General features: G+C 48.3%; 11 protein-coding genes across 17 annotated transcripts in view; 6 read left to right on the forward strand and 5 right to left on the reverse strand.

Annotated features, from left to right (window-relative positions):
• Positions 1-17,132, forward strand: part of Ctdsp2 (CTD small phosphatase 2) — a 23,858-nt gene extending 6,726 nt beyond the window's left edge. The window contains exons 2-8 of the mRNA XM_048360678.1: positions 9,005-9,153; positions 11,188-11,226; positions 11,606-11,707; positions 12,858-12,914; positions 14,848-14,940; positions 15,049-15,234; positions 15,647-17,132. Of these exons, the coding sequence (XP_048216635.1) occupies positions 9,005-9,153; positions 11,188-11,226; positions 11,606-11,707; positions 12,858-12,914; positions 14,848-14,940; positions 15,049-15,234; positions 15,647-15,772 (752 nt within the window). The 3' untranslated portion in view covers positions 15,773-17,132. The remainder of the gene's footprint in view (positions 1-9,004; positions 9,154-11,187; positions 11,227-11,605; positions 11,708-12,857; positions 12,915-14,847; positions 14,941-15,048; positions 15,235-15,646) is intronic.
• Positions 17,133-23,575: 6,443 nt separating this feature from the next.
• Avil (advillin) lies at positions 23,576-43,011 on the forward strand. The gene is made up of 18 exons (XM_048360638.1): positions 23,576-24,149; positions 25,617-25,691; positions 26,454-26,650; positions 27,284-27,575; positions 27,888-28,090; positions 28,879-28,957; positions 29,081-29,179; positions 30,003-30,156; positions 30,251-30,351; positions 30,783-30,920; positions 31,025-31,183; positions 32,278-32,457; positions 34,585-34,730; positions 34,834-34,978; positions 36,342-36,530; positions 37,461-37,529; positions 40,216-40,338; positions 42,080-43,011. The coding sequence occupies exons 1-18, from the start codon at positions 23,904-23,906 to the stop codon at positions 42,191-42,193; spliced, it is 2,709 nt and encodes a 902-aa protein (XP_048216595.1). The 5' UTR covers positions 23,576-23,903; the 3' UTR covers positions 42,194-43,011.
• A 400-nt stretch (positions 43,012-43,411) lies between these two features.
• Positions 43,412-55,071, reverse strand: Tsfm (Ts translation elongation factor, mitochondrial). 2 transcript variants are annotated; one of them, XM_048360649.1, is made up of 6 exons: positions 54,910-55,071; positions 54,469-54,639; positions 52,942-53,070; positions 51,576-51,698; positions 48,496-48,583; positions 43,412-43,958 (listed from the first exon to the last, which is right to left on the reverse strand). In XM_048360649.1, exons 1-6 carry the CDS (start codon positions 54,964-54,966, stop codon positions 43,552-43,554), a joined length of 975 nt encoding a protein of 324 aa, XP_048216606.1. In that variant the 5' UTR covers positions 54,967-55,071; the 3' UTR covers positions 43,412-43,551. The 2 variants fall into 2 exon arrangements, with proteins under 2 accessions (XP_048216606.1, XP_048216613.1); XM_048360656.1 differs by lacking the exon at positions 54,910-55,071 and adding an exon at positions 54,731-54,883.
• Positions 55,072-58,608: 3,537 nt separating this feature from the next.
• Positions 58,609-66,776, reverse strand: Eef1akmt3 (EEF1A lysine methyltransferase 3). 2 transcript variants are annotated; one of them, XM_048360693.1, is made up of 3 exons: positions 66,675-66,776; positions 66,320-66,431; positions 58,609-59,099 (listed from the first exon to the last, which is right to left on the reverse strand). In XM_048360693.1, the coding sequence occupies exons 1-3, from the start codon at positions 66,723-66,725 to the stop codon at positions 58,708-58,710; spliced, it is 555 nt and encodes a 184-aa protein (XP_048216650.1). In that variant the 5' UTR covers positions 66,726-66,776; the 3' UTR covers positions 58,609-58,707. The 2 variants fall into 2 exon arrangements, with proteins under 2 accessions (XP_048216650.1, XP_048216643.1); XM_048360686.1 differs by having other exon boundaries at positions 66,555-66,776.
• Positions 66,777-66,969: 193 nt separating this feature from the next.
• Mettl1 (methyltransferase 1, tRNA methylguanosine) lies at positions 66,970-71,378 on the forward strand. Its single transcript, XM_048360667.1, has 7 exons — positions 66,970-67,161; positions 67,318-67,467; positions 68,673-68,836; positions 69,681-69,865; positions 69,954-70,067; positions 70,214-70,315; positions 70,434-71,378. Exons 1-7 carry the CDS (start codon positions 67,154-67,156, stop codon positions 70,587-70,589), a joined length of 879 nt encoding a protein of 292 aa, XP_048216624.1. The 5' UTR covers positions 66,970-67,153; the 3' UTR covers positions 70,590-71,378.
• A 496-nt stretch (positions 71,379-71,874) lies between these two features.
• Positions 71,875-77,308, forward strand: LOC125362044 (25-hydroxyvitamin D-1 alpha hydroxylase, mitochondrial). Its single transcript, XM_048360705.1, has 9 exons — positions 71,875-72,725; positions 73,333-73,523; positions 74,057-74,259; positions 74,338-74,538; positions 74,633-74,805; positions 75,013-75,185; positions 75,361-75,439; positions 75,868-76,065; positions 76,392-77,308. Exons 1-9 carry the CDS (start codon positions 72,531-72,533, stop codon positions 76,503-76,505), a joined length of 1,527 nt encoding a protein of 508 aa, XP_048216662.1. The 5' UTR covers positions 71,875-72,530; the 3' UTR covers positions 76,506-77,308.
• Positions 77,309-80,738: 3,430 nt separating this feature from the next.
• Positions 80,739-85,781, reverse strand: Marchf9 (membrane associated ring-CH-type finger 9). The gene is made up of 4 exons (XM_048360716.1): positions 84,971-85,781; positions 83,796-83,951; positions 82,737-82,929; positions 80,739-82,469 (listed from the first exon to the last, which is right to left on the reverse strand). The coding sequence occupies exons 1-4, from the start codon at positions 85,325-85,327 to the stop codon at positions 82,135-82,137; spliced, it is 1,041 nt and encodes a 346-aa protein (XP_048216673.1). The 5' UTR covers positions 85,328-85,781; the 3' UTR covers positions 80,739-82,134.
• Positions 85,782-88,419: 2,638 nt separating this feature from the next.
• On the forward strand, positions 88,420-92,613 carry Cdk4 (cyclin dependent kinase 4). The gene is made up of 8 exons (XM_048360728.1): positions 88,420-88,621; positions 89,045-89,279; positions 89,427-89,562; positions 89,667-89,834; positions 90,085-90,194; positions 90,677-90,727; positions 90,860-90,995; positions 91,228-92,613. The coding sequence occupies exons 2-8, from the start codon at positions 89,062-89,064 to the stop codon at positions 91,318-91,320; spliced, it is 912 nt and encodes a 303-aa protein (XP_048216685.1). The 5' UTR covers positions 88,420-88,621; positions 89,045-89,061; the 3' UTR covers positions 91,321-92,613.
• Tspan31 (tetraspanin 31) lies at positions 91,791-94,435 on the reverse strand. Of its 2 annotated transcripts, none has more exons than XM_048360732.1 (6): positions 94,230-94,435; positions 93,560-93,727; positions 93,243-93,323; positions 92,801-92,932; positions 92,465-92,578; positions 91,791-92,373 (listed from the first exon to the last, which is right to left on the reverse strand). In XM_048360732.1, the coding sequence occupies exons 1-6, from the start codon at positions 94,290-94,292 to the stop codon at positions 92,299-92,301; spliced, it is 633 nt and encodes a 210-aa protein (XP_048216689.1). In that variant the 5' UTR covers positions 94,293-94,435; the 3' UTR covers positions 91,791-92,298. The 2 variants fall into 2 exon arrangements, with proteins under 2 accessions (XP_048216689.1, XP_048216697.1); XM_048360740.1 differs by lacking the exon at positions 94,230-94,435 and adding an exon at positions 94,062-94,098.
• A 3,128-nt stretch (positions 94,436-97,563) lies between these two features.
• Positions 97,564-115,833, forward strand: Agap2 (ArfGAP with GTPase domain, ankyrin repeat and PH domain 2). Of its 2 annotated transcripts, none has more exons than XM_048360758.1 (18): positions 97,564-97,796; positions 104,749-104,807; positions 105,365-105,452; positions 106,152-106,237; positions 106,381-106,528; positions 108,022-108,156; positions 108,511-108,620; positions 109,274-109,432; positions 109,585-109,671; positions 109,772-109,876; positions 110,296-110,458; positions 110,621-110,740; positions 111,479-111,607; positions 112,739-112,887; positions 112,996-113,086; positions 113,221-113,443; positions 113,591-113,846; positions 114,203-115,244. In XM_048360758.1, the coding sequence occupies exons 1-18, from the start codon at positions 97,637-97,639 to the stop codon at positions 114,443-114,445; spliced, it is 2,511 nt and encodes an 836-aa protein (XP_048216715.1). In that variant the 5' UTR covers positions 97,564-97,636; the 3' UTR covers positions 114,446-115,244. The 2 variants fall into 2 exon arrangements, with proteins under 2 accessions (XP_048216715.1, XP_048216708.1); XM_048360751.1 differs by lacking the exon at positions 97,564-97,796 and adding an exon at positions 101,182-103,054 and having other exon boundaries at positions 114,203-115,833.
• Positions 115,834-119,241: 3,408 nt separating this feature from the next.
• The window catches only part of Os9 (OS9 endoplasmic reticulum lectin), a 24,284-nt gene continuing 7,587 nt past the window's right edge, over positions 119,242-135,938 (reverse strand). The window contains exons 6-15 of one of the 3 annotated variants that reach the window (XM_048360778.1): positions 125,596-125,806; positions 125,396-125,497; positions 125,135-125,223; positions 124,894-124,948; positions 123,328-123,416; positions 122,599-122,877; positions 121,718-121,907; positions 120,544-120,708; positions 120,264-120,376; positions 119,242-119,957 (exon numbers count right to left, since the gene is read on the reverse strand). In XM_048360778.1, coding sequence (XP_048216735.1) covers positions 119,832-119,957; positions 120,264-120,376; positions 120,544-120,708; positions 121,718-121,907; positions 122,599-122,877; positions 123,328-123,416; positions 124,894-124,948; positions 125,135-125,223; positions 125,396-125,497; positions 125,596-125,806 — 1,419 coding nt within the window. In that variant the 3' untranslated portion in view covers positions 119,242-119,831. Of the gene's footprint in view, positions 119,958-120,263; positions 120,377-120,543; positions 120,709-121,717; positions 121,908-122,598; positions 122,878-123,327; positions 123,417-124,893; positions 124,949-125,122; positions 125,224-125,395; positions 125,498-125,595; positions 125,807-135,938 lie in introns of all 3 variants that reach the window. The other 2 variants (XM_048360770.1, XM_048360783.1) reach the window with 2 other exon arrangements.

Here is a 135,938-nt window from a genome sequence, read left to right on the forward strand (position 1 = left end):
AGGTTGGTCCAGAGACCCCTAGCAACCTTTAAGGTGTTGGCTCTCACACACCAGAATCTCCTGTGATGCTGGCTAAAAATACAACCCCCCTCCCCCAACCTGGGCCCTACTGAATCAGAGCCTAGCAGGTGAGCCAGGCATGTGTGTATTCCAAATGCTCCCCGTGATTCTGACAGGTGTCCTCGGATAAGAGCCAGGTAAAGCACAGCAGTGGCCCCAATGCCTCTTTAGTCCTGAACAGGCAGATTGCTCTTGGGGGCCCAATTTGGCTGTTTGATATCCTGTGGTTCCTTGAAGGGAGTCCTAAAGTTTGCTGTGCAGGGAGACGGAGTAATGACCCCTCATTTCTTCAGCAATGATTCCAACCAATGTTTATACAGTAGTTATGGGAAAAGCACTATTACTAGAATTTTATATCTAGCATCTCAGGTAATCATCCTAGCAACCTGGGCTGAGAGCTGAGGCACCCTGCCCAGGGGGCGGGAGGGGGGGAAGGGGGGAGGGGGGAGCTAGGAGCTTGGAGCTCGGAGCTCTGAGCTCTGAGCGAGTCAGCTAATTCCGGCTTGCCAACGCCTGGCCTTTACTCAGGCCTGCACTCCCATTACCCATTCTGGTCCTCTCCTTTTTGGAGTGCCTTTGATTGTTTCTGTGTGAGGCTTAGGCATGCTGAAGCCATCTTGTAAGGGACATATAGGAGAGATTTTTCCCCCCAGCTCATAAGGAACCTGAACCTCAGAGCTACTGAGCAGCTGCGTGGGGCCTGACTCCCGGCTCTGTGCTTTCTCAGGTGACACACCTATACTGGTTGGCTGGGCCTGGGTGCCACTGAGGTGTGTGGGAGGAGCAGGGGAGTGTCCCTGGAGATGATGCTTCTCTGGCCCTATCACAGGGTCCCTCTGCGGAGGCTAGCTTGCTTGAAGGAAGGACCTCTGAAAAGGAGTGTTTGTGTGTAACTATGATTGATTTTTTGTGGAGTCCCAGAAAAGGCCATTTCCCTAGGCTTGGAGTCTTGATCATGTAACTTAGGCTTTGGCCTAGAACTCAAAGTCCTCCTTCCTCACTCCCCCTCCCAAATGCTGCTGGAAATTGCAGACGTGAGCCACCACACCCAGCATACAATGCAGTCTCTCTTGTTTTTTTTTTTTGTTGTTGTTGTTATTGTTTGTTTGTTTTTGCCAGTCCTGGGCTTGGACTCAGGGCCTGAGCACTCTCCTTTTTGATTAAGGCTAGCACTCTGCCATTTGAGCCACAGTGCCACTTCTGGCCTTTTCTATATATGTGGTGTTGGGGAATCGAACCCAGGGCTTCGTGTATATGAGGCAAGCACTCATATTCCCAGTCCCTCTCCCTCTCTCCCTCTCCCTCTCCCTCTCTCTCTCTCCCTCTCTCTCCCTCTCTCTCCCTCCCTCTCCCTCCCTCTCCCTCTCTCTCCCTCCCTCTCCCTCCCTCTCCCTCCCTCTCCCTCCCTCTCCCTCCCTCTCCCTCCCTCTCCCTCCCTCTCTCTCCCTCTCTCTCCCTCTCCCTCCCTCTCTCTCTCCCTCTCTCTCTCTCCCTCTCTGGTGGTACTGGGGTTTGAACTCTAGGCCTCAGCTTTGGTAGTCAGGCATACTACCACTTGAGCCACATCTCCAGCCTGAGAAGGAATCTTTCTACTGTCTCTTTTATGTGCCCATTTGAGATTGAGACAGATGGGAGTATGAAAGTGGTTTGCCTTGATGAATAGCAGCTGACACCAAGCTTTTATTAGGGCCAGGCCACTCCCTCAGCTCCTGGTAATTCTCACCATTTTGTGGGTGAAGAAACTGAGGCCACATACCTTTCATATGTCAGAGCCAGGATGGTTCCTTTTTTTTTTCTCAGTGGTGAGTATGGAATTCAGGGCCTTTGCACATGTTAAACAAGCACTCTACCACAGACCTCCACCTCCAGCTCCCAGAACTAGGATTTAAAGTCAACACCTTCAGTCACAACTGCTTGATTCACTGGTCCAGGGGTCTTCTTGCTTTTTCACACTGTATCTTTGCTGCCATTTTTGGCCCCTACTCTCATGCTGGTGTCAACCTAAGGCAGGCTTATGAACCTGGATTCTTCTTGGTGCTCCACCAAACTGATGCATTCCAGGGGTCAGAGGCAGAAAGCCAAGGCAGGAGCTGAAGCACCACCAACAGGGTGTTTGTGTCCTGCTTCCCTGGGGTCTGCTCAGCGCCCCCTTAAGGAGGAGGGGCTTCTCAAGATGGCTGCCTGCCAGCACCCCAGTGCCACTCTTGCTCTAGCTGGGCCTCCTAAGGCAGGGGTACCATCCAGCCCTCATGTGTTGTTGTTGTTTTTTAATGACATCTCAGGTTTGTTCCGGCTGCCCTGTGAGCCAATCACATCACTGCCTGACATCCCCAGGCTCTGGAGGGGGCCAGGATCCTGAGCTTGCTGCTGAGAAATCTATCGAGGAAAGTCTGCTTCTCTCTGGCCCAGAACCTACTGCTTTTGGGGACTCCTACCCCAGTGCATCGGTAGTCCCGGGGTCTTCCCAGGCAGTGGCTCTCCTGCTTAGTCCACACCTTCAGGGCCTTATTTTTTTTTTTTTTTGAGAGGGATTAACAACATTTCTTAAATGTTGGAGCTGACTAGGAAGCTGTATTACTAGCAACTAAGGAGGCTGATTCCGAAATCATCCGGGTATGTTGGTCATGCGTTAGAAGTTGCCAGGAATACCTCACTTCCAAAATGGAGTCCTTTTTGAGGGAAAGTCCCTTAAGTTAAGATCAGGGACCAGATTGCTGAAGGAGAGTAGAGAGAAGGCAGGGAGTGTGGTAGTATGTGGTTTGTGCCTTCCTCCTCATTCCAAAGGGTCATTAAAGGAACCAAAACTGGGGACAAAAAAAACAATCTTAGCCAAGAATGGTGGTTCACACGTGTAATCCCAGTACTCATGAGGCTAAAAGGATAGACTCTCAGGTTCCAGGCCATCCTGGGCTACATGACAGAAGCACGGGCTGGGAGTGTAGAGTCAGTGGTAGAGTACTTGTATTGCATTCATGAAGACAAGGGTTTCATCCCTCTCACTGCAAAATTTAAAAAGAAGACCTGAGCAGGGAGACTTCCTGCCCGGGCATGGAGAACTAATGGAGACTGGCTGGCACTGGACTCGCAGTTGTTGGCTGCCAGCTGGGTACCAGTGCGACTGTGCTAGTGTGAGCCAAACTGCCCACTTCAGGCAGATTCACAGCTTCTTTCTGCAACTTCGGGAAAACTGGTGCTGTGCAGGGCAAGGCCCTGCTTGTCTTGCTAGCTGAAGAAAGCAAGGTCAGTGCTTGGGCGCTGTGTTTCCACAGTCTGCCTGCTGGGTTTCCAGTCTTTTCCAGGGTGGTGGGGGCATCTAAGCATCTCTCACCCTCTTCGTTGTCACCTGCTGGTCCCAGGAGCCCTTCCGTCCACCTGGCACTTTCCTGCCGATCCATTGCCAAGGCACAGATGCCCCTCTCGGACTACCTGGGAGGACTCCTCTCCACAGGGAGCCTCAATCAGATGTGTCTTGGCTGCAGGGCCCAGGCAGCTGGCCAAGAAGGGCCGGAAATGCTCCAAATATTCTCCTTCCTCCAATAGCTGAGGGGGAGGGAGGCCCCTCTAAGAAGAGGCCATTTTAGAGTGCTAGCCAGGCCAAAGCCTTTGCTGTGGGGGATGGGAGGGGCAGGGAAGGAAGTGGGGGGGTCAGTTAACTAACAAGCATCCTCTTATGTGAATGGACTCATGAAATCCGCATAGCTGAAAGGGTTTACCTTCTGCCCAGTCCTGGGCGGATTTCCTGTGAGGAGTAAAGTTCCAGAGCTGTGCAGGCAGCAGTGGTATCTGGACCTGACCTTCAGAGCTTAAAAATAGAGTTGTCCTGCTTAGACCTGTCTTCATCTGTGTGTGTGTGTGTGTGTCAGTCACATGTTTGCTACAAGGCAGAGGCCAGTGGGGTTCTGCCTGCTTGGGACAGTCGGGGGGGGGGGGGGTGGACATCTGGGGAGAGGGTGTTGAGACCAGGCAGCCTTACCTGCTTTGTTGGCATTCATGAAGGAACATGACTTTTGGGTGGATTGAGAGGTAGGTGGGATGGTTTTAACATTGTAAACCTGAGAGTCCCCAAGCCGTCCTCCTGCAGCTTCTGATCTTGGGTTACTAACACATGGTGAGGGAGGGAGGGCGGGCTTCTATTGCTGCTCTATTGAGACCCATGAGGTCACCATTAGTGATTCATCGTGAATCAGGGTGGTGGCTGCCAGTTAGATTATTAAAACAAGCTCTGCATTGACTTTTTGTATGTTTGCTCATCCTGGGGCTTGAACTCAGGGTGCTGTTCTTTAGGTTTTTCTTTTTCTCTCAAGGCTAGCACTCTACCACTTGAGCCACAGCTCCACTTCTGGCTTATTGGTTGGTTAACTGGAGATGAATCTCATAGGCTTCTCCTGCCTGGACTGGGTTTGAACCTCAATCCTCAGATCTCCTGAGTAGGTGGGATTACAGGTGTGAGCCATCTGCATCCAGCTAGGAGTTTCAATCCCAGGAGTCAGGTGTGATGAGTACGCGTCATCTTGATCTCAGACATCCCTCCCCTCCTTTGCATTGACTTAGTTTGTCCAGAGCTGGGTGCCAAAGGCTGAAGGGAAAGCCAGGCTGCAGAGAGAAGGGTCCAGTGAGAGCTGTCCCCCTAGTCTGAGGATGGCCTGGGCTGGCATGCAGGCTCTGCCACTTCCTCTTCCAAGTATACAGCTCCTCACAAACTGGGGGAACAGCAAGACCCCACTCAAGACTGAAAAGACAAACAAAACTTAAGGCACTGGGCACTCTTTTTTCATTTTGCAGTTGTGGCCTGTACTTGGGTTGACCTCAGGGCCAGGATGCTGTCCCTTAGCTTTTTTGCTCAAGGCTAGTACTTATTCACAGTCTAACCAGAGGTTTGGGATGGTGAGAATGGATGCACAGCAGCGGGTGAAGAGGGAGAGCAGTGTCGTGAAGCTCCATGACACTTACTCCAAGTCCTCCTCAGGAAAACTGTGCCCTGAAGTCCCTTCAGGCCTGGCAGTGCCCCATGTTCCTCTCTTGGGGCTGGGGTAGCCTGCATCTGGCTGGCAGGGGGACTGTGCTTCATGCTCGCTCACGGGAGCGGTGGAAAGGCTCTTTGATGCAGGTTTCAGATCCCATTCTGGTGCATGGTTCCCATCTACCCTTAAACTCACTGAGCAAAGCAGGTCTTGGACCAGAGCTCCTGGCTTTGGTCTCTCCCTCCTCTGTATCTGCTGGTCAGAGCAGGTGGAGGGCACAGAGGATGGATTCCCTCAAGTGGAATCCCAGAGCCATGAACTGTTATCCCTGCACACTGTTACCCTGTGTGTGTGTATGTGTCTGTGTGTGTGTGTGCATGCATCGCACCCAGTAGTGGGGCTTGAACTCAAGGCTTGGGGATTGTCCTTTTAGCTTTTTCATTCAAAGCTGGGAGCCTACCACTTGAGCTGCAGCTCCAACTTCCAGCTTTTTGTTGGTTAATTGGAGATAATAGCCTCACAGACTTTTTTCTGCCTGGGCAGGCTTTGAACAGTGATCATCAGCTCTCAGCCTCCTAAATAGCTAGGATTACAGGCATGGGCACCAGTGCTCAGCTTTCATTTCCCTTCTGTAAAATGGATTTGAGTAAGGATAAAACAAGTGAGTGATGTCAGTGTCTTAACACAGGCCAGTAAACGTGGCTGAGACTCAGAAAGACTCAGTGACTTGCCTTGAGCACTCATCTCCTCCCATGTGGCCCGCCTCTCTCACATAAAGTAGGCCTCTTCTGTTTGCACCTCTTCTGGGCCCTGGCAGATGAGTGGAGGCCTCCACAGGTTGTAGCTCTGTAGGAGTCACAGAGGCCCCTGGAGGCTTTCACTGGCGGATGGGAGTTAGTCAGTGAGCATCTGCCAGGCAGGCCACAGGCTGATGGGTGTGGTGGGCTGGGGCCCTCCAAGGCCCTTGGGGGAGACAGCCATGTTGAGGGGGGCTGGAGCGGGCCCTGAGGAGTTCTTAGGGTACTGTTTGTAAAGGTAAGAGGACAGACAGTGAAGAAGGATGGAAGGGTGTGAGCCCCCAGACCTTGTCTGGGGTGTTTGCTGTAAGCTTGACCCAGGGTCCATGCACTTGCGCTCGTGCTCTCTCTCTCTCTCTCTCTCTCTCTCTCTCTCTCTCTCTCTCTCTCTCTCTCTCTCTCTCTCTCTCTCTCTCTCTCTCTCTCTCTCTCTCTCTCTCTCTCTCTCTCTCTCTCTCTCTCTCTCTCTGGTGGTTCCAGGGCTTGAACTCAGTCTAGATGCAATCCCTTGCCCACTGCTAGCACTCTACCACATGAGCCACAGTTACTTCTGTTTTTTTGCTGGTTAACTGCTGATCAGACTCTCACGGTTTTTTCCACCCAGGTTAAAGTCCAACTGATCCTCTAGTCTCAGCCTCCTGAGCAGCTAGGATTACAGGCTTGAGCCATCAGTGCTGAACCACTTGTGACCTCTTGAGGCACAGAGGCTGCCATTCACATTGTGTTTAGAAGTCCCAGTTGCCTGTGCAGAGTCCCAGTTGCCTGTGCAGGGCTAGGATGCCTGTGTCTGACCCCTCCCCCGCAATGGGGGCAGGCAGAGGCCTCTCTGTAGCCCCAGCCAGCTGCCCCTTTCGCCCCTCTGCCTCTCATAATTACTCAGCCTTCACGGCATCTGTCACTAAGATGCTGAGTGCATTCCTGACGTGGCCTCTCTTCAGGAAAGGCCTGTACTGTGTGGCCTTTTAAGAAAGGCTCCATGCCCTGGTTAAATCTCTGATTGTGGTTCTGCATGAAGAAACCATAAATAAACCAAAGGAAAAGCAGTGGTTCAGCTTTGGTCTTAGAGCTTTGTGTCAGCAGCTGTCTGTATCCCTGGGGTTAAATTTAATACAGGCCAACAAGCAGGTTGGTAGGGAAGCTGTCCTTTCCCTCTGCTTTCTGCATAGATTAAGAATAGTGGGCAGGCAATGGTGGCTCATGCCTGTAATCCTATCTACTCAGAAGGCTGAGATCCAAGGAACATGGTTTGAAACCAACCCTGGACAGAAAAATCCCCAAGTCTTATCTTCAACTAACCACCAAAAAAAGCTAAAAGTGGAGATGTGGCTCAAGGGGTAGAAGGCCAGCCTTGGGTGGAAAAAGCTAAGACAGAGAGCAAAGAGCTGTGAGTTCAAGCCTCAATACTAGCACCAGAATAAATTAAAAGAATAGTAGGGGGTGGGGTCCAAGGAACACCCCATCCTGCGGGCTGTCTAAGTGCTGGGCTCTGCACTGAATTTGGTCTCTGTGATGACGTAGATGACTTTGGACATGTGTCATTGTCCTCCCCCCCCTCAACACCAGCTGCATGAGTAAAATGCCCAAAGAAATTTTGTGCTTCTTCTAGGGTCAACTTAAGAGTGACACCTGTGTTTTTAGGCTAATTGCTAAAAAGGCTCATTTTCTAAAACATTTTCAGTTGTCAAACCAGTGCCATGGCCTAAACGGGGAAGGGGGATCCAAATGGGGAGCTCCCCAGTGAGGCCCAGCTACAACCATAGAAAGTCCTCAAGAAGGCAGACTGAACCTGTTGCTCAGTCGCTCATACTGACTTCACTTGATTGATGGCTGTGTTGGGGGTTTTCTTCGCCCTTAGTCCCCCAAACAGCTTGTTTTTCTCTCTTCTCCAGTCACAGGCAGCTGAATGACCAACATGTAGCCCTCCCCCCCGCCCCCCCCCCCCCCCCCGCAACACTTGTCTGCGAGGAGAGGCCTCTGAGGAGCTCCCAGAGCTGAGGGAGCTGATGTGGGTGACCCCCACCATTGTGCTTTCCCTTCCCTTCATCCCCACCCTCAGGAAGAACACTGGGAAACCTCTGGGGCACATTCTGTTTGTTTTACTTTCCCCACCCCCCAAGACAAGCATTTCTGGTATTTACTTGCCTTCTTAGTAGTTTGTCCTGTGCTTTAAACTGGAAGGCTTGATTTGGGGGTTTGTTTAATCCGTAGGTCCATCTGCCTCTCAGCTCTCAGACTCTGGGATGCTCAGATCCCCAGGGGAAGAAACCTGTGACTTGAAATCCTCCTGTGAGTGGTTGTGTAGCACCACCTCCTGGCCAGAATACCTATCACATCTCTCCACTCTGGCTCAACCATTGCCAGAACCATTCCTCTGAAGTGAAAAGACGTTGGAAAAGATAATGCAAAGTCTATTGTGGGTTGATCTTGTCATGCCAGCAGCTTTTTGTATCTTCTTGATCTCCCATTAAAGTGACTTTGAATTTCCAAAGCCCAAATTGGCAAGTTAGGACAAAAGCAGCTGCAATGTAAAGGCCTCAGCCTAGGCCAGGGAGCAGGTCGTGCATGTTCCTCACTCCACCTTTTCCTAATCAAGCCAGAGCTGCTGAGGGGAAGGGAGGTTAAGGAAAGTGGTTGGACCATGGGACAGAGGTGCTGTGCACAAGTATGCATAGCAGTTTGAGAATGACTACTAAAGCATACTCCATCCTGCTGCCACTGAACCAAACTGCAGCTCCACCGACTTCTTAGAGGACTAGGTCAATAGTTGATCAGGTAGAACAGGCAGTCTCCCTGGAGGCTGGCTTTAGTCTGGGATTTCTGCCTTGATGAATTAGTTTGGAAGGCACCTGTAGTGTGCTGTAACTAGACAGGTAAAACATCCAAGGTCTCTACCTGGCCCATCTTTGAGTCTTCCCAGTCCCCCCAGTAGAATGAAGAACAAATCCTTTGCAGCTCAGGACTCTTGTTACCCAAAGCAGAGAGTGAGGATTCCTGCTAGTTCTAGTTTAAAGAGAAAGTATTGGAATAAACAGGCACATTCCACAGTTGGCTACATGAAGTTGTTCACTGGGCAAGTACTATGTGCCAGGGCAGAGATCACAGGCCAAGGGGATACATGTACAAGATAGCTGTTGACAAACACTAAGGTCCTTGTAGATAACGCTTCTGCCATTCACTTTTCTCTAGGCCTGGTCTCCAAGTCCTCTCCTAAGAAGCCTCGTGGGCGGAACATCTTCAAGGCCCTTTTCTGCTGTTTTCGCTCCCAGCATGTTGGCCAGTCAAGCGCCTCCACTGAGCTCTCCGCGTACAAGGAGGAAGCCAACACCATTGCTAAGGTAGTGAGATTGGGTGTGTAGTGTTAGCTGGGAAGGGGATGCTAGTTGAGGATTTCCTAGAGATCCTAGCTAGTAGACATTGTGGCCCTGTCTGAGGTTGTGAAGGAGGATTCCTGGCCCAGAGACCTTTCCTCTGCCCGTCCCTCAGTAATCCATCCTGCTTCAACTGCTTCCCCTTTTCAGTATGGGCCAGCCAGGTATCCCCGCAGTTTCCAGGGTGCTGGCAAGGTGCCTTGCACATACCGTCTCCTGTGATCCACTCAGCAGCCGCACGGGGAAACACAGGATTTGACTTTACAGATATGGAGACACAGAGCATGGTATTCTTGTGATAGTGTCAGGATTCATACAAATCTCATTAGCTCTAAAGCTAATCAAGGAATTGAAACTCTGCCATGCTCTTAATAAACTTATAATCTTCTAGCTGTTTTCAAACATACCAGTGTGAGGCATTTGGGAATGTTTGGGTATTTTTTAAATTATCACATGACCAGAGGTACGACTAGCCTTTATTTTTTTTGGCGGCGGGGGGCGGTTGCTAAGGGGGAAGCCACCACCAGACAACAAGCATCATTCTGCCTTAAATACCAATAGTTTCACCAGGCACCAGTGGCTCACACCTGTAATCCTGTCTACTCAGGAGGCTGAGATTTGAGGATCGCAGTTCAAAGCCAGCCTAGACAGGAAAGTGTGTGAAACTCTTACCTCCAATAAACTACTCAAGCCAGAAATGGCACTCTGGCTCAAGTGGCAGAGTTCTTACCTTGAACAAAAGCTCAGGGACAGGACCGGCAAAAAAATAAAAATAAATCAATAGTTTCTCTTCAAAACAGTGAGGAATAGCTGTCCTTCCTCATTCTTAAAACCAGGCTGAAGCCAGGTGCTGGTGACTCATTGTCTGTAATCCTAGCTGCTTAGAAGGCTAAGATCTGAGGATGTAGCTTCAAAGCCAGCCTTCTTTACAGATCTAAGAGATTCTTGTCTCCAGTTAACTGGGACCCTCAGATCCAACCTCCTGAGTAGCTAGGATTACAGGCATAAGCCACCAGTGCCCAGCTAGAGCACCATTCTTGAGCCAAATTGCCAAGTGAGAGTGCCAAGACCCTAAGTTCAAGCCCCAGTACTTGGCACAAAAACCAATGCTAAAGAGTTGTCTATGAGTACAACATGACAGTGTTATGAAACAATTTTTGTGAAGCATTCTTAGTACCATTATTGAGTTGTACTAGTAAATGAAAAGGCAGAATGCAAGTTTATATAATAATAATAGTACAGAAAAATGACTGCCAGCTCCAGTTTGAAAGAAACACACTCAAAGGCCAACATTAAGAACACTTAATACTTTTGATAAGAGTGACATTTTTATTGTTAGAAAAAGGCAGGGGGGAGGAGTCCTTCACTCTGCACTCATCTTCCCTCATGTTTTATGTGCCCACAAGGAGGAGGGCTCCTCTCGTGTTCCCCACATACCCTCCAAAGGAGCAGAGGACACATGCTCAAAGAGAAGCTGTAACTAAAAGATGAAGGAGGGTTCGGGGTTGGTTCCTGCCTCTGCCTCTGCCTCTGAATCGGCCTCTGGGTTTCTTTTTTTTTTTTTGGCCAGTCCTGGGCCTTGGACTCAGGGCCTGAGCACTGTCCCTGGCTTCTTCCTGCTCAAGACTAGCACTCTGCCACTTGAGCCACAGCGCCACTTTTGGCCATTTTCTATATATGTGGTGCTGGGAATCCAGGGCTTCATGAATACGAGGCAAACACTTTTGCCACTAGGCCATATTCCCAGCTAGCCTCTGGGTTTCTGTGACTGATTTGGTCCATTGAGTAACCTGGCAGCTAAGAACTGGGACACCATCTTGTCCATCCTTCATCTAGCCCAGTATGGAAAGCAAGCTCTAGCCTTTTCCCTTTCTCCTTGAAAAAGCAGCTTTGGTTGTGTGAGGAGGCCCCAGGTGGCTGGGTAGTAGGAGCAAAAGCCGTGGTGGGGATGGGGCAGGAGGGCTTGGTGAGTTGGCACTGACCCCTGCTTCTCTTCCCCAGTCCGATCTCCTCCAGTGTCTCCAGTACCAGTTTTATCAGGTATGTGCATCTGTGACCCCATGACCCCTGGCAAACTGGGCCGGTGAAGTGGCGCCCTCACTCTCATGCCTGGATGCCTGCTCCATGCCCCGAGAAGCCATGTGTTCTAAGTATTTGCAGCCGAGCATTGTAAAGTTGTTTGGGGGAGGACACGTGCATGTCCTCTTTTTGTAGTTCCAGCCCTAGCTGCCACTTCATAGCCACTATCACCCTGGGAGGCCAAACCAAGGATCCAGCCCTCCCCTACCACTCTGTCTTTGGTCTTGAAGTTGTGCCTGTCCTGGGTTGAGGATTCCGTCTCTTGCTAGCATTCTACTGAGGTAAACAGTTGGGCTTTCTGCTTGGTGGGCACATTTCAGCAACCTGGCTCTAATTTTAGATCCCTGGGACCTGCCTGCTCCCAGAGGTGACAGAAGAAGATCAAGGAAGGATCTGCGTGGTCATTGATCTGGATGAAACCCTTGTGCATAGCTCCTTTAAGGTAAGTAGGAGTTCTTCCTACACCCATCAGGCCTGCCTGTGAGCCAACAACAATGTTAAAAAGTGAGGACAGATGTGACCAAGAGGGCCACTCTGTCACAGATATCTAGAGGGCATTCTGAAGACTATTAAGAACTTTCTTCTCCCCTAGTTACTACCAGCAGGCTACATCTGCCCCCAGACACATAGCACACGGTGGCCAGGATGCCATACAAGGCAGGCCTAAAAGACTGCTCAAATCAGCCTTGGCCTTGCTCTTTTTTTCCTTCCTTCCTTCCTTCCTTCCTTCCTTCCTTCCTTCCTTCCTTCCTTCCTTCTTTTCCCATTCCCTCTCTTCTACTTTCCCTGTCTTCCACCTTCCCCCTTTCTTTTCCTTCTTTCCTTTTCCCTCCCTTTCTTTCTTTCTCTTTCTTTCTTCCTTTCTTCCCTCCTTTAACTTAAGAGCCCCTTACTTTCACTTGACTTTTTGGCTCAAGGTTCATAGGCTTTCCTGCCAGGGCTGGCTTTGAACCAGGCTCCCAAGCAGCTATGGTTTAGACATGAAGATATGAGCCACCAGCACCCCACTGTGCTGCCCAGTATTTCTTTCTTTTCTTTTCTTTTTTTGCCAGTCCTGGGGCTTGGACTCTGGGCCTGCCTTTAGCTTCCTTTTGCTCAAGGATAGCACTCTACCTCTTGGGCCACAGTGCCACTTCCAGTTTTTTCTGTTTATGTGGTGCTAAGGAATTTTAACTCAGAGCTTCACGCATGCAAGGCAAGCACTCTACTGCTAAGCCACATTCCCAGTCCCTGACCAGTAAGTATTTCTTAATCAGGATGTTTGTTAACTCAGGAAAGCCTCAAAAAGACTGGACTCAGAAGGATTGCCAAGTTCAAGGAGCCTGGGCCATATAAAGAAACGCTACCTCAAAAGGAAAAAAAAATAGATAGCTATAGATATCTCCTCAGCTCTGGCAGAATTTGACAGTGTGTGAATGGGGTCTGGGAAGTTGATGCAATAGAATAGTGAGCTGAAAGCCCCTTGGTGGGCTGGCAGGAGGGGTTTCCTAGTGTCTCTAGGAACTGTTCCCCCTCCAGGTCCTCCCAGGGGCATGGGGCGGGGGGGGGCTGTCTTTACTACCAAGCTGATGTTATTATCTTCTGCCTTTCAGCCAATCAACAATGCTGACTTCATAGTGCCTGTAGAGATTGAAGGGACCACTCACCAGGTGAGCTGCCCACTAGGCACACCCAACCCCAGAGCATGGGGGATCTGCTGCCACTACTCCTGTGCTGGGGTCCTGCATCCTTTCCAAGGCTTTAGTTCCATCCATTGACCTCTATTCTGTAACTTTAGCCTTTCCTATGTTATTGCTGTCCTTGATATTCAAGGCTTTTTCACCATAAAATAAACAAAACTTTCAGCTCCACAACTCCCTCTAGCTGTTATGTCACCTTCTTCCTCCTTGTAATCAGGCTGGTTGAAAGAACAGTTTACATTATTTAATAATAGAGCTGTTATTTGTTGATCACTGTTGATCACTGCATGCGCGCACGCACACACACACACACACACACACACAGAGGTAGAACTCTTTATTTTGTATCAAAAAAACTGTTAACAGATTTGTTACACCCACTCCCAATACTGAGCATTGAATTCAGGGCCTCCTTTGCTAGACAAGCCTTCTACCATTTGAACAGACTCAAGCCTATTTGTTGAGAATGAGGTCTTGAGAACTCTGCTCAGACTAGCCTCAAACTGTACTCCTCCAGATCTCAGCCTCAGAAGTACCTAGGATTACAGTAGCCACTATGCCTTGACCCTATTAAACTTTCTTTATTCCTGAGTAGTTGGTGTGTCTGCCTATTAACAGGCAAGGACACCGGTGTGGCTGCTCTTGGAAGGCTCTCCCCCTTAGTGAATTTCTTCCTCCCCTGCCTGGGCATCTCCTGTGTAACTTCTTTCCCTTTGAGTTCCTGCACTGGATTCTGCTTTACGTGCTCAGAACGTATCTGTAAAGAGCATGGGATCTATACAGCCATGTATAACCTGCTTTTGTCTGGGGTTAGAGATCAGGAAGTTGGTTACAAAAGACCATTTACTTAGAGAATGCTTGCCCAGGAAGCCTACTAGCTGGCGTGAAGTTCAGGTAGCCCTGGAGCAGATGCCCTGGTAACCTTGCTATTTGTTTGCCTAGTCAGATCAGGTAGTAGAGTTATATTCTCAGCTCTCCTAGAGGCTTTCACACCACCACCACCCTTCCTGAGTGAGCATCTAGAGCTGCACAGAGCCCATGGAGGAAAGGATGAGGAGGGCCGGGGCCCAAGGTGGGATTGGAGGGAAGAGGGAGTGGAGGTGAAGGTGACTGAATAGCCAGGAAGGAAGAAGGGTGAAGGATGAAAGTTGGGGAGCTGGTGGGCTGAGGGGAACTGAATTGTGAGTGTCTAGAAAAGAGGGATTCTGCTGTAGAGTTTATGAGGAGTGTGGGGAGTTGGATGACTTGGGCCAGCTCTATGGGACTTGATGGCAGGCACACACTCTGTGCTAGGAACCTGGCGGAAATGGGCCAAGAAGCACTTTTGTAGGCCGAAGGCAGGAAGTCATTAAGAATGCAAATGGATGAGACATGTAGCCAGAGAACCTTTAAAAGCAAAATTCACCAGATCCTGAATGGTGGACACTGGGGTTGGCATGGCTGGCAGGAGTGAACACAAAGAGCAGGTGGAAGAACACAGTGTGGAGTATCCAGTGTGGTCATCAAGGGAAACAGTCATTTCTCCCCAGTGCGGTTCCATGTGAGGCACAAGGTTTCAGGAAGTATTGATGTCCTCACCTGCTGGGGACCGGAACAGATTGTCCTGTGGGAGACCAGGACAGAAAGCTCTCACCCAGGCTGTGGCTGGATTCAAGTAATCCAGGATAGGCTGTTTCCATCCGTGAGGCCTATTCTTGATTACTTGTTTCCAGAGGCAGCTGCTGGTCCACCGCTGGAATGAGAGATGGCTTCTGGGATGTGTGTGCACTTTGCCTCCATAGCTGGATTAAGGTTGGGACCCTGAGCTAGCAGAGCACCACCCTTGTGTATGTGACACAGGTGGCAACACGTCCTGCTGCCGCCACCCAGGGCTCCTCCAACAGGCTGCTCTGCTTCTCCCCAGGTGTATGTGCTCAAGCGGCCTTATGTGGATGAGTTCCTGAGACGGATGGGGGAACTCTTTGAATGTGTACTTTTCACTGCCAGCCTGGCCAAGGTACCTCCGGGCAGGAGGGGAGGGAAGGACTGGCATCTGCCGGGATGGCACTCAAGACAAGGAGTGACCACCACTACATCCAAACTAAGGTGTCTTCTCTCCTCCCAGTATGCTGACCCTGTGACAGACCTGCTGGACCGGTGTGGGGTGTTCCGGGCCCGCCTGTTCCGGGAGTCCTGTGTATTCCACCAGGGGTGCTACGTCAAGGACCTTAGCCGCCTGGGGAGGGACTTGAGGAAGACCCTCATCCTGGACAACTCACCTGCTTCGTACATCTTCCACCCAGAGAATGCAGTGAGTCGGCAGGATAGGCGCTCCTGGCCTAGGCGAGGGCATGGGCGGGGGATTGTGCTGGCCTGGCAGCCTCCAGGGTCTCTGTGTGAAGAAGGGAGAAGGCAGCATTCAAGAGGTTGACCCTTCCTTCCTTCCTCCCTCCCTTCCCCCTCCCCCCCTTTGTGATAGTCCTGGGGCTTGAACATGGGCACTGTCCCTTAGCTTTCTTGCTCAAGGCTAGCATTCTTATCATTTGAGCCACAGCTCTACTTCTGGCTTTTTTAGTGGTTAATTGGAGATTCAGAGTCTCATGGATTTTCCTACCTAGGCTGGCCTCGCACCAAGATCCTCAGATCTAAGCCTTCCAGAATAGCTAGGGTGATAGGTATGAGCCACTGGTGCACAGCTTGAACCCTACCTTTTCCCACCCCAGGTGCCTGTGCAGTCCTGGTTTGATGACATGGCAGACACAGAGTTACTGAACCTGATCCCAATCTTTGAGGAGTTAAGTGGAGCTGACGACGTCTACACCAGCCTTGGGCAGCTGCGGGCCCCTTAGCCTTCCTGCTTCCAAGCACCGGCCACCCCAGTAGGGGACTTTGCTATACTGTGCCTTTCTGACCAGCCTGACGGACCAAGCAGAAGCTGGAGCACCTCACCAAATGGGTCCTGGAAATAGAAGTGATTAGAAAGAGCTTTAGGGCAGGTTAGATGTCAAGTGGGCAAATCAGACCAACAGTATCCTGAAGCTGCCTGCTCCCTGAGTTGGGCTCCTGAGATTTGTGTGTGAATAGATGTGGGTGGATATGTCTGGAGGAGTGAGGAGTCTCCAGTGAGCCATGGCCCCAGGATAGCCATTGTTTCAGCGGGAAAGAGGCTGAGAGATCAAGACTCTTCCCAGGTTAGTTTGTCTCCTCTCCCATCACCTGATAAGCCGCCGAGCTTTACAGAGATGAAGACTATTGCGGGCTCCGTTGCCAAACCATGGCCTTTCCTCAGTGTTGTAGGCCAGTGCCAAGGAGAAAGGAAGGGCCAAAGGCTGCCTTTGGATGCCCTGGGGCACACACCTTTCTGAGAACTTCTCCAGCCAGCTGCTGTAGACAAAAAGATGCCACTTCTGGAAGGATGAGAACTTGTTTTCAGAACTAGCACTCCTGTGGCCATCAGTCCCAAGGCCTTACGGCTGCACTTGCTTCCAGCTGAATGCCTGCCATGGGCCCTTTCTGGGTCTCCCCAAGGCTCAGGCCCTGGGCTTGCCTTCCTCACCAACTAGCCATAGTCTTCATCCTGTGAGGAAGGAAGTCTTTGCCCTGCCCTGGCCTGGAAGAGGACAGATTACTGATTTCCGTTCCTTTAACTGTTTAAAATTCTCTTTCTAAACATGGAGTGGTGGGCCTGGTTTGTTTCTGGCAAAGCTCTACCCCTGGGACTAAGAGGAATGGAAGGTGCTGGGGTGGGGGGGGAGGGAGCGCTGCAGAAAAGAACATGAATGTGTGAGTCCTCTTGGCTTGTAGATCAGCTAAGCTTCTTCCCAGAAGTCTGCTCTTCAGGGATTCTCTGCTGGTGCTGGTGCTGGCCCAAGGACATCGCTCTGAAGGCTGGGAAGGGCTCTCGGCTGCCCCTGCCACTCCCATTGTGTGGGCAGGGCTCTTTCTTGTGGTGTCTTCCCTAGGGGCCTGTGCTGTGCCAAGCACTGTCTGTCTGTTCCAGCCTTCACCCATCCAGCTCGTTGCTGTTCCTCTCCAGGGCCTCTGAACTCCTGCTTTTTCACTATGGTGACAGGATGGGTGTTCTGTCTTTTGGTTGCCAACCCTTAACGCACATGCCTCTCGCCTCCAGTCTCAAGAGTGAGTGAGCCCCTCACAGACCTGCACTCTGGGTGTCTCTTGCTTTCAAAGGTTTTTAATAGTAAATGCTTTTTAAAAAACGTCATAAGATGAAAGTTTCCCCAGGATGGAAAATGAAAGGGGAAGTGCTGCTGTAATTGGGAGCACAAAGGGGCCCCCCCAAAGGGGGTCCCACCTCAGCATCACTGCCTTAATCATGGCCTCCCCACACACCCCCAGGACTGGGTAGGGGTTCTCCTTTTTTCCTCCCTCCTTCAGGATGGGAAGAGATTCTGTTCCCATGTCTGTTTTACTTGGAGACAGGTGTTACAAAGCATTTGTGAATCGCTTCAGGTGCAGGTCACCACCCACTCAGGACTCATCCCATTATCCTTTTTGGTTTCCACACACTGGGTCCAGCCTCAGGAACCAAATAGTTTGGAGAAAGAAAAGCCAAGTTGTGGCAAAGCCAAGTTGTGGCACAGCAGCTTGATGGTAGCTGGCTGGCTAACATCTTTTCTCTTGCCACGTGGTGCCACCTTCCCATCTTGTTCCAAAGTTATGAGGCCGTGTCTTTCTCTTGGTTGTCCCAGAAGTAGAACTGAGCCCCCAGAGTTCATATAGTCATTTCCCCCAGCATCATTGGGGTCCTACATTAAGGGGAAGATGGCTCCAGGTGCTTACCAAGAAGGCTGGCCTCCTGAAAGAGCCTGGGAACTCAGATCCTTAAGACCAGCTGTGGCCTTAGGTTCAGGCCCTGGCCTCAGCTGCCATCCTCATTCAGGAAAAGCCTCTTTCCAAGCCCTACTCTGAGGGCTTGGACAAGTCTACCATTTGGTCCAGCCAAGCTTTTCTGACTAAATAAGCAATAAGAGGCTCAAAGCTGATTGAGTTCCAATGACCTTTTTGCCCTCCTTTGGCTCACCATGTTTTTCCATGCGGAGGCAGAGCCTGTGCCACACCCTTCCTATCTGCCCTTCTTATCCTGCTTGTCTGAGTGCTTGGAGTGTGACCTGTGACCAAAGCCAGGATGGCTTGGTGGGAGTGTCTCCTGCTGCAGCTGCATGAAGCCCCTGCTTTTATAGACCCTGCTGCCATCCGCACCCTGATCGCCACCTGCAGGTCTTCTACAGCAGTGCCATTCCCCCTTCCCCCTCCTTTTGCTTTCCCAGAGAAGCAGCTCAGCCAAACCTAAACAGGGTCTATGTGGACCAGAGCCAGACTGAAGGCATATCATTGCAGCCGGCTTCCTAGTTTTCAGATGTCAGGGGCAAGAGGTGATTGTGGAACTTGCTCCTCCGAGGAATCAGGCAGACTCATTTTTGGAGGAGGGCAAGATTGTAAAGGGAGCCAGTTCATTGTGCAGTCTGCTCTAGGGCTTGCCAGCAGCCCTTCCTGTTTGAAACTGGTCTTCAGGAGTCAGTAGGCCTCCGTGCCTAAGCACCAGCGTAAGCCCTGCCAGGAATCTGCCCACCTTCCAGGTTCAGTTCTTTAAGGTGCCTCTTCAGGGACACAGTGTGTCTCTCTGATTGGGCTTCTCAGTCAAAAGCCTGATGTTCGTGTCCCTCTTATAGGGGGAGCTTTGGACACAGGACCAGTTTGGTAAAAGGGTCAGGTAAGGGTTTCTACTCTGCACATTGTAGAGAGGACACTCTGTAGGCCCATGGGTCCCTTTTTGGAGGAGTTGAATGAATTTACCTTCAGTTAACCTGGGACCTTCTGTTTAGCTCCCTCCTGCCTCCCAAAGATTTTTGTGTGTGTGTAAGTGGTATAAACTCACCTTGTTAACAGAAGCTCCTTTGTACTAAAAGCACGAGAGTCTCAAGGCAGTTGTTCCTTGGGAAATGGATCCCGTGCAATCGTGCCACCCTCATCCGGTTCCTGAGGCCCGCTGGTACGCAGCCCCTCGTGGGGCCCCAGCAGGCTGTGTGTGTGAGAAAGGTAAGCTCCTTTTTCCCACCCAGGGCTTCAGGGGGTTACTTAACCTCTGTTGTCCTTTAGTCGCTTTTTTTTTTTTTAATGGAGACTTGGTTTTGTCTCTATTTTTTTCTGTCAAGCAGCAGTAACTATCTGCATATTCAGTCAGGGCAGAGGTGGTCAGAGGTCTGTCCAGCTGCCCCCCTCCTTCAGCGTTTTGGGGTCTGTCCCTGGAGCATACCCCCTCCTTTGGCCCCTAAGCTCCTCTGCTTGTAATCACCCCAAGCTTGCTGCATTTCCCTTTCAAGATGCCATTTGGAGAGAGAGGATCTGCTTCCCACTGTGACTGGGCTATGGGATTCTGACTACCTTGCTTCATGATTTGATAAATTTGTTGTATTCAAAAACTTGAAATGTAGGACGCCATTAAGTGTCTGTTTATATTTTTGGAATATTTGTATTACTTACAATTAATTAATAAAAGCAGGTTTTAAAAACCTATCCAGGCGTGTGAGTGGCCTTCTTAACCTGCTGTCATTCCTTTGGTCACGGTAGTGGGCACAGCCTTCCGGTGACCCCTCTTGCATCATGATGAAGCTGGAACACAGTGAGTGAATGGGTCAAGGTGATAGAGGTTTAGGTTGCAGTAGTTCACCTACATTGGCTCTACTTTGGCCCCTTCCATTGCTGTCCAAGTGCTTAACAAGCAAATGCTTGGTGTCCTATTGACTGCTGGGCACCAACCAGAGTCTTAATTGAGTCTACATTCTCCTATGTCCCTCCCTCCCCAGTGCTGCCCAAACCTGACATTCAGAACCCACCATGGTTCCTGATGTTTAGTAAGTATTCCACTACTGATTGAGGAATGGCTAGTGAGACCGCTCCCCCCACTCCCCCCAAGGAGCAAAAACCCTTCTGACCTCTCTCTTATACTCTGCCCTCTGAGCAGGTGCCCAGAAACTTCTCAGGGAAGCTGTGCCAGTCCAGATATCCAGGGACACACAGCAGGCAGTTCTGCCTCCTGTCATCAGCATAATGCATTCATATCTACAATATGGCAAATTTCATATCCTCCCTCCCTCTTCCTGCATTATTGATGGGCTGTGCACTTTTAAAAAAATCAATAGATCAGGGTGTGGAGCTGGAGTTAAAAGAAGCCTTTAAAAGTCTGCTCTTCTTGTTTTTGCTGTTTTGAATAGGAACAGATAACGCTTTCCCTCTAGTTTGAATAAGTCCAGCCCAGGGCTAGGTTGGCTGTGATTGGCCAGATCTAGGAAAATGTGGTTAAGATGCAAACACAAGCAAATATAACCCAGTGTTTGCAGCCATTGCTAAGCTAAGCGACCAGACCTGGAGCCTCCTGCTTTGAGGTAGCTCTTCAATACTGTGACTACTCATTCTCCAGAAAACTCAAGACTTGGAGAGAAGAAGGCAAGGTAAGGTATGGTCCATGGGTGCATGTGAGTCAAATAAACATACTGAGTAGGGCAGAAAGGAAAGGAGGATAGAAAAAACTTAACTTGCCTTTGTCTTGTGGGGTGAGGCTTTTTTGTTTGTTTGTTTTTTTGTGGGGGGGTCAAGGCTAGTGCTCTACCACTTGAACTACAGCTCCACTTCCAGCTTTTGTGTGTGTGTGTGTGTGTGTGTGTGTGTGTGTGTGTGTGTGTGTGTATGTACTGGAGGATTGAACTACAATCCTCAAATCTCAGCTTCCTGAGTAGCTAGGATTACAGGTGTGAGCTACCAGCACCCACTTGGGGTGAGGCTTTTAAAGAGTTGAAACCAGGTGTTTACAGACAGTGTTCCTAACTTCCTATTGAGAAGTATACAGGTACATTTAGAGACCAGTGAACAGAAAAGGAATAGTTCCAAAACAGGGAGTGGGAGAGAGCAAGATCCCTTCCATTTCTTAGAGAAAGATGATACGGATGCTAGGTGTGGTGGTTTCCTCTATAATCCCAGCAGCTGAGAAGCAGAGGCAGAAGGGTCATAAAGTCAAAGCCAGCCTAAGCTACCTCGTCCTGGGGGAGGGAGGGGGGGAGAAGAAAGAAAAAGGAAGAACGAAAAGAGAAAAAGAAAGGGGGACAAGGCAGAGGTTAAAGCCAGCTTGTCCTGTTTGGCATCCATCTATGGAGATACCTGCGAGATTAAGGACCACTGGCTTTTTAATCTGCAACAAAACCACCCTGTTCTAAGGGAGGGATCAAGGAAATCTCTCAAAGGACAATGAATTAAAGATTTAGGGAGAAGAGGAGAGATCCAGCTTTTGGGAACTTTACTGTTGCTGATAGAACTGGGGTTTCTGTGTGTTACAATGTGGCAATACGTTCTTTCTTGGAGCATCTCTTCTGCATGTGGGGCCCCTGGCCCCCAGTAAGCTTCTTCCCAATTGTGAGGTTCTTGTTGGGAAATGGGTGGCCTTGGGTACTCTGAGACTCCTTCCTAATGTCTAACTTTGGCTTTTGCCAGGTCTATACTGCCCTCCAAGGAATGAGTTTATTGGCCCTGGTCCCCTCCCCTAGAGGAGTCACCACCTTTACCTTTCATGACAAAGACCTAGGGACCAAAGAAAACCTGAACAAACATTTCCTGGCAATTCTGAGCTAAACAGGGTGGGGCAGCACTAGTTTATCACATTAAGTCCTCAAACACTGGCTTCTCCGCATCACTGCTTGGCTTTAGTCCTATGCTAGCAGTACACAAAGGAACTGCTCTTCGTTTTCATTTTTTGCTTTGTTTTGCCAAGGTCTATACTAGACAAAGGCGTACCATTCTGTAAATGTGGCTTTGTCCATCAAAACTTAAGAATATTCATTCATGTTCCGTGTGTGTGTGTGTGTGTGTGTGTGTGTGTGTGTGTGTGTGTGTGTGTCCAGTACTGGGGCTTGAACTTGAGGCCTGCATGCTGTCCTTTAGCTTTTTCTCCTCAAGGCTGGCACTCTACTACTTGAACCACAGCTCCGCTTTGGCTTTTTAGTGATTAATTGAATATATGAGTCTCATGGACTTTCCTGTCAGGGCTGGCTTTGAACCACAATCCTCAGATCTCAGCCTCCTGAATTGCTAGGATTAATTACAGGGGTGAGCCACTGGCACCCAACACCATGCTCCTTTTTTAACTTCATTAAAAAAATTATTTTTATTTTTGGTTCCTGGAATTTGAACTCAGGGCCTGGGCACTGTCCCTGAGCTCTTTTGCTCAAGGCTAATGCTCTACCCCTTTGAATTACAGCTCTACTTCCAGTTTTCTGGTGATTAATTGGAGATAAGAGTCTTACAGACATTTCTGCCCAGGCTTGTTTTTAACCATGATTCTCAGATCTGACTCCTGCGTAGCCAGGATTACAGGTGTGAGCCACCAGTGCCTGGCTCCTTTATTAATTTTAGTTGGAGGACAATGCTAGGGATCTAATTCAGGACCTCAAACATGCTAATGGTATACCACTGAAGTGCACTCCCACCCTCTAAGCTCCTCTTAGTAAGCACAAAATGCTTCTAAACACCAAAACTCCATGCAGTTCTTTGTAATGATTTTTTTTTTACTCCTCTTGAAATCCCTATTCCATCTATTTTCTTTTTCCTCTTGGGATAAACTAGCATTCATTTTGTGTATGGTCAGATTGCAATCTCCTTGAAAGTGAGACCAACAAAGGGAGATACTTAAATTATTTAAAACCTCTAAGTGACCTTGAGCATGTGCAGGTGAATGGTGACAGAGCCACACCTTGATGGCAGAAATTATCCCAATTCATAAGATTCACACACCCAAGCAAAGAGCACATAATCTTCATGGACTTTACCTCCCTCCCAACCCTGTCTCCTTCAGTCGGGAAGGGACTGGAGACTGTTAAGTTCTCTGAAGGCAGCTATTCCAGAAAAGCCAGGGTCTGCATGGGAGGCTGTAGGAAGCCATCTAGTCACAGACAAGACATACCCTCCACCCTTAGTTCCAGGGCCAGCACCACTGTTTACTTTCCCTTCTGCAAGGCCCAGTGGTCTATATTAGTTACGTGATAAAAGCAGGAAGGATTGTTGTTGAGGTTTTAAGCTAGTTAAAACAAACTGTAAACACCAAAAGAGTAGATTAGAAGTGACTGGAAAGGATCTCACATGTAGGGAATCTGGGCAAATCAAAGAAGCAAGAGTGGAAAAAGGCACTTAATTCTGGAAATATTTTTTCTGGACATGGTTTCTCTACATGGGCCACCGAATTAGATACACATAGAAAGGGTGGAAGGGTGGTAAATGGCTACAAGCAGTTTTGTGTTTGTCAGTCGTGGGGCTTGAACTCAGGGCCTGGGCACTGTCCCTGAGCTCTTTTGCTCAAAGCTAGCACTCTACCACTTTAAGTCACAGCATCACTTCCGGTTTTCTGGTGGTTAATTGGAAATAGGAGTCTCACGGACTTTCCTTCTTAGGCTGGCTTTGAACCACAATCCTCAGATCTCAGTCTCCTGAGTGGCTAGGGTTACAGGCACAGGTTTTAAAAATCAGACATGACTCTGTATATCACCTTTATAGTAACAATTAAAAAGTCAGATATGACTTGTAATTGTAATCCCCCCTGCATATCACCTTTATAATAACTTTTTAAAAGCCAGGGGAAAAAATCAGATGGATCTCATCATGCTAGTATATGTCTTAAGGCAAATTATTTAACTTATATCTCACCTTTACTACAAGGAAACATAAAGTATGCTCAGCCTAGCACTAGTGGCTCACACCTAGAATCCTAGCAGCTCAGGAGGCAGAGATCTAAAGAAGAAGGTACACCCATTGCCTGAGAATTAAGTGAGATGATACATGCAAAGAGAATGGAAACAGAGTTCAGTATATTGATCACTTTTAAGGAACTACTCCTTGCTATTATATCACCATAACTCTTAAAGGAATTGGCAAGTAGAAAGCAGGACTTGGAGGTGGAAACAGGCCAGCCTGGCTGGCCATATGAACCTGAGTCATCCCACCCATCCCTACCCCGTCATGGTGAGATGGCCCAGGGGATATGCCACAATGTCAGCCATGGCTGTTGAGATTGGAGAGCGACTTGAAGAAAAGCTGGGTCTCCCACTGCGAGAGGCCTCACCTCTGCTCTGTGACCATTGCAGTCTTGAGAAGACCAGCATCATGTCTCTGAGCAGCGCCTTCAGGGCTGTGGGCAATGATCCTGGGATCATCACCTGGAGAATCGAGGTGAGCTGTGAGTGGCTCACCCTCTTCCTGACTGCCAGGACCTCTGCCCTCCTAAGCCTGTGGCCTGAGGGAGGCAGCATCAGGTTGTATGCTTTCCAATCCTCATCCCCTCCCCAGTGCTCAAAGCAGGTATGTGGTAGGTAGAAGAATTTCTTTTAGCCTCTGAAAGCAGGTGTCTGAGCAAACGCGAGCTTGTCCTTTATCCAGCCATCTACTCAGTGTGTCTACCCTTCCAGTAAATGCCTTGGGAAGATGGTTGGGAGGGCAGGACTCACCCCAGGGGACTCCTGGCTGGGAGGGTCAGGAAGGTGGACATGTCTCCTGAGCACTCTAGTTCCTGTGGGTTGTGTGGGGGGGGGGGGGTGAGAGTGCTGCCCAGAGGAGCAATGCCCATCCCTTCTTCCCCTGGGTAACTGAGCTCACAGCTCTGGCCTTGGGTGACTCTCCCTGCCAGATGTGAGGACACCCCTGCCCCTGCTACCCCTGTCAATTGCTTCTGCATAAAACCCAGAGATGGTTCTTCCCTCGCTCTACTCAATTAGGAGAAAACAACTCACAGCTATCCTAAGCATTTCAGAGCCAGTGAGGGGCAGCCTAGGCCACTTCCAGTGTTTTAAGATTTTACTTGAAAAAGAGTAGGAACTTAAACTGTGTTAGAAAAATTGTGGCACATTTAACTTTTTTTTTTTTTTGCCAGTCCTGGGCCTTGGACTCAGGGCCTGAGCACTGTCCCTGGCTTCTTTTTTTTTTTTTTTTTGCTCAAGGCTAGCACTCTGCCACTTGAGTCACAGCGCCGCTTGTGGCCATTTTCTGTATATGTGGTGCTGGGGAATCGAACCCAGGGCTTCATGTATACGGGGCAAGCACTCTTGCCACTAGGCCATATTCCCAGCCCACATTTAACTTTTTTTAAAACACATAACACACACATTTTACATAGAATATGAAGAATGGCTGTAGTGAAGACAATTTACATGCAGGATCCCAACTGAGACTTCAAATACCGGACACTGAGCATGCAGGACAATGTCAGCTGCCATCAGCCTCCTTACCTCTGCAGACCCCCAGCCTTAACGCCACAAGAGCAGACCTGGCTGGCTCTGGGTGGTCGTAGTGAGGGGCAGTGTCAGAGGCATTGGTACTGGCACTGCTCAGATACATTCAACATTTTCCCCTGCAAAGGGCCCAGGGGCTTGGCAAAATGAGACCAAACAGGACAAGAAGAGAAGTACAGGGAAAAGGAAACCAGGACAGAACACAGATCCAGGCCCAAGGTGATGCAGGCAGAGCAAACAGGAGCCAGAGCAGCAGCCACATGAATCCTGTGCCAGCCACTCTCTCCATGTTGGGTCCTGGAAACATCTCCCTACTTGTCCGCTAGCACTTGTGCCAAATGACAGAAGAAGGAAGCTTAACAGGAAGAGAGGAGTAAGAAATACTGCTTGGATGTCTCCCTTGTCCTTCCAGAAAATGGAGCTGGCACTGGTGCCCCTGAGCGCCCATGGCAACTTCTATGAGGGGGACTGCTACATCGTCCTCTCGGTGAGCTCCATCTTCCCCATTCTTCCTTTCAGTTCTTGCCTGAGAGCCAGCTCCTAGGCTCTGCTGAGAAATCTACTGACAAGGGAAGGAAACAGGGCTCCTATTGTCTGTCAATTCTATCTCAATGCTATATAGAAAAAAAAAAGAAAAAGAAAAAAAAAACCTCAAGTCAGGTTGTGAGAGGCTACCATTAGGCCTGGGGTTTTAAATTTTGCATCAGAGGGTGGGCATAGAGCTTCTGTCTGGGCCTTAACAAATTGCCAACAAGCAGCAATTCTTCTGGAGCCCAAGCCCCACACTAAAGTGGTGTGGCAGAGAGCCAGAAAAATATGAGGCCTGTCTCTGGGCTCTGAGTGCTCAATTCTAGTGGAGGAAACAACATCCCACATGAACAGGGCTGACAGCCATGCAGATGCACAGGTTAGCACAGGACATATAAGTGCAGGGAAGCAGGGAGACCTGACGGCAGGTAAGTCTGCAATCAACTGGGCAAAGATTCCCCACTGGCCTCCATTTATTTTGAGCACATCTGTCCACTTGCCCATGTGTGGGGAAAAATTTGTCCTGCCAAAAGCTGGAGCCACAAGTACAAGGTGTGCAACTACTGCGGCTCTAGGGCCCACTGCAGAGAAGGAGAAGAGCTCTGAGCCTGCCAGGGGCAGGACACAAGCTCCATATGTGGTCATCTTCTCATTCTAGAGGGGCTGGCAACATAGAGGAGGAGAGCCAGCTCCTGACATGATCTCTCTCACTGTATCTCAGACCCGGAAAGTGGGCAGTCTCCTCTCCCAGAACATCCACTTCTGGATCGGGAAGGACTCCTCTCAGGATGAGCAGAGCTGTGCAGCCATCTACACAACACAGTTGGATGACTACCTGGGAGGCGGCCCCGTGCAGCATCGTGAGGTGCAGTACCACGAGTCTGACACCTTCCGTGGCTACTTCAAGCAGGGTATCATGTGAGTAGTGAAACACAGAGCAAGGAACCCAAAGGGCTGATGTGCCTGTGGAAAAATGAACCCAAGGGATTCAAAGCAAAGCAATCGTTTGCACCTATCAGAACAGCATATATTAGAAAGCTGCATGGTGCTGGCAACAGGAGTTTTGTGCACTGCTGGTGCAAGTGCAGACTGGCAGTGTGTCCTGGATGAATAGTCAGTGTCCCCAAGGTGAATCCTACGTCTGGCTATATAATATGCATCACATTCCCAGTTCCATGAGGGCTCATGAACCAGAATGTTCACAGCAGTATTACCAGTGGTGGTAGAAAGCTGCAGACATTGTAGGTGGCCATCACTGAGGGACTAGATGTATACCAGAAGCTACAGACAAGACACATGCCTAGTACACAGACACATCTCCCAGACACAAAGAAAGAAACTCTGACATTTACCACAGAATGTCAAATTCTATCTTACAGAAATAATGTATACCAGCACAACAGGACACCTCTTACCAAAATGAAGAAAAGAAATATTAAATTATCAGAATGTCTGGGTGCAGAGGTTGCCACCGGAGTAACAGCCAATGTTTTCCCCAGAGCATAGCACATAGCAGATGCTCAATAAGTAACTGTGTCATTGTCCCTTCAGCTATAAAAAGGGCGGTGTGGCCTCTGGGATGAAGCATGTGGAGACCAACACCTATGATGTGAAACGCCTGCTACACGTGAAGGGGAAGAGAAACATTAGAGCTACCGAAGTAAGTCCTGTCCATTGCCTCCTGGACCCAGGAACTTCTCCCTCTAAACAATGTTTACCCTTCACCTTGCAGGTACCAGTGACCTGGGACAGCTTTAACCGAGGTGATGTCTTCTTGCTGGACCTCGGGAAGGTCATCATCCAATGGAATGGCCCAGAGAGCAATAGTGGGGAGCGCCTGAAGGTAAGGCTGTCTCTAATCAGAGCTCTTTCCTCTCCCACAGGCCTGGTCATGGTCTGGGCTCCCTCAGATGCCTTTTCTCTTCTCCTGCCATGCTGGCTGCTCCTCAAGATTCAAGGTGGCCCTTTTGAGTAGACAAGCCAAGTCCATGACTCACCCTAGCACTCCTCAGCATCAGAATAATTCTATATGTGGGATCCAAGCTGACTGCCCTCCCCACCCCTTCCCCCAACCTCCCTCCCCAGGCACCAAGTCATCAGGCAGAAATGGGGGGGTCTCTGATGAGCTTAGTGCTTCCTTGGGCTTCTTTGACAGGCTATGCTTCTGGCAAAGGATATACGGGACAGAGAGCGAGGGGGTCGTGCTGAAATAGGAGTGATTGAGGGAGACAAGGAGGCAGCCAGCCGGGAGCTGATGATGGTCCTTCAGGACACTCTTGGCCGTCGCTCCATTATCAAGCCTGCAATCCCTGATGAGATCATAGATCAGCAGCAGAAATCAAATATCATGTTGTATCAGTGAGTAGCTAAACTTGGCCCTCAGCATGGCTGCTTGTTAGGTGCAGGCAACTGGCTTTTTTCTTCCTTCTCCTTCCCTTTCCCCTTTCCCTTCCCTTCCTTTCCCTTTAGATCCCTTCCCCTTCCCCCTCCTCCTGCTGCTGCTCTTCCTCCTCCTGCTGTTGCTGCTGCTACTCCTCCTTCTTCTTTTACCTTGGCAGTCCTGGGATTGGATCGTTTTATTGTTATTTTTCACTTTGACTCATGGGGCTTGAACTCAGGGCCTGGGCCCTGTCCCTGAGCTCTTTTGCTCAAGGGTAACACTCTACCACTTTGAGCCACAGCTCCACTTCCAGTTTATGAGTGCTTAAGTGAAGATATGAGTCTCACAGGGACTTTTCTGTCCAGGGCTGACTTTGAACTGCAATCTTCAAATCTCAGCTTCCTGAGTAGCTAGGATTACAGGTGTGAACCTGTCTTTTAAATGACAGCTCCTAAAGGAGCTTGGAGATGCCTCTCAGGGAGCAATCTTCTGTACTTTTTAGCAACTCCTCTGACTTCCTGGAGAGAACATTCCTGTACTGTGGTCTACACATCTCCCCCCCACCACCCCCAGGGTTGTAGAAAGGATAAAGTTTAGGAAACAGATGCACAGAAGTCTCCTCCAGGGACTAGAACCTATACATTCCTGTCTGCCTTAAAGTCATGTCTGTCCTAAGTCAAATTCTACCAAGAAACTCCACACTGACAGATGAATTCAGCCACAGAATGCTTTGTAGAAGACAAGACTAACCTATCCTCTTCTTCAGTGTCTCAGACACAGCTGGGCAGCTGGCAGTCGTGGAGGTAGCAACCAGGCCTCTAGTCCAAGACTTATTAAACCATGACGTGAGTAGAGCTTGCGGGAGTTTTATGTGGGGTAGCCAGACATGGCCTCAGAAGCTGACCCTGGGCAAAGTCCTTCCTTCTGTCTTGAGCAGCAGTAACCATATCTATCTCTGACTGCTCCAGGACTGCTACATCCTGGACCAAAGCGGAGCCAAGATCTATGTGTGGAAAGGAAAAGGAGCCACAAAGGTTGAGAAGCAAGCGGCCATGTCCAAAGCCCTGGTAGGAGACGCAGATGTGTAACACTGTCTCAGAAGGTCAGCTGGTATCACTTCACAGGTGTGCAGAGGCACTTGAGCAGAGAGCACTGCACAGACTTCAAAGTCAGACAGAAAAACTGAGGTTCAAAGGCAGGCTTTACTTTTTCCAGCTGGGGGAATATCTGGGGAAGACTGCAGGACCTTGATTTCCTCATATCTGCCACAGGGCAATACGTATATTCCCAGTTTGTAAAGTACTCAACAGAACTTGGTACACACCACCTGCTCTACATTATTGAAGAGGATCTCATATGTCAAGGCTGATGGTCCTGTCTTCAAGGAACTTAGGATATTTGTGTTCACCCAGCAAATGACCCAAGCACAGTGCCCTCAAAAGCAATAAAGAAGTAAATGACTGCGTTATAGTCAGTAGAATGACATTAGTACTGAAAGGACATAGCATTGATGGTCTTGCAAAAACAATTAATAATAATAATAATTCTGGCAGGCTAAATAAAGAGATGCCAAAATATCCTACAAAATATCCTACATCCTGGTCCTAACAGAGAGAACAAAGGAAGGAGTGATATACAAATAGAAATGTACTCATTACCTGACTTATGAAACAGCAAGCCCTCTGAACATCACCTTTAGAGTAACAATTTTTAAAATACAACAGAAGAAAGAAAACAAACCTGGCCTTTAGGCAGAAGTGAGTTAAAACTTGACTGACTCTTAGAAGGATGGGATCCTACTGACTGGCTTCAAAGGGTTTAATTAATAGACAAAGCAAAGAACTCAATGCATCCTCTAACTAACACTGCCTTTGTATGGGGGTTCTGCAGGGCTTCATCCAGATAAAGGGTTACCCCAGCAGCACCAACGTGGAAATGGTTAATGATGGTGCTGAGTCAGCCATGTTCAAGCAGCTGTTCCAGAAGTGGTCAGTGAAGGACCAGACCACAGGCCTGGGGAAAACATTCAGCATTGGTAAAATAGGTGAGAGTATATCCCAGAGTATCCTGTCCCTCTGTGCCTCTAGGAAGAGCCATGGGTGCTTCTCACTCAGCTGTCCCCAATCCCTTCTCTGCAGCTAAAGTTTTTCAGGACAAGTTTGATGTGACTCTGCTGCACAGCAAGCCAGAGGTAGCTGCCCAGGAAAGAATGGTGGATGATGGCAATGGGAAAGTTGAGGTGAGGATGGAGAGGGCAGGCCTGGCTACCAGGGCTGTTCTTGTTGCCAAGGAAAGCAGGCTCTTCTGTCTGCTTTGCTATCCACCCCTTCCCCCACACCTCTGCATTCTTAAAAAGACTAACAAGGTGACAGTTTACCCACAATGCTTCAGGGAAGTGGGAGACACATCTCTAAATGTGTTATCACCTGAAGATCAATTCCAATTATCACTTGGCCTGCAAAGACCCAGTTGTGATGGGAGAAACCGGACCAGGGCAACCCTGGTCTTCTCATGGTTCAAATTGTGCAAATGTGATGAGCCCTCCCCACTGGCAGGGAAGATCTCACCCAGCTGGGGTCTCTGTTCAGCATGGCCCAGTAATTCTCCCTGAACAGAACACCTCCTCTCGCTCCCCCCCTCTTCCTCCCGGGATCTGTGTCCTATGCCTAGGTCTGGAGAATTGAGAACCTGGAGCTGGTCCCTGTGGAGCACCAATGGCATGGTTTCTTCTATGGGGGAGACTGCTACCTGGTTCTCTACACATATGAGATGAACGGGAAGCCGCACTACATCCTGTACATCTGGCAGGTAGGCCTGGTGCAGGCCTGCAGTTTTGGATCTTGATACTTTCCTTGGCAAAAGGGCTGGGATGGATAAGCAAGGATCTACCACTCCCCCCCTCACCTCTGCAGGGCCGCCATGCCTCACAGGATGAGCTGGCAGCCTCGGCCTACCTGGCAGTGGACATGGATCGGCAGTTTGATGGGGCCCCTATGCAGGTTCGGGTCAGTATGGGGAAGGAGCCACGCCACTTCATGGCCATCTTCAAAGGAAAGCTGGTTATCTATGAGGTAAGGATCATCAGGAATGCTCAGAGCTAACCATTTATTAGAGAGGATACAGGAGAAGTAGAGTAGGGTGGGATAAGGAGCAGGGTTGAGTTAGACATAGAGACAGAAAGGAGATTAGTCTAAAACACTCAGGGAGATCCCAAATGCCTAGGGCTTCAAGCCCAAACTCATCAAGACCTTTTGTAATCAGACCCATATTACCAGTGTATGAGCATTGCCCTCTGCTCCTCAGCTTGCGTCCCCCTCTCCAATCATGTGGGTCTCCTCATTAGACTTCACACATGCTACACCTTACCCAACACCTATACATGTGTCTTCAGGTTCAAGGCCTATGTCTTCCATGAAGCCCTGGCTGAAGCAATTACAGCCAGGTACTGCATAAGGTCACATGTTAGAGATAATACAAGTCTGGGGTCAAGCCTTGGTCTTGTCATTTATTATCCTGGTTTTGAAATCTCAGTTACTCATCTTCTCTGTGGAATAACAGTACCTATTTCACAGAGTTATTATAAGGACTCATGAAAGTGGTAATAAGGCACTAGTCACAGATCCTGGCATATGAAAAATATTCACAGAATGCAAGTCTTAGGCAAGTCTTGGTGCCACTCACCTGTAATCCCATCACTCAAACAGCTAAGGCAGAAGGATTATGAGCTTGACACCAGCCTGGGCTACATATTGAGTTCTAGGGCAGTATGAACTACAACCCTGCCTCAAAACAAAAAGAAAAAAGTAGGGCTGGGAATATGGCCTAGTGGTAGATAGAGTGCTTGCCTCATATGCATGAAGCCCTGGGTTGAATTCCTCAGCACCACATATATAGAAAAAAACAGAAGGGGCACTGTGGCTCAAGTGGTAGAGTGCTAGCCTTAAGCAAAAAGAAGCCAGGGACAGTGTTCAAGCCCCAAGACTGGCAAACAAAAAAAATAAATAAATATTATTGATAGCCTAACCCCTGTTCACCCTGACATTTTCCAGCTAGCCTAGAAGCTCCCATAGGAGAAAGATGGTGTGAAATACATCCCTGTTCTCCACCACAGCCAGCCCAGTGCTGGTGTGCTCCTCTATAGATCTCTGCTTTTCTTCCCCCACAGGGTGGGACTTCCAGGAAAGGAAATGCTGAGCCTGACCCTCCTGTGAGGCTCTTCCAGATTCAAGGAAATGATAAGTTTAACACCAAAGCAGTGGAAGTGCCAGCCTTTGCTTCCTCCCTAAACTCTAATGATGTCTTCCTGCTGCGAACCCAGGCAGAGCACTACCTGTGGTATGGCAAGGTAGGATGGCTGGGCCCAATAGTCAGCCCTTGCACCCCCTATCTTCTCATTCCTGGTCAGCAAGGTCAAAGGAACTAGAGTACAGTCCTCAAAAAGGTTTTATTCCCCCCTTAAACAATCTTCAAAGAAAGTACCAACATTCCCCACAACCGAGCCTCTATTAGAAACTCCTGACAGCCTTGCTCACCCAGAAGATATGCCATAAACTCTATAGGCACGAAGACTAGAAAAGCCAACCTTCCCATGAGGCTAGTGACTGGTAAGAGGACAGATGTTCACATAGAACAAAAACATGTTTAAAATGAGTTGTTGTCAAGATGGCATTAGTGCCTTAAAAACACTAAAATCATTTCACAAAAGAGAACTGAATTCGAGCATGGTCCACACTTGTAATCCCAGTTCCTCAAGAGACTTAGCAAGGGATTAGGGACATGGCTCAAGTAGTGAAGCACTTGCCTAGCAAGTGCAAGGCCCTGAGTGCAATCCCAGTAACATCAAAAGAAAAAAAGAAAGAGGCTGAGGTAGAAAGGTCTCAAGTTCAAAGTCAGTCTGGGCTACATAGTGAGAGCTTGGTGGGAGAAAGAGAGAGAGAGAGAGAGAGAGAGAGAGAGAGAGAGAGAGAGAGAGAGAGAGAGAGAGAGAGAGAGACCAGGTGCCAGTGGCTCACACTGATAATATTAGCTACTGAGGAGCCTGAGATCTGAAGATTGTGGTTCAAAGCCAACCTGGGCAGGAAAGCCTATGAGATTCTGAAGTGGAGCTATGGCTCAAGTGGTAGGGTACTAGCCTTGAGCAAAGAAGTTCAGGCAGGGCTTAGGCCCTGAGTTTCAACCCCAGGAATGGCACAAAATAAAGAGACAAAGAGAGAAGAAAAACAGACGAATATGGAGGAAAAGATGCATAACATCATTAAGCATTAGGGATATACAAATAAAAATCATACTGAGATAGTACACATCTATTAGGATGGCTAAAACCATATAACATGGGTACAAGATGCAACACAACAGGAACTTCCATGCATGCTGTTAGGGCTGCAAAAGTGGTACTGCTTATAGGAAATGGATTGACAGTTTCATATTTACCATATGATCCAAAAACTCTACTCCTGAACATTTAACCAAATGAAAGTGTATCTCCAAACAAAAAGCTATACACAAATGTATATAGCACTGTTATTCATAATCACCTAAATTATAAACTCAACTAGACATGTATACAATGGAATACTACTCAGCAATATAAAGGAATGAACCACTGATACACACAACAACATGGATAACTCTCCAAGTTCATGGCAAGTAAAAGAAACCAGAGTCAAAGGCTAAATATTGTATGATTCCATTTAGACTGTTTGGAAAAGGTGAAACTATAGAGACGAGCGATTATAACAGATCGAGGTTGACAGAGCTTGAGAATTCAGGGAAGAGTTTGACTCTAAAATGGTAGCCCAGAAGAGGACACTATCCTGGACCTTCATAGTGTCAAAATGACTCTATGTTAAGCCTCATGGGACTATGTGCCAAAGATAGTTAATTCTACTGTATATAATAATAGGGTCTTTTTTTTTTTTTTTTTTTTTAGTGGAGGGTGTTTGCTTTTTGCCAGTCCTGGGACTTGAACTCTGGGCCTGGACACTGTCCCTGAGTTTCTTTTGTTCAAGGCTACACTCTACCACTTGAGCCACAGTACACTTCTGGCTTTTTCTGAGTAGTGTATTGGAGATAAGAGTCTCACAGATTTTCTTGCCCAGGATGGCTTTGAATCATGATTCTCAGATCTCAGAAGCTAGGATTCAGGTGTGAGCCAATGGGACTGGGCTTAATTCTGTCTTTTTTCTTCCCCTTAAAAAAAAAAAGAATAAAAAAGTAAGAATCCAAAGCAGGGGCTAAGACTCCAGCTGAACTGAAACAAAGGTGACACTTGAGTTTCAGAGTCTAGTCCTGTTCTTTGTGAGTGCCCTGTCTTTCTGCCTCTCCTCTCAGCAGTACAACAAATCTGTCTCCACCTCCTGAAGCTCTGGAGTGCAGCAGCTGACCCCGATCATACTACATCCCAGAAACTTCTTTCCCATCAGCATGCCCATGGCCCTGTGCGACTAACATTTGTGCTCCTTGCCCCATGCAGGGGTCCAGCGGGGACGAGCGGGCAATGGCTAAGGAACTGGCTGGGCTTCTCTGTAATGGCACCGAAGACACTGTGGCTGAGGGCCAGGAGTCTGTGGAGTTCTGGGAACTACTGGGAGGGAAAACCCCCTATGCCAATGACAAAAGGTATCAAGACTTACTCTTGCCTCTCTAATCTTGTGAACCCTAAGATCCTTTTGTTTTTATGCCATGATTTCTACATGCTGTTTCTTTATTGACTGTATTACAGACTACAGCAGGAAACCTTAGATATCCAGCCCCGTCTCTTTGAGTGTTCCAATAAGACCGGTCAGTTCATGGTCACTGAGATCACAGACTTCACCCAGGATGACCTGAACCCAGGTGATGTGATGCTCCTGGATACCTGGGACCAGGTAAGGCACAAACACAAACTCAGAAAGCAGGAGAGATGGCAAGGGTCCCCAAAGCTTAGGCTAGTTTTGTATGTGTAACATTCCCACCCAGAGTGAGTCCAGGTTAGCCCCAGATCAAACATTTGTCAGTGGAAACCAAAGGAAGTGCCTGCTTTATACCATGGTCATGTTTAAATTTCCTAACTTGCTTTGGAAAAACCAGACCATTCTATTTATTCTGCCCTTCTTTTAGGGATAATAACAACAGATTCCAAATCCAAAACTTTTGAGCCTTTTAGGGGACCAAGGAATATGGCATCCCTTTATCAAATGAGATAAAGAATGGGAAATCTTTAAGGCAACCCACTGTCTTCAGTTCAGGTTACTAAGCATACACAGGGCACGTCATCCATGCTAATTGCTGTGCCAGTGGGAGTCACCTAGGTGAAGGGCTTGGGCCCCAGAATTTTTAGGCTGGTAGGGAAAGCCAGAAAGAGAAACATCACAGATTGAATAACAAAGGATGAGTAGGCACTAACTGGCAAAGAAGGATGGAGAAAGGGCTGGAAGTGTGGCTCAAGTGGTAATACATTTGCCTAGAAAGTACAATCTTATAAGTTCAATCCCCAGTATTAGAGTAGAGGGGAGGGGAATGAAGGGTAGAGAAGGCCTGGGAAAAGGAACTAGCACACAGAAAAGTACCACGAAGATGAAGCTCAAGAAGTAGGTATGGGCCTAACCTACCATGTCAGGAAGTTTATCCTGACATTTAAACAGATGAATAATGACATGGTCAGATTGTGCTTTAGATAGGTCACTTCTGCAAATGGAGAAGAGGGTTGGGGTCAAGGAAGAGCTGCCTGGGTCTACATAAGAGCAAGAGAAGAGGGACAGAGGTTTGTGAGAGACTTGGCAAATGCCAAGTTGGCCAGCCTGGGTGATTCACTGGACAGGAGGAGGGGGTGAAGGATATGGCTCCTAGATTTCTTGCCTTAGGTGAATGGTGGATATCACTCTCCAAGAGTGGAAATTCAGATACATATATAGAAAATAACTACATTTGGGAAGCGTTTTATTTGAGATGTATCAAGAGAAGACTTTTTTGTTTTGTCTTGGGTGTTTTTTGGGGGGAGAGGGATGGTAAGAATTTAAATTCAGGAAGCTGAAATTCAGGAAAAGCTCAGATTTGGGGATACAGATTTGAGAGATGCACATGACAATTAAAATCACAAAGCTAGTTCTGGGGAAAATGTCCTCTGCTGAACAAATGAAACTGAGAACATTTTTGGGGGCTGTAAATTGTGGAGGGGAAGAGGATCAGTGGACATGATCTAGAGTACCTCAGCGTGAACACATGAACCAGTATTAATCTGAACTACCGCAGGTGTTCTTGTGGATTGGAGCTGAGGCCAATGCCATAGAGAAGGAGAGAGCTCTTGCGACTGCCCAGGAATACCTGCACACTCACCCCAGCGGCCGAGATACCAACACCCCAATCCTAATCATCAAACAGGGGTTTGAGCCTCCCATCTTCACAGGCTGGTTCCTGGCCTGGGACCCTCAAATTTGGAGTGTAAGAACAGAGATATTGGGGACTATGTTCCTGCTTACAAAGGGTCAGAACTCAGAGCTGGGGGATGGGAATGGGGAGTGGGATACTAACTCAGGGGCTAAGTAAAACTAGGACTTTTTTTTTCTCCTCCCTGACTCCCTGCTTCTTCTCTTCCTCCTTACCCCATAGCAATCAGTCCAGTTAGATCACTCACAGCTGTTTTTAGTAGTAGGCAGTGTAATAGCTCATGAAGTATATCTACATACATCATCTTTTAGATATTTACAGATATAGACAATCTAGGTCCTTGCATTTCTCACATCATAGATGACAAGGCCAAGAGGACAAGTTGTTTGTCCAAGTCACAAGCAGATGACAGTAAGAATCCAGGTTTCCAGACTCATAGTCAAGTGTTCTTTCTTCAGTCTTGTAGGGAGGACTGTAGGGATGGCATCAAAACCATGTTTAAGAACCTCTCTTCACCTGGTGGCTCATGCCTGTAATCTTTAGCTGTACAGGAGGCTGAGATGTGAGGATTGCAATTTGAAGCTGGCTCAGGCAGGAAAGTCCCTGAGACTCTTATCTCTAATAACCACCAAAAAGCCAGAAGCAGAGTTGTGGCTCAAGTGACAGAGCACCAAAAAAAGAACAAAAATCTTAGGGACAGTGCCCAGGCCCTGGGTTCAAGATTCAAGACTGGCGCGTGCACGCGCATGCACATGCGTGCGCACACACACACACACACACACACACACACAGTGAGAAAAACAAAAACCACACACCTCTCTTCCCTACATGGACCCACAAGGAGGACTTGGGACTTTTTTCCACCTTATCTTTGAAATGCTTTCTGATTCTCTATCTCATTTGTTTCTCCTGAAGATATAGAGCAAGGCTAAGATGCCCTTCACCTGTCTACAATCCCTCATCCTGTTTTCCTTCTCTTCTCAGGCAGGAAAGTCATATGAGCAGTTAAAAGAGGAGCTGGGAGATGCTGCTGCTATCATTCGAATCACTGCGGTGAGTCAGGTTGCTGCTAGAGAAGTCCCAGAGCCAAGAAGAGACAGCAAATGATGCAGTGGTCATGTGGGCAAGACTTACTGTGTCCCCACTAAGCATCAGTCCAGTTGACTGTTTTCATATACAGGTTGTATTGTTTTGTGTGCCTCGGCTCTGAGCACACTAGGTAAGTGCTCTGTCTTTAAGGTATGCCCAGCCCCAAGATTTTTTTAAGCAATAAAAAGCAGGGCTCAAGCACTTAGGAAAAACAAAGGCAAGAGAGCTATGAGTTTGAGGTCATCCTGGATGGCATAAGACCCTATCTCAAAAAAACAAAAACACAGAAACTTGAGGTATAGCTCAAGTGGTAGAGAGGGAGCCATGAATGAAAAGGCTGAATGAGAGTTCAATCCACAGTACTGGCACAAACAAATAAACAAAAAACTAATTTTATTATTCAACTCTCCTTGCCATTCAGGAGAGATTAAAAAATTACTGGCAGTGGTTTTTCAGAAATAAACTTCTAACCCAAATGCTATTTTTATCCGTTTCTGACAGTAAAGTCCACAGAAACGTAGGCCATTTACTCCTGCTTTTACAACTGAAAGAAGTAGATCCTCCAGGCAAGAATCCAAGAACTCTTCAACATCAGGAGGAATATAGGGCACCAGGTGTTCAAACCATCTGCCAGTCTTGTCCTTTGTGCTCCACAAAGTCAGACTCCAAAACTAGTGGTGAGGTAGTCTCTTTAAATTGTATCTAAGAATCCAGGAGTGGTGGCCTATGTCTGTAATCCTAGCACTTAGGAGAGGGAGATACAAGGATCTAAAAACTGGACTGGGGCTAGTAATGTGGCCTAGTGGTAAAGGGCTCACCTTGTATACATGAAGCCCTGGGTTCGATTCCTCAGCACCACATATATAGAAAAGGCCAGAAGTGGTGCTGTGTCTCAAGTGGTAGAGCACCAGCCATGAGCAAAAAGAAGCCAGGAACAGTGCTTAGGCCCTGAGTTCAAGCTCCAGGACTGGCTCAAAAAAAAAAAAATGGACTGGGCATGGTGGTTTAGAAATTGTACTCAGGGGGTTGTGAAGATCATCAAGGCCAGCCCTAATTTTCATGGGGACTCAGTCTCAACCAATAAAAGCTATCAAGACGATGTGTACCCGCCATCTTAGCTACATCAGAAGCATAAATAGGAGGATCACAATCCAGGCCAGCCATGACATAAAAGCAAGATCCTACAATAGAAAAACAGACTAGGGCATGGCTCAAGTAGTAGAGTGTTTCATTAGCAAGAACAAGATCCCAAGTTCAAACTTCAATTCTGTACCCCACTCAAGAGAATTTTATATTTAAGAAATAAAATTCTAGAAATTCAAGGCCTAAATTAAAATTGCCAAAAGAAGTTGTATGAGCCAGTCACTAGGAGGCTCATGCCTGTAATCCTAGGTATTTAGGAAGTGAAATCTGAGAATAGACAGCCCAGGCAGTAAAGTCCATAAGTCTTATCTCCAATTAACTACCAAACATCCAGAAGTGGAGCTATGGCTCAAGTGATCAAGTGCTAGCATTGAGTAAGAAAGGTCAGGGACAGTGTCCAGGCCCTGAGTTCAAGCCCTATTACCAGCACAAAAATTAAAATTAAAAACAAAACACCTGGATGGGTACCAGTAGCTCACATCTGTAATCCTAACTGCTCAGAAGGTTGATAGCTGATCAGTTTGAAGCCAGCACAGGCAGGAAATCCTGTGATACTCCTATCTCCAATTAACTACCAAAAAGCCAGAAGTGAGGGCTGGGAATGTGGCTTAGCAGTAAAGTGCTTGCCTAGCATGCATGAAGCCCTGGGTTTGATTCCTCAGTACCACATAAACAGAAAAGGCCAGAAGTGGCTCTGTAGCTCAAGTGGTAGGGTGCTAACCTTGAGCAAAAAGAAGCCAGGGACAGTGCTCAGGCCCTGAGTTCAAGCCCCAGGATTGGAAAAAAAAAAAGCCAGAAGTGAAGCTGTGGTCCAAGTAGAGCACTAGCTTTGGGCAGAAAATGTCAGAGACAGTGCCCAGGCCCTGAGTTCAAGCTCTACCTAAGACTGGTGCATGTGCACGTGCCCACACACACAGTATGGTCACAACATTTAAAAGAAACTTAGATTAGAACTATAGTTCAGTGACAGAGCACTTGCCTAGCATGCTGAAGCCCTTGGATTCAATCTCAATAATAACAGTAACAACAAGACTTGAGGCCTTGGGCTGGGGGTATGGCCTAGTGGCAAGAGTGCCTGCCTCAGATACACGAGGCCCTGGGTTCGATTCCCCCAGCACCACATATACAGAAAACGGCCAGAAGCAGCGCTGTGGCTCAAGTGGCAGAGTGCTAGCCTTGAGCGGGAAGAAGCCAGGGACAGTGCTCAGGCCCTGAGTCCAAGGCCCAGGACTGGCCAAAAAAAAAAAAAGACTTGAGGCCTAGCACGTATTCCAAGCTGACAATAAGGACTCGCCTCTGAGTTACTGAATCAGATTTCCCAAAAAAAGAACCCAAATTCTGAACATTTTTGATTCCAAGATGATTTTGATATGCAGCCAGATTTGAAGAAAATCTGAAAGATGATTACAAAAGTGGCACAAACCAAAATGTAAATATACTCACGCAGAACACAGATCATATAAGACAAGTGTTGTTTTTTTTGTATCTCTATTCTTACTTTACCTAGGACATGAAGAATGCAAGCTGCTCTCTGAATTGTGACAGTGAGCCAAAATATTACCCTATAGAAGTTCTAATGAAAAATGTGGATCAGGAGCTGCCTGAAGATGTAGATCCTACCAAAAAGGAGGTGAGTGGTTGAAGCAGCAATATCTGACAGAAAGGAAATGCCCCATCGGCTAAAGCACCCATCTCAGTGTAAGGCATGGGACAATTCTGGTACATTAGAGGCATTTAATGGATATTTGAGCTATCCAGTAATTCAAATGAAAAACTAAGCACTCTCAATTTTGTTTTTCTCACCTCCTACATGGACCCTTCAGGCGGCCTCTCAATCTCTGCTACTAGCCTAGTCCAGACATTTGAAACCAGCCCCACTGATTCCCAGCCCCATTCATTATTACTGTAGCCAAAGGAATATTTGAAAAGTGGATGGACTTCCCTGTTTAAAACACAATAAATAACTTCCCATTGCACTTACAAAAGAATCCAGAGGTCTACACACTCTGGTCACTGTCTCCCTCTGGGATTTCATCAACCATACCACACTACCCTCTTTACTTAATTACCCATCAGCTCAGTGGTTGCTTTTCCTTAAACATATTCAATACAGCCTTGAAGGCTTTGTGCTTACTGGAACTCCTGCCTGGAACATTTTTCTTGTCACCAGTTAGCTCCAGTGTCACTTCCCCAAGGAGGCCTCCCTTCCCTGACCATTTGTTATCTAACACTGCTTCCCTCTAGACTTAGTCATTGACTCTCTTCCCCTGTAGTAACATCCAGTTGGTCCATTATGCTCACAGCTTTCCAGCACCCATAACAGTGCTCCCTGCATTTTGCTTGAATGAATTAATATACTTACATTGAGCTAATTAATTTTCCCCATGAAAGAGTTGATTTGGGAAAAGATCTCTGAATTTCCCACGATATCTTATCTAACCAAGTCCTAAGTATCTGGAGTATAATGTTCTGTGTGTGTGTGTGTGTGTGTGTGTGTGTGTGTGTGCAAGTACTGCCACTTGAACTCAAAGCCTTGCAGATCTCACTTGGCTTTTTCACTCAAAGTGGGTGCTTACCACTTGAGCCACCTCTACTTCTCTCACACCTCTACTTCTGGCTTTTTGGTGGTTAACTGGAGTTTTATTTTCTACTCAGGCTGGCTTCAAATTGAGATCCTCAGATTTGAGCTTCCTGAGTAGCTAAGGATTAGAGACAAGAGCCACCAGCACCCAGCTATAATGTTAATTTTGGGGGATCCTGGGGTTTGAACTTAAGGCCTTATACTTGCTAGGCGGCACTCTTTCCACTAGAACCACTCTGCTAGCTCAAGACTATTAAGTTCTTGAAAGCAGAGGCTACCTCTTAATAATTTTTACCTAGCCACAAAATATATATCACATCCATAAACGTTAGCCTGTATGATTTCAGAAAAATCCACCCAACCTGATCTTGCATTTGAAAAGTTCAGGAAATGCAGGGGGAGGAGGAAATGTAGATCAATAGCTGAGCTTTTACCAAGGCCTTGTTCAGTTCCCAACACCAAAAATAATTAAGTCCTGGATAAACACAGTAGTAAGGATATAAAGGAAAACTATCATAAACTAAATCAAATGTCTAGAATTCATATATAATGTATTTACTATCTTTTTGGCAAGAAACCAGAACCCTGAGAGCAACGAATCAAGTTAGCTACTTCCACACAGAACAAAATGAGGTTCCACAGCAGGAAAACATCTGCCATGACTAACTTGTCTGTTAGACTTCACCCTTCAGGGGTTGCCTAGGTCTCCTTCAAGCCCATTCCCCCCACCCATTGGTATTAATAGGTGCCCTGTGTTCCTCCTAACTAGAAGCTTTGTTTTCTCTCTTAGAATTACCTCTCTGAAAAGGACTTTGTGTCTGTCTTTGGCATCACAAGAGGGCAGTTTACTGCTTTGCCTGGCTGGAAACAGCTCCAACTGAAGAAAGAAAAGGGGCTTTTCTAAGGCAAGAAGGCATATGTCTATTCAAGACCACCAAAGAGAGCTCATTGCCAATATCAGCAAAGAATTTATCTACCAAATTCTGCCTAATACTCAGCCATCGATTTAATTATAATAGTCTAAGAATCAGCATGTTCATTTCTGTCTCATCCTTGCAATCCTTGGTTGATATTGATATAGACCTAAAATGTTAACTACCCACTTTCTGGTTTCCAGCTAAAATTTTAGCAGGAAGCACTAAAATCTGTATGCATATATATATATAAGTCAAAAGAAGGAGAACCAAAAAGCTAAGCTTGAAATGTTTAACAGTGCCAGGACCTATATCTGCTTTAAAATTTAGGATTAGCATTTCTAAAACCTATTTAACCTACAAAGCATTGAAGCTATTTGCATGTACACATCCAGGATAAAAATCTAAATGCCCAGATCTCTTATGTGCCAGAGGATTTTTAACTTTTTAAATAAAGAAACCTAGATGAATGGAGTTCTTTTCAGTATTTGGGGCTTGCGTGTTCTGGTAATTACACTATATGTAGGGAGCAGTGTTTCAGTACTGCTTTCAGTGAAAGGCATTGTTGTTGAGTGAGCCCTCTAGCTAACGGCACCACTGTAATTCCTATCTCTTGCATAAGAATGTCAAAATCTGCCTTATCAGGTAAAGGATGTAGCACACAGTGTTTGCCTTACATGTATGAGGCCCTGGGTTAGATCTCCAATACCTCAAAAACAAAAAATCTTGTATCATATATGTATGTGCAGAAAACAGTACCCACCCACACCGTTACACAAAGGGAAGCTGAGCCATTTACTATTAATTTCAATACATATATCAGTTCAGAGAGCTTTTCAAAGCATGCTACAGACATCAACAAATAAGCCCACATTTTCCAGTTAACTCTAGCATGAATCAATAATTCCAAAGAAATCCACATGGCAAAAGTAATGTAACTGGAGAAGTTCCAGGGAAGAAACCCAATAACTATCAGAAAATGAAAGCAGAACAAGAGGCTTCTGTCACAGAAGGAGTAAGACAATGTGTGCCTTAAAAGTTTAAGGGACACCGAGAAATCAAAAGCACCACAGCTGTTGATGCCTGTTCTCCTAGCCACTGTCAGTCATACAAGCAAGACCCGCCTCTTATCCAAAAAACTGTTACAAGAAAGACAAAAAAACCTAATCCCAGTCCTATGAAAACAAGGAAAAATTCCACTTTCTTTATTATAATTATTTATTTAATAACTTTACTCATGAGCATGTAATTTCACTATAAATTCACATGAAAAACAAATTCTGGGGGTGAAGAGGCTCAGGAAATAACTTGAGTAATCATTTCATCCTAGGCCGAAAGTGTCTGGAACCTATTCTGCTTCTACTGTCTCTTCACTTTCTCCACATTCAAACCGCACAAAGTCCACTACAGACACCCCTTGGGGCTGCACATATTGTCCCAATGTGATGGAGGGGTCCAGCAAGTATGGCTGAGACAGCATCTTGGTCTCTGACTCTCCTCCAGGTTCATCATCCAGGGAGCCAACAGAGAGAGGGGCCATGCCCACCACATGCTGCCCCAGGCGGCGGCCAAGGTCCTCCAGGTTTGCTTTCCTCACAGACGTCTCGCAGATGACCAGGGCCCCATACTTCCCCAGCACCAGGTTGTGGAGTGAAGGGCTGTGCATTGTCCCATGCACGTAAGAGCCAACGTAGAACCCAGATGGCACCTTCACCCAGGCAGCTCGTTTAAGAGTCATGTTTTCCCCCAGCTTCCCTATAACAAAGCAAAAACAAAAAACCGAAATACCATCAGAAATTGATGCCTGTGGGGGTACAATATACAAGCACAAAGCAGGACAAGTCTGGAAGATAATCCTTCCCCAGTGGCATTAGATATGCAGAAAGACAGAGACACAGTTTTCAGAGACATGGGTTTTAGAGACAAAGGAATGTGGGGGGAATAAAGAGTACTTTAAAGAGCACCAACTAGCTGGATGCCAATGGCTCACACCTATAATCCTTCTCGAGTAGCTGAGAGCTGAGGATCAAGGTTCAAAGCCAGCCTAGACATGGAAAGACCATGAGATGCTTACCTCTAATTCATTACCAAAAAGCTGGAAGCACAACTGTGGCTCCAGTGGTAAAGTGTCAGCAGTGAGTGAAAAAGCCACGTGAGAGCTCATGAGGCCTTGAGTTCAACCTAATACCAGTAAACACACACAAAAAAGCATCGGCCAGGTGCTGGTGGCTCATGCCTATAATCCTATCTACTCAGCTGAGATCTGAGGATTGCAGTTTGAAGCCAGCCTGGGCAGAAAAATCTGTGAGGCTCGTATCTCCAATTAGCCACCGAAAAGCTAGACGTGGAGCTGTGGATCAAGTGGTAGAGCACTAGCCTTGTGCATAGCTCAGGGACAGTGCCCAGGCTCTGAGTTCAAGCCTCAGTACTGGCACCAAAAAGGGGAAGAAAAAAAAGCATCAACCATGTACCAGGACACTCCAATTAAAAAAAAAAAAAAGATATAAATCCTTAGATCTAAGCCACCTGAGCCAGTGAGACCCTGTCTCAAAAACAAATGAATTAGCTGGGCGCCAGTGGCTCACGCCTGTAATCCTAGCTTTTCAGGAGGCTGAGATCTGAGGTTCAAAGCTAGCCTGGGCAAGAAAGTCTTATCTCCAATAAAACTATCCGAAAACTGGAAGTGGCACTAAAGAGCTCAAAGACAGTGCCCAGGCCCAGAGTTCAAGCACCACTACCAACAACAACAACAACAACAAAAAAGAGGGGCTGGGACTGTGGCCTAGTGGTAGAGTGCTTGCCTCGTATACATGAAGCCCTGGGTGATTCCTCAGCACTACATATCTAGGAAAAGCCAGAAGGAGTGCTGTGGCTCAAGTGGTAGAGTGCTAGCTTTGAGCAAAAAGAAGGCAGGGACAGTTGTGCTCAGGCCCTGAGTCCCAAGCCCCAGGACTGGCAAAAAAAAAGAAAAGAAAGAAAGAAAAGAATTAACAGACTTGTGTCTCAGTTCTGTTCCTTTCCAGTCATATGACCTTAGGCCAGAGAATTAATGACATAATCACACTTACTATGTACCAAGCTATAGTTCCCTCATCTGTAAAATGGAGATACCTCCTATCTATTAGGGTTGTCAGGAGAAATAAGATAATATATGTAAAAGTATTTGTTAGTATTGGTCATATAGTGAGCACTCAGATGCTGGATATTACATATTAAATGTAGGCTTAGAAAGCTTAAGTAACCCACCCAATAATATGTGGCAGAGCTCAAATTAAAAACTCAAATCTGACTTTAAAGCAACTAAGTGATTTCCCCCCGCAAACCAAATTACCATAAAGGACACAGCAAAGTCTTGACCAAAAGAAAGTCTACAACTAATAGCATCCAGTACAGGGCACCAGTGGCTCATGCCTGTAATCCTAGCTACTCAAGGGGCTGATATCTGAGGATCTCAGTTCAAAACCAGTCCAGGCAGAAAAGTCTGTGAGACTCTTTATCTCTAATTAAAAATCAAAAACAGTCAGAAGTAGAGCTATGGCTCAAGTGGTAGGGCACTAGACTTGAGCACCGAAGTTCAAAGACAGTGCCTGGGCCCAGAGTTCAAGCCCTAAGACTGAAACCAAAAATAAAGCCTCCAGAAACCTGCAATCCATTCATTTCATCTGACAATATCAACTTCCTCTTAAATAAAAGAATAACACTTTCAGAGTTGATTATAAGAACCCAAGTTTTTTTTTTTCCAGTTTTCTTCTTTCTCTCAGGAAACCTCAACAGAAGTGCAAATGAAAGTTAAAAAAAAAGCAGGGCTCCAGTGGCTCACACTTGTAATCCTAGCTACTCAGAGGCTAAGATCTGAGAACCATTGTTTGAAGCCAGCTAGAGTATCAAAGTCCATGAAACTCTTATTTCCAATTAACTACCAGAAAACTGGAAGAGGCGCTGTGGCTCAAGGTGGTAGAGTGCTAGCCTTGAGCAAAAGAGCTCAAGGACAGTGCCCAGGTCCTGAGTTCAAGCCCCACGACCACCAACAACAACAAATGAAGAGGAACAGGAGGGATAAACAAAAAGGTCTAGACAAAGATGGATGGATTAGCCAGTTACACCTAAAATGAATGGGGAGAATCCAGAAACCAAAGTACATTTTAAAAATATCTTGAATAGACATTCAATAGTTAATTCTCAGGAACTGATACACCAAAACACCCAGTTCTTCTTGGATTTCTTACTAAGCTCCATTTCTTAAAAAGGCTGTCTGGTGGGTTTCTCATCCATGACTCATTGAAACATCAAGATACTACAAGATGGCCTGATAAACAGTACTGATGCCCTGACTGGAAACTTGAGGAGCAGAAAATTCTCAGGAACTCCAACCACAGCCCTGCTTCCTTCCCTCCACCAAGGACATGAAAAAGGAAAACAAAATTCCCACTTAGTCCCACCCATGACCCAGATGTGGTTCCGATAGCCAGTGAGCTCTAAAAGAATGTATCTTTAAGGCTGGGAATATGGCCTAGTGGCAAGAGTGCCTGCCTCGTATACATGAGGCCCTGGGTTCAATTCCCCAGTACCACATATACAGAAAATGGCCAGAAGTGGCGCTGTGGATCAAGTGGCAGAGTGCTAGCCTTGAGCAAAAAGAAGCCAGGGACAGTGCTCAGGCCCTGAGTCCAAGCCCCAGGACTGGCCAAAAAAAAAAGAAAGAAAAAGAAAAGAATGTATCTTTAAAAATTCAAGATCAGATTTTCTGAAGAAAGATCAAATTTCTAAAAATCATGACTATAAATGGTCCTAGACTCATTCACAAAGAAGAAATTACCTTTAATATACTATTTTCCCGGGGCTGGGGATATGGCCTAGTGGCAAGAGTGCTTGCCTCGTATACATGAGGCCCTAGGTTCGATTCCCCAGCACCACATATACAGAAAATGGCCAGAAGTGGCGCTGTGGCTCAAGTGGCAGAGTGCTAGCCTTGAGCAAGAAGAAGCCAGGGACAGTGCTCAGGCCCTGAGTCCAAACCCCAGGACTGGCCAAAAAAAAAAATATATATATATACTATTTTCCCTATCTCACTAACAGAGGTAGTAATCGAGTAGATGTCAAAGGGCCATCTTTGCCTGAGAACACGCTTTGCTTTGTCTGCACAGTGATAAAAATAATTTTAAAGGGGCTGGGGATATGGCCTAGTGGCAAGAGTGCCTGCCTCATATACATGAGGCCCTGGGTTCGATTCCCCAGCACCACATATACAGAAAATGGCCAGAAGTGGTGCTGTGGCTCAAGTGGCAGAGTGCTAGCCTTGAGCAAAAAGAAGCCAGGGACAGTGCTCAGGCCCTGAGTCCAAGGCCCAGGACTGGCAAAAAAAAAAAATAAATAAAATAATAATAATAATAATTTTAAAGCTGGACATGATGTTTTAAATCTGTAATCCCAGTAGTCAGGAGGGGGAAGCAGGAAGACTGTGAGTTTGAGGCCTGCTTGGAGTACTAGTGAGTTCTAAATTAGCCTGAGCTAAATAGTGAGACTCTGCCAAGAAAGGAAGAAAGGAGGGAAAAAGCAAGAGGAAAATGGAGGGAGGGGGAAGAAAAGGGAATGAGGGAAAAGGAGTTGCAGATAGCTAAAACTCAAAAATTATTGCATATAGGGCTGGGGATATGGCCTAGTGGCAAGAGTGCTTGCCTCGTATACATGAGGCCCTGGGTTCAATTCCCCAGTACCACATATACAGAAAACGGCCAGAAGTGGCGCTGTGGCTCAAGTGGCAAAGTGCTAGCCTTGAGCAAAAAGAAGCCAGGGACAGTGCTCAGGCCCTGAGTCCAAGGCCCAGGACTGGCAAAAAAATAAATAAAATAAATAAATAAAAAATTATTGCATATAAAACTAAATTCCTTTCTTTTTTCAATTTTTTTCCTTTGCTTTTGCATTGATAATGAGGGGGTTTCGTTGTGACATTTCCACACATGAACTCCATATACTTGGAACAAATATATCCCTTCCACTATATTCTAATTTCTCCACCTCTTCCTTTTCCCTTAATCTAAATTCTTTTAAGGAATTTAGAAGTTCTGATGACACCATTGTAACAACTGGCTAGCACATGATGACAATTTCTCCTTCAGTGGAGGAGGAGTTCTTCATATGTCCACTGCCCCTCAATACCTACTACCCAACCTTTTTCAGGTCCCATCTTGTGGCCTTATTATGTAAAAAGCCTACAGTTCTCTTGAAGGAAATTCAAGGATATCAAGTGATCCATATATTAACTGGCAGTTTCCAGACTTTTACAAATACTCACCAATTGTCAATGCCAAGTGATCCTTGAGACAGCCTTCTTTGTCAGGCCCAACTGGAAGTCCAGAAAGCTCAGAGGAATTCAGAAAACCCTAAGTGCACCAAAAATGAAACATAAGCCATTTCTGCATCCAAATCATCCACAGAACAGCAAAAATAGCGTACTTCTAAGAAAGTGCTTAAGACAGCGAAGTATAGATAATTTCACTGAGCCAAGAGCGTTAAAAATTGATCACAGTTTCATTTTTTGAATAAAATATTACACCACCTCCTCCAATTCCATTCCACTCCCATCCTCCAGCCTAACTTAGAATTTCCTAGAAATCAGGAATAATGCTTTCAGACAATCATAAAATAATAAAGCTAAGAGACTGTTATAGACGATTGGTGGGAAAGCAGAACCCTGCAAATTCAACAGAGGACTGGATAATGTCTAACAAAACTACATTATAAGGTTGGGAATGTGGCTTAGTGGTAGAGTGCTTGCCTTGTATGCATAAAGCCCCGGGTTTGATTCCTCTGTACCACATAAACAGAAAAAGCCAGAAGTGGCACTGTGGCTCAAGTGGTAGGAGTGCTATCCTTGAGCAAAAGAAACTCAGGGACAACAGTCAGGCCTGAGTTCAAGTGCCAGGACTGACAAGAAAAAAAGAAAATTATGTTTAAACTTTTACTCTTCAATTATGTTTCTAGGAATTTGATAATTACTTACAAAAATACAATGTACTCACATACAAGAGCATTCATTGAGCAATCAATCTTTTTTCTTTTCTTCTTCTTGTCTTTTTTTTTTTGTGCTGGTACTAGGGCTTGACTTGGGCACTGTCCCTGAGGATTTTTTTATTTTTTTTTTTTGCTAAAAGCTGGTGTTCTACCTCTAAAGCCACAGCTCCACTGCCAGCATTTATGTGGTTAATGGATTTAAGAGTCTCACAGGCTTTCCTGCTCAGGCCAACTTCAAACTGTGATCCTCAACTCTCAGCTTCCTGAGTAGCTAGGATTACAGGTGTGAGCCACTGGCACCTGGTGAGAAGCTATATTTAACCATAAAATTTTAGAAGCAGCCTAAATGCTCAAACACAGGAGACAGGTTAAATAAACCTCAGCACACTCACACAAAAGAATGCTATGTGTCTACAAAAAAGGTTTTTGTAAGCTTCTGTAGAGTATTTCCATGATATATTACTAAGAGAAAAAAGCAAATCACCACTTATGCAAGACATATTTGTACATATATGGGATCATTTGTTTGGTTGGTGTGTGTTTTGTTTTGTTTTGCTGGTCCTAGGGCTTGAACTCAGGGCCTGGATGCTGACCCTGGGCCTCTGTGTGCTCAAGGCTAGCATTCTACCACTTAAGCTACAGTGCCAGTTCCGACTTTTACAGTAGCTTATTGGGAGATAAGAGTCTCATGGGGACTCTGCCCAGGCTGGTTTCACACTGCAATAATCAGATCTTGGCCTCTTGAGTAGATAGGACTATAGTTAGTTGTAAGCCACTGGCACCAGCTATATGTATGATTATTTTTGCAAAAAGAAGCATATTAACTAGAACCCAGTGAGGCTAACTATCCCCAGGAGTAGATGAAAGTGGGATGCAAGGTGGATTAAAACGTCTCTGAGGGCTGGAGATATGGCCTAGTGGCAAGAGTGCTTGCTTTGTACACATGAGGCCCTGGGTTCAATTCTCCAGCACCACATATATAGAAAATGGCCAGAAGTGGCGCTGTGGCTCAAGTGGCAGAGTGCTAGCCTTGAGCAAAAAGAAGCCAGGGACCGTGCTCAGGCCCTGAGTCCAAGCCCCAGGACTGGCAAAAAAAAAAAAAAAAAACACTTCTCTGAGGCCAGGTACTGGTGGCTCATGCCATAATCCTAGCAAAGGAGGCTGAAATCTGAGGATTGTGGTTGGAAGCCAGCCCAGGCAGGAAACTCTGTGAGACTCTTATCTCCAATAAAACTACTCAAAAAAGCCAGAAATGGGACTGTGGCTCAAGTGGTAAAGGATGGGCCTTGAGCAAAAGAAGCTCAGAGACAGTGCCCAAGCCAGAGTTCAAGCCCAGGACCAGGAAAAACAAAAACAAAAAACAACACTTCTCTGAGCTGGGTGCCACTGATTCATTTTTTTTCCTTGACAGAAGGCTGAATTTAAGACTGAAATAGGGCTGGGAATGTGGCTTAGTGGTGGTGTGCTTGCCTAACAAGCATGAAGCCCTAGGTTCCATTCCTCAGTATCACATAAAGAGAAAAAGCCACAAGTGGTACTTTGGTTCAAGTGGTAGAGTGCTAGCCTTGAGCATAAAAGAAGCTCAAGGACAGTGCCCAGGCCCTGAGTTCAAGACCCAAGACTGGCAAAACAACAACAACAAACAAACAAACAAAACCAAACACCAGACTGAACTAATTCTTTCCTTTATCCTCCTAGGGGAGGGAATATGCTTATTCTCTAAATTGTGCCTTTTCTTCAATCCCTTTCCCCAGACCATCACATATTTTTGAAGAGAAAGTCTCAGATGGTCTCGCTCATATCTGTTCACCTACTCACTCAACTAAGGTTTACTAAGCCCCAGCAAAACAATCCACCTGCTTCTCTTTCCTCAGCAATACAGCAGTGAACAGCAAATTCAGTGGCCCATGAAGCTGACATTCTACAAACAAATTAAAATGTAATTTAAAACACTATAATAACAAAGTTTTAAGTAGACAGAATAAGGACAGAAAAAGAGTATTTGTTCCCAAAGAGATAACATTTAAGCAGATGGAGTGTCTAAAACCCTTAACTACTCAAGAGGCTGAGATCTGAGGATCTCAGTTCAAAGCCAACCCAGAGCAAGAAACTTCATGACATTCTTTTTTTTTTTTTTCATGACATTCTTATCTCCTATTCATCATCCAAAAGCAAGAAATAGAGCTAGGGCTTAAGTGGTAGAGCACTAGCCTTAGGCAAAAAAACTAAAAGACAGTGAGTGCCCAGGCCCTGAGTTTAACCCCCAGTACCCTAACTCGGAAGACAACGATAACAACAAAGAACAGCAGATACCCTATGGTGGGGAACAAACTCATCATGGGCAGACAAATGCAAACTCACTTTACTGTATGTGGAGAGTTGATCCTTTAGACTCTTACAGTGCAGCATGGTTCCCAGGGCTACTTTCTGGACCAACTGTTGAAATTTAAAATTTCTGGAAACAAAGTCTGTCTCACAGTTTACCTGTAGGAAGAAATGGATGTTGCAGTATAAGCTGATAGTAAGTTGTTATGTAAACTACATTTCCAAAAGTGCCTTAGGGTTGAAAAGTAAAATTAGATACAATAGAAAAAGTTTCAGACTCAGCAGAACTAAATAATCCCATCTATTCTGTAATGTTCTGAAGGGAGTCATACAAATTCGCCTCTTGCTGGTGGTTGCATCCCATAGTTACTCTATCTCCCAGGCTCCTCCCACTCCAAATCACATTTGCTATCACTACTATCCCTTTCTCTTACTCTAAACCTACATCTGCTTCTACATCAATGACAATGCCCAAATGTCTAAATCAGCTTTTTTCTATCCATCAGCTAATTAATAGAATTACTATGTCTAAACCCTAACTGCTCAAGGAAATAGTCTGCATTAGACTCACACTAAGAAGTAATGTTCTGTGGGCTGGGAATATGGCTTAGTGGCAAGAGTGCTTGCCTTGTATACATGAGGCCCTGGGTTCGATTCCTCAGCACCACATATACAGAAAATGGCTAGAAGTGGCGCTGTGGCTCAAGTGGCAGAGTGCTAGCCTTGAGCAAAAGGAAGCCAGGGACAGTGCTCAGGCCCTGAGTTGATGGCCCAAGACTGGCCAAAAAAAAAAAAACACCAAAAAAAGAAGTAATGTTCTAGGGCTGGGAATATGGCCTAGTGGTAAAGTGCTCGCCTCGTATACATGAAGCCCTGGGTTTGATTCCTCAGCACTACATTTATAGAAAAAAGCCAGAAGTGGCGCTGTGGCTCAAGAGGTAGAGTGCTAGCCTTGAGCAAAAAGAAGCCATGGACAGTGCTCAGGCCCTGAGTCCATGCCCCAGGACTGGCAACAAAAACAAAACAAATAAACAAAGAAGTAATGTTCTAGAGTGCTGGCCATTTCTTACCAACACAGCTGTGCATTCCTACACTTAAATCTATTTCTAATAACATCTTGAAAGTTTGTCAGTAATAGGTCTTCAACTCAGGACCTGGGCAAAGATAAGAGTCTCATGGGAACTTTTTTGCCAGGTCTGGCTTCAAATAGTGATCCTTAGCTTCCTGAGTAGCTAAGATTACAGGTGTGGACTACCAGAGCCTGGTGTCTTGAAAGCTTTCAACTTCAACTACCTTTTATGGTTTTCAAACAGATTTCTTATTTAAGAATACAAAGAGTCTACTACAAGCCTTACACTCAAGACATAACTGTTTCTGTCATATGGAATTCCCAACAGCTCACCTCCACTAATACAGTTGTGTTTCCTTCCTGTAGTAGCCCAATCAGTCCTTCTTTGGTCTTCCTCCCATACAGCTTGGCAGCTTTGATCCAGCCCTCTTTCTGGGCCTGTTTGTGAAGCCAGATCTCAGCCTATACATTGGAAAGGAAAAGAGAAGAGGACAAAGTGAGACTTCATAACAATGCTGATTTAAAATATGTTCAAATTAAAGCTGAGCACCAGTGGCTCACGCTTGTAATCCTAGATACCCACAAGCCTGAAATCTGGGGATTACAATTCAAAGCCAGACCAGGCAGGAAAGTCCGTCAGACTCTCTGTTTTGTTTTTTCCAGTCCTGGGCCTTGAACTCAGGGCCTGAGCACTGTCCTTGGCTTCTTTTTGCTCAAGGCTAGCACTCTGCCACTTGAGCCACAGAGCCACTTCTAGCCATTTTCTCTATATGTGGTGCTGAGGAATCGAACCCAGGGCTTCATGTATAAGAGGCAAGCACTCTTGCCACCAGGCTATGTCCCCAACCCTCTGTCAGACTCTTATCTCCAACTAACCACCAGAAGAGCCCTCTCAGGGACAGTGCACAGGCCGAGAGTTCAAGACACATGACCAAAAAAAAAAAACCTCGAATGCAATCTATCATATACTGGCAGACTGCTATTAAACGCTGATTATCAGGCATTATAGTAATCAGGACTTTGGATAAATTTAATCTTCACAACAACCTTAAGGGGCAGATGGTAGTATTTTCATTATACAGACAAGAATAACACAAGTCTGAAAGACTCACTAGAATGTCCCGTGTTGGTATGAAGGCATCATAATTTAAGTCCTAGTGGGCCTAACTTGAACGCTCACATAAAACCCTCGGGAGTAGAGCGCTTGCCTAGCGTGCATGAAGCCTTGGGTTTGGTTCCTCAGTAGTACATAAACAGAAAAAGTCGAAGTGGTGCTGTGGCTCAAGTGGTAGAGCACTAGCCTTAAGCACAGAGGACTTCAGCAACAGAGCCCAGACCCTGAGTTCAAGCCACAGGACTGGCAAAAACTAAAAAACAACACCACTAAAAAACACTCTCAGCTCCATGCAGCAGAATACATGGCAGTAATTTTCCAAAGAGTGCTAACCCTAGGATCCTGAGTTAATTGTTTCCAAGCAATGGGTGAAAAGAATCTGTCTCAGCCATCCCAGGGGACAAGGCGGGAGAAAGCTCATAAGGAGGTTTATTAGTGGGGCCATATGGCCCACGGAAAGGGAGCAATATGGCCTCTGCACCTTAATCCGGGTGGTCGCTTATATACTCTGGGGCTAAAACTAAAGGGGAAGTAGGTAAGCTCTAGGGCAGGGAGTTCAGGTATGGGTAGAGCTGGAGGCTAGTGGGAGGGTTTGAGCACCTGAGGTGAGGGAAATACTAACAGTTTGCGCCAGAACTCTCATGCGTTCGGCCCAAGGGCAGCTGATTTCAACGCTCGCCAATCAGGCTGTGGTCAGGCCCTCGCCCCAGCCCCCCTCCCGCCTCCCGCCCCTGCCGTAAACCCACCTGTTTGAGATCCCCGCCACAGGTCTCCAGGGCTTTCTTGCAGTTGACAAAGGAGTAGCCTGTTCGCCGCCGCAGCTTCATAAGAAGGTCCTTGCCGGAGACGGAGGACAGACAGGGCCCCGCGTGAACCGTGTGCCATGGCTGGGGCGACGGAAGCAGGAGGGCCCCCGACTGGAAGAGGAAAGGGATGGGAAGTCCTGAAGCGATTCGGGCCTGCGGGGGGGGGCGGGGAACGGGGGCAGGGGTGAGGAGCGGAGCGGACATCATCACGGAGGTCTCAGGGCTCCGGTAATGCGGGAAGGCGTCGCCGGCTGGACACTGTTGGTGGGGGCGGGAAGAAGAGCGTGGAACGCGGTCGAAACCGGGCTCCGGGGAGGGGGAGAGCGCGCTCGAGGCGCACGGCAAGGTAGCCGGGTGAATTCCTGGGCCGGGAGTTCTCACCTGGCGGCTTCCGGCCCGCGCGACCAGGCTGAGGCGCGCAGTCCACAGCAGCGACATCACTCCAGCGGCCGTGGACTCCCGGCTCGCCGGCTCAAGGGGCGGGGCGACGGCCTACGGCGCGACGGAAGGGCCAACATTCCCCAAGCACAACACGCCCGGAAGTCACAGCGCCACCTGCTGGCCGAGGGTGGTAGAGTCGCCTGGACGACTTGTTTTATTAAATGTACTTTATTCCGATGGTTCCGGCCTGTAATCCTAGTTAGTTGATGTTCTGAGATCTGAAGATCCCGGTTCGATGCTGTCCGAGCGGATAAATCTGAGAAGCCCTATCTTTAACAAAAAGCCAAAAGACATGGGGACGGGAGGGAAAAACTGAGAGATCAAGGGAAGGGGGTGACATTGTCCAAAAAGAAATGTATTTACCTTATTTATGTAACTAATTCCTCTGTACCTTTATAAAAACAATCTTTTTAAAGCCAGAAACAGAGGTGTGGCTCAAGCAATAGTTTACCAGCCTTGAACAAAAAAGTTAAGCAAGATTGCAGTGAGTTCAAGCTTTCCACTGTCAACACACACACACACACACACACACACACACACACACACACACTACATTTCACTCTGATCACAGCTACTTGGGAGGTGGTGAAGAGTTTGAGGCCAACCCTGGCAAAGCTAAAAAGACACTTGCTCAGAAGCAAATTACAAAACAAAAGGGACTGCTCAGCCACCAGTGGCTCATGCCTGTAATCCTAGCTACTCAGGAGGCTGAGATCTGAGGATCATGGTTCAAAGCCAGGGCAGGAAAGGCTGTGAGACTGTTACCTCCAATTAACTACCAGAAAATCAGAAGTGGAACTGTGACTCAAAGTAGTACAGAACTAGCCTTGAGCAAAATGAGCTCAGGGACAGCACCCAAGCCCCAGGACTGGAGAAATAAAGGGAGACCTAGATCAAGTGGTTAACTGGTTACTTAGCAAGCTAGAGGGCCCTGGGTTCAATCTCTATTACTGCTATATGCCACCAGATAAAATAAGAAAAATCAAAAGTTATCACAAAATAACAGTACAAGACATGTGGCTGATACTTTGTTTCTTTATTCCCAATGTTCTTTCATATTCATTATTCATTTATGACTCACACAAACTTGGTGAGGTAGGCAGGTGGATTCAGGGTTACCTAGAAAGGCAGAGGTAGAATCCCTTCAATAAACCAAATAAATATTTGTCAGATTATAGTAATACCTACAGAACATGGGTGTTAAGAACTGTGCTGGCTTCAGGGAAAGCCACAGCCTTGTTCTCCAGGATAAATTTATCAGTGAGAAGACCAGGACTAGACAAGATGCAAAACAAGGTATGTTCCTGTAAGATGAAAAAACCAAAAGGTACCAAGAGGGAAAAAGTCATGCCAAGCAGAAGGCTCAGGAGCCTCTGCCCAAAACTACCTTGAGAAAATAATCAAAGGTTTGGTGTAGATTTAGAAAACAAAAACTAGACCTTTGTAGAAGTCCAAAGATGTACAGGAAAGGAGTGGGAAATTAGATAGAAAGGTCATTTGGATGGCATGGAGGTTGACTGGATACAGAGCAAAGGGGGGTGGGAAGAAGAGCGTGGAATGAGGTTAAGACTGGGGTCTGGGGAGGGGGAGAGCATGATCGAGGCCCACGGCAAGGTAGCCAGTTGAATTCCCAGGCCAGGAGTTCTCACCTGGCGGCTTTCATATTCATTATTAGTGGAAGCTTGTTGGAGCTGATTTTGATAAATTGCAAGAATTTGCAAAGCAGCTAGGAGATAAGAGGATGTGGCAGGCAGTCCAGGAGATGACTATATGTCCAAAAGCCCTAACCCAAGCTGCTGCATTGGGAAACAACAAATTGAAAGCAAAAGAAATTAGGAAAGAAAGACTGATGGAGCTTGGAAAGAAAAACCAGAGATGAAAAGAATCTAGTACTCAGTCCAACGTTCTTCACTGCATGCTGTTTTGTGATCAGGGATACAATTTTTAAAGGAATGAAGAAGCTGGAGTTGTAGCTCAATAGTAGAGCATCTGCCTAGCATAGCATGTGTGAGGCACTGGGTTCCATCTCCCTTACTGGGGGCGTCAGTGGCTCACCTCTATAATCCTAGCTACTCAGGAGGCTGAGATCTGAATACCACAAAAAAAGCTGGAAGTGTGGCTGTGGCTCAAGCAGTAGAGCACTAGCCTTGAGCAAAAAACCTCAAGGACAGCACCCAGGCCCTGAGTTCAAGCGCCCCAGGACCTGCATGCATACACACGAGTGCAAGCACACACACACACACATACACACACAAACACAAAAACAAAGGTAAAGAAGATACTGTCCAAAAGGCAGCTTTTCTGTCAGTTCTCAGGCGCAGGGCTGGGAGGACTTGACCCAGTCAAAGGCATAATCCTATCAGACTTTTCTCTGAGGCTTCTCTCTCAGCATCCAAGGCCAGGGGGATGCGGGAGTGGGGGAAGGGAGGCAGGGGAACTATTCTTTGGATGCAGAAGAGATCATTAATGCTTATTTTTTTCTCTTTAAAAAATTCTGCAGAACTTTTTGTTTAGTTTCTTGCCAGTCCTGGGGCTTGAACTCAGGGCCTGAGCACTGTCCCTGGCTTCTTTTTGCTCAAGGCTAGCATTCTATCACTTGAACCACAGTGCCACTGCTGGCCATTTTCTACATATGTGGTACTGAGGAATCAAACCCAAGGCTTCATGTATACGAGGTGAGCACTTTACCAATAGGCCATATTCCAAGCCCCCCTTTGCAGAACTTTTCTTTTTTTTGGGGGGGGGGCAGTCCTGGGGCTTGGACTCAGGGCCTGAGCACTGTCCCTGGCTTCTTTTTGCTCAAGGCTAGCACTCTGCCACTTGAGTCACAGCGCCACTTCTGGCCATTTTCTGTATATGTGGTGCTGGGGAATTGAGCCTAGGGCTTCATGTATACGAGGCAAGCGCTCTTGCCACTAGGCTACATCCCCAGCCCTACAGAACTTTTCTTAAAAAGTCCATTCTGTTGGGCAGGGAATGTGGTTTAGTGGTAGAGTGCTTGCCTAGTATGCATGAAGCCCTGGGTTCAATTCCTCAATACCGCATAAGCAGAAAAGGCTGGGAGTGGCACTGTGGCTCAAATGGTAGAGTGCTAACCTTGAACAAAAAAGCAAGTTCAGGGATAGTTCCCAGGCCCTGAGTTCAAACCCCAAGACTGGCAAAAAAAAAAAAAAAATAGGGGCTGGGAATATGGCCTAGTGGCAAGAGTGCTTGCCTCCTACACATGAAGCACTCCGTTCGATTCCCCAGCACCACATATATGGAAAACGGCCAGAAGTGGCGCTGTGGCTCAGGTGGCAGAGTGCTAGCCTTAAGCGGGAAGAAGCCAGGGACAGTGCTCAGGCCCTGAGACCAAGGCCCAGGACTGGCAAAAAAAAAAAAAAAAAAAAAAGATAATAGTAAAATTAGAAGAGATCAGTGTCTCTGCACCTGCTCTCACACCATTTACACACACACATACACACACATACACATACACACACACACCTAAAAAATCCATCCATCTCCTCTGAAAACTAGAGCTGGAAATTCCATTTGTGCTCTAACATGAATGTTTTTAGGGGGTCTATGATTCTTAGTAAGTAGGCACCTCTATGGGGGGACACAAAGAAGGAAAAAGGAGAAAGCCATGGAGATCCATCACTTTGGTCCTTGTGTTTATGGCTCTGGAGATCCAGGTTTGGAATTATGCAGTGACTTCCTTGGGACACAGGGCTGAGAACAACAGAAGGGGTGACGTCAAGCAGGACTTGTTTCCCTATGGCGGGCCCTGTAGATGTTGACATTCTCATCCTCATCCCGCTGGGCCAGCTCCAGTTGGAAGTGCTGGGGTAGGAGGTGCTGAAAGAAGTTCTCTGTCCCATGCTCCTCTCTCATCTTGGAGGCCAAATAGATGGTACCATGGGGCCCGCACAGGTGCTGGAGAGTCCTCAGAAGCAGTGGGAAGGTAGGTTCCAGGTACACAATATCTGATCCCAGCACCAGATCATAATTTCCAGGGAAGACATGCTGGTCAATCCCCCAGGACAAGGCACAGACCTGGGCCGGGACTCCAGCTGGCACATTAGCCTGAACGTTGCCTTGGATCTGCTCTAGTGCCAGAGGCAGGTCAGTGATGGTAACATCCCCCCCTGAGGGAGAGCAAGGAGGAGAAATGCAAGTCAGAGGGATCCATCAAGGGTTCTGGTTCCCGCCTGAAAGGCCCAGAGACCTCTAAGCCTAGAGGACAATGTCTTGCTAGCTTGAAGTGCACACTTGGGCTTTTTGTTGCCCTAACCTCCATCTCACCCACTGCCATGTTCATTACTCTACATTCTACAACATCAACATTCTCGCTGAGCTAATCTTCAACCTCTCTGCCCAGCACATAACAATCAGATGTCAGCAGATCCCTGAGTAGGACTATGCTGAAGATGGGCCTTGTACCCACCCCCACTGACAAAAAACCACCTTTGGGGACCTGGAAGGCTTCCCAGGAGACATGACCTCAGATGAGCCTTTAGAGGACACATAGGAGTTAGTCAGGTGGGGTTTTCTAAGCAGAGATTACTGAGTATGGAGGTCTGGCAGGACATATTCTGGGGAGGAATATATCTTAGAGAATCTGGAAATAGGGAGAAAAATATCTAGACATGAGACAGGATTATGATATGCTAAGGAGATTCAGCTTGGATAAGGAGGCAATAGGTCGGAAGAATAGAAGTGAGGATGAAGATGATCAGATTAGCACTTCATTCAAGCAAAAAATACATATACTGAGCACCTACTAAGTGCCCAGGACACACTGGTAATCAAAACAAAAACTCAGCCTTCCTTGAATTTCAATCTAGAGGTAGCATATTGAGTACTATAAAGTAACTAATCATAATAGTTATGAGAATTACAGAAAGAGAAACCATATGTGGTAAAAATTAATTTATTTTTTATCATGTGCCTATATGTCAAACCAAGCAGACAAAAACTATACCTTTTACCCCAGGAGTTTACAGACAGTTGTTAAGACCTAGATGTGGTAGTATGCACCTGTAATACCGCACTGAAGAGGCAGAGGTAGGAGGAGGATCTCAACTTGGAGGGCAACCTGAACTACATAGCTTGAACTTGTCTTCAAACAAAAAGACAAAATGATGGGGCTAGGAATGTGGCTTACTGGCAGAATGCTTGCCTAGCATGCATGAAACTCTGGGTTCGATTACTCGGTACCACATAAACAGAAAAAGCCAGAAGTGGTATTATGGCTCAGGTGGTAGAGTGCTAGACTTGAGTAAAAGAAGCTCAGGTACAGCACCCAGGCCCTGAGTTCAAGTCCCCTGACATACCAAAAAGACAAAACAATAACAAGAGTGGCAAGAAACAGACAACAAGAAAATAAGCTAAAACATACTGTACATCAAATGGCAATGTTCACCATACTGAAGCATGAAAGGCAGGCAGGGAACTTTTTTTGATTGTAGTACTAGGGATTGAACTCAGGGCCTTGAGCTTTTGGGCAGATAAATTACCACATGAGGCACAAACCAGTCCTACTGCTTTTGGTTTCTTTTTTCTTTTTTTCTTTTTTTTTTTTTTTTTTTTGGCCAGTCCTAGGTCGTGAACTCAGGGCCTGAGCACTGTCCCTGGCTTCTTTTTTGCTCAAGGCTAGCACTCTGCCACTTGAGCCACAGCACCACTTCTGGCCATTTTCTGTATATGTGGTGCTGGGGAATCGAACCCAGGGCTTCATGTATACGAGGCAAGCGCTCTTGCCACTAGGCCATATCCCCAGCCCCTGGTTTCTTTTTTCTTAAGGCTGGTGCTCTACCACTTGAGCCACACCTCCACTTCCAGCAAAGGTAGTTAATTAGAGATAAGCATCTCATGGACTTTGCTGCCCAGGCTGGCTTCAAACCTCAATCCTAAATCTGTCTCCTGAATAATTAGGATTACATGAGTGACCCTCTGACACCCAGCTAGGAATGTAATTTGAAACTGGATGATTGGGGAAAGCCTCATGGAGCAAAGACCTGGAGCAACTGAGCAAACCATGTGGATCTCAAAGGCTAAAGGCTACCAAATGACAGAAGAGCATACACAGACATCTTGAGATGAGACCATGCCTGACAGATGTAAAGAACAGTGACAGGCCAGTGGCTGGAGCAGAGTGAGTTGTAAGGGAATAAGAGAAATGGAATCGGGCTGGGAATATGGCCTAGTGGCAAGAGTGCTTGCCTCATATACATGAGGCCCTGGGTTCGATTCCCCAGCACCACATATACAGAAAATGGCCAGAAGTGGCGCTGTGGCTCAAGTGGCAGAGTACTAGCCTTGAGCAAAAAGAAGCCAAGGACAGTGCTCAGGCCCTGAGTCCAAGGCCCAGGACTGGCAAAAAAAAAAAAAAAAAAAGAGAGAGAGAGAGAGAAATGTAATCATAATCAGGAGAGTGAGAAATTAGGCGTTTAGTCTTTGTGATACAGGAAAGTATAGAAGAATTTTAAATGAAAGAATTGTATACATTGGCTTATGCTTTAAGAGAAGTACTTTTTATTGCTGGGACTTAAAAACATTGAAGAAGAACAAGATTAGAAACAACGAGATCAGGGCTGGGGATATGGCCTAGTGGCAAGAGTGCTTGCCTTGTATACATGAGGCCCTGGGTTCAATTCCCCAGCACCACATATGCAGAAAATGGCCAGAAGTGGCACTGTGGCTGAAGTGGCAGAGTGCTAGCCTTGAGCAAAAAGAAGCCAGGGACAGTGCTCAGGCCCTGAGTCCAAGCCCCAGGACTGGCCAAAAAAAAAAAAAAAAAAAAAGAAACAAGGAGATCAATTAAGAGGTGGCTGTAATGATCCAGGTGAGATATGATGGATGTTGGTATGGACCAAGGTAGTAGCACTGACATAGCAGTGGTCAGATCCTGAATATATTTTGTTTTGATTTGTTTTTTGCCAATCCTGGGGCTTGAACTCAGGGCCTGAGCAATGTCCCTGGTTTCTTCTTGCTGAAGGCTAGCACTCCACCACTTGAGCCACCGTGCCACTTCTGGCTTTTTCTATATGTGTGGTGCTGAGGAATGGAACCCAGGGCTTCATATATACGAGGCGAGCATTTTACCGCTAGCCATATTCCCAGCCCCTCCTGAATATATTTTGAAGGAAGAATTAACATGATCCAACAGATTGAATGTAAAAGTGAGGGAGAGAGGGAGAGGAAGGGAGAGAATAAGGGGAAAGAAGAGAGGGAGATAGATAGATACTCAGGATGATTTCCTAACCAACTGGAAGACCAAACTGCCATTCATTTAAATGAGGAGGGCCACTGGAGATGCTGGTTTGGGAAGGTAATCCCGACTTCATTTCTGAACACATTAAGTTTGAGATGTCTATCAGACAATCACATGAAGATACTGAGCAGGCAGTGAGTGGGTCATACAAACAAGCCTGGAAATAAAAGTGGGAGAACCACTGTAATCAGCATAAAAAGGATATTCAAAGCCACAAAATGATGGGGCTGCTCAGGAGGAAGTGTAAACAGGAAAAAAAAAAAAAAAAGGAGGGTCAAAGGACTACTCCCAAGTGCTGGGGCACTCAAATCTTCAGTGGTAAAGATGAAAGCGACATAATAGAAAATGGGAAAGTGTGCCAGTGAGAGAGGCACAAACCAGAAGTGTGTTGGCCCAGAAAGCAAAGGACATTTCAAGAAGGGAGTATTGCTATCAAATGCACAGTCAACCCAAGTGGACTGGTAACTGGCTCCATTTTAACAACATGTGAAGCTCACAGTGTAGAGATGACAAACAGTAACCTTTTGAGTTTTAAAGAATAGAAACTGAGCGCTCATGGCTCACACCTGTATTCTAGCTACTCAGAAGGCTGAGAGCTGAGGCTTGTTGTTAGAAGCCAACCAAAGCAGGAAAGTCCATGAGACCCTTATCTCCAATTAACCAGTGAAAAAGCTGGAAATATATCTGTTGCTCAAGTGGTAGCGTACTAGCTTTAAGCAAAAAAAAAAAAAAAAAAGAAGAAGAAGAAGAAGAAGAAGAAGAAGAAGAAGAAGGGAAAGACCCCAGACCCTGAGTTCAAGCCCTAGTATTGACACACACACATGCACAGGTGCACACACACACACACACACACACACACAGAACAGAGAAATGACTAGGCAACTGGAAGGAGATGTGAGAATTTTTTTCTAAGCTAAGAGGAATTACAGCATATTTGTGTGCATGTGGGAGGGGGAAGAGACAGACAGAAAGGCAGGCAGACTATAACCTAGAGAGAAAGAAAAATGAATAATGCAGGAGAGGGGGAGGGAGTTGACTGAACAGTGTCTTTGAGCAGGTAGAGATGTTTGGAATCTTGTGACAAGTGAAGACTTTGTCCTTAGCTATGTCCAACCAGGATAACAAAACAGAAAGCAGTGCTTGCAGACACAGGCACAGCTAGGGGAGTAGAAGTTGTGTTAGGAACATATGGATATTTTCTGAGAAAACGAGAACAATCAGAACATAGGAAACAAAACCATCAGCTGAGAGTGAGGACAGCAGAGAACGCATTATGGATTTGAAAAACAGAAGGTGTAGGGAGTATAGTTCAAATGGTGGAACACTTGCTTAGCAAGTGTAAGGCCTTCAGTTCAAAACCACTAGTACTGAAGAGGAAAAAAATAAAGAACCATATTTAGGGCCATAGTACTAAATGTACTGGTACACACCTATAATACCAACTTGGCCAGCCCTGAGCAGAAAGTACAAGATCCTACATGAAATATAAACTAAAGCAAAAAAGGACTAGCAGTATGGCTCAGGTGGTAGAAAGTTGGACCAGCAATTGTGAGGCTCTGAGTTCAAGTCCCAGTACTGCCAAAAAAAGAAACAAAGAAATAGAGGTTTAGGAGAATGGAAGAACAAGAGAAATATAATAGGCTAGTTGAACAGTACTTGGAACTCACCTGAGTTCAGTGACAAAAGTTTAAAATGAGACCAGCTAGACATTGGTGGCGGCTCACGCCTATAATCCTAGCAACTCAGGAAGGGATGATCTGAGGATCATGATTCAAAGCCAGCTTGGGGGAGGGGGTGGCCTAGTGGTAGAGTGCTTGCCTCCCATACATGAAACGCTGGGTTCCATTCCTCAGCACCACATATACAGAAAAAGCCATAAGTGGCACTGTGGCTCAAGTGGTAGAGTGCTAACCTTGATTAAAAAAAAAAAAAGCCAGGGCTGGGGATATAGCCTAGTGGCAAGAGTGCCTGCCTCGGATACACAAGGCCCTAGGTTCGATTCCCCAGCACCACATATACAGAAAACGGCCAGAAGCGGCGCTGTGGCTCAAGCGGCAGAGTGCTAGCTTTGAGCGGGAAGAAGCCAGGGACAGTGCTCAGGACTGGCCAAAAAAAAAAAAAAAAAGCCAGGGACAGTACTCAGGCCCTGAGTTCAAGTACCAGCTGAGGCAGGTAAGTCCGTGAGATCCTTTTCTCCAGTTGGCCACCAGAAAACCGAAATAGAGCTGTGTCTCAAAGTGGTAGAGCACCAGCCTTGAGCAGAAAAGCTCAGAGACAGCTCCCAGGGTCTGACTTCAAGCCTCACGACCAACCTCCCAAAAAAGAAGGATGGGAGGGAGGGAGGTAGGGAGGGAGGGAGGGAGGGAGGGAGGGAGGGAGGGAGGGAGGGAGGGAGGAAGGCAGGGAGGGAGGCAGGGAGGCAGGGAGGCAGGGAGGGAGGGAGGGAGGAAGGCAGGGAGGGAGGGGTCAAAGGTGATATCTAGGGTTTCCATTGAATGAATGATGGTTTGACTCATCAACATGGGGAAATCTGAGAGATAAACAGGTTTGGTGGGAGATCATAGATCTAGTTTGGGCATGTTAAACTCCCCCATGGGGAGACATGAAGGCTTTTATGAAAATCCAGTCAAGAAATGGTAGTACCCTGAACTAAACATGATGGGAGCTGCGATAGATAACTAGAATGTCAAGTACATGTTAATACAAAGACAGGCCATTTTCTAGTATGTGGAGGGAGAGAGCAGATACCCGACTTGGCAAATAAGCAGGGGGCAAAGAAGAAAAATCTAGGAGCAAGTAAAGGTGGATGTGCCCATCAATACATGCCTTTTCTCTCTCTTATTTATTTTTTGAGGGGCCAATACTGAGCTTGAACTACTTAGCTGTCCCTTAGCTTTATTGTTGACACTCTTAACACTTGAGCCACATCTGCACTTCTGGCTTTTGGGTGGCTAATTGGAGATAAAAGTGTAATGGACTTTTTTGCCTTAAACTGGCTTTGAACCTCATCCTCAGATCTCAGCCTCCTGCCATTTGAAGTCAGCCCTGGCAGGAAAGTCCATGAAGATTCTGATCTCCAATTAACTGCCAAAAAGCCAGAAATGGAGCTGTGATTCAGTAGAATGTTAGCCTTGTGTACAAAAAGCTCAGGGAGGGTCTGGGAATGTGGATTAGTGGTAGAGTGCATGTAGCCCTACGTTTGATTCCTCAGTACCTCATAAACAGAAAAAGCTGGAAGCGGTGCTGTGGCTAAAGTGGTAGAGCGCTAGAGTTGAGCACAAAGAGGCTCTGGGACAGAGCCGAGGCACTGAGTTCAAGCCTCAGGACTGGCAACAACAATAACAAAAAGCTCAGGGACATCACCCAGGCCTTGAGTTCAAGTATCAGAACTGGTGCACGCGTGCGCACACACACACACACACACACACAGCACAATTTTTCTTTCCTTTTTACAGTGCTTAATTCCTACCCTCATCTCCCAAGAAACACATTCTAGTCCCCAAAACTCATAATCTCCTTTCCCCTAGCAATAAAGATCTAAAAGTTCTAGCTAGTGGTGGCACACATCTATAATTACAGCACTCCATATTCCTAGGAAGGAGGATTTCAAGTTTAAGGCTAGCCTAAACTACATAGACATAATAACTAACAACAATTTAAAAAACTAAAGAACTTAACATATATTTATAACAAAATGATAAATTTTCATAAGGTTTAATGCCTCATAGGTGACTCCATAGCACACCCCCATGTATGCATTTGAACAGAAGACTATGTCCAAACTACAGAAAAATTTTCAGTGACAGCATTCTCCATGAAAACCCTGACAGCAAAAAAGAGTTTCCAGAAACAAGGTCTGTCAGTTGTTTATTTCCTGACCCCATATTAACCAACCACCCTGGATGCTTTGAGAACCAAGTAGCACGGAATGAATGCCATACAGAAGATGGGGTGGGGTAGGGGTGTTGTTTGTTTAAAGTAAGGTACAGGGCCCTGACCAAAGCACTCTCCTCTCACAGTAATCCACGTAGTGACAATGTCGCCCCGCCCACAACCCCTCACCCCTCCTTGCCACGAAGCCAGCTCACGCACCCTGCAGCGCTGCCAAGATTCCCACGATGCCGGTCCCCGCGCCCAGTTCGATCACCTTTTTGCCCCGAAAATCCACATTTTGGCTTTCGAAATAGTTGCACAGACTCAGAGCCTATGGGGTGGAGGGGATAAAAATTAATATAGAAATACTGGTGGAGATGTCACCCATATGGGAGGGGCAGGATTCGAACTCTGGCCCTCCCAGGGACCCTCACTCGAGCAGCCCATTCCTCACCGCATCCCACACGCGTGCCGCCACCCCCAGGCGGGACCCAAAGTTCTGTGTGATGCTCAGCTCGTGGCCACAGAAGCAGAAGCGGCTCTTCTCGGAGTAAAAGTCGGTGAAGAGCCCAACCTCCCGAGGGAACACCGACTCTGAGTCGGGATCCAGGCGGGAGTTTGCCATCCAGCCGAGCGAGTTGTCGGGGCCCCAGGGGCAGCGTTTGGATGCCGAGGCGGTGGCGGTGGTGGTGGCGGCGGCGTACGAAGTGGGTGCTGCCGGCGGTCCGAGTTAACTCCAGACACCGAGCCCCACCCCTCGCCCCCCCCACCCCCAAGCTTGCCCTCCTTTCTCCAGTTTAGACTTCCTGGAGGAGGACGAGGAGCTGCCCACCTGCCCGGCCCCCAGCGCACCCACCCACAACAGGACACGTCGTACCTAACCGGCCAGACCTGGAAGACTTGCTCTGGAAACCAGACCGAGAGAAAGGGTGCTTGATGTTACCCCAAGTCCTTCTCACCTGTGGGGTGCACAGGTGCCTGCGTGTGCAACTACAGCATGGTGACCCAGATGAGGGCAGAGAAAGCTAAGAGGCTGGGATCCTGGGTCAGGCAATGCCGGCCTTCTTAAAAACAACAACAACAACAACAACAACAAACAACTAGCGGTGTGGGAGGCCCCCGCGCGCGCCCGCTCCCCTTCACGGGTCTCGCAGCCCACCTTAGCCTGGGGTCTTTAAGGGGAGGGGCTTTGCTCACAGCTTTATCTACGTCATCAACTTGCGCCGCCGGCCCCGTCTCCACGTGGGTTCTCTGGAAACTCGGAAGAAATCCGGCGTCATGGCGGGAGCCGAGGCCCCGCAGCCTCAGAAGCGCTACTACAGGCAACGCGCTCATTCCAACCCCATGGCGGACCATACCCTGCGCTAGTGAGCGAGTGGGGCAGGGGGCGGGGGGGGGCAGGGGGGAGGACTATGCTGCGGCGGGAGGGAGGACTGCGGGAAGGGGGCGGGAAGGCTCGGCTGGGTGACGTCAGCGGGGAGGGGTCGGGTCCCGGAGTTGGCCAGCTGGAAGTGGGGGAGTGGGCGTAGTGTTCTAGCCTAAAAGTCTGGGTTAGGGGTGCTATGTCCGCGAAAAGAGAAAAGTTTTCCGAAACTTGAATGAAGAAACAGATTGTTGTCTCCATTTTTCGATTTGGTTTGGTAGGTCTAATAAAAAGACAAACATAGGGCTGGGAATGTGGCTTAGCTAGAGTGCTTGCCTTGCATGCATGAAGCCCTGGGTTCAAATTCCTGAGCACCACATAAACAGAAAAGGCCATAAGGTGCTGTGGTTCAAGAGGTAGAGTGCTAGCCTTGAGCAAAAAGAAGCCAGGGACAGCTCCCAAGCCCTGAGTCGAAGCCCCAGGACTGGCAAAAAAAGTAACAAAATAAGAAAGAATATTAAACAACAACAACAAAAAAAGACAAACATAAATATCAGGCGCAGGTGGCTGACGACTGTAATCCTAGTTACTGTAGCGGCTGAGATCGCGATTTGAAGCCAGCCTGGGCAGGAAAGTCTGTGAGACTCCAGTTAACCCTCCAAAAAAGCTGGAAGTGGAGCTGTGGCTCAAGTGATAGAGCACTAGCCTTGAGCAAAAAATCTCTGGGAGAGTGCCCAGGCCCTGAGTTCAAGCCCCCCAGAAAGGACACACACACGACAACCACATACCCAAAAGCTGCCCATTCCCTACCCAATCCTCTCATCCTCTACCTACAGATGGCACTTTAAAAAGAGGGGGAAGGGGATTGTAGTGGCTTAGGCAGACAGTCTTTGGGAGGGGAACCGGTACCCCAGAAAGAAGAACTACCTGGCCAGGGTCACATAAACTTATTAATGGAGACTGGCAGGTCATTAATCATGGGCCATATGATGTGTCTGTGATTCACACTAGAAGTTAGGGGGTTTTCCATCATGTCTCCTAGAGGCAGGACACAGGACTCACTGTTGCAGAATTTATGGGGGAAAAAAAACCCTGCTCCCATCTGCTTCCCACACTCACCCACCCACCCACACATAAGCAGCAGCACTTCTGGAATGGTATGACCAATGTGCCTTCTTACATTCTGTGTTTTGTTTTTTTTTCCAATAGCCCTGTGAAGCCAGAGGAGATGGACTGGTCTGAGCTATACCCAGAGTTCTTTGCTCCACCTACTCAAAATCAGAGCCACGATGACCCAAAGGATAAGAAAGATGAGAGAACTGAGGCCCAAGTGGAGTTTGCAGACATAGGCTGTGGCTATGGTGGCCTGTTAGGTAACACTCTAGCTCTTTGTCTAGGGTACCAAGAAGCATAGGTTCTGCTATCTCAGCAGGTTTGGTGGAGCCATAGTGACCTTCCTCTTTGTTCCAGACACTGGTGACATCAGTGTGGAAAGCCTCTAGCTACCCTCTACTATGGATCTATAACCTTTGCCCTGAAGAAGGGAGGAGGCTGCCTCAAATGCCTTTTAAAACCTGGGTTGTCCTGTCTGGCTCTAGTCCCTCTATGAGCCATTTTTCTTGTCCTGTGCTGGGTCAGTGAATAGGTCAGCACAAGCGTCAGAGATTAGTCCCTGTGGCCAGTGATCCTGAACTGTCTCGGGGATTCCACTGTCTCCTCTCCCTTAGTCCCCTCCCTCATCAGAACACATTCTTTCTGCTCCATTCTTGTGTTTTAGGGTCCCTTTTGTATTGGCTGTGTTGTCCCAGGTCTGCATGGCAAGTCACTTCCCCCATTTTACACCTCTCCATATAGCTAACAGCCTGACAGAAAGGAAGAACATGTTGGTTAGGGGACGGGGGAAACAACCTTGATTTAAATTCTAGCTCTTTGTATTTTTATGGTCTTGAGCATTTCTAACCATCAATTTCCTCTTCTTTACCACAGATTAAATGAGGATTAAATGAGACCATTAAAGCAATCACAAATTGACTCAGTCTTAGATTTTTCCACTTCAGTTCTGGGGAGAGTTTTTGTAGCCTGCCTCCTTCCCAGCAGAGAAATTTCTGTATAGGTATCTGACTTTGGTAGTTGGAAATTGAGGCTTTCTTTCCTGTATTGACCCTTTCCACTTCATTTAAGTCTGAGATTAATGATCCCATTTCTATTTGTGCCCAGTGGAATTGTCGCCATTGTTCCCAGACACCCTGATTCTGGGTCTTGAAATTCGCGTGAAGGTCTCAGACTACGTACAAGACCGAATTCGAGCCCTACGTGCAGCTCCTGGAGGTGGCTTCCAGAACATTGCCTGTCTCCGTAGTAATGCCATGAAACACCTTCCTAATTTCTTCCGAAAGGGCCAGGTAGGGAGTGGCCCTGGTTGAAAAGGCTGGTAGGTGGAAGATGGAGTTCAGTTACTCACAACTCTGTTGGTGCATGTCTGTCTCACAGCTGACAAAGATGTTCTTCCTCTTCCCTGACCCACATTTCAAGCGGACAAAGCACAAGTGGCGAATCATCAGTCCCACACTGCTGGCAGAATATGCCTACGTGCTAAGAGTTGGGGTGAGCTGGGAAGGAGGATGGGCTTACCCCAGGGGCTCTTCACAAGTAGTAACCATGGGTACATTTAGGCATTTGTACCCTCCCTCCATCATCTCACTGCTCAGTTGCACATGCAGCCCTTGTCTAGGATCATTTTGCTTATATAGGGGCTGGTATATACCATAACCGATGTGCTGGAGCTCCACCACTGGATGTGCACCCATTTTGAGGGACACCCCCTGTTTGAGCGTGTGCCTCTGGAGGAACTGGTAAGTAGAAGGTGTAAAGGAAATTGCAAAGACACAGGTCCTTTCCAGAGTGGTCCTATATTCTTTGAGCCCAAAATGAAAAGTGGGCAAAGACAGATTGGACCCTTCCTTCTTCCAGAGTGAAGACCCCATTGTGAAACATCTAGGCACTTCAACTGAGGAAGGAAAGAAAGTTCTACGCAATGGAGGAGAGAATTTCCCAGCCATCTTCCGAAGAATACAGGATCCCACTCTGCTAGCAGTGACCCCCAGTCCCACCCTGCCTAATCACTGACTGTTTGCCCTGCTTTAGTTGGGCCATTTTCCAGGGACTGGAAAAAAGATCAAGCCTCCCCACCCTCCAGGTCTTCCCAACTGACACTATAGCTAGAAGGCTGTATCTCTAAAAAGTTGGGGTGCTACCTAGTTCATACCTGCCCTATCTTCTCTTACTTTCTTGTCTCCTCACTGCCAGCACAGAGCAAAAGAAGCTTACCAAGAAGGCCAAAGGACTTTGGATCAGAGGGGATCTTTGGAAGGGTGTGAGGTCATGCTCTCCCTTAGTACTCCCTTCACGTGTGGGGTTTCTCCTCAGCTGGCTTGAGGAATGCAATGCCCCACCATCTAAACTGTCTGCTTGGCTCAAATCACTGCCTACTTGTGTTTACTTTGCAGTCCTGGGGATAATGTGTGTGCATGCACGTGCTCATGATGTTATTTCTCAGGAAAGGCTGGGATGTGTGTCACGTGCCTCCTCCCATCCTCTCCTGCCTAAGACTTGACCTGGGCAATCTGTACTCCGTTTATTGTTGCTGGCTCTGGAGAGTCCTTGGGAAGGGAGAGGTCTAGAGTCTGGTAGGAGTAGGGAGAGGAATGAGGGCTATGAAGCAGAGAGCTAAACCAGAGAGTTCTGAAGCTGAAAGTAAAAAAGGGCAACTCCCCTGAAAGCCACCCAGAGGCAACTGGGTCAGCTAGAGATTAACAACATGTACTTAGCCCTTGTTCCATCTGATGGTCCTGAAAGAATCTCAGAAGTTCCCTACTTAAAAGCTATTTCAAGGCTGAGAATATGGCTTAGTGGTAAAGTGCTCACCTTGTTTACATGAAGCCCTGGGTTCGATTCCTCGGCACCACATATATAGAAAAAGCCGAAAGTGGCGCTGTGGCTCAAGTGGTAGAGTGCTAGCCTTGAGCAGAAAGAAGCCAGGGACAGTGCTCAGGCCCTGAGTTCAAGCCCCAGGACTGGCAAAAAACAAAAACAAAACAAAAAAGCTATTTAGGAGCAGGGATTGTGGTCTAGTGGTAGAGTGCTTTCCTAGCATGCATAAAGCCCTGGGTTTGATTCCTCAGCACCACATACACAGAAAAAGCCAGAAATGGTGCAGTGGCTCAAGTGGTAAAGTACTAGCCTTGAGCAAAAAGAAGCCAGAGACAGTACTCAAGCCTTGAGTTCAAGCCCCAGGACTTGAAAAAAAAAAAAAAAAAACAAACTTTCAATTCTGTTTCTCAAGACCCAAATCCTACTGCTGGAAGGAGGGGGCTTATGGACCTAAAAGATACCTTCCCCCCCCCCCAAAAAAAGATTAAAGTACCTGGAGCCAGTTTCAACCCGTTAATCTACATACCACCTGCCCTGTATGTATGTATGTAGAGGAAAGATGTGGCTAGTACAGGAAAATTCTCACATGCAAAGAAAATATAATGCAGCAAGCCAAAAAAAGACCCCATTGTGGGGCATCTAGGCACTTCAACTGAGGAAAGAAAGATCTATGCTACGGAGAAAAGAATTTCCCAGGGAGACCATGCCTCTACCTATTTCTCTAGCTGGAGGAGTTGGAGGATGCAGAGTTCCTGAGGATGATCCTGAAGGGGCTTGACTCCCTTGGAAAAAGGAGCACACTGACTCCTGTAATCCATATTACGTAACCTTTCCTAGGAAGAAACAGACCTTTAGGCTGCTGAACTAAGACACAAGGCAGAAGAAACTTAAGACCTCCCCTCCTATGAAGGTCATTGTAACATGAGTCCCCAAAGAGCCACGGAGTCAGCTCCTGCCCTGCCTACCATTTGTAAGTGCTGATTTCTAGCACGGACTACTCAGGGAAAGGGATTGGCTGAGGACCTGGAGAAGGGGGCGTCACCACCTCTCTGACCAAGGATTAAATAGGGGTTCTGGCAAGTAGGCAAGATGCTCTGGGAAACCACTCTTTCCTGGGCTCCTTGAACCCTACCTACCATGACACAAACTCTGAAGCTTGCCTCCAGGGTGTTTCATCGAATGCACTGGCCTCCCATGCTGGCCACCTCTCTGGGTTCCCGAGGCTCCGACTCAGCACCTGGCAGTTTGGCAGACATCCCAGGGCCCTCCACACCTACCTTCCTGGCTGAACTTTTCTGCAAAAGGGGGCTGTCCAAGCTACATGAGCTGCAGGTAGGAGGGCACATTGTTCCAGCTCCTGGGACTGAGAGATGAGGGAACTGCTTTTAATGGTAGAAATGACAGACTAGTGCCAAGTGAGTGAGTGTAGGAAGGAAGAGCAATGAGAATGGATGCCCATGGATTATGGAAAAGGCATGTTGAGGCTAGGGGAGATGGCTGGCCCAGCTGGCACAAGGTCTCAGCAAAGGGATGTGCTCTGTGCCCTCCAGCCTCTTCTGGAGACCTTGCTGGTCCAGGACAAGTGCCCTGGGGGTAGCCCGCGATTACATAGTGCACTTTTGACTTAAAGCTATGTGCTACTTTTCATTTGCTGAGAACTCGTCCTTAGTTGGACAGTCCAAGGGGACGGGGGGCAGGAACCTTTAGGGATTTCTCTGTGTTCAACCCAGATGACCAATGAGAAGTCCTGAATGCATGCTTTCTGCAAAGCTGAGCCTTCTGCCCATCCCACTCGAAACTTTCATGCGCTGGGAGAAAGAGCAATTGGCAGCCTCAGCCGCTGGCCATACATTAGAAAAGCACTGGAAAGCATTTTCACAAATCATGCCGGGAGTCCCCAGCCAGAGTACCCAAGTATCCGCTCCATGGATTCTCCCAGGTGCAGGGCGCCGCTCGCTTCGGCCCCATTTGGCTGGCCAGCTTCGGGACATTGCGCACGGTGTACGTGGCTGACCCTGCCCTCATCGAGCAGCTGCTGCGCCAGGAGGGGTCTCGGCCGGAGCGCTGTGGCTTCTCATCCTGGACTGAGCACCGTCGCCGCCACCACCGTGCTTGTGGACTGCTCACCGCGTGAGTCCTCTCTGCCCCCCCCCCCCCCACCAAAGTTCCTAGCTGTCTCCGCAGCCCTCACCTGCCAGGAATCGAGGCACCGTCTTATTTCGTAGCTCTGCAGGGAAGGTGGTGATTTCTCCCAAACGTCTTGGCATTGGGTTGTCCACACTTTTCCATCCTAACTCGGGTCGAGTCCCCTACTCACCCCCTTATCCTGGGAACTCTGAGGAGCCGGAGGAATGGATGTGGGCAAGGTACTAGAATCCAGATCGAATGTCAGATCCTGTGACTCAGGTTATTGGGAACCCAGTCCCTCCCTTACCCTCACCTCATCCCCACCCCCGCAGGAAATAAGTACTACGGAGGAAGGAAGATGGGCACAGAGAGGGGCAGGTTTCTGTACCCCAAGGGAGCAGATCCAATACTTCTAGTCAGCCCAGCCAAGACTAAGTCCTGTGTAATACACACACACACACACACACACACACACACACACACACACACACACACACACACCCCTCCCTGAGACACCCTCTCGGTACCTCCCGCAGGGAAGGCGAAGAATGGCAAAGGCTGCGCAGTCTCCTGGCCCCTCTCCTCCTCCGTCCTCAAGCGGCTGCTGGCTATGCGGGGACCCTCAGCAACGTGGTCCGTGACCTTGTAGGACGATTGAGGCGACAGCGGGGACGCGGCACCGGTCCGCCCGCCCTGGTGCGGGACGTCGCGGGAGAGTTTTACAAGTTTGGCCTGGAAGGTGAGTACCAAGGCAGGGGCGGGCCTTGGGCGCAGCAGCCCGCCTCTCCCCGGGTCTGATGCGCCCCCTCCCGACCAGGCATAGCCGCCGTGCTGCTGGGTTCGCGCCTGGGCTGCCTGGAGGATGAAGTACCTGCAGACACGGAGACCTTCATCCGCGCAGTGGGCTCTGTGTTTGTGTCCACGCTGTTGACCATGGCCATGCCCAGCTGGCTGCATCACCTTGTGCCTGGACCCTGGGCCCGTCTCTGCAGAGACTGGGACCAGATGTTTGCCTTTGGTAAGGCACAGAGTGGGGTGAGAATTAAGGGGAGGGGGTGCTTGTGTGAAGCTGCTCAGCGGGTAGTGAGACTTTCATGTCTCCTCTGATGCAGCCCAGCAGCACGTGGAGAGGCGAGAGGCTGAGGTAGCCATGAGGAATCAGGGCAAGCCGGCCAAAGACAGGCTGTCTGGGTCTCATCTGACACATTTCCTTTTTGGGGAGAAACTGCCAACCCAGTCTATCGTGGGGAATGTGACAGAGCTGCTGCTAGCTGGAGTGGACACGGTAAGATTCCCCTCCATGCTGTGCACTCCACTTGCAGCGTATAGCCTTCTTGGTCTCTGGGGCCATTTTCCTCGTTCTGGAAACCTACTGTAGTCATGAACACCAGTTTGGCCTTAGCACCTGCTTGGCTCCAGACTGGCCCATGTTCTGGCTTCTCTACCAGGTCCCCATGCCTACCCTCTTAGCTGCTTTCACTTGTCCACGCAGGTGTCCAACACGCTCTCCTGGGCTCTGTACGAGCTCTCCCGACACCCTGAAGTCCAGTCAGCGCTCTACACTGAGATCACAGCCGCCCTGGGCCCTGGCTTCTGTGCTCATCTGGAAGCCACCGCTCTGTCCAAGCTACCTCTATTGAAGGCTGTGGTCAAGGAAGTGCTAAGGTAAGGAGGGACTAGAGAAAAGTCAGGGAAGTAGATGGAAGTAAGGAGCAGAAAGAGAGAAAATTTGTACTCCTAGCCAAACATGGAAAACAGGCATTTGGAAGGTGAGGAGGAGGAGGAGGGTCATCTGCTCCAACCTCACCTTGCTGTCTCTGTCTCTTGCTTTGCAACTTAGATTGTACCCTGTGGTACCTGGAAATTCCCGTGTGCCAGACAAAGATATTCACGTGGGAGGTTATATTATCCCCAAAAAGGTGAGTAAAGCCTATGCGCTCCTATTGCTCAGCCATCTCCGTCTTGGGCCCCAGGCCTGTTCTCCAACACTCCCCAAACCCTTCCAGTCCTCCTTGATCCAAATTTTTGGACCTAAATGTAATTGGACAGCAGAGAAATGACTCTGAAAGCAACCCCAGAAAACTTGCCTGTAGCCAGAACCATGACCTGCCTTTGCCCTAATCCAAAGATTCTCTTCTTCAAATCCATCCAGCATTCTGGCACCCAAATTTAAAAGTTTGTGTTTTTTGTCTTATTTTGCTTTGTTTTCAAGACAGGGGCTTGCAGTGGACCCTAGATGGCTTTAAATTCACTATCCTCCTGCCTCCATCTCCAAGTGCTGGGATTGTAGGCATGAGCTACCATGCCCTGCTACTAAACTGATAACTATGTATTTCTCCTTCACCAGACGCTGGTATCTTTATGTCATTATGCCACTTCAAGGGACCCTGTTCAGTTTCCAGAGCCAAATTCTTTCTGTCCAGCTCGCTGGATGGGAGAAGGCCCAGCCCCCCACCCATTTGCATCTCTTCCCTTTGGCTTTGGCAAACGAAGCTGCATAGGGAGACGTCTGGCAGAGCTTGAGCTGCAAATGGCATTGGCCCAGGTGAGTAATCTAGATCTTATACCTCAGACCAGAAGACTCAAGCCCTCTAAATCTGTATGTCCCTATCCTCTGACAAGCAGAGGAAAACATATATGATCCAACATACCTAATAGACCTTAGAAGTATGTAATCCCATTATAGGTCTGACATGTAAAGCAAGAGAATTGGGACTTTTTCCCTTCCATAATCCTTACCCTTACTAACCCATAAGTCTATTATGCATGGATACTACCCCCCACATATGCTATTGTAACTCTAAAAATGCTCTTTACCAATCAATCTCACCATTATAGATCCCCACAGCTATAACCTTCTGCCTTTTCCAGATCTTGACACATTTTGAGGTGCTGCCTGAGCCAGGTGCTCCCCCAATCAGACCTATGACACGCACTGTCCTGGTACCTGAAAGAAGCATCAATCTACAGTTTGTGGACAGATAGTCCTGTGAAAGGAAGCTGTCATCATCACCTCTCATCTCAGGGCTTTATTAGCTGCAAGACCATTAGATACACCTTCCCCCTGAGACCTGTCTATCTGAAAAAACTGGATAGAAAAACTATAGCAAAGTGCAGGAAGCAGCCCTGACCCATATGGGAAAGTATGCACTTGTTCGGACTTACAGATTCAGAGAGAACCATGCTGCCTTCACCTGCTCAGTACTTCTGTCATACCTTCAAGGATCCAACTCAGATTTGAATGCATCCTTCAAGGGCCATTCAGATGCCAACTAATAATGCTGGCTGGCCTGAGCAATGATTCTGTCATGGCAACTGTGATGCTTCCACAGTGTTTATTGATGCTGGCTAAGCACTTATCACGGCATGACCTAGGTAATTGTGCAGCTGGTCTGCCCCCAGTTCTGCCTTGTAAGCGTGTAAGCTCTTGGAGAGGAAAGATAAGGCCTATTTCATCTATTTTTTTTTTCTGAGACAAGGTCTCACTATGAAGCCCTGCCTGGCCTTGAACTCTTGATCCTCCTGCCTCACCTCTGATAGCTTTACAGGCATATGCCACTATACTTGAGCCTATTGGAACTTTCATTCCACTAGAACTTTATATATGAGATTCTTATACACATTTTCAGACTGCATCTGGACCATGTGGCAGAAAGGATGGGCAGCTTACAATGCTCCTCCTCCCCTATCCTTCATCTTGTTCCATGGTGAATATGCCTGGCTTAGGATGGGTGCGTGTGTGTGTGTGTGTGTGTGTGTGTACAAGCACATGTGTTCGCAAACTAGTACTGGGATTTGAACTCAAGGCCTTGAGCTCTTGTTTGGCTTTTTGGCTCACAGCTAGATGTACTACAGCCATGGCACCACTTCCAGCTTTCTGGTGGTTAACTGGAGATAAGAATCTTGCTGATTTACCTGCCAGGGCTGGCTGCGATCTATGCCTATCCTCAAATCTTAGCCTCCTGGGTAGCTAAGACTATAGGCATGAGCTACTGGTGCTAGCTTTTTTTTTTTCTGGCTTATTATTTTTTTTTTAAAAAAAACAATTCTTCTTGGCTGACCATGACCATACTTTGTTTTTTCTTTTTTGCCAGTCCTGGGCCTTGAACTCAACGGCTGAGCACTGTCCCTGGCTTCTTTTTGCTCAAGGCTAGCATTCTACCACTTAAGCCACAGCGCCGCTTCTGGCCGTTTTCTATATATGTGGTGCTGAGGAATCTAACCCAGGGCTTCATGTATACAAAGCAAGCACTCTTGCCACTAGACCATATTCCCAGCCCTTGACTTCTGTATTTTTTATATTGAAATTTTAGAATATTCATAAAATTTGACATTAAAAAAATAAGTATTTCTTCCTTGACTTTTGTCTCTACTTTTCTCCTGTTCTCATCAAGAGCCTTACCCCATCCCATCTCCCACCTTGACTTCTCAGATCCTGGGTGGCTCCTATAATAACAGGAGGTCTGGATGCCTGGGAGAGTGGTTTGTGACAGACCCAGACTTGTTTCTGTCTGTAGCAGGATCAGTGAAGTCTACCCTGGTTTCCTGAAAGAGATCAAGAGGGTGGTGGTGAAAAGTGGATAGGTTCACTAAGTTGTAAAATGGGTTGAGGACGCAGGGATTTGTCGAGATGGGCAGTGGTGTCTGACTGTTTGGTAAGAGACATGCTTTAGGAATTTGAATTTCTAGGGCTGGAGGCCACTGTGCCCTTTCCAGAAAACTTACAGGAATATGGGCAGGAAAGTAGAGTAAGACGGGATGAAAAACAGAGTATGAGGGTGGCCAGGACCCCCCGGGCATCAGGGCAGGGAAGTAAACAGAAGGAGGCTCGTTTTCCCTGAGTCAGAAATCTTTGCCCCTTACCAAATGATAGACACAGTACCCCCCTTGTGATTTGTACAGATTAACTGATCTTCCATTCAAATAAATCTTTCAGCACTACACAGCTCCCTCTGTATTCCAGATTATCACCCCCATGTCAAGACTTGCATCTTTCCCCGTCCCAGTTCCAATTAGCTGGGTGTAGCTATTTCATTTTACACTTTCTCCTCCACACCACCTCTGCCCCATCCTAGACATGACTCCATGACCAATGAAACTCTATTATCCATCAGGTTCTTTGTGGGAGAGCAAATAAAGTGGTAGGATGCTAGCCCTAGCAAAAAATAAAAACAAAAAATTGCTGGGCACTGGTGGCTCATACCTATAATACTAACTACTCAGGAGGCTGAGATCTGAGGATCACGGTAAAGTCAGCCTGGGCAGGAAAGTCCACAAGACTCATATCTTGTTTACCACCAGAATACTAGCAGTGGTGCTGTGACTCAAAGTGGAAGAGTACTAGCTTTGAGCAAAAGAGCACTCAGGGACAGTGGCCAGGGTTCAAGCTCTACAACCAGAAAAACAACAACAACTACTACTACAAGTCTGCAGAGCAATAGAGGCACACACCTATAATCCTAGCTATTTAGGAAGCTGAGATCTGAGAATTGCAGTTCAAAGCCAGCCAGCGCAGCAGTCTGTGAGACTCTTCTCCAATTAAGCACCAAAAAGCTGGAAATACAGCTGGGGCTCAAGTGGAAGAGTACCAGCCTTGAGCAAAAAAAAGCTAATGACAGCACCCAGGCCCTGAGTTCAAATCCTTGTACTGTCACATACATACAAAAAAAAATGATACCTATAACCTTCCTTCCAGCACCATGGACAGAAGGGCAAGGCATGAGCAAAGCCTTGTGTAGAGACCAAGGGCTTCGTGTATTTACTGCTCTAATACAACTGTACTATCTTCACCTCTACTCCACTACCACCATGCTCACCTTGAATCTACATGGGCTGACTTTTAGCAGATTTGCACTTTAAGGGAAAATGAAACTCAGCTTTCTGTTAGATCCATTCCTTTGGAATCAGTAAGGATTCTATGCACCCACACTTTCCAGAAGGCAAACAAATGCTCACATGAGGAGGGCAATGTGCTATGACCCCTTTTCTGGAGTGAGGATCTCTGTAAATTAAAAAAAGTGAAGACTGTTCTGATGGCTGTCCCTAACCCCCATCCCAAGCCCTCTTCTAGTGCTGAAGGAAAGGGTAAAGCACTGTCTCACTGGTTTGGCTTCAGGATAAGTGTATCTATGTTCTTGAATATGTCTAAGCGATCATAAGAAACCATAAGTGACAGTCCAGACTTGGTAGAGAAACCCCATGTGTATTTTATATACCTGATTCCTATCTGCCAGTATAGGTATTCATATAGGTATTCATGGTCATTTTGATTTGATGCCTCCCATATGTCTTCCCAGGTAGGAAGTATACAGGACTATGTCTCTGGTGAAGCAGTTTCTCACTGGGAAGATACAGGGCTCCACTTCAGTCCCTTCTCCACTCTGATACTCTCAGATCCAGAAGTGCTATTGCCTCTACATTTTAAGGTAAATCACAACTCAGTCAACTTTGGTTCCTATACCCCCAAGCAAAACTTGATGCCAGCACCATGGACAGCAGCCAAGACCCTTTGGGAAAGAAGAGAAGCCTTTAGGAAACAAGCATCTTCCCCAAATCATCCCAAAGGAGAAGGCAGAGCAGAACCTTTCCTAAGAGAAGGACCAGTAGTAGTAGTTGTTGTTGTTTTAAAAAAAGACCTTTGGCTCCACCTTGGGTAATGTATGAAAGAATTATTATTATTATTGTCCAAGACCAGGACTCAAACTTAGTATCTAACCCCTGCTTTCACTCATAGACTAGTGCTCTGCAACCTGAGCCATGCCTCCAACCCCAAAGGAATTATTTTGATTGTTCACTTACAAAATGATCCATTAAGCTGAATGGACACTTGTGGCTTTGGCCTGTAACCTTAGCTACTCAGGAGACTGAGTTCTGAGGATTACAGTTTGAAGCCAGCCCAGGCAGTGAAATCTATGGCTAACTAACCAACAAAAAGTCAGAAGTGGAGCTGCAGCTCAAATGACGGAGTGCTAGCCTGGAGTGAAAATGTTCAGAGACAGTGCCTTGGCCTGAAGTTCAAGGCCTTGGCACATGTGCATATGTACACACATACACACACATGCACAAAAAGACACTATTATCCCCAGGCCTCAAGAGGAAGGGACAAGAATACGAGCTGACTCCCTCCCCCCTTTTTTTTCAGTACTGGGGATTGAACTCAGTAATTCATGCTTGCTAGGCAAATGCTTTAATACTGATCTACACTCTCAGCCCTCAGATCCACATTTTAACCCAGTTCTATCCACATTCAAGCAATTCAAGTCTTTTGTCTATAAACAACCACCCTTAAAGCTGCTTCCCTGAAGAATACCTTTCACTTAAAACCTCTAGCTGAGCACACCAGGATCAGACCTGAGAGCCTGAACTGCCATAGAAATAGCTCAAATTGGGGTCAGATTCACAACTTTAGGGGAGAGTTCCTCTCCATGTCACTCCACAAGTCCATATTCACTTCACACTATTTTTCTGGGTGAACACAGTACGTAGGAAGGACTAGTAAAACTCAGACACTCTCCAAACCAAGATACATAGAAACAGCCTTCCCAAATACCCCAATGTTCAGAGGGTAAAAGGAGTTTTCATTCCTAACAAATACCACCATCCTCCACATTTACAATATCTATTTCCCCTCATATTTCCATATCTATTATACTATTCAACATAAGATTCTCAGGTTCTGGGCAAGACTTGATGAAAAACACATTTTGGAGTTTGTTATACCAACTACTGTTTGAAATAAATGGACCATCAGTTAGTCTAGAACTCTTTTTATGCCATTATCAGATTTCCTTGCAATGGCGTCCAACCTGTCCTTCATTATCCTCGCTCTAACTCTATGAGGTAGACAGGAAAAACATAGGCTGAGAGATACTTTTTCTTTTTTCTAAATCATACAGCTTACAGGTGGCAGGCCCAATCCTCCAGATTCCTCTGAGCACCGCCACCTAGCAGCCAATGTGAATTATTCACCAGCAAGTGGGAGTCACGCCTTCCACTCAGAACCCGCTGCTACATTTGGGATTTGCAACCTGCACAGAAACCTTCCCACACCTCCCAGCCCTTCAGAAAAGCCCCAGATGAGAAAGGAGTCTCCATGTGCATATAAATGATTCTTTATGCCCTTCCCCCATGCAATGGGGGATGGAGCAGGGGGAAGTCCCCCGCCCTCATGCAGGGAACGGGAGGTCAATGTATACTTGTCTTATTGCCAGATGCCCTATGGCCATGGGGTGGGGAATGGGGGTCTACAGCCCCTTTCTTCTGGCATTGGTCCCCCTTTGCCAAGTCATTGTGGTAGAGCCAGGGGGCTGGAGGCCCTAGGAGCTGAGGTAAAGACGGTTCTCTCCAGGAAGAAAAGATGATCTCTCCACCTGCACACTGGCTGTCTCAGGATGAGTGAGAGGAGTTGTCAATGAGGGCTGGAATGTCATCCAGGTGTCTACCCAGTAGGCAGTAGAGGCCAGACAATGTTTCCAGCTTGAGGCTGCCCATTGAGGTTCTCAGTGGTGAGGGTACTTAGGCCCCAAACACTTTGCCCAGGTGGTACCTCCAGCAGCCATGAGAGCTCATCTCTGGCTGATGCATTGACTCAAGATCCCTGCTCCTGGAGTCCAGATCAGACTGTGGTGACCCTCATGACAACCTCTCGGCCAGAATGAGAGCTGGTACGGGCATCTGGTGGCCGCAGCTGTCCAAGGAGGTGCAGGATTGTGTAACCACAGCGCTGAGGCAAGAGCGTCCGCATGCGCTGGGCAGCAGGGGGACGGCTGGTAGCCCCAGCAGGGGGGCCCGTCCGTGAGGTCCTGGGGCCTGGCTTTCCTGCTGTCCCTCCCCCTGCATCTCCTCCTATGTCCTTTGTCTTGTCATAATTTAAGACCTTCCACTGCTGGTTTACTGCCTGCCAGCGCTTGAAGATGCGGTAGACAGATGAACCTTCATGGACGATGAGGCCTGAGGAAGAAGAATAAGATATCCATGGTTATCTGCTGTTCAGACCTAGGCAAGAGGTATAAAGGCATGCATTTCTGCAGGGTGAGAAGATACAGCTGCAAAGGACTCAGGAGAAGCAGGGAAGGGAGAGGTACCAGAGGCACCAGGATAGCCCCCACAGGCCCCCAGTGGCAGAACACCTGGCAATAAAACTGAAAAGAAGGGCAGGGAAGTTAGTAAGTGGGAGTTAGTATGCTAAGCATATAAGGAGGGCAGAAATGCCTTTACCTATGCAGACAACATCCATGAAGCCATACATGCCATAGCAGATCTGAAAGAGCAGATCCTGCCGTTGCCACTTGGCTGAAGGGCTGAGTGAGGACCAGATGAGCCAGGAGATGCTGGCGACAAGGAAGAGCGAACCCAGAACTATGGCAGCAATCTGGACCTTCTCGATGACAGTCAGGGAGATGGCCTGCCACTGTGTAGGAGAAAAAGCTCCAAAAAGTCAGGGAAAGGGATGGAGAACTGGTAATATGCACCCTGAACAAGAGGAGGCTCCTACCTAGGCACTGGTGGCTCACACTTGTAATCCTAGTTACTCAGAAGCCTGAGATCTGAAGATCATATTTTGAAGCCAGTCCAGGCATGAAAAGTTGTGAGATTCTTCTTCTCCAATTAACCACCAAAAAGCTACTTGTGGAGCTGTGATTCAAGTGGTAGAGCACCAGCCATGAAAATGCTAAGGGACAGTGCCCAGGTTCTCAGTTCAAGCCCTAGTACATGAACAATAAAAAGGCTCTAGGCTACTATAAATGCTTAAGACATGATTAACATCTGTCTTCTCTGTGCCTTGCTTAATCTAAAATGTGGCACCTGTCTGTCTTATTTTAGAAAGGCAAGTTTGGGTGGTGCTGTTCTGAAGCCAAAAGATCCAGGCTTGTCGTCCAATTCTTAACTCTATCACTGGCTGAGTAACCTTTGGCAATTTTCAAAACCTCTTTGTGAAACAGTGTCCTAGTCTGCAAAATGGGCATAATAATGGTATCCAACTAATAAAATTATTATGAAAGTTAAAAGCTAATATATACCAAATCTTGGCATACAGAAAATACTGTGTGAACACTATCATTATTATCATCTGTGTCATCTCAGTGCCTAGTATGGGGCCTAGAATTTTTAATGGCATCAATCAATGTCTTTGTAACTAAATGAAGGGGGAGATTTATAGACTGAAAATTGCTATAATACAGTCAGAGGTGTGGCTTTGGGAAAATTGTGAGATACAATAGGCTCCCTGAAGGAATATCTTCTTCACCCTTCCGGAGACCTCTCCTTGCACCTTACCTGCAGGGGGTTCTTGGTGCTGATGGCCAGGACTTGGTACTTGAAGTAGCAGAGTTCACAGCTCCAGGAGCCCCTCTCACTGATCCAGCGGATGAGGCAAGGCTGGTGTGTGCATCGCACTGAGCCATCACAGCGGCAGGGGCTCAGGAGCTCCCCCTGGAGGAAAAGTGGGGAGAAACCCTATTAGCCATCACCACCTGGACCTCAGCATCAGGTCATATTCCCACTTAAAAAAACAAAAACAACAAAAACAAAAACCTTCAGACCTTTCACCGAAAACAAAGCAAAAGACATAGGTTTCAGTAGAAAAGAAGTTATTAGAGTTCAAGGGAAACTTCCCGTTCCAGAGATGAAGTCTTAGACTGAGGTTGGAAAGACTGTTCTCCTAGGATTTGGAAAGGATGGTCTTCCTCTCCAAACTTCCCAAAGGGAAGAGCTCTTCGTAGGATCTGGAGGGAGAGGAGGGTCAGAGCATCTGACTATACCTTCCTACCTCCATACCATAATGGCACTAAGTACAGTACTTCACTAATCTGATGAAGACTGGGATCACTGTTGTCGATTCAATAAAAAATAAATAAATAAATAAATAAATAAATGGGAGATATACTGGGGATGTTCCCTTCTAGCAAAGAATCGTTTCTCACTACACAGAGCTATCATCTGGCACTGTCCCGCGACATCCCTGCTTACACAATTTAACAAAGAAGGATCTTTGGAATGAGGTGGAAAGTTGCAGAATAGGCAGTGAAAAGTGTCCTCTCCCCCTCTCGGCCCCAGGAAGCCAGGTGAGGCAGGGTGATGGCTGGGCCCCTCCCCTCTAGGTGAGAACGTTCGGAGAGAAAAGGTCCCCTCCGCCTGGGGTGAGGCGGGTAGGAGAACTGCTGTCCCCGAGAGCCGGTGAGAGGAGATCTGAGCCTTCCCAGGATAAAGCCCCACCCTTACCTGGAAACCCCTCAACACCCCTCCCCCTGCAACCCTAACACGTTTCGGGAGTCCCCAGCCAGCCTTCCAACCTCACTCCAAGCATTCCTTCCCCCGGCCCAGGGTCCCGGGTCTGCCCAGCATCCTCAGACCCCGCCCCCCGGCTCGCGGTCTCCGCGGGCGCCCCAGGTGCGCGCCCTCACCCCGCCCGGCCCCGCCCGGCCCCGCCCCTCCAGGTGCCCGGGCCTGACCTGCTCCGGGCCCTGGAAGCAGATCCGGCACTGGGGGGTTCGGAGCCCGCTGTCCAGGCTGCTACTGAGTGACAGGGCGTCCAGCGCGCCCGGGGGCGGCGGCGGCGGCGCGGGCGGCGGCGGGGGTCCGGCCCGCGGCTCCTTGTCGCCGGCCAGGCCCCGGACCCGCGGCTCTGACCCGTAGTACTCCTCCTCGTCGCCGTCGCCGTCCCGGCTGGAGCAGCCGGCGAAGGGCGCCCAGCCGCAGCCGCCTCCCCCGCCCCCCCGGGGCTGCGGCTCGGCCCGGGGCCGCCCCCCGCCCGTCAGCACCAGCAGCTTCAGCTCGTTCAGGAACATGCGGAGCCGGGACTTGAGCATCGTCCGGGCGCCGGGGGGCGGGGGGCGGCGTGCGAGGGGGGCTGTCGGGCGGCGGGGGGGAGGGGCGAGGACAAGGCCGGGAAGGGGGCGCGCGCTGGGGAGCCGAGCCCAGCCGGGGTCTTCGGGGCCTGAAGGCGCCGTTCACGGCTGCCACCGCCGGGATTCCGGCACGCGCGGAGCCGAGAGGGCAGGCGGTCCGGGGGCAGCACGGTGGTCAGCCATGGCCAGGGCAGGGGGCGGGTAGGGGAGGTTCAGGGTGCCGCGCCCCGCGGGTCCGGGTCTGGAGCGGGCCGGGCCCCGGGGGTTACGCGCCCAGGTCCTCCAGCGGCGGGGCCGCCCCCCATCGCTGTCCTCCCGGCCCCAGTCCCGTTCCGGCTCCCGGATCCGGCTTGCCTCGGCCCGTGCGCTCGGCGGTGGCAAATGGCGGCTCCTTCCGGCGGCGGCGGCGGCGGCGACCCCCCCGGAGCGGCGGGCGGGCGGGGCGGGCGGGGCGGGAGCCGGGGAGCCGGTGAGGGATGGAGGGAGGGGCGGGGCGGGGAGGGGGAGAGGAGGAGAAGGGGCCGCGGCTGCGCATCCCCGCCCTGCCCGGCTAGAGCAGGTGTCCCCAGGGGCGGGGCGAGTGTGCGAGCTCCGGGAGGGTGGAGGGAGAGGAGTGGCCAAGGGAGGGGAGTGTGCAGTCGAGTAGAAGAATAGGTGTGTGAGGCGGGGGGGGGGGGGGGGTGTAGAGGGAGGGGGGAAGCATAAAGGGTTGAGGCTGGAAGGTGAGTGGTCAAAGGATGCAGGTGGGAGGGGGGAGAAGCTTGTGCAAAAATGGGGCTGTGCAAAGGAAGAACTGTACAGTAGTAGTCCGAGGTGTGAGGGATGCACTTAAGCAGGAAACATGTCTACACAAAAGACTGTACAATGTGCCATGTGTGGGACTGGAAGAGTGGTGAGTGTGTAAGGAATGGAATCGGAGGGCGTGAGAAACAGCGTTTGATGAAAAATATGTGGAAGGTAAGGGAAATAGGAGTGCTAAGGGGATGGGAGTGGCTTTCCTAGTATGCTCCTGCCCTCACCTCTACTACTCTGAAGCGAACACCCCCCCCCCATACCTGCAGGTCTTTGTTGTTTTTAATACGGGCCTTGACCCTGAGAGCTACTGCTACCCCACCCATCACATTCTTTTTTCTTTTTCACACTTCCATCTTCCCTGTCATTCCCATTTCAAAGCTGTGGGAAAAGGGAGTCCAGGGAAACCCATTGGGTCATACACATTGGAAAAGAATTAATTAGTAAAAGAGTAATTAACAAGGGGGGGGGGAAGAGCCAGAGACTGCCGAATTAAGGCTCTTCAATAGAAGTGAGAGAACAATGTTTTTATGAAGCAATGGGAGTGTTTGGGATGGACAAATGAAAGATTCGGAGAAAAGGGGGCTGGGACTCAAGCAGACAAAGAGGATGGCTCCTGTTGGACTGACAGTGAGCTGCAGTGAGTGGGCTTCTGTGGAAGGTGAAGGTGAAGCTCAAGTGGAGACTACTAGTGTAGGAAGGGAGTTTGACAAGCTCAGGCAGCTTTCCAGAAGGCTTGCAAACCTATGAGACCTAGCAGAGGAGCCAATGAAACACCTCTGCAGCCCCATAGCCGGCGCCGACTTGGAGGTTTTTTCATACTAGTCTCCAGGGGCTCCAAACTACAAGCATCAAAATAAATTTTTTTAAAGGAAAAGAATAGATATATTTCTTCCATTTTGCACTGACTGATTTGTATGAATCTTCAAGTCTGAACTCTTATATTCTCAGATAATTAAGAATAGAAATGAAGGTGAAAGGAGTGACAAACAGCATAATAAAATGGCTTCGTATTTTAGAGTCTGGGGATTAGGCTTTATATTTTAGAGTTGGAGGCTAAGCACATACAAGGCCCTAGGCTCAAATTTTAAATGGGAAAAATTTTTGAATGGTTTCAGATTTTTAGACAATTGCTTGCAATGGAAAAGTGATCCCTTCTATACCTCTAAAGGATTGGGACAGATAATAAAAAAAAGTTGGAATCAGTAAGACAAGCCAAAGAAAGGGCTGCCTTTCTACCTAGGTTTCTATGAGCAAATGCTGTTTGGAACTAAATGTGCTAGGCAGGAATAAGGGCTAAGAAATCAATGGAGAAAAAGAAGAAATGGGACAGCAAAAAGGAATCGTAGGTTTTACAGAGAAGCACAAGACATTCTCATGCAGTGTAGTGGTCTGAAGTGGAGTTTACTTCCTTGCACATGCTCATTCCTATATCTGTCTATCTGCCCATATATGATTACACTTATACACATAACACAGAGTCACAGAATCCTGGTGTTGGGAAAATCTTCTAGGTCATATATTCCTGTCCCTCTTCATCAATAATTTCTCAGTATCTGCTTAAACACTACCAGAGAATCTGGGCATTGGAAAGAAGGAAGAGCATTTATCTTGCCTGCTGGATTTCTGTATTAACGTCCTTCCATCTGTCTTTTAGTCCTAGTTTTGCCTTTAGATAGGCATTGTATACTCCCTATAAGACCATACTGTAGGGCTACATTATATAGCTTTATTACTACTTCAAAAGCCTAGTGGCTGAGACACCAAAACAAAAACATCACACACAAACTGAAAGCTCTCGGTAAATTTTTGTTGAATGAACGAGTAAAACAAAGACCCAAACAAGAATATGTTTTCCCGTGAAGATGGAGCGAAAAGACAGCATCACCTCTGGTACTCAGATCCTCTACCCGAGCCCCCTCCCACATAGAGACACTGGGAGAGATGCGCTGGGTCCGGGTCCTCAGCCCTGAGTTGGGAATCTGGGTGGCCCAGGTTGCCATGGCACCGCTTTGGGCTCCACCCTCCCCCGCCCCCCCCCGCCCTCCCTCAACAGGCCGATACGGCAATCAGTCACGTGCCTCGCTTCGTAACCACACCTCTGCTCCTCAGAGCAATGTCAAGCAATCACGTGTGATAGCAACAGGTCACGTGGTCGCCGCCTCCCCGCCCCTTTTCCTTTCACCGACCCCCTCCCAGCCGAACTGCCTCAACCGCCCCTTTGCGCATGGGTAGAGGTCACGTGTCCCGAACGTCCGGTGTCCGCCCCGCCCTCCCGGTTTCCGCGCGCCTCTTTGGCAGCTGGTCACATGGTGAGGGTGGGGGTGAGGGGGCCTCTCTAGTTTGCGGCCTGTGTCTATGGTCTGGCCGGTGGCGTCCAGCTGTCCCGGACCCTGCTCAGGTGTATGGCGCCCCAGGAACCGGTTCCGGGGCTCCGATAACGGGCCGGGCCAGGCGTGCGGTAAGTGGAGCCCCTTCCCAGGACTCGGGACTAGTCTCCGATCCCCGCGGCTCCCCACGCGTGCGCCTCCCAGGCTAGTTATGGTTGGGTCGCCCATGGGCGGGAAGTGGGGTCTTTGTGCCCCACTTTGTGTGGGAGATGTGACTTTAGGGCCTGAGGTGTAGACTCTTTGATGCAAAGCTGTGTGGTCTTTGTGCCCAGTGCGATGTCCCCTAAGAAAAAGAAGCATCACGTGGCTGGGAGGGTTGGTGGCAGAGTCATTGTGTTATCTGAGGGGCGGGTCCCCGGAAGTTTGGGGAGGGGATGCGATGTTGGGCATGGTGTCTTTGTGCTGTTTTCTGAGGGAGTCACTCTGTTGCTGCAGGCACATACCATCCTAACTCTGGACGGAAATTTTGGTAGTAAAAATCTTTGTGATTATAGAGTCGCTCCTGCACCAAGAATGGCTACTTCTCGATACGAGCCCGTGGCTGAAATTGGCGTCGGTGCCTACGGGACGGTGTACAAGGCCCGTGATCCTCACAGTGGCCACTTTGTGGCCCTCAAGAGTGTGAGAGTCCCCAATGGAGGAGGCGCTGGAGGAGGTCTTCCTATCAGCACAGTTCGTGAGGTGGCCTTACTGAGGCGGCTGGAGGCTTTTGAGCACCCCAATGTTGTCCGGTGAGAAAGACAAAGGGAGTGAGATAAAGGAGGTGGGGAAAGCCTGTAAGTGCGGTGAGATGGTCAGGAGAGAAGTGGGCACCCGAGAAAACATGGGAGATCTTGTTAAAGGGAATTAGCCAGCAAGTAACCATTTACTCTGTCCAGGCTTATGGATGTCTGTGCTACTTCCCGAACTGACCGAGAAATCAAGGTTACCCTAGTGTTTGAACATATAGACCAAGACCTAAGGACATATCTGGACAAGGCACCTCCACCAGGCTTACCAGTGGAGACCATCAAGGTAAGTAGGGTGGGTAGATCTTGAGAGGTAGATTGGGAACAACTTGTTAGGATTTTGAGTGTGGTATGTATTTTAAATTAATACGTACCTCCCTTACAAAACAGGATCTGATGCGCCAGTTTCTAAGAGGTCTGGATTTCCTTCATGCCAATTGCATCGTCCACCGAGACCTAAAGCCTGAGAACATTCTGGTGACCAGTGGTGGAACAGTCAAACTGGCTGACTTTGGCCTGGCCAGAATCTACAGCTATCAGATGGCCCTTACTCCTGTGGTGAGTTAGAAAGATGAAAGCCAGGGGCTGGGAATGTGGCTTATCGGTAGAGTGCTTAACATGGATCAAGTCCTAGGTTCAATGCCTCAGCACCACATACACAGAAAAAAAAAAAAAGAAAGATGAAAACCAAAATGGGTTGTGGTAGGGGGTAGAGAGTGATTTCTCATAGCAGTTGAGAAGTCCTGTGCTTCAATTGTGACTCATAGGCACCAGGAGAGGGTTCATCCACTTTTCCTCTTCCCTTTAGGTTGTTACACTTTGGTACCGTGCTCCTGAAGTTCTTCTTCAGTCTACTTATGCAACACCTGTGGACATGTGGAGTGTTGGCTGTATCTTTGCAGAGATGTTTCGTCGAAAGTATGGGACTCAAAGCCCAAAGCCAGGGCTGGGAGTATGGCCTAGTGGCAAGAGTGCTTGTCTCATATACATGAAGCCCTAGGTTCGATTCCCCAGCACCACATATATAGAAAACGGCCAGAAGTGGCGCTGTGGCTTAAGTGGCAGAGGCTAACCTTGAGCAAAATGAAGCCACGGACAGTGCTCAGGCCCTGAGTCCAAGCCCTAGGACTGGCAAAAAAAAAAAAAAAAAAAAAGCCCAAAGCCATCTATAATTCCCCAAGTATTTATTTTTGTGGTGCTGGGGACTCAGCCTAGGTGCATGCTATAGCCCCAGCCTCCCTGCCTATTCTTTTTGGAATACTATTGGCCTATAACCAGAAGCTCTAGAATATTAGAAACTACATATCCTTTTATACACCTTATTGTTTTAAGCCCCTAGGTAAGTAGCCATTCCACTACCTTCTGGAAAAGAACTTTACTTTGTTTCCTTTTTCACCTAGGCCTCTCTTCTGTGGGAACTCTGAAGCTGACCAACTGGGCAAAATCTTTGAGTAAGTATCTAAAGAGGAAGAAAGATATTTACCATTTTCAGTCCTATTTCTGCTAAGCCCTGGATGGCCACTGGCTCAGCCTCTAGGGGTGAGTGCTAGAGGACCCTCCTGACCAGAGTTCTGCCCTTACAGTCTAATTGGGCTGCCCCCAGAGGATGACTGGCCACGAGATGTTTCTCTACCCCGAGGAGCCTTTTCTCCCAGAGGGCCTCGCCCAGTGCAGTCGGTGGTGCCAGAGATGGAAGAATCTGGAGCACATTTGCTGCTGGTACTGGTGGGGCCTGTGCTGAATAGGGTTGAGAAAGGGGATCATACGTAACAGTCCAGACCATTGTGGTTCATGAAACCTGGCTGTAGATGGGGCTACAGTTACGAATTGGTTCTCTGAGGACGAGCCACAGTGTGAAGTGCAGAAAATAGAGCCTGTTCTTGTGTATGTTGAGGGTGAACAAGAAGTCTTTTTCCTTCCATGGTTTTCTGACCTCTCCCTCTCCTTTTAGGAAATGCTGACTTTTAACCCACACAAGCGAATATCTGCCTTCCGAGCCCTGCAGCATTCTTATCTACATAAGGAAGAAGGTGATCCAGAATGAACAGTGGAGAGCTCTCATTTACCAAACCCTTCTGGACACTTGAGCAGAGAGAATGCCACAGAGAAGCCAAGACCTCGCCCTTCCTGTGAAGCTGTGAAAATTCCTCCAGCTTTTTACAGAGAATACTTGGTTGCCTTAATGACATTCCCCACCCACCATTCCTCCTTTTGAGGTTTATTCCCCCCCCCTTTCCATTTCTCTACACTAAGGGGTATATCTTCTCCCTTCTCCCTAACTTGATATGAGACCTTTTTTTATATAGAAAACAAGACAAAAGAAATATGGTCTTTTTTTTTTTTTAATGTTTCTCTGGTTGGCTTTGCCTTTGGGAGATTTGGCCAACTGTTTACCAAAAGGAACTTCGCTGCATAATCCTAAAGACTTTCCTTAAATTATACAGGGCCTAGGCAGGCAGTGGAGTCCCTTGACTGGTGAAGATTAGAAAGGAACTTTCAAGCAGCTTCTTTGAATATGGAGTTAAAATGGCTTTTATTTTTATATTCACTGAACCTCCTCACACAGGGTCCTGCCTATGGCAAGAGTTCTTAGTGGGTCTGGTAATGTAGCTCAGAGGTACAGCACATAACCTAGCATGTGTAAGGTCCTGGGTTCAGTACCCAACAAATTACCTCCTCTTCAGAAAAGAAAAAATTGTGGTTGGTTTCTTCCTAGTCTTCTTGATTTTTACCAGGCTAATGTATTTAGCATGTAAGAGTGTAGAGGGTAAACAGCAATGAATGACTCCGCCCTGACCCCCATCTGTGCACTCCCAAGCTCCACTTGGAGTGGGAGATAACTTTTCATTCTCTTCCCTATAGCCTTGCTCCCATCAAAATATGCCAGGGCATAAAGCCTAGCCATTGAGTTTGGGGCGTTTGCAAAGGGCTTTGCCTTCTCAAAAAGAGTTCCAGACCCTAGGCTTTGACAGGGAGGAATAAAAGGCTGAGAGCAGGAAAAAAGTCAGAAGGGTTCAAAGTCTCATAGAAAGGCACTGGGGTTGGCTCGAGGATCCTTCTGATTCCGAAATCTCATTGCTAGCCAGACTCCAAGAATCTATAGGAAGAAAGGCAGAGAGATGATCAGTTTTGAACCTAGGGGTTAACACTTAATGAAGGCTATACATGAGTGAACTGAAGAATATTACCTCTGTAAAGCTAAAGAAGAGTCCAACACCCCCTAGGATTTTCAGGGCTTCATCTGAATGCTTCAGAAACTTCTCTCCACACATCTGACAGGGAGAGCCTCTGCTCTTACACATCTGAGGGTTAAAAATGTGTATGGAATATAATGTTACTAAGGAATTACTAGTATTCTATAGGCTGAAGTCTCATTTGGTTAAATCCCCAGTGTTTGTACCTATCTTGCCCAGCCCCAATTCAAGAAAGCTACTAAAGAGGCAATAACATTCATCTTATATTTGCTAGTCTGGGAATTGTGCTTACCTAGTTTAATACCTTTTGTCCCCTACCCCCTAACTCACTGCATTGCAAGAAGTGTCATCCTGTTGGTACAGTGCTGTAAGGTTGAACAAGCCACAACAGTCAAAGCTTCTTTCCAATTCATGCCGTGTATTGTTGCTCATGACCCACCAAGAAGCATTGATGACATCTGTCTAAGGGATACAGACAGATGTAAATTATTATCCTTCCATCCTCATCTCACTTTAAGTACTTTAATTTCCCATTGTGGCAATGGCAGTCAATATTCCCCAGAAACCTGAAAGTATATCACAATGTTAAATATCTGCTTTCTTAGGTTCTTTAAAGAATTGTCATAGAGAATTAGCCATACATCTCAGAGGAAGCAAATGGTTCAAGTCTGGAAGTAGTGGACCTAAGTATGATGGGATAATAAGAGGAAGGAGTTAAAAAAAAAAAAAGGGGAGGGGAGGGGGGAATAAATACTTCAAAGGGTATCTCTACCTGTTTGCTTCGGTTAATTGCCAGACATGAACAAGAGATTCCAAACTGAAAGATGAAGACCAAACCAAGGATGATCATGTACTGAGAGGAAGTTAAGGAAAAAGGATCTAGACTCTTTTGTTCAATTTAAAATAATCCTCTGGTCCCACTAGAGTTTTGTCAAGCTGAAAGCAAAATCATTACGGTTTATTTTTGTTGAATAGGGCAAGACAAAGCCCCAAGATTCCTGAGGTCCTCTACCCATTCTAATGTATTCCTCTGCCAAGTGTCCCCAGGATCTAGAATTTCCCAGGGTCCATAGCTTTAAATTAGGATACAAAAAATAGCAGGACTTGGTGGTGGTTGACAGCTCCTACCAATCCTGCCACAGCGATGAGGAGAAGGAAGACTCCCACAGCGATGACTCCTCCAATGATGTGGATGCTGGACACAAGACCCAGGCCCTTACCCCAAGCAGCCACTCCAATGAGCAATAAGCCCACCAGCTACAGGAAACAAAAGAGGACACATCTCAAAGAATTCTAGCGCACTACACAGCAAAACTCTTTACAAAAGGGACTGGAGTAATAGGATAAGCGTTGTATATAAATGGGGGAGTAAGGAGGCTATCCTAGACACTTCCCAAAAAGAGGTCAGAAAGGGATGAGGATGGGGGTAGGGAGGAAGGGGCGATAGTCCCTAGTATATAAGCGAAACCATTAACGTCGGCCTCTGTCTCTATTTTGGGAAGAAATTGGATCACAAAAGTGAGGAATGAGAGTTTATAATCACAGCCTTCAGGTCCTGCCTCCCCACCCCCAGACGAGCTCCCCAAATCACCGGAAGTCTCCCCACTCCCACGGACGTCCCCAGGAATCCCCCCTTAGCCGGAAGTTCCTGGGAATCTTGCCGGAAACCCCTATACAGCCCTCTCCCCGCCGGAAGTCCCCTGGAGATTCGCCCCGTTCGCCTTTCCACCTCTAGCTTCCCCCACCTCCAAAACCTCACCATGTAGACCACGTTGAGAGCGCACAGCGCATTCTTCGAGCAGGCAAAACCGCCGCAAACCATCTCCCCAGCTCTGAGGACCTAAGTGGTCCCAAGGACTTAGTGGGGAGGGCTTCGGGGACAGTCTTCTAGGACCCCCACGATAGCTTCTGTCTCTTTAAATTGAAGCCAGCCAAACCAAGTCTCTGCGCCTGCACCGTCCCACCCCTGCCTTTGGATTGGCAAACGTTGTGGCTAATCCAGGACCCAGATGGCCTCGATGCCAATCAAACTGCATTACGTCACCGGCACGCCCCAGGCCCCGCCCCCGCCGTCCTCATTGGCTGAAACTTAAAACGGGAGGCAGGGTTTCCAGATATCCTCCCAGCAAGCAGAGACTAAACTTTAACCGCGGGGACTGGCGGCCGATCGTTCCGCGGTCAGAGTTGAGATCCAAGCAGTGGAAAAGGCTCTGGAGAAACAGGTGATCAGAGAGAAAAGAGGATCTTCGAGACCTGGGCGGAAGGGGCTCCGCCCCTCGAAGGCGGGACCTCCCCACCCCCACCTCGTTCCCCAGTCCTATGTTGACCTCATGGTGACGCCATGGTTTTATGTTATTGCATCACACCCCGGGAACTCTAGAGAAGCCAAATATTAAGCCATTGAGCGTGGCCACAAGGCCCCGGGTTGAGTATAGCAATACCCGGAAAATACCCACTTGTGTGTCTGTTATACGTTTCCCTCCTAATACCAAGACTTTCAAGTAAGCAACAGCCGCCTCAGCCCAGCACATGCCTGTTTGTGACAAAGCAACAGACACACCCTCGGCACCCTGATCCAGGGCTTGCAAAAAAATGACACAAAAGGATGTCTGGCTTGGGAATATATAGGAGATGAAGAATGAATCTCCACATTTCTACTTAGGAGGCAAAAGGATTGGCCAATAACTTTATTATAGCAGAAGTGCTTAGACACCCTGCCTTTTTCATGGGAGAAAGCGTGTTTACTGGGAACAACAACAACAAAAAGACAAATTTCCCATCAGTTCTACAGAATAACTTACGTGTGTGTGATTCTGTGGCTGCCTATGCAATGTTGTCCGATTGTTGGAATGAGGCTGCATGAATTCTTTTGATGTGTGTGTATGTGCTGGTACTCGGGGCCTGTTCCTTAGCATTTTGTCCAAAGCACTCTATCACTTAATCTACAGTTCCAATACTGGCTTTTGGGTGCTTAACTGGAGATAAGAGTCTCGCAGACTTTCTTGCTCAGATCTCAGCCTCCTCAGTACTAGGATTACAGATGTGAGCCACCAGTGCCCAGCATGAATTCTATGTTTGCCACATAATAGTTGTACAATCTTTAGCTAGGTATTTATATGGTGCCTATTTCTTCATCTATACAATGGTGATACATAATACAATTTCAACAACTTCTGGATTGTTGTAAAGATTAATTGTGGTAGCATAACTAAAATGCTTCATGTCTGGCAAAAGTAATAGTGTTAAACTATTATGGCTCCAGTCCTTTTACAGAGTCCAGTGAATAACTCCAACCTCAATTCTCTTATTTCCAAATTTATAGTCACAGTTATATTCTCCTGCTCTTCATAAATCACTATCAAGAAGATATGCAGAACTATTGGAGGGCCACAGGGTTTATGTTTTAAAGTAATTAGGCCAAAGTATCCTTAATTCTACCTTCATTCTAATTTACAACTTCAATTTGTAATGTATCCTCTTTTATTTCAGGCTTTGAGTCAAAGGCAGGACTATGGTATTAAGATGGCAAGTAGCTTCAGTGTGTGTGTGTGTGTGTGTTGTGCTTGTGCATGTATATGCAATCAAAACCAGGTGTCAGTAGTTCATGCTTGTATTTTAGCTACTCAGGAGGCTAAAAGGAGGCTCAAGATTTGAAGTCAGCCCAGCACACATATCTAAGAGGTTCTTATCTCTAATTAACCACCACAAAGCCAGAAGTAAATATGTGGCTCAAGTGGTAGAGTACCAGAGTTGAGCAAAAAGGGCTCTTAGTTCAAGCTCCAGTACTGGCATACACATGCAAACACACACACACACACACACACACACACACACACAAAATTAACCAAACCTGTAATCAAATTGAGTGCCTATAATCCTAACTATTCATGAGGCTGAGATCTGGAGGATTATGGTTTGAAGCCAGCTATGGCAGAAAAATTCACCTGACTCCACCTCCAAATTAATCAGCAAAACACAAGGCTGGAGATATAGGTCTGGTGACAGAGTACCAAGCCAGCAGGCATGAGGCCTCGAGTTCAAACCCCATATGGCAAAACAAAAATAAAATTTTAAAACCCTGTAACTAGAAGACCTGGATACATGTCCCTGTTTCATCTGAGACTTTTTTTTCTGAGCCTTTTTCCTTTTTTTTTTTTTCCTCCCCTAAGGTTTGAACTCAAGCCTGGGCATTGTCTTTGAGTTTTTGTTTTTCCTTATCAAGGCTAGTGCTCAAGCCTTGAACCACAGATCCACTTCTGGATTTTTGGTGATTAATAGAAGATATGAAATTCATGGACTTCCCTGCCCAGGCTATCTTGAATTATACTCAAATCTCAGTCTCCTGAGTAGGATTATAGGCAAGAGCTATTGGTGCCCAACTTCAGTTTCCTTTTCTGTATAATAATCTTATCCTTAGGGTTTGTCCTGAAGATAATAAATATATACATAAAAGTATGTTGTAAACTATTAAATGTTACACATGTTAATTATTATGAAAGCATTGAACAGAGCATAATTGTACATGGTTATGGGTTATTTCCCCCCTTTATAACTCATTGTCCCCATAAATAGTTGGCCTTTTTGGACAAGTGATAGCAGTGTGTAGCTAACTAAAGGAGAGTTACCACAAGATATAAATATGCAGGGCTCATTGGGATGTGCAGAGTAGCTGGTGAGTACAACTGTCCACTAGAAGGCATAACTATGAGGTGGCCAGCCAAGGGTGTGTGGATTCCTATTGAGTTTGCACATCACCAATTTGTAGATTCCCAAGAGTATGGGATTGCACCTGAGACCTGGCTGGTCACATTCTCCCAGAACCAACACCCATCTTAATTATCCACCTCCTACAGGTGGCCTTGCCCGGGAAGCACTTTAGGTTTCTCCCTCCACCTGGCTGGGAAATAATAGTAGGGGCTGGCTGGCAGGTCTGATGAGCCAACACTAGAGGGGGTGGGTGGTGCAGGAGGTAGTCTTGTCTCAGGCTGTGGGTTTGAAACTCATCAGTCAGGAAGTGAGTCCGACAGACGGAAGGGCAGAAGGGCGGGCAGGGGCGGGGAATTGTGGGGCTCCTCAGAAGGGGCCATCTGGAGTTTGGTGGCTGGTGGTGCCATGGGCTTCAGGGCCAGAGGTTGCTCTTAGTCTGGTAAGACAGGTCTGGGCAACATGCATGCCCAGAGGCAGCTGGCTGTAGCCACAGTGAGAGCAGAAGTCAGACGGCATGAGGTGACCAAGCAGGCTCTAAGCCACCTCAGGAAGCTGGCAGAGAGAGTGGGTGACCCTGATCTTCGAGAAAGCATCCAGCTCTCACTGGACAGCGTAAGAGGTAAGAGAAGTATCCTCACTAACTTGGATGCTTTGGGGATCAGGGGTATAGCAAGGCTGATTCTGTGGTCTACAATTTCTCATTTCACAAACAGTTACCTCCTAGTCCCCAAGATGGAGCTGGGACCCAAGGGAAGAATACATTTGGGGAGGATGGAAAAAAGACACGGGAGGTATCATTCTTCCTCTTCCCCAAGCCCTGACCTTCCGCCCACAAGCACAAAATACAGGTCACAACTGAGTTGACCTTCTTGGCAATCAAGAAGTGGGTAAGCATGGGGAAATTAGGCTGTGATAGAACCAGGGTAGACACAGTCCTGGCCTGGAAGTCCAGAACAGGAAGCAGTCTAGGGCAGGAGGTTCTGGGACTAGATAATATGTTCATTCCCAGGACCCACTAAGGATCAGTGACCTCTTTTTCTCCAGCTGTAGAGAAACCACACACACACACACACACACACACACACACACACACACACACACACACAGATGCACTATACAGTTATACAGTGAGTCAGCATCTCCCCCCCCCCCCCACGCACACAAACGCCATGCTCTGCAAGTCTGAAGTGCTTCTGAGTAGTCCCTAGGACATGGCTTGGTCTTCTCTCCTGCCCGTGCTCTTGTTCCTGTCTCCCTCCTCTCCTCCCCCCCACCCCTGCAAAGAAACACACCTTCCGCTCTACCTCCTTAGTGCCATTTGTGTATGCAATGACAACACAGGGAGGAAGTGCTGCCATGGCAACACCATCCGCCACATCCTCCTGCCCACCCCAGTCTTCAGTCCTGTGGTGGGGCCTGACAGGAACAGCTTCTCTCCATCTCCAAGGCCCACTACTGAGGAGCTGATACAACTAGATGTCATTTCCAGCTTGCACCATCTCCTTCACCTCTGAGGTAGCCAAGAACTTCTAGGCACAGACTTCTTTGCTCATGAAGATGTCTGGAAGAAACCCATTCTGCATCAAATCCTGATCCTATCAGCTACTTGAGTCCTCCTTTCCATTCTCAGCTGCTTCCCTGGGTGGGAGTGGAGTATCAAGGGACTATTCTTCCCATCAAGGATGCCTCCTGCTAGACTTGTCTCATGAGAGAGGCCACCAGAGCAGAACTTGGGGAAGGACTGTTTCATCTGAGTTCCTAGTAGGTCAATCTGATGCCCTTCCCATGCCACCCTCTTCCTATTCTCCTTTCCAAGACTAGTGTCCTCAGCTCCTGACCTACACTCTGACAGGAATTACACTTGATCGCTCCCCTGACAGCCTTTGTGTTTGGAAAGGCAGGCCTAGGATGAGGGACCCACTCAGAAGAACTCTAAGCCCCATCTTACCCTGTGGAGACAGATGGTGGGGGTAGGTAAAGGAGCTCCCCAAAACTTTAGAAAGAGAGTGAGAAGAGGTAGACATTAAGATGACTTCATGGTTTTGTCCTTGTTTTGAGAGGGATGCTAGAGATCCAACCCAGAGACTTGAGGGCATCCTGCAAGTTAATCAAATGTTTTACAACTGAGCTACAATCCCAACTGAAGTCTCTGACACTCTCTCTCTCTCTCTCTCTCTCTCTCTCTCTCTCTGTGTGTGTGTGTGTGTGTGAGAGAGAGAGAGAGAGAGAGAGAGAGAGAGAGAGAGAGAGAGAGAGAGTCCTGGGGCTTGAACACAGAGGGCCTGGGCTCTGTTCTTGAGCTTTTGTGTGTGTGTGTGCAGGCTAGTGCTCCGCCACTTGAGCCACAGCTCTGCTTCCAGATTTTTAATGGTTCACTGGAGATTAGAGTCTCACAGACTTTCTTTGCTTGCCCTGGCTGCCCTGGATGGTTGCTCAAGAGGCTAAATCTGAGGATCATGGTTCAAGGTTCTATTCCCATTAAACATCATGGAAAATTTGGCGGAGCCAACCACTGTCCGTGACCCCCTCCTTCATAAAACACTAGTGGAGGGTCTCCTGTCCTGGGGATGGTGTCATCCAGCTTCTACAGGGAATGGGAGAGAAGCTTCTGACCTTCAAGACCTAGGAAGGATTGGGTCCAGGACTTCCAAGAACGAAGGGCTCCCATATCTCATCCTCAGGGAGGCCCCCACCCTCACCCCCACCCTCACCCCCACCCTGCCCGAGCATGCCGCTGGCTCCTGCCTTCTGCCTCCAAGAGCCGCCCACGGCTGCACTTATTATAGTCTCGGCTGCGTCAGGGGGGTGGGACGTCAAATCAAGGGACCAGGGAGCCTCTCCAAATCCTGGGGAGGGGGTCTCCAAGGCTTCAGAGACCTCCTCCCTCTCAGTCCTTCCCACCTCCAAGAGGGCTTCAGCCTTTTTTCCTCTGCAGCCTACCTGCCAGTGCTTTACATCCTGGCTGGAGGACTGAGAGCCTTGAACTCCAAACCCCTAGAGGGGCCAGGGACACACAGTAAAGGTTGTCCATCCACTCTGTCTACCTCCTCTTTAACCTGCTAAAAGAGTCCACCCCGTAAACCTGTGGAGATGGAATGGAAACCCAAAAGAGGATGGCTCTAACTGCCTCAAGTAAGAGGGTTCTTGTATTTGGGGAGCAAAATTCCCCCATAGGTGGGTAACAAAGTGTGAGTATGGGTGCCTTCGCTAACCCAACAGCCCCCCTGGTTGGCCTCTCATCCACCCTTCACACTGAACCCTTTTCTCCATTTATCCCCGCTGCTTCTGAGGCACTCTTGGAGCTACGGTTGCCATGGAGACTAGATGCATTTTGGTATGGGGGGGGGTGACAATTCGTAGAGGTTTTTTTTTTTTTTTCTTCTCCCTACACCTTGAGCTGAGGCCTTTGATTTACTCAGCAGCCCAGGCTCAAGGCCCTCAGGTCTCCTCCAGAGTCCGTCGCCCCCGCCCCCCTTCCTATTCTGATAAGTTCCATGTTTATCCCCACCTCTGGGGAATACTTTGCAAGTTCATTTTGGGACAGTAGACTCAAGTCGGCCTGGTGAAAGTATTAAGTGAAGGGGTAGGGAGGCAAGAAGGAGCTAGGTGAAAGTGAACGCATCCAGCAATGGGTGGGGGAGAAGAGGGGGTCCTGGGAAAGAGATTTCAGAGTTTCCTCCTTTTCTACTAATGCTGCCCCCCCAAATTGGTAGTGACCCCTAATGTGCTCTGTCTCTTATGTCTGTCCAACCAATGGATTGGCTTTTACCTTTGTCCCCGAATGCCACACCCCACAGTCACGTTCTCTAATCTTGGGTGTGCAAAAGGAGGGGGCTGTCTAGGTTGTTGGAGGAGGTAAGTCCAAGTCCCAGGAAATCCAGCCCAGGATTTGGGAGGGAAATCCAGTCCTGGATTTTGCACCGCCCCAGCAAACAGCGGTGCTGGTGGAAAGGTGGGGGGGGGGGGGGAAAGATGGGGTGGGGGGACCCGGGGGCCGCCTCCTCCTCAATGTGAGGGGAGCGCCCGGACACAGCGCGCATCCGGACGGAGACGAGCCCGGGCAAGGCCCCCACCCCCGGACTCCTCGCCGGGATCTCACGCCCCTCCTCTCCCAGACCCCAGACCCTTGGGTTCCCACCCCCTCCCGCTCCCTCCTTCCTCCCCCGCCGCCTCCGGTATCTCCATCCATCCCCAGCATCCTCCCTGCGCCCCTGCGATTCCCCCCCTCCCGCTCAGCCAGCCCCAATTGCCTCCCACCTCCAAGACCCCCTCCCCGACCGCATCCGCGACCCCTGTTCCTTGAGTCCCCAGTCCCCACCCCTGCCTCCCCCGCACTGGTCCCCCTTTTGCCCCCTTTTCCTCCTTCTCCCTCATTTGCCCCCACTTCTGTCCTCCCCGCCCTCCTCCGCCCATCTCAGCGCCCCCACCCAGGCCGGGGTGCTCGGTCCGGCGCGCCTCCCTGGAACAGCACCAAGGTCCCGGGGCTCCAGGGGGGTGGGTGCGCAGGGCGGGGAGCATGGGGAGGGGGCGCCCCATGTGATGGGAGGGGGGCGCAGGCGGAGGCGGCGGAGGCGGAGGCGACAGCCGAGCCGGGCCGGGGGCTCCGAGGGCTGGGGGCAGGGAGCAGGGCGGCCCCATGGCAGGGCCCCCCTGAGGCAGTCCGGGGGAGCCCCCTCCCCTCCCCAGCTCGGGGGTCTTCGGGCCCCATGAGCCGGGGCGCGGGCGCGCTTCAGCGCCGGACAACGACCTACCTCATCTCGCTGACCCTCGTCAAGCTCGAGTCGGTGCCTCCGCCGCCGCCCTCCCCGTCTGCAGCCGCGGCCGGAGCACCCGGGGCCAGGGGCTCCGAGGCCGCCGATCCCGGCAGCCCCCGAGCTGCCGAGGAACCGGGCAAGAAGCGGCACGAGAGGCTCTTCCACCGGCAGGATGCGCTGTGGATCAGCACGAGCAGCGCGGGCGCGGGGGGCGCGGAGCCCCCCGCGCTGTCCCCGGCCGCCCTGTCCCCGGCTCCGGCAAGCCCGGCCCGGCCGGTCTCCCCGGCTCCCGGCCGCCGCCTTTCCCTCTGGGCCGCCCCTCCGGGACCCCCGCTCCCCGGGGGGCTGAGCCCCGACGCCAAACCCGGGGGCGGCCCCCCTTCCTCCCGGCGCCCTTTACTCAGCAGCCCGAGCTGGGGGGGCCCGGAGCCCGAAGGCCGGCCGAGCGGCGGTGTCCCGGGCTCGTCCTCCCCGCACCCGGGCACGGGCAGCCGGCGGCTCAAGGTGGCGCCTCCCCCGCCGGCTCCCAAGCCCTGCAAGACCGTGACCACTAGTGGAGCCAAAGCCGGCGCGGGCAAGGGCGCGGGAAGCCGCCTGTCATGGCCCGAGAGCGAGGGCAAGCCCAGGGTCAAGGGGTCAAAGAGCAGCGCTGGGACTGGAGCTTCGGCCGTGGCCGCCGCCGGGGGAGGAGGAGGCGCTGCGGCCGCCACCTCTGGTGGGGTCGGGGCTGGGGCTGGAGCCCGGGGAAAGCTGTCCCCGAGGAAAGGCAAGAGCAAGACCTTGGACAACAGTGACTTGCACCCGGGACCACCTGCCGGCTCGCCTCCTCCGCTGACCATCCCAGCAGCCCTGGCTCCTGCTTCAACGATCCCCACCACCTCCGCGCAGCCCCCCGGGCCTGCACCTCCGATCACGCTGGAGCCTCCAGCTCCTGGGCTGAAAAGGGGTCGGGAGGGGGGCCGAGCATCCACTCGTGACCGCAAGATGCTCAAGTTTATCAGCGGTATCTTCACTAAGAGCACAGGGGGGCCTCCCGGCCCCGGGCCCCTTCCCGGACCCCCAGGCTTGTCTTCCGGCAGCGGGTCCAGGGAGCTGCTGGGCGCGGAGCTCCGAGCCTCCCCTAGTGAGTGGGGTCAGGGACCGACAGCTGGGAGGGTGAGGGTATCTGAGATGTTCAGTCTGGGGGTTCGGGGAGCGACGTGCAGGTAACTAGGGGAGTTTTTCTTTTGGGTGGGCGGACAAGCCGGGTTCACTCCCCTAGGACTGGGGTAAAGGATTCGCGGTGAGTAGCTACACTGGCGCGACGTGAGAGATGGATGACTCGATTTTAGAGGGTTTCAGCGAGCTTTCTGGGAAAATAATGTCCTTGGTCAATGCCTGTAAGAAGAAAATGTATATGTGTGTGTATATTACTCCCAGAGAAACCCCAGACCCTACTTGTAGCCTCAGTTAGACTCTGGAAGCAGAAACACACACAGCTTTGACTGGTCTATGGGAACACTGAGGGAAGGGGGAGGGAGACGAGTGGAAGCCTCAGTTTCCCCATCCGAGCACTTGGGGCGGGCAGGCAGTGTGACGATGACCTTGCAGGCAGTTGCTCGCCAGGAACAGGTCCTCTCCGGGGTTGAGAGCAGGCTTTGCTGGTGTGTTCTGCGCGGTGAAGGTGGATGGGGCGGTCTGCGAGCGCGCGGGGGCTGGAACGTGCGGAAAATTGAACTGTGCACTGAGGGAGGGGGGCGCTGATAGGAAGCCTCACTTCCCCCACTACCCACCCCTGGCCCCACGGCAGCGGCATCGAAACCCGCCCGGGGCTGACCCTGGAGTGAGTCAGGGAGGTGGAGGGTGGGGGCGGAACTGCTGCAAAGCCAATTCTTACCCCAGGAGACTTGGGGTGGTGTTTCCCTCCCCCCCCTCCCCAAGCAGTGTCCTTTATTTTTTGAACTGGGAGAGATTAAGCGGGGAGACTGGGTTCAGGCTCACACTCCCCGGAGGGGAGGCGGGTCTGGAAGCGGGGGCGGCCCCCGGGGTTTGGCTTCTGAACGGGTGGGAGCAGATGGCTCCGGATCCCAGAGTTCCCGCCGCAGCTGCGGCGCCCCGGGAACGTCCGGCCAGTGTCAGGCGCGGGGGCTGGACCCGGCGGGCAGGAGCGTCCTCTCCTCCCCTCACCCCTGTTCTCCCTCCCCCCCCCCCCCCCGGGCCTGTGGCTTCTCATGGCCTTCCCTTCCCCGCGGTTCTATTGGAGGGTGCTTGTGGAGAGGCCGTGGGAGACCCAGGCACAGGGAAATCTAAGCTCTATCCCTTGCAATGCGGGGAGAGGGTCAAGGCCGCAGTGCCTGTTGACCTTGAGCCAAGGAGGGAAAGCCCTCACCTGAGGATCTCCTGTGAAATGGAGACTACAGAAGACCCACTCTCTTCCATGTCTCAGCACTTCCTGCAGAGATCAGTCCCGGGAAACTGCCTGACTGGGAGAAGCTCCTCTGTTTTCTTTGGGGTGGGGTGGGGAAGAGCTAGCTACAGGTCTTTTGGTCTGGGGCAGGGACCCACGTTTGGGGATCTGCTTTAAAAGAGATGCCAAATGAAGTATTTTTGTCTTGCTAGCTCTGTTGCTAAGCAACCACTGAGTGGTGGCAACAGCTGTGGGGAGAGCTGGCTGGGATGGGAGGACTGGGGACCACTATCAGACCTATCTGTTCTACAATGCCTCCCCAGACAGGCAGGGGTCTGGGAGTTAAGGGAGCCATAAGGAGAGGAGGGTGGCTGCAGGTCAGGAGTCCTGGTGGACCAGAGCCTCCCTTCTTACTTCCCCTCTCTTTGCAGAGGCTGTGGTGAATAGCCAGGAATGGACTTTGAGTCGTTCCATTCCTGAACTGCGCCTGGTAGGTAACCCAGGCCCCTGGCCTGCATGATGGGAAGGCTCATCTCATCCATTGCACTCTTAACCTGTTTTCTTCCCGCTCTTCTCTCTCTGTCCTCCTCCTCCCTTCCTCTCCCCCCTTCTTTCCCTCCCCCATGATCCTTTTCCAGTTCCAAGCTTCTCATTTCTGTCGTCTGTCCTTTTAGCCCTTCAGATTCTACCGGGTAAAACTTTCCAACCCGTCACTCACTGCCTAGGCTGGTGACAGCTTCTGTGTACACACACACACACACACACACACACACACACACACGGCTCATATGCTTCCTAAACAACACAGAAACTGGCACTGAATTGCTAACATTTCTCAGTTTGTGGTCCACTTCAAGCTTGGGGTCATCTCTTACACACTATGCCCTGTTTGTCCCAGATACCTCTTGTGACTGGCTAGAGGCCTTAGAGCCCCTCCTTGGGTGATTTGACACCACCAGTCCCTGTGGGTTCTCAGGTGTGTGTAAACCCAAGTATCTTGCCCCCCTCTTAATTCTCACTATCTCTGTTCCCCAACTTCCTCCTCAGGGTGTGCTGGGTGATGCCAGGAGTGGGAAGTCATCACTCATTCATCGATTCCTGACTGGTTCGTACCAGGTGCTGGAGAAGACTGAGAGTAAGTTCTCATGAGTATATTACATAGGGATGAGGGTCAAAGATCCAATGCCTGGGCAAATGTAAAGACTAAAGGGAGCCTGGCACTGGTGGTTCATGCTTTTAATCCTAGCTACTTAGGAGGCTGAGATCTGAGGAATGCGGTTCAAAGCCAGCCCGGGCAGAAAAGTCTGTGTGAGACTCTTATCTCCAATAAACCACTCAGAAAAACCAGAAGTGGCACTGTGACTCAAGTGGTAGTGTGCTAGCCTTGGACTGAAGAGATATCATCCAGGCCCAGTGTTCAAGCCCCAAGACCAACCAGAGAGAGAGAGAGAGAGACAGAGAGAGAGACAGAGAGAGAGAGACTCTAAAGGGAAGAATGGGATCATAACAGTTAAAATATAGAGAATGTGGAAAGGTTTGAAGAACTGGGACTTTGGATCTCTTACAGCTTTTTTATTTATTTTATTATTATTATTATCATTATTATTATTGCCAATCCTAGGCCTTGGACTCTGGGCCTGAGCACTGTCCCTGGCTTCTTTTTTCTCAAGGCTAGCACTCTGCCACTTGAGCCACAGTGCCACTTCTGGTCATTTTCTATATATGTGGTGCTTGGGAATTGAACCCAGGGCTTCATGTATACGAAGCAAGCACTCTTGCCACTAGGCCACATTCCCAGCCTCTTACAGGTTTTACTTGGAATTCTTCTCAATAGGTGAGCAGTACAAGAAAGAGATGTTGGTGGATGGACAGACTCATCTGGTGCTGATCCGAGAGGAGGCTGGGGCACCTGATGCCAAGGTGAGGGGTGGAAGTGGGGGGTGGGTAGGCTGGCTGGGCTCAGCACTGGATGAGGAAGAGCTCCCTGGATTCTCACGTCTCCCTCTGGGAGCATCCAGGAATGGATCTGTTTGACCCTCCATTTTCCCCTTCATCCCTCCAAGTTCTCAGGCTGGGCAGATGCTGTGATCTTTGTCTTCAGCCTGGAGGATGAGAACAGTTTCCAGGCTGTGAGCCGTCTCCATGGGCAGTTGAGCTCTCTTCGGGGAGAAGGAAGAGGAGGCCTGGCCCTGGCATTGGTGGGGACACAAGGTAAGGAAGCAGCTGATTTTAGGGAAGGCCTTAGGATGCCACCAGGGTACTGCCCGATCTGGGTGAGAACTTGGTAAAGTGTGGACATGGATGCCTAGATTCCATAACTCTCTAAAGGGAATCTGATTTCCAAGTAAGGGAGATTCATGAAGATAAACACAAGCCTCATAAGGTCTGAGAAGAGAAAAAGTCCCCCAGAGAGGAAAAGACAGCCGGAGTAGCTATTTCTGTGCCTCTTCTGAGATGTCTGTGTTCTTATACTTCCATTTCCTGACACCGCTGCCATGGGACACATTGAAAATTTCAAGTTCTAGTGTGGATAGTTTTTCTTAGTAGGTGCTGGTGGATAACACCTACATTCCTAGATACTAGGGAGGTGAGAATTGAGGATCGAGGTCCAAATCCAGCCCACAAAGGCAAGTCCATGAGACTCATCTCTAATTATCCATCAAAAATCTAGAAGTAGAGCTATGGCTCAAGAAGTAGAACACCAGCCTTGAGTGAAAAAGCTCAGAGACAGCACCCAGGCCCTGAGTTGAAGCCCTAGGACCAGCACAAAACAAAAAGGGGGTGGGGAGCTGGGATTATGGCCTAGTGGTAAGAGTGCTTGTCTTGCATGCCTGAAGCCCTGGGTTCGATTCCTCAGTACCATATACACAGAAAAAGCTAGAAGTGGCGCTGTTGCTAAAGTGGTAGAGCGCTAGCCTTGAGCAAAAGAAGCTCAGGGACAGTGCCCAGGCCCTGAGTTCAAGCCCCAGGACTGGCAAAAAAAAAAAGGAGGTGGGAAGAAAATGTTTCTCATTTCCTTCATTCTATAACTAGGTATGGCTAGGTTAGTCTCACACCTTTTTAAGAAAATTGTCTACCAAACCAGAGAAAATGCAAATGAAAATGCTGGAGAAAACCTCTTATTTATCAAAATAATGACTGAGGCTTATGAGTCTTCCAGACCAAGCCAGGGAGAGCTTTTCCTATGCCCACCTGTGTCCAGCTGGCAGGACTTGCTGTCTGAATGTTGATGCTGCAGGTGTGCACCTCCACCTGTTGCTTGCCTCCTGTTTTCTTACTGTTACCCATTGGCATTTAACTTCTTTTTTTCCTAGTTCACATGCCACATAGTCCCTCATTCAGTATCAATGAGCAGGGTAATTGTCACTTTTGAGACTCAGCCCTTGTCAGGAAGCTCAAACCCCATCAGGAAAGAAGCTCCTCTCTCTCTCTCTCACTCTCTCTCTCTCCCCCTCTCTCTCTCCCCCCTCCTTCTCCCCTCCCTCTCTCTCTGTCCCTCTTTCACACATACATATACCTGCACACACTCACAGTTTACCCAGTCTCCTTCCATGCAGGTTAGATGTGTGAGTTGGACCCAGAACCCAGAGGAGCGTATATACTTCCAGTGGGCTCAGCCTCAGCCTGGAGCACAAAGCAAAGGGAATCTTGAAAAGTAAGGAAAGGGCCCCTTGTTGAATCTTGCCGCTTTCCTGTCCCCTCAGACAGGATCAGTGCTTCCTCTCCTCGGGTGGTAGGCGATGCTCGTGCCAGGGCGCTGTGCACAGACATGAAACGATGCAGTTACTATGAGACGTGTGCAACCTATGGGCTCAATGTAGATCGGGTCTTCCAGGAGGGTGAGTGCGGTGATCTGCTGCATCTGTGGGGAATCAGGGAGCTAGGGGGCCGGGATATTCTAGAGGCCAGGTATTCAGCCCTCTCTGTTTTCCAGTGGCTGGGAAATTAGCCTCTGTGAGAATGAGGAAAGATGGGAAAAAGTTTGTTTAATAATCCTACATTTGCTGGGCTCCAGAAGCTCAATGGGTGGCATGGCAACAGGGTGGTATGGGGCCACAGGTGGCATAGATGCAACAGGAACAAGAAAGTTGGGGGCTACGCTATCTTTTGGGGGATTTCTTTTAACATAGAATGGAAGAATGGTCTTGGGTAACTGCCCTGCTCATTCCTCTTCTCTCTTCCTCTTTCTTCAGTGGCCCAGAAGGTGGTGACTTTGCGCAAACAGCAGCAGCTCCTGGCTGCCTGCAAGTCCCTGCCTAGCTCCCCAAGCCATTCTGCTGCCTCTACTCCTGTAGCTGGGCAGGTGAGTTGGGATGTGAGAGTCAATGGACAAGGGGCAAAGAGGTTGGGGGACCCCAAGACTGATAGAGCATACAGAAGGAGGTTGATAGAAGGAGAAGTCAAGTGGAAATGACAGTGATAATATTATTAGAAAATGCTTTGGAGCTGGGCTTTGGTAACTCTCACTTGTAATCCTAGCTACTCAGAAAACAGATATGAGGATCATGGTTTGAAGCCAGCCTGGGTAGGAAAAGTCTGTGTGTGATACTTTTACCTCCAATTAACTAGCAAAAAATCTGGAAATGGAGCTGTGGCTCAAGTGGTAAAGTGCTAGCCTTGAACACAAAAAGCTCAGGGGCAGTGCCCAGGGCCTGAGTTCAAGCCTTTGTACTGGCACATACGCACAAAAATGCATTGGGTTGGAAATCAGTTAGGTTTGAAACACTATTTGCAATGTCCTTAAGCAACTTAAGGACCTCTACCTAGGTCATCTGGAATATTATAAGGTATAATACATGTAAAGTCAACCTCTGCAAAAGGTTGACTTAAACAATACTATTAAAGATTTTTTTATTACTGATATAGTCAATAATGGTGAGATCAAGAAATGGCTGTATTGAATCTTGGTGAAGGAAGGGGCAGCACAGGCCTTCTGACTCTTCTATATATCTGCAGGCTAGCAATGGGGGCCACACTAGCGACTACTCTTCTTCTCTTCCATCCTCCCCCAATGTTGGCCACCGGGAGCTCCGTGCTGAGGCAGTGGCAGTGGCTGGATTGAGCACTCCAGGATCTCTGCACCGGGCAGCCAAGCGCAGGACCAGCCTTTTTGCGGTACTGGATATGCGGACCACCTTCCTGATCCTCTGTTACTTGCCCATCATCCCTACTACCTAGGCCCCTCTGTAGGGCTCTTCTTCATTTGTCTTCCCTGTCCTTCCATCAGTGCATCCTTCTATCCATCCTGATTCCAATAACCATTCCAGAATCGTCGGGGGAGTGACTCAGAGAAGCGGAGCCTGGACAGTCGGGGAGAGACAACAGGAAGTGGGCGAGCCATCCCCATCAAACAAGTGAGTGGTGGGGGTAGGGGGTAGGGGTGGGGTGGAGGAAGGGTGGGGTGGCTGGTCTTAGTTGGCTTTGTTCCCCTATACACATCTTTCTGTACTCCAGAGCTTCCTATTAAAGAGAAGTGGCAATTCCTTGAATAAAGAATGGAAGAAGAAATACGTGACCCTGTCCAGTAATGGCTTCCTACTCTACCATCCCAGCATTAACGTGAGTGGCAGAGAGTGGGCCACAGGGCCAGCCTTGAATGTCTTTGAGCTCTGCCTCTCTGTGTCTCTGACAAGCATTCATATCCTTTCTGGGAAGCTCTAAACCTGTTCTTTTTAGTCAGCATGTTCAGAGCCCACCGTCTCTCCATACTAGTGATGGGAAGGTAAATTCACTTCCCAGGAACCTAGAGTCTAGTGGGAGAGCACTCAGGAAGGCCCTGTCCTTAGCCTGCCATTATGGGAATGCTTTCTGGAGGAGGAAATGCCAAACTAACTCTAATGGCCCATCTCTTAGGGCCTATCCCCTAGAATTTCATCCCAGCCTAATCAGCTATTATGGCCTCACCTCCCCCACCCCCACTTTCCAGCACCACCCAAGACTCAGACCTTCCCTATACTCTCAACTCCATCCTCCTTCAGGATTACATCCATAGTACCCATGGCAAGGAGATGGACTTGCTACGAACGACGGTCAAAGTCCCAGGCAAAAGACCCCCAAGAGCCATCTCTGCTTTTGGCCCCTCAGCCAGCATCAATGGGCTGGTCAAGGACATGAGCACTGTCCAGATGGGTGAAGGCCCTGGTAAGTGAGTGGGCCTATGACAAAGGGGTAGGAGGTGCTAGGAGAAAAGGGAGGACTAGGAGGGAAGTGGGATTTGGCAATTGATAAGTGGGAGGGTGGGTGATAAAGAAATACCATATAAGGAAGAGGACTGGGAGACAGAGAAGTTCATCTCTTTCTCAGAAGCCACTACTCCCATGCCAAGCCCCAGTCCCAGCCCCAGTTCCCTGCAGCCACCACCAGACCAGACATCCAAGCACCTGCTGAAGCCAGACCGGAATTTGGCCCGAGCCCTCAGCACTGGTTAGTGGGACCACCCTCCATCCACTGTCTTCCAGATCCAAGTGGGGATGTGGGTGGAAAGTGAAATCAGGGTGGAGGCTTGGAGCTGGAATGAATACATGACTGAACACATGGAGCGTCTGCTGGGTGCCTGGCACCAGGCTCACACATCATGTCTATCAAGGCAGTTACCACAAACAGGTTCTATAGAGCCAAGCTGCCTGTGCCCAAATGCTGGCTGCCACATGGGCAAGTTCCTTGACCTCTCATGCCTTAGTTCCTCATGTGTAAGATAATAGTTTCATGTGAGATAATAGTTTCTACCGCAGAGGGTTTTTTTTTCAAGGCTTAAACAGAGAACATTATATAGCATATAGTCAGTTATTCGTATTTGGAATGCTTGGAAATACAAAGAGGCCAATTAAACAGATTCATAGAGACTCAGATCTGTAGATACAATTTAAATATCAAGTAACATTATAACACATGTTCTTACAACAGCCTCGTTAGATCAAGATTATTATCATTTTAGGGATGAAGAAACTGAGACTCAGATTAAGTGGCTTGTTCAAGGGCCCAAGGCCAGGATTGGAGTAGAGATCTGATTCTAAGCCACTCATCTGCCCATGGTAACCCACTGGAGAAACAAAACTAGGGACTGACAAATGCCAAAGTTAGTTCAGGGGAGGAGATAGGTTATGAAGAAATCAGGAAATCTGTGGACCCGGCAACTGAGGCAGTTGTGTCCCCCTTCCTAAGACTGTACCCCATCTGGAGACCTGAGCCCCCTGAGTCGGGAACCCCCTCCTTCTCCCATGGTGAAGAAGCAGAGGAGGAAAAAATTGACAACACCATCCAAGACTGAAGGCTCAGCTGTGCAGGCTGAAGGTAAGGCTCTGGTGGGCAGTCCCATTTCCATTCTGGACCCTCACATCTCTAACCTAGCACCTGCAGCTGGAGGCCAAGTGCCTGAGCTCAGTGCTTGACCATCACCACTGCACAGAATTTAACGGGGAAGTGGATGGACACCCCCACGCCCTGTCTTTCCCCTGTTCCCCAGCCAGTGCATTTCCCCCAAGAATCTCCAGCCCCTATTCTTGATGACACTCTCATTCCTTCTCCTAGGGATTCTAGCTCTTGTTCCTGCCCTCAGCTTAACTTATGATCCCCATCCCGTACTACCCTGACCACAGTTCCTGAACTCAAGTGTCCCCATCTGCTCCCCAGCTCCTGGACTCTGGCCACGCTGTTCTCAATAACTTACAGTGATCACCAAACTCCTGCACCAACCCTTGACCATAGTGATCCCATTACTTTTCCCCAGGACCTTCTCCTGAGCCCCAGGGCCCCTCTCCTCCTAGCCTGCGGCCCAGCTTCTGCCCCCTTTTCCCATGTTCACTCAGCTCCTGACTCTCCCTACCCCTGCAGAGACCCAGTTCCTCTCTGGTCATGACACTTGTCCCCAGTGCCCCTGCTCTCTGCTGGGTGCTCAAACTCGGGTTCTAGACCTGCCTACTCTCATGGCTCTTGGCTTCTGCTCCACTCTGCTCTGGGGCCACTGACTTTAGTTCTGCTTTCTCTCCCCATCTGTCTGTCCTGCTTTGTCTCTGGCACTCTCTCCTACTGTCTCTCTCCATCTCTCCATATGCCTCTCTCTTCCTCCTTTCTCGGTATCTCTTTCTCTGTTCTGCTCTCCATTCTATCTCTATCTCCTTCGCTTCGGGAAACCAGCCAAGCGCAAAATGTGGAAACTAAAATCCTTTGGTAGTTTAAGAAATATTTATAAAGCAGGTAACAAGTGGGGAGCCTGGAGGGGCGCTCAGCTTGGGTGCAGAGGGGTGGGGGTGCCTCTGCCTCTCCCTGCATGCGCTGGGGCTTCCTGCTTTTCCCTGCCCTCTGCTTCTCCTTTCCCCCACTGCCCCACTCCCAGGGGCTGGGACAGATATCAGGGAGGAAGGGTTTGGGAAGGCCCCAGACTGAACTCTGTTCCTCATGGTACTCGTCCATCCCCCTACCCAGAGGAAAACTTTGAGTTCCTGATTGTATCCAGCACTGGTCAGACATGGCACTTTGAGGCAGCCAGCTTTGAAGAGCGGGATGCCTGGGTCCAAGCCATCGAGAGTCAGATCCTAGCCAGTTTGCAGTGTTGTGAGAGCAGCAAGGTCAAGGTAATGGTTTGGGGCTGGGAGGAGAGCAAGGGTGTTGGAAAAGATGAGAGGTGGAGAGAGATGCCACTCTGAGTCAATGCTAACTAACTTGCACTCCTTGTTCTGCAGCTGCGCACAGACAGCCAGAGCGAAGCTGTGGCCATCCAGGCAATCCGGAACGCCAAGGGAAACTCCATCTGCGTGGACTGTGGGGCCCCCAGTGAGTGCCGTGGCACAGTGGAGGGGCATGGGAGGGAATACCGGGCTAGGGAGTGTGGATCTCTGAACTCAGGGAATCCTGGGGTGTCATTCCATGCTGCCCAATTGGAGCCTACCTCTACACTCTGTCCCCAGACCCCACGTGGGCCAGCTTGAACCTGGGTGCACTGATCTGCATCGAGTGTTCCGGCATCCACCGGAACCTGGGCACACACCTGTCCCGCGTTCGCTCGCTGGATTTGGATGACTGGCCGCGGGAGCTGACCCTGGTGCTGACCGCCATTGGGAACGACACCGCCAACCGCGTCTGGGAGAGCGACACTCGGGGTCGTGCCAAGCCCACGCGGGACTCTTCGCGGTAAGCATAAAAGGAGTGGTGCACAAGACCTATGCTACCTCCCCCTGAGATAATCCCCTGTGCTCCGGCAGGTCCCCTGGGGCAAAGAGGGCAGAAATCCTGGCTAAAGGTGCCTAGAACTCTTTCCGTTGATCCCGGGTATTGCAGGGAGGAGCGTGAGTCGTGGATTCGCGCCAAGTACGAGCAGCTGCTCTTCCTGGCGCCGCTGGGCACGACCGAGGAGCCGCTGGGCCGCCAGCTGTGGGCCGCGGTGCAGGCCCAGGATGTGGCCGCCGTTCTCCTGCTTCTGGCCCACGCGCGACACGGGCCGCTGGACACCAGCGTAGAGGACCCGCAGCTCCGCTCCCCACTTCACCTGGCTGCGGAGCTCGCCCACGTTGTCATCACGCAACTGCTGTTGTGGGTGAGTGTAAAGGAGGGAAGCCTCTAAGAAAACAAAACAACAAAAAGCCTGGTAGCCGGGCTGTTTGGCTCTCGCCTCTAATCCTAGCTACTCAGGAGGCTGAGATCTGGGGATCGGGATTCGAAGCCAGCCGGGGCAGGAAAGTCCGTGAGACTCTTATCTCCAATTAACTACTCAGAAAAAGCCAGAAGTGGCGCTGTGGCTCAAGTGGTAGAGCACTCTCCTTGAGCCAAAGAAGCTCGGGGACAGCGCCCAGGCGCCAGGATCAGCACACAAACGAGGGAGGGGGGTACGGATGGGGTTCCCTTCGGGGACCCGCAGTCACCAGGCTCTTTCTGCTCCCCCCCCCCCCCCAGTACGGCGCGGACGTAGCGGCCCGCGACGCGCAGGGCCGCACGGCGTTGTTCTACGCCCGTCAGGCTGGAAGCCAGCTGTGCGCAGACATCCTCCTCCAGCACGGCTGCCCGGGCGAGGGCGGCAGCGCAGCCACCACGCCCAGCGCCGCCACCACGCCCAGCATGACCGCCACGCCCAGCCCCCGGCGCCGGAGCAGCGCCGCTAGCATGGGCCGCGCCGATGCCCCGGTAGCGCTGGTATAGTTGCCCAGCAGCGGGAGAGACACCCCACCCCACCACCCCCAGGCGAGCCGGGCACGACCACACCGGGTGGACCGTTGGACAGATGCACCCACTCACCTCTCCAACCCGCACCCCGCCCCACGGGAGCACTTCCTTACCCCCACCGAGGGCACAGCCCCCACGCCTCCCAGAAGACACAAACTCACCTTCCTCTCCCCAACGAGGCATGGAGACCCTTTCCCCCCACAGCTCAACACACCCCCTTCTCCACTGTTTCCATTCTGGGTCAACCCGCGCGGTGTTTGCAGGAGGGGATGCTCGGGTTGCGCGCGCGCGCAGCGCAGGCTCCTGGGCGCTTGGACATGCCCATTCGCGCCCCCTAGAGGTGGGAAACGACCCAGTCCTGCCGGCCTGCGCTGAACAATCCCTGATGGCGGGAGCCCAAACCCAGGCTGGCTCCTGGGGCGACGCCACGCCATAGGGAGGGGTTAGTACGTGAAGGGCTAGCCCTGGGACTTGGGACCAATACTGGGACTCCCGTCCTTTCTATGCTGATCTCACTGCCCAGTGAAGGGGGAGGAAGGGCAGCGAGGGGCAGGACCCCTGCTGCCCACAGATGTGTGTGTGGGTGGGTCCCCAACCCTTTCCGTGAAAGGGACCATGAGGAGTGGAAATTAGGATGTCCCCCTACACCTACCTATAGATGGAAGCGAAAGGGCCAGGGGGAGCCAAGAGCCCGGGTCCCTCCCCTACTTTCTTAGGAGGGAGAAGGAATGGAGCCTGAGGGGTCTGGAGAAGGGCCTTGTAATTTATTGCTTTGTTCCCCAACATGGGGGTGGGGTGGGGTAGGGGCGTGGGGAGGGCTTTTTGGGGTAGGGGAAGCCAAGGGTGGGTAAGGGGTGGGTTGGGGCGGGGTGCTCTCTTGGGTTGTGAGTGTCTGTGACCGTGACTGCGTACCTGTGACTGTGCAGCGCCCATGGTGATCTAGGGGTTGGGGGCACCCCTACAGTGGGACCCCTCCCCCATTATTCTTTCTGTCCAGCCCCTCCCTCCCACTGGAGCAGCTCCAGACCCGTTCCTCAATCCCATCCTCCCAGCCAGGGCTGAGAGGATGTGTGTTGGCTGCTATGGTTTCCAGTTCTCCCCCATTCCCCCCGCCCCCAAAGGGGGAGGTAGGGTGGACTTGCCTGGCCCAGCCCTGCTTCCCTCAATCAACCTGGCCCTCGGGCTGTCTGTGTCAGTGGTTTCCCGTGGTTTTTTTTTCCCTCCTGGCTAAAATATTTTGCAAAAGATCAGGTAATGGGGAGGGGAGTGGAGTGGGGATGAGGGGGGATGCCTCCCTCATCTCCTCCTGGGAAGCAGGTGGTGTGAATCTTCAACAGCAATTAAAGAGGAAGTGATTTTGTCTAGGGGGTGAGCTGCTGGTCTGTTCTTCAAGAGGCAGGTGAGGGTATGGCTTCCGTCAAAGTGGGGACCTGGAGGTGGGAAAGGGCCAGGCTGCTGGGCTGGTGTTACAACAGTAGCCATGGACATAGTGGTGGGTTCCTGGTGTAGTAGAAGGAGATGGGCAGGTGGGGCCAGCTGTGGGGACTGGGAGTAGATAAGAGACAGACTCACAAAGTGAGCCAGTTCTGGAAACAAGTTGAGTATGGTGTGTGGAGGAACCAACAAGCCTGGAAGTAGAAGAGATGAGATGAGGTTGCTCTAATTTACAAATAGGAATGAAACCTGATCCTCTGCTCTTTAGCTAGGAAACTACGGGCAGGTGACCTCAGTCGCATCTGTTTATAATCTGAAAAATACCTGCTCAGAGGCATCTGGTAAGTGCTGTCACCCTAGGAGGGCAGTCCTAGACCAGCCTGCTTGCCAGGAGTACTGGTCAGAGCAGAGCTAATGGTAGGATTCCTTCTCTTAGTCCTGGTCAGAAGGTCCAGGAGTAAATGGATAAAAGGTTTTCCATTCAGCTCTAGGTCCCTGATGTCTACAAGCTCATGATACCTGATTCAGGCATTTACCCACCTGTTTTCACCCTGCATTGCAAGGTAGCTAGTCCAAACATTTTTTTTGTGTGTGTGTGCCAGTCCTGGGGCTTGAACTCCTGAGTAGCTAGCATTATAAGTGTGATTCACTGACATTGGGCCCATTTCTTGGGTGCAGCTGAAAGCATTAGTCTTGATAGAGTGTTGGGTCCCAGGTGTTGTTGCCCATCATGAGGGGTCCCATCTATGGTACCAGCATCTTTGGATAGAGTTGCTTTCAACCTCGTAGCCCCAAGCTGATCAACTGAAGGTGTATAGTCACAGCACCAGGCCTAGGTATGATGCACACAGGCTACTGCTCTGCAGGGTCATAGGTTGGGTGACTGCCCAACATAGCAACAGGACCTAGGAAGAGGTACAGTCAGGTGCAGGACAGGTACAGATTCAGGTGTAGTTTGGGTAAAATGAGGAAGGCACAAAGTAGCAAAGACTTGCCTGGCAGATCTGGCTATGTACCAGTTCAGCTCAAACACCTTGATTTCCTTACTTCGCTTTTACTTTCTTTCTCGTGCAAATGCCCATCCCATCAGAAACTTGGAACATGAGAGTGTAGGGGGAAAGGACACTGGAATGAAATTACATGCAAACCATGAGCCAGTAGGAAGGCCTAATTTCCAGCCACTGAGAAATAAGATCAACAAAACCCATAGCAATCCCCATCACCAAGAAACCACTTGTTTAGTTTTTGATGGGCTGTGTCTTTAGACTTGTGATAGGTAAGAGAACATCCAGTCTCCAAGATTGATAGAAAAGGACTGTAGGAGTTCCTGGGTAGGCGAAGAAGAGCTTCCACTCAGTATGCTAATACCAACCCCACAGCTCACTGAGGATTTCCTCACTTTGGTTCACATTGCCATCCCCAGCCCTTTCCCCACCTGCTCCTGGCTGCCATCTGCCACACACCTCCCTTTGTTTGCCTTAGCACAGCTGGGGCAGACTGACTTCCACAGATTTGCTAAGAGCCAAAGGAAAAAGGTGTTTTTGGTTGTTTGTTTTTCTGGAAAGTACAAAGTGATTAAACAATGAGGTTTCCAGATCTGTTTTCTGATGATGCTGAGATTAGATCCCCATCAAACCAATGATAACTTGGCCCAGCCCCCCCCCCCGCCCCCCGTCATGGGGCTTGAACTCTGGGCCTGTGCACTGTCCCTGAGCTTTTCCACTCAAGGCTAGTGCTCCACTACTTTGAGCCACAGTACTACTGGTTTTCTAGTGGTTAATTGGAGATAAAAGTCTCACAGACTTTCCTGTCCCTGCTGGCTTTGAACTGCGGCCCTCAGATCTCAGCCTCCTGAATAGTTAGGATTACAGGCATGAACAACTGGCACCTGGAGCCTCTCTCAACCTTCCAGAGGATGCTTCTTTAAATTTCAGTCAGCTTTTAGGATTTCTCCTAAGACACTTCCAAATACTTTAGTATGCAGCTCAGAAGTTGGTTTATGAGTTGGCGTACACTTACTGCAGACCAGATCCTGAACACCCCACTTATTCTGTCCTCACTGGCCACAAGGTGACCAGTGCTATTTGTCAGTTTACCAGTATAGAATCAGAATTTGCAAAGTGTCTTGTCCAAGCCTCTGCTGTTGGGACAGAAGGGTGAGGCTTTGAACCCAGTGTTCTGCCTATAGCCACTCAAGTCAGTGCCCAGCTGAAGCATCCTCCCACTTATGATAGTCACATGGATCTGGAGAAGCGACATTTATAAATCTACCTTTTATATTTCAAAACAACTTAGGTGTAACATGAATGGTAAGCTCTAGTCCGTACTGAGCAAGAAGAGGAGTCTCATGCGAGTTCTTTCGTCAATGGAATCCTACACCCAGCCACCTACACCAGGTGGCTTTGCATATCTTTGTTACATTCCTCTCCCCTTGCACCAGGATTTGAACTCAAAGCCTCAGTTTTGCTTTGCTTGTACTCTACTTTTTTGCTTGGGAAACAGAGTCTCAAGGACTTTTCTGTACAGGAATCTCAGTCCTCTAGATTTCAACTACCTAAGTAGCTAGGATTATAGGCATGAGTCACATGCCCCTGGCCCATTCCTATTCTTGCAAGATGTTGGAGCTAGAAGCCAGACACTTCCAAACTGGAGAGCTGGAGGAGAGCCTCTGCTCTTCCATTGCCTGCAGGGTCATCTGACCCGGGAGAGGCAGCAAGGATGAGGGGAACCCATGCCTGTACTTGACAACGAGGAAAAGATGGAAATACCAAGACAACCTATCCTTGGCACACTGAATATGGCATATGTGGGCATAGCCCTCTCTGGCTATGGCAATGACCAGGTAGGTATGGGATATGACTCGTAAGTGGAGACATCTCTCTCCCACTTTGGGGAGAGAGTAGAGGATGCCTGGGGCAGGGTGATGAGTCAGTGTATGTATATGTGAGGTCTCCTTGGTTGCAGTTTGGCTTTCAGAAGATAGAGGGAAAAAAAGGTAAAGAGATTGGTGTTAAGGGAAACAACTGGGCTGAAGCTATAGCTTAGTGGTAGAATTCTTACCTAGCAACTGTGAAGCTGTTTCTAGCTTGGAGTGGGGGTAGGAGAATAAGGAGAGGAATGAAAGTATTGCAGGATTTCTTTCAATCCTTGTCAATAGCTAGGTTTGCTCAACTGGTATGGTGTCTGCCTGTATACCCCAGACCCATGGATAACACACCTAGGAGGTGGGCAGGATCACCAGTCAGAGAAATGTGCCTTTCACTCAGAAAAGAACTGCAAGCCTCCTCCCCATTTGAGTGTCTTCCCCACCCATCTATTCCCAAATAGGTCGATGGGTCGATGGTCCAGTTCTTTATTTAGAAACCTGATTGTGGATGAACGTAGTGGGTGGTTCCTCATCACACCCTTTTGCTGGATTGTGTCCAAGGTGATGTACAATGCTCTCCCATTTCCTCAATGAAAGAGGTGAAGGCTCTCTGATGCAGAAATAGGGATTGTAGGGGACAGTGGGAACAGGAAGGGAGAAGGAAATCTAAGGGAGGGGGCAGTGATGCCACACAGCAGCAGGGCATGGGTGGGCAGGCTGCTTTACTGGGGCCTGCTAATTGGTCCTGCCCCATGCAAGCGCTCACTGAGTGTCTAGGTAGAAGAAGAAAGGCAGGGGAAGATAACAGGGAAAGCCAAGGAGGAAGGGAAGGGCATGTAGGAGAGTCGGAGCAAGCAGCTACCCTGGTCCAGTGTGGTATGAAGGTGGCTCTTGGCAGCTGCAACAGTCCTCAGCACCCCCCATGTCCACCCCATGACTGGGCCCCAGGAGTCCACAGCTGAGCATCTTGTCATTTTGCCTCTAGGATCCCAGGGTTGATGAGGAGAAGGCAGGGCCAGTCAGGAAGATTTTGGACTCCTTGGAGGTCTTGCAGTGAGGGTCTCAGAAGTCAAACTCATCCAGGTCCCCCGTGTCCTCTCCGCCAGGGGAACCCCAAACCCGGCGATAATTGCTCTCCAGATCTTTCTGGCGCTGGCGCTCCTTGTGGGCCTCTTCTGCTCCCTGAACCTGATGGGAAGATGGGGTTGAGCCAGAGGTGCTGCCTGGAATCCCAAGGAAGGGCTGGATGCTGCAGGATTCAGGGAGACCCTGGGACTGGCAGTGGGAAGGTAGGGACTGAAGAGTCACCTGAGGGGCTCTCCCTGAGTGGCAGCCAGAGTGCAAGCCTCTCTTTCCAGACAGGAGGCTGAGGCTCAACATGCCACAAGGCAAGACAGCCTGTGTGACTGGGCCTCACCCACAGCAGCACAGCATGCTGGGAGTGAGGGGAGGAGGGGACCACAGGTTCAGGACTTGGGCATAGGTCCCCCTCACCAAGATATTGAAGAAGATCTCCTTGAGATTTTTCGTGTCCTCATCAGTCAGCCAGCGTGCATCCTCCTCAGTCCCTTCAGCTCCCGGGCGGATGATTTTGATTTCAATTTTTCCTGGGAAGGAGTAGTATGGGTGGTGAGATGGGAAAGACTGGGTGCCTATGGGGATTCCCTGCCTCCCAGGTCCCCAGCCAAGGTTTTCAGTTCCACCTTGACCCAGCCCTCCACTTCAGCAGCAAAGCCCTCTGACAGCGCTCATCAGCCCGCCCTCCAGGGCCCACCTTCGGCCGTGAGTCCCTCCCTCTCCAGCAGTTCCTTCACCAGCCCCTCGATTTGTTTCAGCTGTGGGTTTTCCCGTTTCATCTCGAGGACAGTCAGATCCTGATTGGGGCCTCTGTGATGGAGCTTGGTGACCCGGACCCGGACTCTGTGCTCAGGATCCTCCTCTTAGAGGGGGAGACACACAGGGAGACACAAAGCAGAGCCATGACTCCAGGGTTCAGGGCTGCGGTGGTCACCTTTTCCAAAGCCATCAGTTGGGCTTGATGGCTCTTCTATCTCAACACAAAGTTGGGCCAGGACTCAAAAATAGTGTGCTCCCTCAGTAATAACTTTCCTTCTTCCCACCCCACCCAGTAGTTCTGCCCATCACCTTTAAGAAAACAGCCATGTTTCCAGAAGCAAAAATAAGACCATCTACACTTAGCAAAGAAGGAACAAGTTGGAAAACTATGCATGCTGGGAATTTAAAGATCTTTTGATGTTGAGAGAAAGAGTGGGATGAAAGGTTTGATACTAGAATGTTCCCTTTGGAATGTCTGATCTTGCCTGTGGAAAGAACCCTGTGGATTGGACATAAGGAGATACAAGAAGGAATAATTATGAGTGTGCCAGACTAGCAGCTTATATGGAATGGGCTTTGCCTATTCAAAGCTGGGGCCTCACCAGTAAACAGGATGCAAGCCCTACTGGCACACTACACCCCTCTCAAAATGCATGGTTTTTGGCATTTAGGTTCATAATCATTCCATTACTATCCATGTGCCAGGCAGAGTGCCAGGTGCTGGGCATAGAGGAGCAAATCAGCAACCAAGACAGGCTCTCTCCAGGTAAGGAAGGTCTGAGTCTCCGGCCATAAGGTCTGAGAAATCATTTGGTACATGACAGGGCATATATGCATACTTTTAAGTTGGCTGCCATCAGCCATCTACCTGTATTGATAATTTTGTATGGCCTGAGAATAATGTAATAAACATCCAAATAATCCTGGGCGGGGAAAGCTATCTAGGAGGTAACCACATAAGGGGGGACAGTGTGGGAAGGAGGTACCCGTGAGGACAGTGTTCCAGAAGACAGGAGGAGGCTGCACGCTCAGCAAGTCCCTGGAGGACACAGCAGCAGCTGGGAGGTAAAGACAACGGTCACAGCTGCTCCTTCTTGTGTGTCCACTCTCACCTGTGGGGTGCGGTGATGGGGGAGACTTTCTGGGGAAAAATCTTCTTTTCCTGTACTTCTTCACCAGCTCTGGACTCTGCTTTTCTTCCAGCCTTTTGATGAGCTTGTTGAGCGTGGAGGTCAGGGCCAGCATCGCTCTGTCACGTTCTGACTCCTTCTTTAGCCCATCTGGTTCCAGCTCCTTCTCTGTCTAGAAAATCCAAGGGGGTAAAGAGTTAAGAGTCAAAGGTCTGGGTCTCACCTATGTCTCTCATCCCCTTTGCCCGTGTGTGTGTGTGTGTGTGTGTGTGTGTGTGTGTGTGTGTAGTTTTTTCACTCAAGACTGACAATCTACCACTTGAATCACATCTTCACTTCCAGCTTTTTGTTATTTATTTATTTATTTTTTGGCCAGTCCTGGGCCTTGGACTCAGGGCCTGAGCACTGTCCCTGGCTTCTTTCCCGCTCAAGGCTAGTAGCACTCTGCCACTTGAGCCACAGCGCCGCTTCTGGCCGTTTTCTGCATATGTGGTGCTGGGGAATCGAACCTAGGGCCTCGTGTATCCGAGGCAGGCACTCTTGCCACTAGGCTATATCCCCAGCCCAGCTTTTTGTTATTTAATTGGAGATAAAGAGTCTTACAGACTTCACTGCCGGGCTGGCTTCAAACCATGATCCTCTGATCTCTGCCTCTTGAGTAGCTAGGATTACAGGTGTGAGCCACCAGCACCCAGTTATCCCACTTTAAATAAACAACCCTATGTTGGGATGGTATGTCTTATGTTGAGCTGTGCTGGGTGCTGCATTTGGTTTTGTTTCAGCCCCTCTGCCTGTCCTGCTCCACTGAGGAAGAGCCCGAGGGAGGCAGCTGAGGGAGCCTCGGGAGTACAAGCTGGCCTCACCTCCTGGATGATGTTCTCCAGTTCCTGCTCCATGCCAGCCTTCACCTCAGAACGAAGCCGCTCTCGGTCTGATGGAAGCAACATCCCTTCTAGTTCCTTCTCAAATTCTCCTAGTAACTGCCTTTCATCCTCATCTTCTACTTCATCCTCATCATTGTCCTCCTCCTCTTCTAGCGCAGCATGGTGCTCGGCGTCACCCTTTTCCTGCCCCTCTGCTTCCCTCGGAGGAGCTTCTGCAGCGCTATCTCCAGGCTGCTCTTGGCCTGCATTTGGCTTCCCCTGGGTAGATGGGGATTGGGGAGACAAAGATAGAAAAACCCTGGAGTTTCAGGACTGGGAATATGGCTTAGTGGTAGAGTGCTTGCCTTGTATGTATGAAGCCCTGGGTTCACCACATATACAGAAAAAGCCAGAAGTGGCACTGTGGCTCAAGTAGGAGAGTGCTAGCTAGCTTTGAGCAAAAAGAAGCCAGGGACAGTGCTCAGGCCCTGAGTCCCAAGCCCCAGGACTGACAAAAAAAAAAAAAAAAAAAAAGAGAGAAAACTCTGGAGTTTCAATAGTGATACCAGCAGTGGGAGGAGGCCAACAGTAGCAGGGTGTGGTACTGAGGGATACAGGAGGAATGGAGTTAGCTTTATTGAGCCCAATACAGGTCCAGCTAGGGGTGGGATTTCAAATGCCCCCAGTCAGGAGGCAGGTTGCACTCCTCCCTTGAGAAGGGGCCTATACCTTCTTTGCACCATCTTTCAGCTCTTCTATCAATCGAATCAAGTCTGCAGGGCTCCTGATGACTTTGACCTGCACGTTGTTCTGGAAATCTGAGATGAGAGAACAGGCAGTAAATGTTTACATTTTATTTATTTGTTTATTATTATTTTTTGTGCTGACATTGAGACGAACTCAAGGCCTCACTCTCTCCCTTGGCTTTCTTTTCCACATACTTGAACCATCCAAACTGGCATTTTGCTGGTTAATTGGAGGTGGGAGTCTTGAATACTTTTCTGTCTAGGCTGGCTTCAAACCACAATTCTGATAGCTAGGATTACAGGTATAAGCCACTGGCTCTTAGCAAATTTAAAAAATGTAAATCCCAAGGAGAAGCAATGAGGGTCCAAGGAAGGACATGGTCTCTGCTTTTAGGAGTTATCTGTCCAGTAGCTGAGAATGGCAAACACTGCCCTTCAGAGAACTCTTCTAGGAAGAGGCTCACAGCCATCAAGTGAAGACCCTGCTCCACACACTCCTCAGGCCGTTTTGGCAAAACTCTAGCTTTCAGGGCTACAGAAGAGATTCTAGGGCCAAAGGCCCTACTTCCATTGATTATGCTCTTTCATTTCTATAATTATTAATTATTCATTACCTTCTCAGTTCTAGGAATTCTATTGTAAATTTTAAATTCATTTCAATTTAATCTCATAACCACCTCCTAAGGTGGGGTGATATTACTCATCTATTTCATGGGTTTAAAAAAAAAAATCTGAGGTTAAGCCAGGCACCAGTGGCACATTGCCTGTAATCTTAGCTACTTAAGAGGCTGAGGGATGGGAATATGGCCTAGTGGCAAGAGTGCTTGCCTCGTATACATGAAGCCTTGGGTTTGATTCCTCAGCACCACGTATATAGAAAAAGCCTGAAGTGGCACTGTGGCTCAAGTGGTAAAGTGCTAGCCTTGAGCAAAAAGAAGCCAGGGACAGTGCTCAGGCCTTGAGTCCAAGCCCCAGGACTGGCAAGAAAAATAAAAGAGGCTGAGTGAGATCTGAAAATCTCAATTCAAAGACAGCCCAGGCAGGAAAGTTCATGAGAGTTTTATCTCTTATTAACTCCCCAAAAGCTGAAAGTGGAGCTGTGGCTCAAGTGGTAGAGTGCTAGCCTTGAGTGAAAAAGCTAAGGGATAGCACTCAGGCCCTGAGTTCAAGCCCCAGTACTGGCATAAAGAAAAAAAAAAAAAGAAAATGGAGTGGCATCATCCAGGAAATTCAAATAGTAGACCGACTACAAGGAGGACTAACTCAGGTAAAAATGAACTCCCTGGGGCTGGAGGGACAGCTTAGTAGTTGAATATGTGCTTCTAATGCTTGGGTATCTAATGCTTGGGTTCTAAGCCTTGGGTATAATCCCTAGTACTACACACAAAAAAGGAGAGGGAGAGAAGGGAGGGAGGGAGGGAGGGAGGGAAAGACAAAATTTCTTGCTGGTCTGGTCTGCTACCTCTATCCCCATTGAGCTCTCCTTTCCTCCACTCCCAGCCCTGCCTGCTGGAGCCAAGTAGTAAAGGAGACATGGAGGTTGACTCACCATCAGGAGGACCAGGGGCTGGATCTGCTGCAGCCTCAAGGTTCAGATCTTGCTCCTTAAGGAGGGGAAAGAACAGATTCAACTATAAAAGCCAGGTTATGGCCACCATGCTTTTTAGGCAGTGGTTCTGGGGATATCCTTGAATCTCTGAACAGACAGATGGAAGTTGCCCCACAGTGGCCTCTGCTGAGGGACCCTCCCATCCCCAAACTGGGAAGCAGGTTTTTACCTCCACCTGCACCTCCTCCTCTCCTGGGGCCTGGTCCTCTGGCTCATGAAGCATCTTCCAGAAATCTGATTCTTTACTTTCATCCTTGGCTGGGCTTGTACCTGGGGTACAGAGAACAGGAGAGAATCTGAAAGGGAGGGAGAAAGGAAGAGTACGAATAGGATGGAGTCTACTCCTTCCACTACTGCCAAGGGGTTGGGGAGGTCTAGTCAGGACAGCACAGGGAAGGTTAGCGGGAGGACTGTTTGTGAAACAGATTAAACCACATCCTACCTGATTTCTTTGGGGACACTACTCTAGACTTGGTTTCAGTCCACATTGGATGAGCTACATCTTGTTCCTCCTCTGGGATTTTCTTTTCACTCTGCTTTGGGTCTACAGAAAAACAGCATGTAAGGAGGACAGGGACATGTTCCTACCTCCTGCCTGCCCATCCCCATCTCTCTCCTCTTCTCACGCTTCTAATCACTTACCAGCTTGCCTCTGCAGGTAGGCCATGTACTCCTCAGGCTGCAGGGAGGGGTGACAGAGAATGGCCTGGGGAGCAGCACTGGGTGGGGGTCGGAGGAGAGGGTGGGGACAGAGCCGAGGAGTCCGAATGGTCAGCACATAAGAGCAGGACAGGGGCTCATCCACCCGGTCGATATAGTCCCCAGAAAGACCTGCTCCCTCGTCACAGAGGAACTGCCAGGCCAGAAAGGGAGAATGAATTGTATTTATTACCAATAACTGGCTTTGGATCTTGAAAAAGCCTATCAACAGGCACAATGCATACCCTGTGCACACCCTACAGTATTTAGACGAGCTAATTTAAGTGTCCCAAAAGCCCAATGGGAGAGGGATTGTCTCAACTTTGTGGCTTAAAAAAAAAACACAAAAAAACTTAGTTCTGATGGAGCTCAGACACTTATTCAGGTTTATCAGCTGCAAAGTGGTAAAATGGGAAATGAATTCAGCTTAACTGTAGGTAGCCAGGCAGTCTGTGTCATGTTCTTGTTTTATATAAACACAGAAGGGATATGCCCCATGTATATATGCCTCATACCTATATATAGCTACCTATGTAGCTACATGTCTACATGTAGATAATACAGAGCCCAGGTGCTGATCCTTAGCTTTGTCTCTCAAGACTGGCACAAGAGTGGAGCCAGAGCTCTACTTCCAGCATTTTGCTGGTTAATTAGAAGAAGTCTAGTGGGATGTTCCTGCCCCAGCTGGCTTCAAACCACAATCTTCAGATCTCTCCCCTGAGTAACTAGGATTACATGTGAGCCACCAGTGCCTGGCCGTACATACACACACATATAGCTGATAAATACTTCAATGAACTGTTTAAATGAGATGTGTATTTCAGAAAAAATGCTGGGACTTGAACTCAGGAACTTGAGCTCTCTAGGCAAGTGTTCTACCATCTGAGCCATGACTCCAGCCTGAGTATCTACATCTTCAACAGTGAGAGTTAATAATACTTGAAACATGACCTGCTCGCTCCCCTACCTCTCCTGCTCCTAAGCTTATTTCACAGTTCAGTCTGACAGAAGCTCCAGTCTGGTTCAGAGAACATAAGGAGGGGCTTCCTATTCCTTCAACATCCAATTACAGATATAATGGGCTTTTGTTGTTCTTTATTTTTTGTTACATTTTGTGTTTTGCAGTGCTATAGATTGAAACAGGGCCACCCACATGCCAGGCAAGCACCCTGCATGGATCTACACCCTCTCCCTTTAAAATATATATTTTAAGACAGAGTCTTGCTGTGAAGCTCAGGCTGGCTTCCAGCTCGTGATCCTCCTGCTTCAACCTTTGGAGTGTTTGCATTTACAGATGTGCAGTGGGTAGATGTGGCATTTCACTAAGAGGAGCATACTTGCAAGATTTCTCAACCCCTCTCGGGCCTAAGTTGCAGAGGCTCAATTCCTGGCAAATGTGGTCATGAGATCAAGAGTTTCCTTTGCTGCCCTCATAGGGCACAAGCAGCAAGACAGGACTCGGGATCCTCATTGCTTTCCCCTGAGCTCACTCACAGTGGGAGGGGGAATCCATTTCACTTGGAGATATAAACTAAGAAGACCCAGCTCCCTGCTCATGAAGCAGGAATGTCACTCCCAAGAAATCAAACTACTTGGGCTGGGAATATGGCCTAGTGTTAGAGTGCTTGCCTCATATACATGAAGCCCTGGGTTCAATTCCCCAGCACCACATATATAGAAAAAGCCAGAAGTGGGGCTGTGGCTTAAGAGCTAAAGTGCTAGCCTTGAGCAAAAAGCAGCCAGGGACAGTGCTCAAGCCCTGAGTCCCAAACCCTAGGACTGGCAAAAAAGAAAAGAAAAAAAAAGAAATCAAGCTACTGTCTGATACCAGTTCCTGAGTAGAGTCTCAGAGATTCTGTCTGGAGGAACAGGCAGTCCCTAAAAACAGAGAGCTCCAAAATGCTCCAAAGGAGCTGACTTTCACTGAAACAGTATAGGAAAGCTCAAGTTGCCATGGTAATTTGATGGCAATCATCTTCAACAAATGATGCTGAGTCACATGGATGATGTAAAAAGCACAGTAACAAAAGAAGTAAAACACAAAAGAGTATGTGAATTTGTAACTTACAGACAGGAGAAAAATCTGTAAGTTATGTATCTGATAAAGGACTTGTACTCATCCAGGCACCAGTGGCTCATGCCTGTAATCCTAGGTTCTCCGAGGTAGAGACTAGGAGGATCACAGACTGAGGTCAGCCCTCAGCCATAAAGACCAGACTTTCACTTATCTGTTCATGGTGGTGCACCTTGTCATTCTAGCCACATGGGAACTGTAAATAGGCAGATTTGCCTGGGCAGACACTCAAGACTCTATTGTAAAAACAACTGAGTTCAAAGGTGGGTTGGGAGGGATGAGTAAAAATGCTGAAAGAAGTGATATTGACCCACATGCATAAACTGCTTTGTTGAATGGTAACTCTTTTTTTTTTTTTTTTTTTTTTTTTGCCAGTCCTGGGGCTTGGACAAAGGGCCTGAGCACTGTCCCTGGTTTCTTTCTGCTCAAGGCTAGCACTCTACCACTTGAGCCACAGTGCCACTTCTGGCTTTTTCTATATATGTGGTACTGAGGAATCGAACCCAGAGCTTTATGTATACGAGGCAAGCACTCTACCACTAGGCTCCATGGTAATTAAAATAACTGATTTCAACTACCCAGTACCCCCCCCCTCACACACACACAAAGTGGGGGTGGGGGAGGGAACTTGTACTCATAATATATACAGGACTTCTATACCTCAATAATAAAGACACAACTCACTCAATTCAAAAAATTGGCAAAAGATCTACAGAGACATTTTTCCAGAGAAGATAAACAATCTGTCAGTAAACAGATGAAAAGCTGCTTTGTCTCCTTAGCCCACAGTGAATTGCAAATCAAAACCTCAATGATACGCTGCTTTGTACTCACTGTCATGGCTACAGCCTGAGAAAGATAATAAGAAGTGTTGGCCAGGATGTAACAGAAAGGCTCCTAAACAACTGGTGAGATTGTAAAATGCTGCTGCTAGTTTAGAAAAAAAATCTGGCACTTTCTCAGAAGGTTAAATGAAGAATAACTAAAGATCCAGAAACCCTACGCTTTGATATATACCAAGACAAGGGAAAAACTATATTAACACACAAAAACTCATTCACATGTTAAAAGTTAGAACAGTACTTAAATATACTGTCATACTAGCTGAAAAATGTGTGTGTGTGTGCGCGCGTGTGCACGCCAGTCCTACAATTTGTTTTGTTTTTTTTTTTTTTTTTGGCCAGTCCTGGGGCTTGGACTCAGGGCCTGAGCACTGTCCCTGGCTTCTTCCCGCTCAAGGCTAGCACTCTGCCACTTGAGCCACAGTGCCGCTTCTGGCCGTTTTCTGTATATGTGGTGCTGGGGAATCGAACCTAGGGCCTCGTGTATCCGAGGCAGGCACTCTTGCCACTAGGCTATATCCCCAGCCCCCAGTCCTACAATTTGAATTCAGGGCCCAGAAGCTTTTTTTGCTAAAGGATAGTGCTCTACTATTTGAACCACAACTCCATTTGGTTTTTTGGTGGTTAACTGGTAATAAAAATCTCATGGACTTTACTGCTCCAGCTGGCTTTGAACCTTGATCCTCAGATCTCAGCCTTCTGAGTAGCAAGGATCACAGATGTTTGTCACTGGTATCTGGGACTAGTTAAAAAATTTTTTAAAGCATTATGCTGTTTAGAGAATACATCTGAAACATAAAAGTTAAGGCAGAAGTAAGTGGCCAGATGAGAGGTGAAAGGAAAAGAGAAAACAGAGAAAGGCTAAACGTAAAAAGGTAAAAAAAACAAGCAAATAATAAAAGACTGAAAAAATATACCAAACAAGAACGCATAGAAAGCTTCTATGAGGGCTGGGAATATGGCCTAGTGGCAAGAGTGCTTGCCTCGCATACATGAAGCCCTGGGTTCGATTCCCCAGCACCACATATATAGAAAATGGCCAGAAGTGGCACTGTGGCTCAAGTGGCAGAGTACTAGCCTTGAGCAAAAAGAAGCCAGGGACAGTGCTCAGGCCCTGAGTCCAAAGCCCAGGACTGGCCAAAAAAAAAAAAAAAAAGCTTCTATGCTATATGATATCACATAAGAGACTTGTGCTATCACATAAGAGACTTGAAAAAATTACTAAAGAACATCACTTTGTAATATAAACAGCTCCAATTTGTTAAGAAAGCTAATTTAAAAATGGTATGCGAAAGCTGGGTGCCAGTGTTTTACACCCAAATCTGAAGATTATCATTCAAAGCCAGCCAAAGTACACAAACTGGGGACTCTTATCTCCAATTAACCAGCAAAACCAGGAAGTGGAGGAATAGCTCATGTAATAGACCACCATCCAAGCAGGAACTTGAGACCCTGAGTTCATGCCCCAGTACCTGGACTGGGGGAGGGACTGGGATTCTTTATTTTGCTAATCTGTCTCTCTAAACCTATTCTAGAAATTTTTGTCCATTTTGTTCACTGAACTGTCTCTAGCAACTAGAATAGTGACCACTACAAAGAAGCACTTAATAAATACTTGAGTAAGTGCATAGTTGACAGATATAAGGAGATACGATCAACAGTGTAACAATCAATGAAAAGACTAATAAGGAATAATACATAAATCTATACATATAGTGAGAGAAAAATCAATAATGGTACAAAAAATGGTGAACAGCACAATAAACAAGTATGACCTAAAATGCATACAGACTGCATAGTGGCTATCATTAGAGTCCATGTTCTTTTTAAGCACAAGGAAGCAATCACAGCATATCACTGTAATCCCAGCACTCGGGAGGCTAAGGCAGAAAGATCAAAATTTCCAGACCAGCCATGTGCTGGTGGATCATGCCTGTAATTCTAGCTACATAGTGGGCTTGACATCATCCTGGGGAGGAAAGTTTCTAATTAACAAGCAAAATGCTAGATTGGAGGCATAGCTCAAGTGGTAGACCACCACCTGTGAACAAGCAAGCTGAGTGTGAGGCCCCAAGTCAAGCCCCTGTACTGAAGTAAAAAAAAAAATCCTACAACTACCCATCAATTTACAGAAACAATAGGAAAACTAAAAGGCATCATGGGCCAGCCAGACACAGTGGGAGGCATAGCTCAGACCTGTAATCCTAGCTACTGGGGAAGTAGAGATCAGGAGAAACAAGGTTTAAAAGATTCCCTATCAACTAATGGCTGGCTGTGGTGGCCCTTGCCAGGGAAAGCACAATGGTTGAATGTGGTAGAATATTCTGGGCTCCCCTCTCAGTGAAGCACAAATAGGAGGATCATAGTCCAAGCCAGCCTGGGCATAAGCAAGATTCCATCTTAAAACAAATAAACACAGCCTGGGAATGTGGCTTTGTGGTAGAGTGCTTGTCTAGCATGCATGAAGCCCCGGGTTCAATTCCTCAGTACCCCATAGATAAAATAAATTAAAAAAAATTAAAAACACAAAAAGGGCTAGTTGAGTAGCTCACTTCTTGAGTACATGCATGAGGATCTGTAGACTAGTACTGTAACCTAGTAGGAGCCTAGTACTGCTCCTACCCGCCATTCCCCAAAAGACACCATGGGCATGCAATCAGCAAAATCAGACTATGGAAATTACAAGACAAACCATCAATCAGTTTCTTCAGAAAGCAAATTTCAGAAAAGTAAGAATACACAGAAGGGTTACCCAGAGATCAGGAGAGACTTAAGAGTCATGACAACCAAATGTTATGGATCATATTGGGATAGTAAGTCAAAGAATCCAAATATGTACACATGATAGGCTTATAATCAGGGAACTCAAAAAATACTGGATACTCAATGATCATAAGAAATTGTTAGGGCTGAGAATGTGGCTTAGTGGTAGAGTGATTGCCTGGCATGCATGAAGCCCTGGTTCCATTCTTCAGCACCACATACATAGAAAAAGCCAGAAGTAGAGCTGTGGCTCAAGTGGTAGAGTGTGAGCCTTGAGCAAAAAGAAGCCAAAGACAGGCTCAGGCCCTGAGTCCAAGCCTCAGGAGTGGCAACAACAACAACAACAACAACAACAAAAGAAATTGTTAATTTTTCTTTAAAATATTTTTGGTATGGTGGCTCTAGTAGCAGAGAATCTGCCCAAAGAGAGAAAGGGAAAAGAACTGAATTGTTAACTTTCAGTATGATATGACATCTGGTTATAGTTTTAAGAACCACAGAGATGTAGAAACATTAGTGGATGAAACAATGATGTCATTTACTTGTTCTTTTTTGCTTATACTGGGGTTTGAACTCAGGCTCAAACCTGAGTGCTTGAGTATCTGAGCCTTTAACTTGATTTTTTGCTGGTTATTTATAGAGTCTTGTGATCTTTTCTTCCCATACATACCTTGAAACATTAGCTCTGTTTGTAATTTTAAAAGTAAGTTTCCTTTATTTTTGTGCTGATTTGGGGGCTTGAACTCTGGGCCTGGGCACTGTCCCTGAGCTTTTTCTGTTCAAGGATAGTGCTCTACCACTTGAGCCACAGCTCCACTTCTGGCTTTTTTAGGTGGTTAATTGGAGATCAGAGTCTCAGAGACTTTCCTGCCTGAGTTGGCTTTGAACCTCAATCCTCAGATCTCAGGTTTCTGAGTAGCTAGGATTACAAGTGTGAGCCACCAGTGCCCAGCTAAAATATTTATTTTTTAATAACACAATAGTTTCACAAGTCTATAGAATATGTTGGAAAATTTGATATGTATATACAATGTGTAATATCAACTCAAGGCTAGTAGTATTTGTCTCCTAAACAGAAATTCTTTTGGGGGGGGGGAATATTTCAATCAATCAGTGATTATAAGATAATGAGATGACATGTATGCACCATTATGCCCAGCTTTTATAGTTGACATGGAATCCCCTGAATGTGTGTGTGTGTGTGTGTGTGTGTGTGTGTGTGTGTGTGTGTGTGTGTACACAGTCTAGGGCTTGAACTCAGGAAATGGGCACTGTTACTGAGCATTTTTGCTTAAGGCTAAAGCTCTACCATTTGAGCCACAGCTCCACTTCTGGTTGTTTTGGTAGTTAATAGGAAATAAGAATCTCATGGCTTTCCTGCCTGGGCAATCGCAGCCTCCTGGGTAGCTATGATTACAGATGTGAGCCACTAGCACCTGGCACTGGAGGCTTTTAGTTGTAGACTCTGCTGATACTGTAGATAACCAGGATTTTGCTTTAATATTAAACAAACAAACCAACCCTGAGGGATGTACTCAGGATGAAATGAATGGTTTTAAATGCAGGAGAAACCCTGAAAATTAGTGAGGTTAGCATCTTGCTCAAGATGTTACAGAAATAGGAGATAGAAAGCCAGGTGCTAGTGGCTCACTGTTGTAATCCTAGCTACTCAAGAGGCTGAGATCTGAGGACAGTGATTCAAAGTCAGCCTGGGCTGCAATTAATCACCAGAAAACTGGAGCTCAAAGTGCTAGAGTGCTAGCCTTGAGCACAAAAGTTCAAGCCTTATGACTGGCAAGGAAGGAAGGAAGGAAGGAAAGAAGGAAGGAAGGAAGGAAGGAAGGAAAGGAAGGAAGGAAGGGAGAGGCAGTGACAAAACATCTGTTTAGCATGTATAAGGTACTGGGTTCAATCTCCAGCACAATAAAGTTAAAAGAATAGCTACAGGCACTGGTGGCTCATACTTGTAATCCAAGATACCCAGGAGGCTGAGAAAGGAAGAATCATGATTTGAAGTTAGCCAAGAAAGCTGAGCAAGTGTATGGCCCTGAGTTCAAACTCTAGTACCACCAAAGAAAAGAAAAAAAGAATGGCTACAGACAAAAGGATGATCACAAAAATACAAGGAGTTTTTTTTAAACAGACACAAAAAGATCAATAACCTCTAAGAAAAATGAGCAAAGGGTATGGACAGTTAAAAAAGTAAGAGAAATGAAACTAAAGCCACAATAAGAAATGATTATTTATCTGATCTCTAGCTGATGATTAGGCAATTTCCAAAACTTTAAAAATACACCAGGCTGGTGTAGTTATGCAGAAATTGGCACCTTTACACATTGCTAGAAGGAGAGTAATTTGCCTAAGCAGGGTAATTTGGCAGTACATGCCAAAATTACACAAGTCTTCTAGGAATTCAATCTGCCTATATCATTTCTTGCAGCTTTTACTGGTTTGGCAATACTAGGATTTAAGGGCCTCCTTGCACTTGCTGGGTTAGTCTCCTCTGATTTGCCCTTTGGGCTACAATAGTTGTTTTTGTTTGTTTCTTTGTTTTGGTGGGTTGTGGGGCTTGAACCCTGGGCCTGGGTGCTGTCCTTGAAGCTCTTCAGCTCAAGGCTACTGCTCTACCACTTTTAGCCAAAGTGTCACTTCCTGGTTTTCTGGTGGTTAATTCAAGTCAAGAGTCTCATGGACTTTCCTGCCAGGCTGGCTCTGACCGTGACCCTCAGATCTCAGCCTCCTGAGTAGCTAGGATTACAGGTGTCAGCCACTGGTGCCTGGCACAATAGTTGTTTTGCTTTTAGTTATTATTCTTGAATAGGTCTTGAGTTTGGGCCTGGATTTGGGCCAGGACCCTCTTTCTTGTTTTTCTTTTTTCTTTTTGTTGGTCAAGGGACTTGAACTCAAGGCCTGGGCACTGTCCCTGAGCTTTTTCACTCAAGGCTAGCTAGCACTCTACCACTTTGAGCCAAAGCTCCATTTCTGGTTTTCTGGTGGCTAATTGGAGATAAGAGTCTCTTTCTTACCCCCTGTCAAATAGCTGAGATTAGGGGCTGGGGATATGGCCTAGTGGCAAGAGTGCCTGCCTCGTATACATGAGGCCCTGGGTTCGATTCCCCAGCACCACATATACAGAAAATGGCCGGAAGTGGCGCTGCGGCTCAAGTGGCAGAGTGCTAGCCTTGAGCAAAAAGAAGCCAGGGACAGTGCTCAGGCCCTGAGTCCAAGCCCCAGGACTGGCCAAAAAAAAAAAAAAAAAAAATAGCTGAGATTACAGGCATGCACCCTCAGGTCATTTTTTTGTCTTGTTTTGTTTGTATGGTGGGGAAGGGGTCCTGAGGCTACAACTTAAGGCTTGGGCACTGTGTCTGAGCTTTTTTGGTTCAAGGCTAGCACTATGCCACTTGAGCTACAGCTCCACCTCTGGCTTTTATATTTTGGTGGTTAATTGGAGATAAGAGTCTTCTAGACTTTCCTACCGTGGCTGGTTTTGATCCGCACGCTTAAATCACAGCCTCCCAAGTAGCTAGGATTACAGGTGTGAGCCACTAGTGCCAGCTTAAAAAATATTAAAAAGAAAACACTGTAATTTTATGCTAAATATTTAAAAAATTAATCAACTGAATAATGGCCTATGAGGCAGTGTCTCCCTATGTAGCCGAGGCTGGCTTCAAACTTGTGATCTACCTGCTTCAGTGTTAGGGTTTCAGGCTTGCATACCATGTCTGTCAGTAGACAGCTTTGAAGAACAAAGGGAAACAGATCAGATATCTAGATTTACTGAAAAGCTACTGTAATTAAGACAATGCAGTAGTGACATGGGAATAGTTAAGACTACTAGAAGAGCAGAGAAGCCCAGAAGAAAATGCACATCCATACCAGAATGTGGCAGTTACTGGATGGCCCTAGACATCAGGGTAGAAGGTGCATAAGTGGTGCTGCATAACTAGCTAAGTAAATGGAAAGCAAACGTTTGTAGGTACTGACTTCATACGACACATAAAGATAAATTCTTGGGCTGGGAGTTCAAGGCCCAGAACTGGCAAAACAAAGATAAATTCTTATTGTATGTCCAAAGTATGAAAACAAAGCTCTAAAACCTGAGGAAAAAGCAAATAGATAGGAAGGGATAGAAAAAGAAAGATATAAGATGAACAAGCTATGAAAGAAACTATTGTTAGGGGCCATTGCTCAGTGGTAGAGCCCTTGCCAACACCCTAGGTCTGATCCCCAGCACCACAAAAAAATTAGCCAGAGTGCCATCTCATGCCATAGAATGGCAAAAACACAGATTAATGAAAATGAAATGCATCCTATCACTGATATTTAATTATTTTCTCTTATTTTATTTACTTTAGTTTCTTGTTTTTGTTTTGAGGCAGGAGGATTTTGCTACAATAGCCCACTTATAGCTTACACTTATAGTACTCCTGTCTCAACTTCCAGACTGCTGGGACTGTACCACTATGCTTGGCTACTTCATTTTTTTTTTTAGCTTTTTTTTTTTTGAAAGATAAATCAATGCAATAGCAATACTTACAAGACAATATGCTGCAAACCAACCATAACTTCATTAATTTTTATTTTACTGTATTCATTTATTTTTT

Source organism: Perognathus longimembris, chromosome 1, assembly GCF_023159225.1.
Source record: "Perognathus longimembris pacificus isolate PPM17 chromosome 1, ASM2315922v1, whole genome shotgun sequence".
NCBI lineage: Eukaryota > Metazoa > Chordata > Mammalia > Rodentia > Heteromyidae > Perognathus > Perognathus longimembris.

What these genes read in the sequence shown, in the direction of transcription:
- Avil (XM_048360638.1), top strand. Translation starts at nt 23,904, where the DNA reads ATGAACCTGAGTCATCCCACCCATCCCTACCCCGTCATGGTGAGATGG. An exon ending in ACTGCTACATCGTCCTCTCG is followed by an intron (nt 25,692 to 26,453) that starts GTGAGCTCCATC and finishes ACTGTATCTCAG; the next exon opens with ACCCGGAAAGTGGGCAGTCT. An exon ending in GGGACCCTCAAATTTGGAGT is followed by an intron (nt 36,531 to 37,460) that starts GTAAGAACAGAG and finishes TTCTCTTCTCAG; the next exon opens with GCAGGAAAGTCATATGAGCA.
- Tsfm (XM_048360649.1), bottom strand. Translation starts at nt 54,966, where the DNA reads ATGTCGCTGCTGTGGACTGCGCGCCTCAGCCTGGTCGCGCGGGCCGGA. An exon ending in ACACAACTGTATTAGTGGAG is followed by an intron (nt 51,699 to 52,941) that starts GTGAGCTGTTGG and finishes TTCTTCCTACAG; the next exon opens with GTAAACTGTGAGACAGACTT. An exon ending in TCACTTGGCATTGACAATTG is followed by an intron (nt 43,959 to 48,495) that starts GTGAGTATTTGT and finishes GCTTTGTTATAG; the next exon opens with GGAAGCTGGGGGAAAACATG.
- Eef1akmt3 (XM_048360686.1), bottom strand. Translation starts at nt 66,725, where the DNA reads ATGGCAAACTCCCGCCTGGATCCCGACTCAGAGTCGGTGTTCCCTCGG. An exon ending in CGGCACGCGTGTGGGATGCG is followed by an intron (nt 66,432 to 66,554) that starts GTGAGGAATGGG and finishes TCCACCCCATAG; the next exon opens with GCTCTGAGTCTGTGCAACTA. An exon ending in AATCTTGGCAGCGCTGCAGG is followed by an intron (nt 59,100 to 66,319) that starts GTGCGTGAGCTG and finishes GCTCTCCCTCAG; the next exon opens with GGGGGGATGTTACCATCACT.
- Mettl1 (XM_048360667.1), top strand. An exon ending in CCTACGTGCTAAGAGTTGGG is followed by an intron (nt 70,068 to 70,213) that starts GTGAGCTGGGAA and finishes TTGCTTATATAG; the next exon opens with GGGCTGGTATATACCATAAC. An exon ending in GTGTGCCTCTGGAGGAACTG is followed by an intron (nt 70,316 to 70,433) that starts GTAAGTAGAAGG and finishes TCCTTCTTCCAG; the next exon opens with AGTGAAGACCCCATTGTGAA.
- LOC125362044 (XM_048360705.1), top strand. Translation starts at nt 72,531, where the DNA reads ATGACACAAACTCTGAAGCTTGCCTCCAGGGTGTTTCATCGAATGCAC. An exon ending in GTGGTCAAGGAAGTGCTAAG is followed by an intron (nt 75,186 to 75,360) that starts GTAAGGAGGGAC and finishes TTTGCAACTTAG; the next exon opens with ATTGTACCCTGTGGTACCTG. An exon ending in TGCAAATGGCATTGGCCCAG is followed by an intron (nt 76,066 to 76,391) that starts GTGAGTAATCTA and finishes TGCCTTTTCCAG; the next exon opens with ATCTTGACACATTTTGAGGT.
- Marchf9 (XM_048360716.1), bottom strand. Translation starts at nt 85,327, where the DNA reads ATGCTCAAGTCCCGGCTCCGCATGTTCCTGAACGAGCTGAAGCTGCTG. An exon ending in GCTTCCAGGGCCCGGAGCAG is followed by an intron (nt 83,952 to 84,970) that starts GTCAGGCCCGGG and finishes CTTTTCCTCCAG; the next exon opens with GGGGAGCTCCTGAGCCCCTG. An exon ending in CATGGATGTTGTCTGCATAG is followed by an intron (nt 82,470 to 82,736) that starts GTAAAGGCATTT and finishes CTTCTTCCTCAG; the next exon opens with GCCTCATCGTCCATGAAGGT.
- Cdk4 (XM_048360728.1), top strand. Translation starts at nt 89,062, where the DNA reads ATGGCTACTTCTCGATACGAGCCCGTGGCTGAAATTGGCGTCGGTGCC. An exon ending in GAGCACCCCAATGTTGTCCG is followed by an intron (nt 89,280 to 89,426) that starts GTGAGAAAGACA and finishes TACTCTGTCCAG; the next exon opens with GCTTATGGATGTCTGTGCTA. An exon ending in AGATGGCCCTTACTCCTGTG is followed by an intron (nt 89,835 to 90,084) that starts GTGAGTTAGAAA and finishes TCTTCCCTTTAG; the next exon opens with GTTGTTACACTTTGGTACCG.
- Tspan31 (XM_048360732.1), bottom strand. Translation starts at nt 94,292, where the DNA reads ATGGTTTGCGGCGGTTTTGCCTGCTCGAAGAATGCGCTGTGCGCTCTC. An exon ending in CTCTCAACGTGGTCTACATG is followed by an intron (nt 93,728 to 94,229) that starts GTGAGGTTTTGG and finishes TGTTTCCTGTAG; the next exon opens with CTGGTGGGCTTATTGCTCAT. An exon ending in ATGACACTTCTTGCAATGCA is followed by an intron (nt 92,579 to 92,800) that starts GTGAGTTAGGGG and finishes TTTAACCCTCAG; the next exon opens with ATGTGTAAGAGCAGAGGCTC.
- Agap2 (XM_048360751.1), top strand. Translation starts at nt 101,884, where the DNA reads ATGAGCCGGGGCGCGGGCGCGCTTCAGCGCCGGACAACGACCTACCTC. An exon ending in CTCAGCTGTGCAGGCTGAAG is followed by an intron (nt 111,608 to 112,738) that starts GTAAGGCTCTGG and finishes CCCCCTACCCAG; the next exon opens with AGGAAAACTTTGAGTTCCTG. An exon ending in TCACGCAACTGCTGTTGTGG is followed by an intron (nt 113,847 to 114,202) that starts GTGAGTGTAAAG and finishes CCCCCCCCCCAG; the next exon opens with TACGGCGCGGACGTAGCGGC.